We start from the raw sequence: 144,179 nt of genomic DNA, 5'->3' as shown, positions 1-144,179 counted from the left end.
GAATATGAAAAAATGCTCCACATCGTGAAAAGATGCTCCCCGTCATATGTCATTGGGGTATTGCAAATTAAAAAAACAACGAAATACCACTACACACCCATTAGAATGGCCAAAATATGGAACACTGACAGTATCAAATGCTGGTGAGGATGTGGAGCAATAGGAACTCTCATTCATTGCTGGTGGGAATGCAAAATGGTACATCCACTTTGGAAGACAATTTGGAGATTTCTTAGAAAACTAAACATACTTTTACCACATGATCCAGCACTCACACTCCCTGGTATTTACCCAAAAGAGTTGAAAAGTCATGGCCACACGAAAACCTGCACACGGTGTTTATAACAGTTTTATTCATAATTGCCAAAACTTTGAAGCAACCAAGATGTCGGTGTATGGATAAATAAACTGTTACATCCAGACAATGGACTATTAGTCAGTGCTAAAAAGAAATGAGCTATCAAGTCATGAAAAGACATGAGAAGTCTTAAATACTTATTGCTAAATGAAAGAAATCATTCCGAAAAGTCTATACAGTATGATTCCAACTCTATGACATTCTGGAAAAGGCAAAACTGTGGAGAGAGTAAAAGATCAGTGGTTGCCAGGAGTTTGGTTTGGGGAAAGGTTTGAATATGTGGAGTACAGTGGATTTTTGGGGCAATGAAACTATTATATATGATATATATACACCCACTGTAATGGTGGATACATGTCATTATATATTTATCAAACTCATAGAATGCACAACACAAAAAGAGAACCCTAATGTAAACTATGTGTTTTACCTAAAGATAATGTTTGATATTGGCTCATCGTTTGTAACAAATGTACCAGGCTAATGCTATATGTTAATAATAGGGTAAACCGGATTTGGGGGTCAGGGGATATATGGAAACTCTCCACTGTTCAGTCAATTTTTCTGTAAACCCAAAACTGCCCTCTACTCCCAAATAAAGTATATCAATTCAAGAGAAAAAGCATTGGGTAGCAAAACTTCACAAGGTGTCTTTGTTTTATTCTCTCGTCTCTCCTGTGGGATTTGACCTCCTTCTGGGACACACAGCTTAAGCCATTGCTATGCAGAGTCTAGCAAAATATTGTTCTCTGTATCATGTGCAAGGCACTAATTCATTTGAAATCCATGCTAATTTTTATTTTTAACTATCATATATCTCAAGGTTCATTAGTATATCATAACATCAAAATACTTGTGCTTTATTGTTCAAATTTTTTAATTTGCTTTGATTTTATATTATCTAGTATTTCCTGGATTTAATGTGAGCTTATTTTGGTTAATTCTGAAGAGGCATCATACTGATTTTCCACTTTTTTCTATTTCACTGCCACTCCTCATATACTTGTTTGGCTTCCGTTTTCTATCATGCAAATTTCCTATGTATGTCATTTGCAATGTTTTAAATTAGAATTACGTGTATTCTCACCTATTCTCAGTATTTCCTTTGATATTCTAGATATTAATTTTTCGACATTTTTTAATGTTCCAAATGACTTCTCCTAATCTGTCACCAATCTGTTAAATATGTCAACATAATTACACAAAAATAAATTTCTCATTTTGATGTATTCCTGTCCAAGACCACCAATATAATCTAGTTTCTCTACTGTTACCTTTATATCTTTACCTTTTACATTTCTGTCCTTCACACATCTAGTGTTCTCTTCTGTGTGTGGTATGACATGGATACAAAACTACCAAAAATGGCTTATTCAGATTGTCAATCAACTCAAAAGACTTCATTAGACTTAGTGAACACGAGCTCGCCTTAGAAAGGACACAGACAGGGGGAAGAACAGAAGGCACAGAGGCGACATCACATGGGATTCAGACACTCGAATGGAGATTCTAATGTCCTTAGTCATGCCCTCTGAAGATGGGGAGAGTTTGCCAGGAAGCTGATGTGCTGGGGAGGACATATCAGCACAGACAAGCCATGAGATCCAGGTTCCCTCAGCTTAAAAGTCTTGCTTTAGAGTAAGGCTGAGTTAGCAACCCCCATTATATCAGTTGTGCAATGAACCACCCACACTGTGCAGTACAGAAGACCAGGGGACATCCCCGAATCAGGCCCTTATACGTAGTCAATCACAAGACTCTCATATGTGGATATTTCAAGGTTGATACTGTGCAAGGATCACATTCTTTAGGCTGGAGAAGTGACACATGTCTAACTATTTTAACACTTTTTTTTTTCAAGTATAGGCTTAGTATTATTGTTTTTCACCTATTGACCCATTTTTCCCACCGCTATCGGTTAAACTATCCATCATTTCTCCCTGTCTTGGTGCCATCTCTGTCACACACAAGCTTCCTCTGTATTTATGACTAAATGTGAACTCTTGACTTTGAATAATTGGTTTTATTTTTTCAGCATAAATTTGGCACGGTTTTTAATACTATTACTGTGAATAATATCTTCTTTGCAGGATGTTTTTCTAATTAATTATCTGTGATCATTTTGTACCTGACAAATTCACTGAACTCTAATTTATTTTGAACATTTATCTGATGATTCTCTTGTGTTTTCTTTAACAGTGAACATATCATCTGTACAAAATGCCAATTGTTGACTCCTTCTGTTCTAGCCTGGGACCCCCAGAAAGAAGCAGCTAATGCAATGGCTTATGTGCTAATAATGTATTAGACAGTACAACTCCAGGAACAGGATTGAGGGCCAGGGAGACGAAAGCAGAGGAAGGAGAGCCAATATGACATGTTCAGTCAAGCTGGTTGCCACCAAGTGTAACCCAATGCTGATCCTGTGGTTTTGTTTCTCAAGAAGTCATGTCAGTTGCAGGTTAGGGCAGTACATCCAGAGGAAGAAGGGAGAAAAATTAATCCATTGGCTCTCATCTCTGATTGACCAAAGATTTACCCCAATATTCATTAACTCCATTGAACTCATCAATTTCTCCTCCCTGGGTACCACGCAAGCCTTCCACCCCAGCACAAACAGTGAAGGAGAAGAGAGGACTGCAGTCTGAGTAAGCAGGAAGGTCCACTCCAGTTGTCTTTAAGTAAAAATTGATTAAATAACAGGTGAGTCAGTCTCCAGCAATGGCTAGAACAAGCTCTAAGTGAGCAAGGCCAGGAAATTTTATGTCATGCGTAGGATGTGTTTCATAGAGTCTCCACCTGGGTCCCACTCAGATCTGCTTGTTCCCTTCACCACAGCTTGCCTTCTTCTTGCATATGAGATCTCCACCGATGTGAGAACAGATACTGTCACTTGTTCTCTGAGAGGAGATTTAAAAGTCCAATCTGTCACAGAGTCACCTGCAAGATGGCAGTCAAATGTAGGCTCTGCAGATTTCAGGCAAGATGGAGATTGCAACAAGCTATAGTCCCTACTGCTGTGAATTTGCTGAGCTCATAACTGATATTCATTCTCTTCCCCTTCAACATCCATTTCAGATTTTTCTCACCATTCATCAGTATTTTGGCTAATATGGGTTGCTTGAATTTTGGGGTAACCCAAACTTCATTCCCGAGAGAACTGAGTCACTAGTTGTCTTGGTTTTTGCCAGGTGATACTTGAGCACATATATCACCATTATACAACGAAAATACAGAGCAATAACCTCAGGTGGATCTTCAGTGTTATCAGTCGTACTGTGCAATGGGCCTTGGCCAAAATTCCATTGATCAAAGAACTTTCAAATGCCCCTGCTCTATCCAGAGGCTTACGGTGGTATTGCTTGTCTCCTGATATCAAAGCCAGCTCAGGCTTCATTTCTATTAATCCTCAAAATATCTTATCTCTATCTCCAGTGCACAGTTACCCTGGAAAATAGTCATAGATACTTTTGGAAGAGTTGAAGAAGAATTTATGACATATTTCACATTGCAGGGGGCTCTTGGTTTGTGGACTGATTTTGATCTAGAAAGTTGGTGATGGACCATGATTTTCCATTTTTCCGCTGATATCAGTCTTTGGTTCACCAGCTTATGTTGTCATAGCACAGAAAAGTTAGATGTGTATATACATACACATATATGTATATAGGTATATATATATGACCCTAATTCGCTGTCCTTCTCTCTTAAGCAAGAGTAAGTAACCATGACGAAGTAACCATTGTGGCACTCTAGCCATCCTCCTCATTATAGTAATTACATCTGCCTTGTCTCAGAAAGTATTGCATATCGCCATGCCATTCTGGGGTCCTACCATCTTCTTTGGTATCAGGGAGCTCAGTCTATGCAGCACATCTTACCATCAACTTTGGCCTACAGACAATAGTCTCCATTTTCTCAGTATCACTTGTGCTTCTCTCAAAAGTCTATTTCTTATTTTCTTAGTAAAGAGAGTGTCCTTGGACCATCTCAGGGAATGTGGTTAGTGGTAGTTTCTCAGATCTTACTAGTAAGTGTATTCTAACATTCTCACCTCTCTGAGATTACTCATTTCCCTCAATACTATGGCAAGAAAGTTCTGGTATCTTCACCTTATTTACTGGGTAAGCCTTTGTGCTTCAAAGAGATGATTCAAGGAGCCAACTCAACAAATCATGAGGACCACATCCTGGTGACCTTGCCAGAACGCTGAAGGCTTCATCACGGCTGTGTGACCCGTGTCAATAAATCTCCCTTATTTTGTACCTCCTTAACCTTCAGATCCACACTTTTAACATCCAGCCTTATGATCTATATGTGTTCTCATTTTCCCATTGGTATCAATTAACCAGTTTCTGCAATTTCTTTGGCCGTGTAGCTTTTTCCTCTCAGAGCAGAAATTATAATTCTCCTCTCAGGATGAGATGTGACCTGCTCTGGTTTTAGCCTGGAAGAAGTGAGAAGCCAAGTAGAAAATCCCGAGGAAAGTCTGTGTCTTTGTGGCACACCCCTGCATCGGTTAAGTCATTGCATTGTCTCTTGGCAAAAATTAGGCTGGTCTTCCCTGGCAAAGTCAGGGGAGAATGTTTCTATCAATCAAAAGTTTCAGGAGAATCTCAGGATTCGAGACCCCCAGGCTCACCCCCCAGGTTCCTAACCTAGGAACCAGGACCCCAGTCTTCTCATACTGGGGTTGTAATTTTGGCTTTGGACAGTGTTGGTGTTACACAGCCAGTCTTCTTTGCAGCCTTACCGCTGCATTTACAATTATATCCTGGACATGGAATTTTGCATAGTCTGCTCTGCAACCACAGGAGCTGAGAATTTCTTTAAAAGCAGTCCTGAAAAATTTCATGGTGTACCTTGAGTTGGAAGTTGACTGCCCTAAACCTATCATTTTCTTTTCTCAAGGATTCCAAGTGTAGTTAGTGTAAGCCAACTCGCTTCGCCATCCTCATTATTTTCATGGCTCCCCATACTGTTCAGGTGCCGTGGCTACTGTATATGCTAACGCTTTACCTTCCGCCCATTTCTCATCACAACTAACCACAGGTAAAATCCTTAATAACTGGAACACCGCTAAATGCTAGCAGTTATCAAAGCCGAATTAATACCAGGACTGGGTTTGCATGTAATAACCTTGAGACGGTTAAATAATCCAGCTACAAAATCCCAACATGACAGTCTGTGTTCTAGGACCAGACCTTAACAACTTCTCTCTTAGCTTTAGTTTCTCAGAAAGAATCTGAGGCAACGGCTTTTGTGCAACTCCTTCACGAGCGAGAGTAATCTCAAGGAGAAGGAATAAATGAAAAGGATAATGTCAAGGAAAAAAATGGTGACCCAATGAATTTCGGCTCAAGCCGGCTGCTTCTAATTGCAGCTGTTTGCTTGATTTAATGCAACATCCTCCAAGCAGTGGAATAAACTGCTTCTCTAGAGAGTCTATCTGGAGGAAGAAAGGGTAGAATTTGTCTTCTGCCTCCTACATCTTATTAGTCAACGGTTTGCCCATGGGACCTTAAATAACCCACATTTCTGAATTTCACGACCATAGTGCCTTCTAGAGGCCCCTCGCGTCCCATGTGTTGGCATCAACAGGAAACTACTGGGCAGGACACAACAGGATGCAGCTCGGGCAACATGAGGTACTGTCAGGTTGCTCCTGGGTGAATTTGGTTGGAGTTCACACAAAATGGGTCACTGCAATGGTGGCTAGAATATGGGACAGACAAGGCTGGGAGGATATGAAATGGTGCATACTCTGTGTCTGATACATCTACCTCTTTTTAAATTTCACTTGTCTCTTTTGTCTCTTGTTTCTTTTTCTTGCTTAACTTTTCTAGTCAAGCCCTATAGTATTGTTGAATGATAATAGTAACAGTATGTGCTTTGTTCCAAATATTAAAGGAAGCGTAACCAAAGTGCTTCAAGTGTGTGTGAAGTTTGCTCTATGATTTCTGTAAATGCTTTTTTTTCCATGTAAGGCAGTTTCTATCTCTTTTTTTTTTTTTTAAAGATTTTATTTATTTATTTTTTCCCCCCAAAGCCCCAGTAGATAGTTGTATGTCATAGCTGCACATCCTTCTAGTTGCTGTATGTGGGACGCGGCCTCAGCATGGCCAGAGAAGCGGTGTGTCAGTGCGCGCCCGGGATCCGAACCCGGGCCGGCAGCAGCAGAGCGCACGCACTTAACCACTAAGCCACGGGGCTGGCCCTCTATCTCTTTTTTTTTAGTTTTCAGGTATGATATATTAAGTTAGATTTTAAGTGTTATTAAAAATTTTATGCATCTCTTCAGATAATCATGTGATTTTTACATCATTGATTGGAGTGATGAATTAAATTGTTGGATTCTTCTAACATTATAAAATTCTTGCATTTCTGGAATAAACTTAGGTTGATTCTGATGTTTTGCTATTTTTAATGCCCTGGTGGATTTGCTTAGATAATATTATACTTTGGATTTTCAGAGCTACATTATAAATTTTTTGTTCTTTGTCTAGCTTTGTAATCAAGGTTATATTAAATGTACAAAATCAGTTGGGTGACTTGAATTTTTGTCTATTATGAGGATATAACCTTTTACATGGCAGAGGATGTTCTATTAATTGCAGTGTTTTGGGAGCACTTTCTCACGAAACCTTATAGGAGTGGAATTTTTGATGGAGAGGGGCTGTGCTTTGCTTCTAATTTAACATCTTTATCTGCAATTGGTCTTTTGAAGGTTTCTACTGTTAAATTCACTCATTTTGGCCCTTCTTTCAAAACTAGTTTTGGTTATTATCACCTGGCCCCCAGGCTATGATGGGACTCATCAGTCCATCCTCACCTGTTGACTGTCTCTACACCGTCCATTCTTCAACGACCCCTTGATTTCTACTTGGCTGCCGCTTTTCCGATAAACTCTTTCGACATCAGTGAGAAAACAACAAACAACAAACAAACTGAATGAATGTTAAATAAAAAATAAAGTGATGATTTTCTTATTGAATAAGATTACTGACAAGCATGCGACTCGCAGAGAAGGTGTGGATATTGCCCATCCACCGTGGGGCTTGCACTGATTGGTATCACTTGTCCACATGAAAACCAGGAGATACAAGTCAGAAGCAGCAGCATCTACTTCAAAAGTGTGTAGTTATTCTTAAAAGTCTGTGCCCAAAGTGATGTTGAGCAGAAGAAACGATATGCAAGGACCCCTCTGTGGATTGTCAGTTTTCATTTAGATCAAACAACTCTTTTTGTCGATTAATTCATATCATTTCCAGTTCCAAGTGTGTATGCAGGAGAGGGTGCGTGTAGGAAAGGCCGAGGAATAGATGTAATGTGTTGGCTCCATTAGCAGCGGCCGAACTTCACAGACATTTAGAAAGTTGCCACTTTAGTAACAGTATTCATCAAATAAAAAGTCAGGCTAATTCTAATAGTGGGTTTTTTTTTTTATACACAAATTTGTAGGAGAAAAGTAAAGCTCTTTAAAATTCATTTTGTTAAAGGCGAAAGAGCAGATTGTTGTCAATGCTATGGTGAATCCTGAAGTTTAACCTCGAAGAACATTAGTTGTTTTTGAAACGTGAAAAATGTACAAACATTTATTTTTAGGGGGAGAAAAACATCATACTAAAAACGGTGTTCTTACTAAATTAATAACGTATATAACATAAATATATTTGAAATTAATGTGGTTGAAAGAGTTGATAATGTCCTCCAAAAAGCATCTGAAAAACAACTGAAAGAAACCAGTTTTTAAACGTCACAAATATACTTATATAGATATTCAGAGTAACTAAACTAAAGACGTATTTTTGATGATGCTGATGTTGAATACAAAATCAACTTGTCTGTACACATTTTTCTTCTTTGCTGTCCATGAGCAATCATATTTTAGAAACATATGAGCCTTTAAAACATATCTTAAAAATCAGCTTCTGTACCCTAGAACAAGATTGAACATTTTTGTAAATAAGTTCTCTAAATTTTGGTTGCAATTGATTAAAAATCAGTTGAGGGCTGTCCCCGTGGGATAGCGGTTAAGTGAGTGTGCTCCGCTGCTGGCGACCCTGGTTGGAATCCAAGGCGCGCACAGATAAACCTCTTGTCAGGCCGTGCTGTGGCGGCGTCCCATATAAAATGGAGGAAGATGGGCACAGATGTTAGCGCCGGTCTTCCTCAGCAAAAAGAGGAGGATTGGCATGGATGTTAGCTCAGGGCTGAAATTCCTCACACATACAAAAAAAAATCAGTTGAAAATATTTAAACAAATTAAACACCAAACTTCCGCTTCTGATTCTTTTAGAAAATTGCATTTGTTTAAAACAAAGTTAGCAAACAGCACGGAGGCCCAAACCACCTGGAATATTTAACTTTGATATTCTATAATTAGTCTCTGGGATATCTTGATTTGTTTGATAACATTTCTAATCTTAGTTGTGTACATTTATATCCTATACTGTAATAGAATGAAAACACGGAGGCCTATAGTTTTGTGGTATCTAAATTTGGTGAAACATTTGAAAGAATTGTCAACAGTGACAACCTATTAGATATTTTTATTTTGTAAAAAACTATTTGTCAGTGGAAGGTATCACAGATATAGACAAAAGAAGAAATACTGGCAAAAATATTCTTTCACAAATATTTACAATTTACTCTATTAGACATATTAGAACTGAGAACACACACCATTTAAGATAATGTGCCATGAGCTTAACATGTACCTAGTGCATTGTAAACACAGTATTTCTTCACTTAAAAATACAGAAATATCAATTGAAGTCATCGATAATTTCAAATTTAATAACCATAAAATGCAACTTTAAAGAAGATTGAAGACAATTTCACTTAAAAAAAAACTTTTAAAAATCCTAAGAAAAATATCAGTGTCACATAGAACTAAGAAACCGATGAAATACTTAAATATGTACCAAGATAAATTATGCTTTTATAATGGTGATATAATCTATATGAATTAATTGTTTTTATAATGCTGTTTAAATGCATGTGTGTATGTCATTTTGATTCTAATAAAGAATTTGTAAAATAGCGTTTTGTGGAGCTGTTTTTTAGATTTACTGATACAATTAAAAAAAAAAGAATATAATTTTAATTCTTGATTAGTAGCTCTTTTCTTTACCTTCAAATGTTTCCTAGTTAGGATGATAAAGTGTATGTTTAAATAGGGATGCTAGATGCACAACAGTTTGAGCTATTCTATCATCTGGTGGGGAAAATGACGACCAAGTTCCAAACCTTATTATTCCTTATTTTTTAATAAATATTTTAAATTTTGCAACAGTCTTAGATTGAAAAGATAATACAGAGAGTCTCCACATATCCCACACCCAACTCCCTTACTTTAGTGTGGTATATTTAATACAATGAATGCATATTGATACAGTATTATTAACTGAAGTCCATACTTTATTCAGATTTCTTTAGATTTTACCTAATGTGATTTTTCTGTTTCAGGATATCAAATCCCATCCAAGATGCCAAATTACTTTTAGTCATCTTGTCTCTTTAGGCTTCTTTTAGCCTTGACACTTTCTCAGACTTGTCTTGTTTTTGATATGTTGGACAGTTTTGCAAAGTACTAGTCATGTATTTTGTAGAATGTGCCTCTATTGGGATTGTTTGATTCTTTTCTCATTGCTACACTAGGACTGTGAGTTTTTGGCAGGAAGACTACAGAGGTTAAGTGCCATTTCCATCATATCACATCAAGGATATATAAAATCATTTTTATGTACCTTTGTTATTATCGATGTTTACTTTGATTACCTGAGTATGTCAGGATCGTTCACTGTAAAGTTACTCATTTTTTCCCGTTTCCATACTTTATTCTCTGGAAAAAATTTACTCTGTACATCCCACACTTCAGAGTAGGGAGTTACACTTCAGCAAATTGAGGGCCGGTTATAAATCATTTGGAATTCTTTTACACAGGAGATTTGTCTGTTGTCCACCATTTATTTATTTATTCAATCATTTACTTACAACATTACGGACTCATGGATTTTTATGTTGTACTTTGGATTATAATTCAATAGTACTTTCTTTATTTTGTTGGTCACGTGCTCCACCTTTGATCTTAGAGATTCTTTCCGTTGGCTCCTTAAATTCACATTTTGACACATGTGAATCCCAATCATTATGAGTCTTTTACATTACCTTTTAACCTCAATTATTTTTGCCGGTTACTACTTACTTTTTTCTGATAAATAAATATATATAAAACAGTCAGGAATAAGAAAAAACGTGATTGAATGTCCTCCTTATCACTCAAAAGATTGAGAGTAGAAGTTGTCATTTCCTGTTATTAATTAATATACTCTTATGTTTCTTTTCTTCTTTCTTCTTTATTTTTTATTTCTGGTGATCCTCATTCCTTCTAGAAGATTTCACTTGCCATCTGTTTTCATTTCTGTTCAGTTGAAAGACTTCTTTTAACATTTAAAAATGCAGTAGAGTGGTACAACTCTACTGAAAGGGATTCTATCTGTCTTCCATTGCTTAGGAATGTGTTTTTAAAAATTTTATCTTCATTCCTTAAGAATATTTTTGCTGCATATATAAATCTGAGTTGACATTCTCTTTCTTTCAGCAATTTAAATATACTGTCTCGATTGTTTGTGATGGGAAGTCAATGACCATTCATATGTTTCTCTGTATGTGATTTATTGGTTTTTCCTCTGGGAAAATTTATATACAGTGAAATGCAGAGATATTAATCTTGGATGAGTTTTTATAAATACATATAGCCATGTAACCACTACCTTATCAGGATCTAGAATATTGCCATCAATTAAGAAATTTTTAGTTATGCTTTCTTCAAGAAAATACTCACTGCCGTAAGCCACCATTCTTCTGATCTCTGTTGGCTTTTGTTTTGATTACTTTCACTACTGTTTTCTGTTTTATATTTCATCGATTTTTTTCTCTTATCTTCATTATTTCCATCCTGCTTGACTCGCATTGAATTCGCTTTTATTTATTAATTTTTTGTTGTTTAAGATCAAGGGTCAAGTTATTGATTTTAAATTACACCTGTTAAATAGCTATTACCAGCGACAAGAGATAACAAATGCTAGTAACGATGTGGAGAAAAGAGAATCCTTATGCACTGGTGGTGGGAATGTAAATTGGTCAAGCTACTATGGAAAATGATATGGAAGTTTCTCAAAGAATCAAAAATAGGACTACCAGATGATCCAGAAATCCCACCTCTCGGTATATATCTAAAAAAAATGAAATCACTATCTTGAAAAGATGTCTTCACTCCCATGTTCATTGCAACATTATTCACTACGGCCAAGACATGGCAACAACCTAAGTGTCCACCAAAGGATAAATGGGTGAAAAAAATATAGTATACAATGGAATATCATTCAGCCATAGAAAAGAAGGAAATCCTGTCATTTGAAGCACCATACATGGAACTTGAGGGTGTTATGCTAAATGAAATACTTCAGATAGAGAAAGACAAATACCGCACGATGCCACTTATATGTGGAATCTAAAAACATCAGACTGGTACAATAGGAGAATAGAATGGTCGTTACCAGGGGCTGAGAGGTGGGGAAAATGGGGAAATATTGGTCAAAGTGTACAAGCTTTCAGTTACAGTAGTGCCCCCTTATCCACTGTTTCACTTTTTGCAATTTCAGTCACCCACGGTCAACCACGGTACAAAAATATTAAATGGAAAATTCCAGAAATAGACAATTCACAGGTTTTCAATTGTGTGCCGTTCTGAGTAGCACGATGAAATCTTGCACCATCTGCTCTGTCCCACCTGGGATGTGAATTTTCCCTTCGTCCAGCAGGTCCACACTGCATACCCACGCATTAGTCACTTTGTAGCCAACTTGGTTATCAGCTTGATTGTCATGGCATCATAGCGCTTGTGTTCAAAGACCCCTTATTTTATTTAATAATGGACCCCAAAAGCAAGAGTAGTGATGCTGGCAATTTGGATATGCCATAGAGAGGCTGTAAAGTGCTTCCTTTAAGTGAATATTTGAAAAGATCTTGACTTAATAAGGAAAGGAAAAAAAAAATCATGCACTGAGGTTGCTAAGATCTATGGTAACATTTATTACAGTATTGTTATAATTGTTCTACTGTATTATTAATTATCATTGTTAATCTCCTACTGTGCCTAATTTATAAATTAAACTTTATCACAGGTATACATGTATAGGAAAAAGCATAGTGTATATGGTTTGGTACTATCCGTGGTTTCAGGCATCCACTGGGGGTCTTGGTACATATCCCCCATGGATAAGGTGTGACTGCTTGATAAGGTGAATAAGTTCAGGGGATCTAATGTACAGCATGGTGACTATAGTTAACAATGTTATATTAAATACTTGAAACTTGTTATGAGAGTAGATCTTTAGTGTTCTCACCCTAACAACAACAATGACAAAATTGTAATTAACGTGAGGTGAAGGATGTGTGAACTAATCTTATTGTGGTAAACTTTTTGAAATATACACATTTAAAATCATTCACATTTACACTTTAAACTTACACAATGTTATATATCAATTATATTTCAATAAAACTGTAAAAAATAATAAATTAAAATCTTTTCTAATAAATGTGATGAAATACATTTTCCTCTAAGCACTGCTTTAACTTCATCTTACAAATTTAATATGCTGTGTTTTTATTTTCATTTAATTCAAAATATTTTCTAATCATCTTTTTGACTTCTTATTTAAAGCACAAGATTTTTTATAGGTACTTGAACAAATGAACCCCTTTCATATTTCGCACCATATGAAAATTAACCCAAATTGTCAAAGGCCTAAATAGAAAATGTCTAGAAGAAAAGGTAGAAAATCTTTTTTGTGTCCTTGGGTGAAGCAAAGGTTTTTAGATATGACATCATAAGAGAAAAAATTATAAATTTGATGCCATTGAAATTACAAACCTACCTTCTGAAAGTCAATATTAAGAAAATAAAGAGAAGCCATAGACTGGGAGAATATGTTTGCAAAACATATATTGATAAAGTAATTGTATACAGTATATAAAATTCTGTCAAAACTCAATTATATAAAAATAAACCAATCACATAAAAGGAAATAGCAAAAGTTTGAAAAGACTGCACCAAAAAAAGGTATATGATGCCAAATAATCACGTGAAAATATGTTCAATATCATTATTCATTAGGGAAATGCAAATGAAACTACAATAAGGTACCATTATACACATATTAAAATAGCTTTAAAAATTACAATATCAAGTAAAGTATGTGCAGTGACTAGAATGCTCATACATTTCTGGAAGGAATAGAAAATGGTACAGCCACTTTGGAACACAGTTTGGCAGTTTCTTATGAAGTTAGAAATACACTTACCATATGGCGCAATAGTTCTAATCATAGCTTTTTACGCAAATGAAATGAAAAATTATGTTCACATGAAAACCTATACATGAATGTCCATATAGGCTTTATTCATGATCATAGAAATCACTAGGTTTTAGAACCCAAGCTGTTCTCAGTTGGTGTCTAAAAACTGATGCGGAATAAGGTGAGGTCACATCTTTTAGGTACTGGATCTGGAATACTTCAAGAACTAGATTCCTTAAACCTGAATACCAATTTCTTTTTGGTGAAGAGGGCCAATTAGCCTACTTCTGTGGCTGTCACATCTGGTGATCCAATTCCAAAATTTGCACTTTCCAGACCTACACATTTAGGCTGCCCTGAATCAGAGTTCCTGGTTTCCAAGGTGGAACACTTCCACCTTGGGATGCAATTTAATTTTTAATTGAACTCAAAGCCAAGAAATATTACCTGGTCATTTTTTTGCTCCTTCTTCCAGTGGACTAGCAAGGAAAGCAAATTATTACTGTTTTTATAGTGTTGTCTGCCTTCTCCTGATTGACTCATAAGAGATGTTTGTGTAACCTAGATACAAGTCCTTTATTAGGTACATCTTGAAAAGACAATGGATTATGATATGGTGACTTTAGGTTCTCCCTAATAGCATGTCAGCAGGCAAATAAAGGGATTACCATATGATTGAGCCACTTTAGTTATATCATTGTCCATCCTTTTTTTAACTTATTTGTATCTTTATATGGAAGATTAGCTTCTTGAAAACAGCAAATAGTTAATGTGTGATTTTTTTATGCAATCTGGCAATCTCTGAATATTATTAGGGGGATTAGACCATTTATATTTAGTGTACTTATTCATATAAATGGGTTAACTTTATCATCTTTCTATTTACTTTATATCTTTTTAAGTGTTTTTTTTTTTTCTTTTTCTCTTTCTCTGCCTTTTTTGTAGATTGAGCATATTTTAATTCATTTTTGTCTTCACAATCAATCTATTAGCTATAGGTCTTTCCTTGTTTCATTTTTTTGTACTTTTAATTTTAGCTGATCCTGGATTTATAATATACTTCTTTAGCCAATCACAGTTTATTTTCAAATAACATTAAATCATTTCACATATTTTGTAGGCATCTTAGCAAAATCATACTTAATTTCCCCATCCCATGCTTTATGCTATTATTGTCGAACATTTTACTATTTTTACATATGTTTTAAACCCCACAGTACATTGGTCTTATTTTTGGCATTAGATTGTCAGTTATCTTTTAGAGATTTCAAAACTAGGAAGGAATGTCTTTTATATTTGGTCACATCCAAAACATTTATGATGTTCTGTTTAGTCACAACTTCCCACCTCGTAAGCTTTTGATTTCTGCTTGAAAAAATATCCTTTAATATTCTTGTAGTGCATGTAATGATGACCACTTCTCTCAGCTTTACTTTGTCTAGAAATGCCTTTATTTTGACTTGATTTTTAGAATATATTTTCACTAGGTGATTTGTCTTTTAGTGCTCTGATGATGTTGCTCTTTTGTTTTATAGCCGCAGAGTTTCTCATGAGAAATCTGTGATAATTCTTATCATTTATTTTGGTCTAAAAGTAAATTGTCTTCCCCTCTTCAACAATGGGGATTTTTAGATTTTCATTTTTATTATTGTTCTTCAGCAATTTTATTATGGTATGTCTTTGTAGAATTGTCTAATGTGTTTCTGGTTAGAGGTTGTTGAAATTTTTGTATCTGTAGGATTCTACTATTCATCAAATAAGGTAAGTTTTCACCCATTATTTTCTAAACATCATTTTTCTGTTTTTAGTTTATTTTCTCCTCGTAGGGCTCAAATTACATGTATTTTTGACTTATTGATATTTTCTCCTGGGTCAGTGATACTCTGTTCATTTTAATTCAATCTTTTTTTTTCTCTTTCTCTGTGTTTTATTTTTAAGAGTTTCTCTTTTTATTTCTTAAAGTTTACTAATGTTTTATTCTGGGTTTCTAATCTTCTGTTAATCACACTCAATGTATTTTTTATTTTAGATATAAAATTTTCATATCTAGAAATTCCACATAGATTTTTAGTATATATTTTGTAATGTTATTCCTCATCATGCTCATGTTTTCTTCTATATTCTCGAGCATATGGAACATATTTATAGTAGCTATATTAACTACAGTCTACTAATTTTATCATCTCTATCATTTCTGTGTCTATTTTTATTATTGATTTATCTGCTGTTTATGGACCATATATTTCTGTTTGTTCATATGACCAGTAATATTTTATTGGATGACATCATTATGATTTTACATGGCTGGGTGCTGAACTTTGTTTTACTCCTTTAACAATTTGAGCTTTGCTCAGAAATTCCACTAACTAACTTAAAATCAGTTTTACCCACACAATCCTTGCTTTTAAACTTCATCAGGGCCAAGCCAGAGCACTCTTCAGTCTAGAGCTAATGTCACCCACTCTTATCTTTGGGAAAGACTCTACCAAATGCTTTGTGTATTTCAGTGTCCCTATGTTCTGTCTAGTAGGATACAGACTACTTCCGGCTCTTGGTGGGTTCTGAGAGTTAGTTGTTCAGCCTATTTCTTTCCATATTTTTGTCTCTAGCATCATTGAATTTCACCTCAGACATACAGAATTAAATATTTGGCCAAAAATTCAGAGATTCTTCTGTAGATCTCTACAGTTCTCTTTCTATCGACCTTCTTCCCCTATTGTGTTCTGCCGCCCAAAATTTAACAATCTCAGCCTCAGTGAATTCTGATCTCTATCTCCTCAACTCTGAGAGAACATTGGGTTGTATCAATTTTGGTTCTCCTCCCGTGCACTCTGGCTTGGAACCTCTCTCCTAGACCTAAGCTGGGGCTGTCATGGTACTTACTTCATTGGGCCTATTGCCCAGTTTATGAAAATAGCAATTTCATACATTCTGTGAAGTTTACTAGTTGCTTACTGTAAGAAAACAATTTCCATAGTACTTGATTGTTCATGAAAGCAGAAGTCTATGGTGATGTACTTTTATTTGACATATATTATAACTCTAATTAGATATTATGGTTTTATATATTCAATGTGCAGTTAGAGTTGAGTGGATTTTTAGAGATTTCATTTTTAAAAGTAATTGACAAAATCTAGAAACTAATTTATTTATTTGTTTATTATAATAGACTTTATTTTTGGAGTAGATTTAGGTACACAGAAAAATTAAGTATAAGGTACAAAGAGTTCCCATATACACCCTGCCCCCACATATTCACAGTATCCCCCATTATCAACATCCCCCATCAGATGGTGCATTTGTTACAATCGATGAACCTACATTGACAAGTCATTATTAACTCAAGTCCATAGTTTACATTAGGGTTCACTTTTGGTGTGGTACATTCTATGGGCTTGGACAAATGTATAATGACATGCGTTCACCATCATACTATCACATGGGATAGTTTCACTGCCCTAAAAATCCTCTGTATTCAGCCAATTCATCCCTCCCTCCCCCTTAAACCCTGGAAACCGCTGATCTTTTTACTATGTTCTTAATTTTGCTTTTTGCGGAATGTCATATAGTTGGAATTAACAGCATGTGGCACTTTCACACTGGCTTCGTCCACTTAGGAACATGCATTTAAGTTTCCTCCATATCTTTTCATGGCTTGATAGTACATTTCTTTTTAGCACTGAATAATATTCCATTGTCTATATATACCACTGTTTACTTATCCATATACCTACTGAAGGACATCTCACTTGCTCCTAGGTTTTGACAATCATGAATAAAGCTGCTATAAACATTCATGTGCAGGTTTTTGTGTGGAAATGACTTTTCAGCTCTTTTGGGTAAATACCAAGGAGCATGACTGATATATCGTGTAGTAGGAATATATTGAGTTTTGTAAGAAACTGTCAAACCGTCTTCCAAAGTGGCTGTAAGATTTTGCATTCCCACTAGAAATGAGTGAGAGTTCCTGCTGCTCCTCATCCTCACCAACACTTGGTGTTGTCAGTGTTCTGCATTGTGGCCAATCTATTAGGTATGTAGTGGCATCTCATTGTTGCTTTAATTTGCATTTTCCTGGTGATATACCATGTGGAGCATCTTCTTATGAGCTTATCTCCCATTTGTATATTGTCTTTGGTGAGGTGTCTATTAAGGTTTTTGGCCCAATTTTAATCAGTTTTCTTTCTTACTGTTGAGTTTTAAAAGTTCTTTATACATTTTGGCTAACAGTCCTTAATCAATTGTGTCTTTTGCAAATATTTTCTCCCAGTATGGCTTGTCTTCTCAAAAGAAACTTATTTTTTATGAAAACAAGGATATGATTGGAAATTTCACTTGCTATTTATGTGTAATAAATGTTCTACAAATTCACCAATGGACAACAGTTTATTTTCATGTTTACATAGTTTTTGAAATTTGGTGCCTGTTGAATTAAAAGAAAATATGAAAATGTCACATCTTTATTTTTTCTTAATTTCTTCTTGATTTTGTATACTTAAGGTTATTTAGATTTGTGCATTCTATTATAAGTAGCATTTTTAAACAGGGAACATACTTTAAACTTTGACAAGATTAATCTATAAAGATTTTCTCAGGAAGAAGTGACAGAATTGTGAATTTTGAGGGTACAAAGATGTCAGGATAATAAGATAGCACAGAGGACATGTGAAGAATTCCCTTCTTGCTACAGTCATCTTAGAAAAGAAAATAAACATCACAAATTAAATTGCATCAACTTCACTTGACCTATTTCCCACCTTCTGTGCCATAAACTGCTCACCCTAGAAAAGTATTCTCATAAATTCCATGTTTACCATCCCAAGAGCAAAGTGCTTAGAACAGTCCTGGGCACAGAGTAAGTGCTCAGTAAATGTTATGGATATTTTAACACATATTTATTTAAAATATTACTTGATATTGTATTAGAAGTATTAAAGTTATCTTTTTCTCTGCAACTGACTTACTTTTTCATACTCCATATTATGTGTTTGAATTACCAAAGCTGATAAAACGATTTATAGTTTTCAACTTGTAACTGCTACTCACTATTACTTTGCATAAAATGCCCACTTACTTTGGCATTCTCCTGTTGAAGGACCTTGGTTCGTTTCTCATTTTTGATATTAGAAACAATATTGCCGTAAACTTTCCTATACACTTCTTCTTGTGCGTGTTGCTGAGAGTTACTCTCAATATATAACTTATAAGTGGAATTTCCTGACTGTGGGGTTAATCTTCTTCAACTTTACTCAATATTGCCAAATTTCTTTGCAGAATATCTGTCATAATTCAAGTTCCCACCAGCAAAGTATGAAAGTTCCCGCTGCTCTATATCCTTGCCAACACGTGTTCAGGCTGTTATTCTAAAGGTATGTGGAAGAATACCCGAGGAACAAAGAATGGAGTGATGATCTCTGTGGGAGCGTGTTTCAAGGGAGGCTTTGAATAAAGCCAGAAGTAATGAGGGCTTGAGTCAAAGCAGTAACACTGGGCATCGAGAGCAGGACTTAAGACGTTAATAAGGTGTAATCAGACGTGGTTACTAAAGCCTGAAAGAGGGATAAGATAGTCACTTTAAAAGAGCTAAAATATAAGAAGGGACAGTAAATTGTGTGACTAAAGAGTGTAGGCAGCGTCACCAGTCCACATGGAGGGTAGAGGGTTGGGGGAAGGTGCATCCTGTGCTCAGAATGGAATTTTTCTGTTGAATAAATACAAACTATGCACGAAAAACTCAAGGCCAAACATGTGCAAGTGTTTGAGTGCCATAAGTTTTCTCTTCGTCTCATAAAAATATAGCACGAATGTCCTAGGCACACCTGCCTTTCCACAATTAATCCATTTTAAACTTAGATCTTTTTTCAGTTTGGCCAGTGAGAATATTTCAGAGGGGAAACAGAAAGGGGACCAGGTTATGATTATCGAGATGCCGTCTCATCTATAGATAGCACTTGAAACTTTAAACCTACACTTGAAGAGTTTCCCTTACTAGGAACGTGATTCATTTGGGAAAATAAATAGAACGGTGATCTTGTTGCACTAATTATGTGAATTCTCACTGTAATTACTACAAAATTATAAGTTACAGTAATTTTCAGTCTTCCACCGGGGAAAATGAAGTTACTTTGAATTATAGTAGCAAATTATATGGTATCAGAAAAACATAGAATAGCATAAGTAATTTGGGTCACTGTAATACATGTTAAGTCCTGAAATGCATCCTTTTCACTATCTGATTAAATAGAAACCATATATTCATGCTTGTCTTTAGTGTTACTCCCACCCAAAGTAGAGTAGAGGAAAAGACTCAGGGAGTTACAGAAGAAATAGTAAATTAAGAGTTCCACCCCTTGGAAAAGGACAAATCCTATACATGGGAAATAGTGAGCAAGCGAGTTGAGTTTGTTCAGGCTTGCTAGTATATATGTCACTTTCATCCAAAGCACAGGCTTCTGATGCGGGAAGGATGCACGCGGCATACAGCTGGGTTTCCGTCAATGGCAAACACAGTAGTTCTTCAAGTCTAGTTCTTCCAAACTGTAGCATCAGCATCCATCAGAAAAAGCCTCTTTTGAGGAGAGATTTGTGGCATAATAGAAATAAAATAATTGTTTTAATTAAGTGAACCCTAAGTATGAACTCTGGGTATACCGTTTTCTCTTGAGTTTTGAATTATTTACTGATAATGTGGGTATAATATTCACATCTCACAGAGCTACTAGGAAAATTAAATTGCAACGTATAAAGTGCCAAGCAGTGAGTCAATTGCACAGTTGATTTTTAATAAGAATTATCACCTCTCATGGTCCCCCTATAGCTTGTCCAAAAAAGGGCAGGATTACATATTATTTTTCACTTTAAAAAATGACAGGCAGAATTAAGCTGATCACTGCACACAAAGAATTTCTCTACATGTTGACAGAGCACAGTTTTTTATAAAATACTTTCTCATTGACCACTCTTACTATTGTTGTGAGGAGCAAAAGAGATAGTAAATGGAAAACCATTTCGTATGCTGTACACTAGTGAGTTATCGTCAAACATCATGTCACTCTCTCCCCCCCACACACACACATTAAGCTCTATGTTAAATGATTGTTTACTTAGGTGGAACAGAGGTTCAGATTTTAATGACATGTCCATGGTGACACAACTCAAAACTAGATTTGAACCCTGATCCTCTGAAAATTTTGTTGTGTGCTACACTTCTCATCCATGCTTCCAGTATAGCACAGAGTAGTTTTACCTGTGGATAGAATGACACGATTTTTATTTCTCCCCATGAAATAGGATTTTGGAAACTTGGGGATGAGTGGTTGACCTGATCAAATACAATGAGACACTAACACAACAGATAAGATTGGCTATCCAGAAGAATGGATGGTCCCCTTTCAGAGAATAGTAGCATTCCCAGAAAAAATTGGGACTATATTTCAGGGACTGTATTTCTTAGGCTTCTTGTGTCTAGTTGTAGCTATGTGACTAATTCTCACCAAAGGAATGTGAGAGTGACAATGACATGTGTCTCTTCTGGGTCAGAGCTTGTAAGAAAGACTTTCTCTTCTCCTCTTCCCTTATTCTGTCCTCTTTCCCCTCTTCTTACAGAAGCAGCATGCAGATGGCAGTGAGGATCTAGGAGATGGTAGAGAATCAAAACGGAAAGACCCCAAGATCTAGGTCCAAGTTGATGAAAGCCACCTCTAACCAGAGTCTCTAGGACACCTGTGTTGTTCTGCTACTTGACTGTGAAATAAGGTTCAGTTATCTTACCAACCTGATTTGAGTTTTATTTTTTATGTTAGTGTTTCCCTAGCTAATAGCTGAGTTCCATTTGGAAAAAGGATCCTAAGATGATGAGTATGCATAATACAGGGTGATGCCTCATTGTTTATAAGTTACAGGTACTTGGTGACTTATGACTTGAAAGTGATTATACACTGCACAGGATTATTTTAGTCGCAATAAAATGGCATCTGAAGCTTAGTAATATTTTTTAATGTATTTTATTTTATTAGTCAGCGGTCCATGACAGCCCTCCAGTTGTGTTACATTTTCTTGTGAAAAGAAATAATATACAGTATAAGGAGCCCTGTAAGAGGAAGAGAAACACCCAACTCAATCCCTGGCTTTGAAACTTTCCAACCACAAAGTCTTAAAATGTTATTCAATGTCAACCCTACTTTCTTCATTAGTAACAAACTAGGCATGGATATGTGTCCTTATCATCTATACATCAATAGTGAGGTATATAGAAATTAGGACATGTGTTTAGCCAGCTCTGGTGGTCTAGTGGCTAAGCCACACTCTCATGGCTATGGCCCAGATTCATTTCCCAGACGGGGAAGAATAACACCCACCCACCTGTCAGTTGTCATTCTATAGTAGCAGCGTGTTGCTCTGGTGCTGAAAGCTATGCCACCAGTATTGCAGGTATCAGCAGGGTCACCCATGATGGACAGGTTTTTCAGACTAAGGCAGACTAGGAAAAAGGACCTGGCGACACACTTCTGAAAAAATGGCCATGATAAGCCTACGAATAGCAGTGGAGCATTGTCTGATATAGCGCTGGAAGGTGAGAGGATGGTGCAAAAAGACCAGGCAGGGTTCAGCTCTCCTGTGCACAGGGTCGTGAGGAGTAGGAGTCCACTCGACGGCGCTAAGAACAACGAACATATACTCTATTTCACGTGTATTAAACTATCCAAATAGTTTTTAAATATTGTTATTAGTAGAACAGTCTGATTTACAGTCATGTGACCAGTATGTAAATAGACTTATATTGCACACTTGTAGATGTTATAAAAACTGCAGAACCTGTGAAATCAGATTACAACTTTGTGAAACGTCATATAATTATATTGTACTAATATTTTAGTTCCGTATTAGTTGCTTGGTTTAAGAATATATTAAGGTTTATAAAGAATCTTCTATTCTATCTCATTCCTCTTCATTATTCTTCTTGAATTTGTTTTGAAACAAGGGGTATTTTGCATTTATTTATTTTTTATATTATTATTTTTTTAATTTCTTTGGAGTCATCATTAAGTCATCCTTATGCTGGTAATCATAAAATAATTGTGTAGAGACAACCCTGAGGGCCTGGCGGTTAAAGTTCAGCACACTCCACATCGGCGGCCTGGGTTCAGTTCCTGGGTGCAGAACCACACCACTCGTCTGTCAGCAGCCATGCTGCTGCAACAGCTCACATAGAAGAACCAGAGGAACTTACAACTATACACAAGTGTGTACTGGGGCTTTGGGGCGGGGGGCAAGGAAGAAAAAAGAGGAAGATCGGCAACAGATGTTAGTTTAGGGTGACTCTTCACCTGCAAAAAAAGAAAAAAATGTAGACTTAAAAAAAAGAGAAAAGAGCCAGTTTGTCCATAAATCAGATTAAGATGAAGATCCAGTCTCGTGTGTTAATGTGTATAGTCACAAGCACTAGATTGCTGTCCATGCTGAACAGCTAATCTCCAGATCCTTATAATCCTGGATCAGTTATTGATAAGGATGAATATCCTCTCCTTGATGGGCTCTGAGTAGTTTTGCAAGACGTTTAGTCAGTGGGAAGCAGTAGGCCCAGTGACGCCAATGGCATTGCCGTGTGCTATTGATCAGGATCAGGCAGAGATAATTAACAGGACACGATTGCTCATTTCTGTGGGTTAAGGCTTAAAAGATCTGAGGATCAAACTGTTGCCTGCAGAAAGTTAATCCTTAAAAGCTAAGAATCCATTGGCAATAAAGGCCTCAAGAACTTCACATCATCCCCCTACACCCTACACCATAGCTGTAGTGAATTAGCACTATATATATATATATAATATATATATTTGTATTTATATTTAATTGATATATTTATATGTATTTACAGATGGTGTGTGTGTGTGTATATATATATATATTTTTTTTGTGTCTGTGGATGTACATGTCATATACATAATCCTAAGGCATTATACTATTATCCTTCTATACTATGCATTTTCTTTCATTCATAATATAAAATCTAGTGACCATGAAACCTAATGATCTCTAGGCTTTGGCTATTTGCAAACCGTCCATCCTAAAGATAACCTAATGCAAATCCTGGATTTTTGTAGAATACCTTGGGTGCGGGGATCTGTGTTGAGGGGATAAAGGTGATCCTGGAATTGTGAATTCAGTTTCCATTTCTGCTTAGTTTTTTACCCACTAAGGACAATTATTCAGAATCAGCCTGAAGTGAGACTGTAAAGTGGATTTAATACAGGATTAGGAGTCATTTTCCCCATATTTCCCCCAACTATAATACTCTATGTTATTAAAAGGACTCATCAAATTCATTCAGCTACATAATTACTTAAAATAATCTGGTTGTATCCACGTAACTACACCTGCAGCACTGACTATTTTAATATTTGTTTAGAACTCAATTTTTCTCTTGTGTATTGAACAAATCAAAGATTAACCATGGGATGAGATTTTTAAGACAAACAAGATGTGATTGGCCTCAGTTCTGTCATCTGTAAAACTAAGACTCCAAAGAATGTAGATTGTTAGATTATAAAAATGAAAACATATTTTAAGAAAAACAAGCTAATGAATTTGTTTATATTATTGAATATATGTGTATATATAATTATAAATATATATAATAAAATTATATATATTTATATGAAAATATTTGTCATTTTAATAGCTAACCTAAAGTATTTTTATTTACAATAGCACGAAGAAAGCAATTTTCTCCCCCTAAAGTAACAGTAATTCAACAGGTAGCAATGCAGACTTCCAATACACATTCAAAAGTTTTTAAACTGCTTGTTAAATCTTGCATTTTGAAATGACAGCTCTTCTCGTATGGCAAAGCCCTCTCTGTGGAAATGACTTTCTTGAAGACTCATCTCAGCAAATGCTATAATTTTCTCCCAGTTTGCCATTTCCCATCCCCTTCATGTGCACTTTTCTTTGATGGAAAACTTCCCCTCTGTGGCACAGCATTAGAGATTTAGAAGTTCAGCTCCTGAACAATTGTTTCTCAAAAATATTCAAAATGCATTTTAAGATGATGGAACGTGTCTCTTTCTTCCGTCTCTAGATACTAGACAATGAGACAGCCGAGGGGGTACCAAGGGCTCAGCTGCTTTTATCGTCAGACTGGCTGCTGTTGGCAGTGAGCTTGGGGCTGGCGCGGTGGAGGACAGCGGCTCTGTCGACATGGTTAGCAGGTGATGTGGTTAATGAGCACATGCTCCCTTTAAAGTGCCTGCCTTTGGACAGATCAAACCTGTTTGCATTCTAATTGCTCTCCTTGGTGGTTTATGCTTTCTTCTGTTGCCTTTGTTCTAAAAGGATTTCAAACTAGCCCAGCCCTGCATATAAGATCGCTGTACAAAACCATGTTGAGATACAGTCATTTCTTGGAGGTATCCCAACGGTTAGGAAGAAGACCAATAAGGGAATCCTAAGACCTATGCTCTCAGCCTCCTTCAGCCACATTGAAGAGTCATAACATTGTACAAATTACTTAGCATCTGAACGTCTATTTTCCTAACAGCAAAATGAAGATTTTGAACCAGGTAGTTCTAAGATCCTTTTCAGCTCTAAAGTCAAAGTAAATCTTTTATTGCAAAGCCTTTAGAAAGTTAGAATCTGTGCATTCTCAACCCCAACTATAAAACTTTCCCTAGTATATAAATTTTTAATTTATGTTCTATGAAATTTATGCATGATTAGATAGCTATAAGACCAAATCTATTATATGCTGTGTCTCAGTGAGTTAAAAATCCTCCTAGAAATATGTTACTGTACTTCTTTTCTATTTTAGCAGTTTTAACAAAACAGGCATCTTTTAAACGGTGGTGACAAGAGAATAGATACTAAAGAAAATATGTATAAAAAGGAAAGACTGTAGCTGATTGATTCATCTGAAAGTATATGAAATTTAGTATTGACTGTGAAGGAGTACGAGACTGTGCTGTCTGAAGCTAAGTGAACTATAAAGTCATTGTTGTTAAAAAGTGTGCTACTGTCACACAAAAATGATGATGCATAGAACAGAAAAGACAGGCCAACAACAAACTTAGTATGTATGAGAATTCTGTAAATGATAAAAACATTATTAAAAATAAGTAGGGCAAGAGTGACTCTATAGTGATGCTAAGAATAATAATTAATTATTTAGAAAAGTGGAATTTAGAATCTTTCCTCGGACTATCCACCATCCTTAATTGCATATGGGTTTGGAAATATGAAAAATGAAGCAGTACGAACTAGAAGCAATTAAGGGAATATTTAGCTACACAGGGATGAGAAAGGACTTCCAAGGACAAGATTGATGGATTTGTAAATTTTAAATTTACTCTATCAAAAAGTACCACAAAATAATGAAATTTACCCTAATCAACTGATGTCCATTCATTTTCTGGGTATCAGCAGTTTATTCCTTTCTCTCTATAAATAGTATTACATTGGATGAATACAATCAGAGTGCTTGTTCCGATATTGGTGAAGACCTGATTTGTTTCCTGTTTTTGCCCTTGTAGATAAAGTGGCTATAAACATGTTGGAACACAGTGTGTGTGTATGTGTGTGTGTGTGTTCTTTCTCTTATGTAAATAGCTAGGAGTTGACTTTCTGAGTGAGATGTTAGTAACGTTTAATTTATAAGAGACTGCCAGGCCTTTCTTCAAAGTGGTACACCATTATACGTTCCAACCAACAATGAATGAGTGTACAATTTGCTCTACATCATTGCTAACATAGTGTGTAACAAATCTTTTCTTTCTTTTTAGGTATTCTCACGGGGTATATTTCATTGTGGTTTTAATAGGCATCTTCCTGATTACTAATGATGGGGAGTGCTTTTACCACGTTTGTTGGGCATTCGTGTGTTTCCTTTTTGGAAAGTGTCAATTTAAATATTTTGCACATTTATTTAATTTATTTGTGTGAGTCTTTTAAATACTGTGTTGTAAAATTGTTTTATATATCTGAGATACAAGTCCTTTGTCAAATACATGTTTTATAATTATATAATTATTTTCTCCAACTCTATGATTTGCTTACTCATTTTCTTAACAGTGCCTTTTGATTAATATGTTTTGTGTTTTTTTTAATATGTGTACAATCTAATTTATCATTTTTTATCAGTATTCCTTGCTGTAATTTGTCTAAGAAAACTTGGCCTACTCCCAAATCATGAGGATTTTTTCCTATATTTTTCTCTAAACTTTATGATTTTTCTTTTACTTAGGTCTTTGATCCCAGTTAATATGTGTATAAGGTGTGAGTTAGGGATAAAGTTTCTTTTTACGTTTTTAGTGGATATCCAGCATCATTTGTTAAAAAGACTTTCCTTTCTCTATAGGATTATTTTGGCATCTTTGTCAAAAATTGCATGCATGGCTGTATCTCTGGGCTCTCAGTCCTGTTCCATTGATCTATTTATTTCTTATGTCAGCACCACTCTGTCTTGGTTACTGCAGCTGTAGAGTAAATCTTGAAGTCAGATAGTGTAAGACCTCTTAACTATGTTCTTATGTTTTTTCTAGTTTTCTTTGTTTTTTCTAAGTTTTTTTTTTTTGTGTGTATGTATACATTTTCAATCAGCTTTCAATTTCTGCAATAAGATCCTCCTGGGATTGGCAATACATATTTATATCAGCTTTTTTCATATCTCCTTCTGCCCACTCCCTCATTTTTGCTTCTTGAAATCATCTTTAAGATAAACTGCGTACATACACTTGCTTATCTCAGGCTCTGATTTGGGAGTGTGGGCAAATGAAGACATTCTTTGTGTCCATTTACCTTCATGGATCTTAACTCATTCTTAATGTTGTGCTTTCATTGTCAGTATTTTAAATATACTATAAACATACTTTTTAAAAAATTTATGTAAATCTTTATCAAGGTTGTAAACTGAATTATAAATCAGAAGTCCTTGGATGAAGTAAAGCATTGCTACTTACTGTCTGTATTTCCAGAAAAAACTTATTTAATTACGATATGTTTCTACATTTCTTAAATGAACATAATGGCATATGTTCTTCCTACTCACAAATATTTAATACAAATTGTATTTTAAAATAAAACCATATGTATGAGATGACTTAAAAATTGTGATTTGTCATACAAATGTAGAGGAAGTTTGATTTCATTAGTCATTGAAAATAACTCATTTTCTATATATTACCAATAAATAACAAGCTAATACTTTTAAGGTGCAATTAGATTTATTAACACATGATTACATTTTTACTTGAAAAATGAGTATTCTGGAATACTGACAAGGTCTGTTCCAATTTCAGAAATATTCCCCATCTCCTACCTAATGTTTTCATGTCATCTGAGGGTACTACTCTCTATAGACTCGTGATTAGACATGTCTGTGAAAGAAGGAGATATACATATTTTAACTTTTTTCCTTAATTGAAACGTAAAACACTTTTGTGAAGATTGTGCACAAGTGTAAAGTGTTGAATGATTTCCAATAATTCATGTTTAATCCAGAGTCTGAAATTTCCTTCCCTATACAGAACCCATATTGCTGTCTAACAGACCTCTTATCTATATGTAAAGAGGTATAGGATGTTAGGCAGGTGAATTTTCTTTCTCCCTAGTTTTAATTCCTGTCTCAAATCCCTTTCTTAGGCCTACCTTACTGTGCAAACCTGGACAGCAAACATCTCAATATTATCCTTTTCCTACAAAGCCTAGAGAAGATTACAGATGAATGTTACTTCACCTTTTCATTTTTCCCATAAACCCTACCATTTCACTGTTTGGTTTTCCTAAATGGTGGCCTTCCTAAGCCAAAGAAATGGCCAAGAGAAGTCTTTCTAGTCTAGTCTAAGAGGACAGGACACAAAAATGTCTCTAACTCTATCATTAATCTTAACTCATTCTTCTCAAATTTGCATTCCTGAAAAATAGTGGATTGATATTATTCTCTGGTGGTTCTAGAAGTCTTGATATCATCCTTGATGCCTGTCCACATAGTTGTCTGAAGAGGTGGAACATATGCAGTTAATTTACTGTAACATATTTTTAAGATGTTATTTGGAGTTTGGTCAAGCTGACGTGAAGCGTGGTAATCTATTACCAAGTAACCTGAGATTTTTATGCCGAGAAGCATTTGTACAAAAAACAAGGTTAATAATTACTTATATAGGGGAAAAACGGGAAGGAAGAGGATCATTCTATGTAACATTCATTGATCCTTTGCTGCCAAAACAGCAGCTACCTGGTCATTCAAAGGAGATAATCTCCTACAGTCTATTCTTCCCTCTACCGTAATCAAGCAGTACCATGGATCTAAATGACGCTTAGATTTGTGAGAAGATGAGAGTGCAGTGATCACGCAGAGTGTGAAATTAAAGTGGCTTAGCCAGAGGACTGGTGAAAGCAGCTTTTCTAATAAATGCTGATGATACAGATTCTGCTACTACTGATAAGACTATTGGCTTACATTTATCTTCTTGACATTATGAATAGGTAGGAATATTTTATTGTTAATATAGCAATTATAAAACAAATACAGAAAAAAAAAGTAGTATTTTGTTGTTACAATGTCTTCTTATAAACACTTGAGATAAAGTCATAATAACTATACATTTTCCCATATTCCCTTATCATCAAAACTAGTTCAAGATGCAACAGACAGAAGGTTAACATCCAAGGCCCTTCTACTTTCCAGGCCTGAAGAAAACCTTCTGTTTAAACTTTCATTTAATCACATAGTAATTTGGAAATGTTGTTCATGGCCAAGTTTCAAAAAAAATTGGCTCCAAATCTTAGTATTTTTCCAATTCCCTCTCCTCCAGAAATTACATTTACTTCTTTTATTGCGAGTTGAATAAAAAAACAACTTTAAAAATTTCAATTGTCTATAATATTAAGAAGAGCATATTTAAAAGGTTAACCAAAAGGGCAGGAATATTAATCACATCTGTGGCAAGGAGGACTATCTCAAGTTGGTTTCAATATCCCACCTTTTTCTTGCTATTTTTGTACAACGTCATTTTTGGTTTCAGTGGACACTATGGAATGCAGCCACAAAAAGCAAGAATTCGGAGCCTGCTGCTCTCACTGAGTAGGTGAAGTAAGGTAAGATGGAGTCTTCCATCATCTTATCAAAGAATTGCTTATTTTATTCAGATTTATAGTGTCTGCAGAATAAGAATTCTGTCACTCAATGGCTCTGGCCATTATTTATCTGTCAGTCCAGGCAGAAGTTGTAATTCACCGTACCCTGGACAGCTGCTGTTTTTCCCTACCTATAAGTCATTCCCTCTTTTTCTGTTAACCCTGTGGGCTTTCCTTTGAAACTCACCTTCTCCCACTTACAGCATATGTGTTGCATGTTTGATCACTGCCCTCCAGGTCTAGAAGAGAACATCTGACTCGGACATTGGACAGAAAGATCGACCGTATATAGTTGACAAGGTCATTTTGAACCAATGAGAGAAGCCTATAATTTCACTTGAGATAGTAAGATTTCTCTTTCTATTCAAGTTGCTAGCTGATAGAATGTAGGCATGGTGCTGCTGAGGGCAGTATGGAGGAAAACTGCCAGGAGGAAATCCACACCAAGGAAAGAAGACAAAGATGGAGAGAAAAGAATGCCTCAATCTTCAGGACCATACATTTCATTTTTTTCCCCCTTATGCCTACTTATGTGAGTAGGGTGTCTGTGACTTGTCACGGAAAGAGTTCTAATGGATAAATAGTCACTCCTTCAACTGATGAGACAGGAATAGAGGCAACAAGTAAATGAATCCAGAAGCTGAAACTCCCTTGAATTAATTGGCTGATGCCATTAACAACATTGATTGTTGAGAGGCGGAGTCAAGATGGCGGCGTAAGCAGACTCTGAACTCACCTCCTCCTGTGGAGACAGCCAATTTACAACTACTCATGGAAAAATTACCCCTGAGACAGAACTGAAAACTGGATAAGAGGAACTCCTGCAACGATGGACAATCCTAAGTGGGGTAGAAGAGGCAGAGACTCCCTTCCGGAGAGGAAAAACGCCGCCTTCACAAGCCGCCAGCGTCAAGGCCGCCGGGAGCAGCTCACAGGTACGCAGCCTCCCTGGAGGCATGGGGCCCTGAGCCGGGGAGCGCCCCCGCTGTGGGCATTTTGTGGACCCAGCACAATTGACACCAGCGGCATAATATCTGACTTTGCTGCTGCTAAAACACTGGGGAGCACCCCCAGAAAACCCGGTTCACAAAGAAATTAAAACTGGCTCTTAAAGGGCCCGCGCACAAACTCACCCGTTCCAGAAAGCATCCTAAAATCACCAGAAAGAAAGGTGCACAGTGCTTTGGTGACAAGAGACTCACCTAATAGGCCCTGAGTGCATCTCGGTGAGGGGTGAGACCTCTCCAGGGACTGGGACATTGGCGGCTGCCATTGTTGTGGCCTGGTGTGGGCAAGCTGACACAGATGCCATTGGAGTTCTCCCTGAGGCCTGCTAGCCCAGGGTCTGCTCCACCCACTAGAGCACTGATTTAATCCAGCTCAGCCAGGGCAGGCAGCCCACCCTAGAGACTGGCCCCACCCAACAACAAGCCCTCAGGCAAGGTGTGGGCCTGTGTAGATTGGTGACTGGATTCTCTGCAGCCTGAGCTGACCTGAGCAGGCAGGGTGTGCACAAGGAGCAGGTGGAGAGGTGGAGAGTGTGGGGCGGTGGCAGAATGTGTGGGGCTCCTGCAGTGGTGGGACTGGGTACGCTTGGGGAGGTCGGGGCGCTCACGCAGGGCAGGACTGTGTTGACTGTGTGTGTGGACCTGTGGGCAACAGGGCTTGTCAGCTGCAGAAGACTTGTGCATCTCAAAGACCCACATAGGAGGTTTGCCCCACCTTCCAAAGTCTGAAACAATTGGGTGCTCCTGTGCCTGAGGCCAGCCCCACCCAGCTGCAATCCTCAGAGAGCTGACAAGAGACCTAATAGGCTAGAGGCTTACAGCAATTGCAAGGCCCTGAGCCTAACAACCTGCCACGCTGGGGGCCTACTCAGCTAAAAGAAATACTGCAACACAAATGTGGTATTAGAACTTGCAGCCAACTGTGCTGGGGCTCCCCACACCTGATAAAGAGACTGAAGGGCCCACAACAACTACAAGCAGCTGAGCATAACAACAGCTGGCCAGGAGCATAACTCAGCCTCCCTGGGCGCCTATAGGGAGAGCTAACAGGCCACAATAGAAGGACACACGTAGCCCACTTAGGGGTCACCCCTGGAACATTGAGAACTGAGGGAAGCACACTGGAAGCCTCCTAAGCCATCACTTACATAAGGTCACCTATCCAAGAGCAGGAGACGTAGCTGACCTACCTAATACGTAGACACAAGCAGAGGGAAAGAGGCAAAATGAGGAGGCAAAAGAATACATTACAGGTAAGGGAACAGGACAAAACCCCAGAAAAGGAACTAAGTGAAACAGAAATGAGCAACCTACCTGACAGAGAGTTCAAACTAAGAGTGTTAAGGATGCTCACTGATCTGGGGAGAAGAATAGATGAATTCAGTGAGAAGGTCAACAAAGAAATGGAAGATATAAAAAAGAACCAATCAGAAATGAAGAATACAATACTGGAAATGAAAAATTCATTAGAGGGACTCAAAAGCAGAGTAGAGGATACAGAAGAACGGATCTGTGAGCTGGAAGAAAGACTAGAAGAAATTACCCAAGGTGAACAGGTAAAAGAGAAAAGAATTAAAAAGAGTGAGGACAGTCTAAGGGACCTCTGGGACAACATCAAGCGCACTAACATCCGTGTTATAGGTGTCCCGGAAGGAGAAGAGCGAGACAAGGGGGCAGAGAATCTATTTCAAGAAATAATAGATGAAAACTTCCCTAACCTAAGGAAGGAAACAGACATCCAGGTACAGGAATCACAGAGAGCCCCAAACAAGATAAACCCAAAGAGGCCCACACCAAGACACATCATAATCAAAATGTCCAGAATTAAAGATAAAGAGAGAATCCTAAAAGCCGCAAGAGAACATCAAGTTACATACAAAGGAAACCCCATAAGGCTATCAGCTGACTTCTCAGCAGAAACTTTACAGGCTAGAAGAGAATGGCACGATATATTTAAAGTGCTAAAAGGAAAAAACTTACATCCAAGAATACTCTACCCAGCAAGGTTATCATTCAAAATGGAAGGAGAAATCAAAATTTTCCCATTTAAGCAAAAATTAAAGGAGTTTGTCACCAAGAAACCAGTGTTACAAGAAATGTGAAAGGGACTGATTTAAGGGGAAAAGAGAAGACCACAAATAGGAAAAATTATCTATTTCCACGATTAGTACGTAATGGATACAAATGCACGAAAAAGAGGTAAGATATGATATCAAAAACATAAAAGGAAGGAGGAGGGGAGTTAAAGAGTACAGCTTTCAGACAGAGGTCAAACTAAAGTGACCATCAATTCTGTATAGAAGAAATAAGGAACAGAGAAGGACTACTAAAACACTGAGAAAAAAAAAAGTTAAAAAATGGCAGTAAGTACATACTTATCAATAGCTACTTTAAAAGTCAATGGACTAAATGCTCCAATTAAAAGGCATAGGGTGGCTGACTGGATAAAAAAACAAGACCCATATATATGCTGCATACAAGAGACACACTTCAGACCTAAAGACACTCACAAACTGAAAGTGAAGGGATGGAAAAAGATACTCCACGCAAATGGCAATGAAAAGAAAGCTGGGGTAGCAGTACTCATATCAGACAAAATAGGCTTTAAAACAAAAACTGTAAAACGAGACAAAGAAGGGCATTACGTAATGATCAAGGGAACAATCCAACAAGAGGATATAACACTTGTAAATATCTACGCACCCAATGTAGGTGCACCTAAATATATAAAGCAATTATTAACAGACATAAAAACAGAAATAGACAGTAACACAATAATAGTAGGGGACTTTAACACTCCACTTACACCAACAGATAGATCATCCCAACATAAGATCAATAAGGAAGCATTGGCCTTAAACGACACACTAGAACAAATGGACCTAGTAGATATATACAGAGCATTCCATCCAAAAACCAAAGAACACATGTTCTTTTCTTTTTTTTTTTTTTTTTTTTTTTTTTTTTAAAGATTTTATTTATTCATTTTTTTCCCCCCAAAGCCGCAGTAGATAGCCGTATGTCATAGGTTCACATCCCTCCAGTTGCTGTACGTGGGACTCGGCCTCGCGTTGGACGGAGAAGTGGTGCCCCGGGGCGCGCCCGGGATCCGAACCCGGGCCGCCAGCATCAGAGCGCGCGCACCCAACCGCCAAGCCACAGAGCCGGCCCCACACATGTTCTTTTCAAATGCACATGGAACATTCTCCAGGATTGATCACATATTAGGCCACAAAACAAGTCTCCATAAATTTAAGAAGATTGAAATAATACCAAGCATCTTTTCTGACCACAACGGTATGAAACTAGAAATCAACTATAGGAAGAAAATCAGAAAAGCCACAAATACATGGAGATTAAACAAAATGCTACTGAACAACGACTGGGTTAACGAAGAAATCCAAGAAGAAATCAAAAAATACCTGGAGACAAATGAAAATGAAAATACGACATGCCAGAATTTATGGGATACAGCAAAAGCAGTTCTAAGACGGAAGTTTATAGCGATACAGGCCTATCTCAACAAACAAGAAAAATCTCAAATAAACAATCTAACAATGCACCTAAAGGAACTGGAAAAAGAAGAACAAACAAAGCCCAAAATCAGTAGAAGAAGGGAAATAATAAAAATCAGAGCAGAAATAAAGGAAATAGAGACCAAAAAACAATAGAAAAAATTAATAAAACCAAGAGCTGGTTCTTTGAAAAGATCAACAAAATAGACAAACCTTTAGCTAGACTCACCAAGAAAAAAAAGAGAGAAGGCACAAATAAGTAAAATCAGAAATGAAAGAGGAGAGGTTACAACAGACACATCAGAAATACAAAAGATTATAAGAGAATACTATGAAAAGCTATATGCCAACCAATTCGACAGTGTGGAAGAACTGGATAAATTCTTAGAATCATACAACCTTCCAAAACTGGATCAAGAAGAAGTAGAGAATTTGAATAGACCAATCACCAGTAAGGAGATCGAAACAGTAATCATAAACCTCCCCAAAAATAAAAGTCCATGACCAGACGGCTTCCCTGGTGAATTCTACCAAACATTCAAAGAAGACTTAATACCTATCCTTCTCAAACTTTTCCAAAAAATTGAGGAGGGGGGAAGCTCCCTAACTCATTCTACGAAGCTGTCATTACCCTGATACCAAAACCAAACAAGGACAACACAAAAAACAAGAAAATTTCAGGCCAATATCACTGATGAACATTGATGCGAAAATCCTCAACAAAATACTAGCAAATCGCATACAACAATACGTTGAAAAGATTATACACCATGATCAAGTGGGATTTATTCCAGGTATGCAGGGATGGTTTAACATTCGCAAATCAATCAACGTAATACACCACGTTAATAAAATGAAGAACAAAAATCACATGATCATCTCAATAGATGCAGAGAAAGCATTTGACAAGATACAACATCCATTTATGATAAAAACTCTGATTAAAATGAGTATAGAAGGAAAGTACCTCGACATAATAAGGACCATATATGAGAAACCCACAGCTAATATCATCCTCAATGGTGAAAAACTGAAAGCTATCCCTCTAAGAACAGGAACCAGACAAGGATGCCCACTGTCACCACTCCTATTTAACATAGTATTGGAAGTCCTAGCCAGAGCAATCAGGCAAGAGAAAGAAATAAAAGGGATCCAAATTGGAAAGGAAGAAGTGAAACTGTCACTATTTGCAGATGACATGATTTTGTATATAGAAAACCCTAAAGAATCCACCAGAAAACTTTTAGAAGTAATAAACGAATATGGTAAAGTTGCAGGATACAAAATCAACATACAAAAATCAGTTGCCTTTCTGTACACTAACAACGAAGTAGCAGAAAGAGAAATTAAGAATACCATCCCATTTACAATTGCAACAAAAAGAATAAAATACCTAGGAATAAACTTAACCAAAGAGGTGAAAGATCTGTACACCAAAAACTATAAAACATTTCTGAAAGAAATTGAAGAAGACACAAAGAAATGGAAAGATATTCCATGCTCTTGGATTGGAAGAATTAACACAGTTAAGATGTCCATACTTCCTAAAGCCATCTATAGATTCAATGCAATCCCTATCAAAGTTCCAACAACATTTTTCACAGAAATAGAACAAAGAATCCTAAAATTTATATGGAACAACAACAGACCCCGAATAGCTAAAGGAATCCTGAGAAAAAAGAACAAAGCTGGAGGTATCACACTCCCTGATTTCAAAATATACTACAAAGCTATAGTAACCAAAACAGCATGGTACTGGCACAAAAACAGACACACAGATCAATGGAATAGAATTGAAAGCCCCGAAATAAACCCACACATCTATGGACAGCTAATCTTTGACAAAGGAGGCAAGAACATACAATGGGGAAAAGAAAGTCTCTTCAACAAATGGTGTTGGGAAAACTGGATAGCCATATGCAAAAAAATGAAAGTAGATCCTTACCTTACACCATACACAAAAATTAACTCCAAATGGATTAAAGACTTGAATGTAAGACCTGAAACTGTGAAATTTCTAGAAGAAAACATAGGCAGTACGCTCTTCCACATCGGTCTTAGCAACATCTTTTCAAACCCCACATCTGACCGGGCAAGAGAAACAATAGAAAAAATAAACAAATGGGACTACATCAAACTAAAAAGCTTCTGCACAGCAAGGGAAACCATCAACAAAACGAAAAGACAACCTAACAATTGGGAGAAGATATTTGCAAACCATACATCTGATAAGGGCTTAATCTCCAAAATATATAAAGAACTCATGCATCTCAACAACAAAAAAACTACCAACCCAATTAAAAAATGGGCAAAAGACCTGAACAGACATTTCTCCAAAGAAGATATACAGATGGCCAACAGACACATGAAAAGATGTTCAAAATCATTAACTATCAGGGAAATGCAAATCAAAACTACAATGAGATATCACCTCACACCCGTCAGAATGGCTATAATTAACAAGACAGGAAACAATATGTGTTGGAGAGGATGTGGAGAAAAGGGAACTCTCATACACTGCTGGTGGGAGTGCAAACTGGTGCAGCCACTATGGAAAACAGTATGGAGATTCCTCAAAAAATCAAGGATAGAACTACCATATGATCCAGCTATTCCACTGCTGGGTATTTATCCAAAGAACTTGAAAACACCAATTTGCAAAGGTACATGCACCCCTGTGTTCATTGCAGCGTTATTCACAATAGCCAAGACTTGGAAGCAACCTAAGTGCCCATCAAGGGACGAATAGATAAAGAAGATGTTGTATATATACACAATGGAATACTACTCAGCCATAAGAAATGATGAAATCCAGGCATTTGTGACAACATGGATGGACATTGAGGGTATAATGCAAAGTGAAATATGTCAGAGGGAGAAGGTCAAATACCGTATGATTTCCTTCATTAAGTAGTAGATAATAACAACAACAAACAAACACATAGGGACAGAGATTGGATTGGTGGTTACCAGAGGGGAAAGGGTGAGGGAGGAGGGTGAAAGGGATAATTCGGTACATGTGTGTGGTGATGGGTTGTAATTAGTATTTTGGTGGTGAACATGATGTAGTCCATGCAGAAATAGAAGTACAATGATGTACACCTGAAATTTTTACAATGTTATAAACCAATGTTACTGCAATAAACAAAAAATTAAAAAAAAATAATAATAATAACAACATTGATTGTTGCCATATGCAGACATGGGTGAAATAAGTTCAAATTATCACATTCTTGAGGAAATGCTGAACCATTTCCCCAATATCTCCTGTAACAGAGATTCTGGGCAATTTCTCTCAATACAAAAGAAGGGTAGATGCATGTTTGGTGCACTCTGTTTGTCAGGCTTTGACAAATACTAGAGAGTATTTTTCTCACTTTAAAAACAACAAACTTTAGGTACAGAAATGTTGCTATGTACTCCCTAAATCACACACAAATGATAAAGAACAGAGTCAGAATTTAAAGCCATGTCTGCCTGACATGAACAGATACGTTCATCCCCTGTCAACTCTCTAATAACATTAGTGACAATTGTTGCTTTACTAAATCTGACAGCTATTTTTCTGGGGCGATAGACACGCTTGACCAAAATGACTGACCCACCAACCAGCCTGACATCTTCATTCCCACAGTTTCCTCTGAATTCAGATTTTCTTATTTGCTGTGTTTCTTGACCGAGTACTAAAAATATGTCCAAATACATTATACTGAATACATTTTCAAATTAAAACGGCATTTTTACCAGTATTAAATTCTTTAGTCTTATTGATTAAAGAATCTATGTTTTAGATTCTTATTGATTAAATCTATGTTTTAGAGTTATTTTGATTTAATTTCTCTGTTTTATGTAGAACTCTTTAGTTTACAATTTTTTTGATACATTATTTGATGAGAACCTCACAAGGACCTTGCGTGATGACAAAGACTCCATTTACATATAAGGTAATTGAGACTCAGAAAATCAATGTAGTCTGAGAATGACAGAGCCAAGCGTGTGATAGGTTAAACTGTGACGAGGGCAAGAAACATACAAAGGATCATCCAACTTTGCGAAGGAAGAGCAAACGAGTTTGTTTCATTTGCAGTCCTTGAGGAAAAGGAAATAAACCTTACAGAAAGAAATTGTGATTAGCTGTAACATGACTAAGCAGACTCCGTTATGAAGCAGAAATATTTAACACTATTAAGCATAAAAGGTGAGCTCATAAATTCACAAAGGTTATAGAAGCAGCTTCTGAGATGTACTCTGGGATTAAAATACTCTGAACTGAAAGTAGTAGTTTAACTATTATAAAGAAAGAGAAACCCAAGATGAGTGAAGAATTCCTAACAGTACACTTAACCCAGTTAATTTATACGATAGGGAGTTAGAAATGTGCAAATTAGGTTTCTGAAATATCGTCAGTGACCTCTGAGGAAACGTGGATTATTGAGTTGGTGAGAACCCAGATAAACTAACACCACTACGCTTCATTCAACATGGATACTATTAGAATAAACAAATCAGAGGCACACATTTTGTTTTTTCTTTAAAGAGGGCATTAGAAAGGCCTCCATAAAGTGTGGTTTTTAAAATTAAGCATGCACCAAAATCACCTGGTGGGTTTGTTAAGAAAACAGATCGCTGGGCTCCAGTTCAAGAGTGTCAGAAAGTCTGAATTGGGACTTGAAAATTTGTGTGTTTCACAAATTTCCAGGTGACACTGATGCTGCTGGTCCAGGAACCACACATTGAGAAACGCTGGGATAGTCATGGTGCACTGCTCTCAGCTAGCCATTTGACATAGCACTTTTTGGAGCCATCTGGAGAAGTCCAGGTGTTAACGTGAGCATAGTGTGAAGCTGCATCTGTCTTAACTTGCAGGCCAAACTGATGAGACAATTTCTTTCATCTGGATTTCTGTTAACTGTGCTGACGGTGACCATATGAAGTCTTGGCATACACTAGCTCTTTTCAAGTCACCAAGTTGGGTCAGGCATACACCATTTTTTCCATTTTTCTTAGAAAAATGGAATTCAATCTAAGTAGGTTAAGCAGAAAATAAAATTTTTAAAGGTTGTTAAGTGAATCATAGAATTGTTGGAATGGCCAAAGGAATATGCTTAAGGATAAGATTTCAGGGCTAACACTTAAACCATAACAGCAATCTGGTCTACCCCTGTGTCCTACCTGTGTGGCTCAACTTGCAAATCATTCTCAATCCCAGAACCATACTGCATTATTAGCCTGCCTATGAAATCTCCAGCAGGTCCACAGCTGCCATCCCTGCTAGCAGAGTAGGTTCTGCACACAGAGCCTTTTTCCTAAATTTGCTCACCTCTGCACTGACGTCTATAGGTGCATGTAACATAGATCGCAAGCCTGTATCTTAACCACAAGCAAACTAAAAAGTGTATGTTTTTGGAATCTATCTTCAAAAGGCACTACTTAGAATGTGGGAATCTAACCAAATTGAGGGAAATGCTCCAAAAATGTCAAATGGACTTCTCAGTGCTTGTTCTGGTTTATTACTGTGTAACACATGATACCAAATATAGCGTGTTAAGACAACAATTTCTCATCTCTCATGGTTCTGTGGGTAGGCTGGAATGAACTAGGCAGTTCTTGCTCAAATTCTCTCTTGGAGCTGAAATCAGAAGTGGTTGGGGCCATGTCACCTGAAAGCTGGACAATGCTATGTACCCAAGATGCCTCACTCATGGGGATGTCAGTCGGTTCTGGCTATCAGCTGCGAGCTCAGCTGGGGCTTGTGACTCAAGTGCCTACACATCTCTTCTTCATGAGGCATGGACTTCTTATAACATGATGGCTGCATTTAGGAGAAAAAGTGAGAGTGAGGCAGGAATAGGAGGAAACCTCTAATTCTGTAAAGGACTATCTCTGCATTTGGCAAAAAAAGTGTCACTTCCATCATATTCTATTGATCACAGGACCTTCCCAGATTCAAAAGGCAAAGGAGTGGCAATGTTACATTGCAGAAGAGCATGTAGAATGGGAGTTCTGGTGGCCATCTTTGGAATATACAATCTGCCAGAGTAGCTTGAAAGTGGACAGATGGAGCATTTTTGCAGCCAACTCAACAAACGAAAAAACAAACATTCATCACACACACACACACACACACACCAATTGAATCTTGGTATTCAATTAAATGTGTTCCAGTGTTGACTTCAAATACTAAACTAATTATCTTTACTGCCTACTTATCTATACAAACCCAGCCAGAACTTGAGATCACTGACTGTGATAGAAATAGGAAGGAGATTGAGGTCGGGGAGTAGAAGTGGAACTTCCCTCCTTCTAATCTTGGTGAACAAAAAGGTTCATTAATACGGGTTTCCATAACGATGCTGTCAAATGAAGTATATGCTTCCTTTCTCTTTTTCCTAAATGAAAAATGGTTATACTACAAACATGGGGTAGTAGATCGTCTAACCAGACTGGACGAACAGGTTGATGCTCTCCAGTTTTGAACTCAAATCCTCTAAATTGAATATCCTCATGAATGAGGAGGTTGCCATAATTAATAAATTATATATTAGAATTGATCTTTAAAAACTAAAGATTCCATTCACACTGTGACTTTGCTTCTCAAATGTAAAGCTGTTCTCGCTTCAGGAAGACAATTGTGTACAATGTCACCAACAAATTTCCCTTGTTGACTGTCAGATGAGAGACTAATGATCCTCAATATTCTATCTGCATCTGAAAAAACAGTGGAAAGTGAGTACTGTCACTGGCTGTCCCTGTTGAGAAGTTTTATAAACACAGCTTTGCTGTGGAATTGCTGTAAGGCTAAAAGAATTCTAGACAACACTCAAGATTTCTTCACACTTGATTACACAAAGCATTCCATGGACACCCACTAAGGTTATTTATAAGTACTCACTGAGATCACTTAGAACTCCTTCAAAACCCAAGAGCTTCTTTGAGTCTCTGGAAATTGCTTCCAAATTCCAACAGTTGCAAAGAATTTATTTCATTTGAGTACTTGTGAAATCATTTAGTGCAATCATGAAAATGAATACAGATTGGCATAGCGAGTTGTACCAAATGAAAACTGTCTTACATCTTGAATTAAATTAAAGAATATAAATGTTGAGACTCATTTTGCAGTATGCCCCTTCACAATTTGGCATCACTTCGAGGAGAATAAAAGGCTCCACTAATCTTAAACTAATGATTTGAAAATACCAGGGTTAAGTTTTAGGATTCAATTAGAGGGAGAAGTTTGGGAGTCTCAATGTTTCGTGTATAAACGTTTACTTAATTCCCTACTTTCAAAATGAATACACTACACTCAATTAGACCCAGAATATTAAAGTCTAGGGGTCTGAGGATTTTCCTTGTCCAGAAAATAATCATCTGGTCTTCTGCTGAGATAGAGGACAAAAATTGGCATGATGAGCGGAGGGAAGGGAGGGCCGTCTAACTGTTTTTCAAACATTCCACCCATCATTTTGTTTATAGTTCTACCTTCTTTTCCAACTTCCAGAGAATTGGTAGTTCTTCAACAAAATTGCAATTGCTTCTCAGCCTTCTCCAATGCCATCTTAGCATTTGGCTGTTTAGGATCTGCTAAATTAGTTATTAATCTACCATCTCCTTTCCATATTACTTTTTTTTCTTGATGTTGTCTCCTCTCAATTTATATGTCTTTGGTGAGTTTTGTATTTAAAAAGAAATCATTTACTGTATTTTAAGATGATTTAGGGAATAAAAATGCAAAAGCATTTTTAGGCCAGTGAAATTACTTCATATGATACCACAACGGTGGATACATGTCATTATACATTTGGCCAAACCCATAGTCTAATAATGTACAACACCAAAGGTTAATCCTAATGTGAACTATGAAATTTGGGTGATTATGATGGGTCAATTTAGGTTCATCAACTGTAACAAACGTATTATCTGGTGGGTGATATTGAGAATGGGGGAGGTTGTACATGTGTGGCGGCAAGGGGTATGCGAGAAAACTCTGTACCTTCCTCCTTTTTTCGGGGGGAGGAAGATCAGCCCGGAGCTAACATCCATGCTAATCCTCCTCTTTTTGCTGAGGAAGATCGGCTCTGAGCTAACATCTATTGCCAATCCTCCTCCTTTTTTTCCCCCAAAGCCCCAGCAGATAGTCGCATGTCATAGTTGCACATCCTTCCAGTTGCTGTAGGTGGGACGTGGCCTCAGCATGGCCAGAGAAGCGGTGTGTCAGTGCGTGGCCAGGATCTGAACTGGGGCCGCCAGTAGCGGAGCGGGCGCACTCAACCGCCAAGCCACTTTCCTCTTAATTTTGCCGTGAACTTAAAACTTCTCTAAAAAATAAAGCCTTAAAAAATGCAAAAGCGTATGATCAATTCTCCATTTTAACACTTGTGTGGTGTTTTATATCTTCTCCAGTCCTGGACATAATTCAAGCTATCAAATTAAGCCAACTGAATGACTTGCTTAGATGAATGATAAAACATTTATTTGGTAAAATATATATAGGTAATATATATATATATCAAATCAAGAAATCATGTAAATATAATTAAGTAAAATTTGCTGAGTCAATACATCTAAATCATGAAAATAATTTGTCTGCTTATTTAAAATGATAGGTTTATTTTTTTAAGAATTTCCAAAATGTAAATATATATGTCACATGTAAAATAGTTGTTATTAAAGACTATACCTCTGGAAAACCCAGTTGCACAGAACATGAGGTAATAATGGTGGCTTGTGACATACGTATATCTCCATATACGTATATACATGTTACTTAAAAAGAAAATAAATATCCTTGAGAAAACTAAAAAAAAAAAAAAAAAAAAAAAAAGACTAAATAGGGATTGCTCCGTAGAGGAGAAAATAGGTTACTCCAGAAATATTTAAATGAAGCCACAACCATGACTTAGTTAGCTGACTACTGAGGGAATGGGAAGTGATCAAGCATTCGAAGGAGGTTTGAAGACTGAATGGCATTAATTTCATGAAGGAAACTATGAGGATTGTTTTATCATGAGAAGAGAAAAGGTGTAAAAGAATAAGAGGATGAAAGAGAAATGATGTATATAATGCTTTGTGAAAGACATAAATAAGTGGTCAGAAATTTGGGTACCGTGGAATTATAGCAGATGTTATGATGGTGGGATGAAAAGAGCAGATGACTTGACTGAGGATCTGAGGGAAACGTGACACTACAGTCTCTGTGGTGTTGGCCATGGTAGTCAGTCAAAACGCCATTAGCAGAATCTCATTTATTACACCAATGCACAAATAAAGTCTTTGTAGAAAGAGCTAACTTATTTCCCCACAGGAGTTGTGGTACAGAGTATGTATAAACTTTGAATTGGTTAATCTTTGTTCAACACTATAAAAATGATTTCTAGCAACAACAATATAATACAGGCACACTCTCCCAGAAGGAAAGTTTTTTAAAAACTCAAATGTGATTATCATTTGGCAAAGTCGATGACTTCCAGTCTCCCGGGTTCTCTGAGGTCCTTAGATGCATGGAATGTACTCAGGAAAAGATTTTTACTTGAGAAAGAGTTAGCAAGGTTGATTATACAAACATAAATTGGAAAGTCATAAGTAGAAATAGTATGATTTAGTATGTATGCCACACCCCTTTTCCTTTATAGGTTTGAATCACTACACTATTTGTGATTAAGCCATAAACAACATGAACCAGATTCTAAATGTAACAGCCAAATCATAATCAATTATTCAAATAAAATGCCCCTGGAAATCATGGGTTAATAGTAATGTGCATGAATTTAACATAGAATTATCTATCAAAATTCCTGTTAAATCTACTCATTGTTTCATTGTTCCACAATACCTTTGCTTAAACATCATGTGACAAAAGGAAGAGTTAAGGGACCTGTTCTCGCTGGCAACAGGTGTTGTGTCTTCTGCCCATCACTGAATCTCAATGGAGAGCAAGCAAAATGGAAAAGAGAAAGTTTGGCAAGAGATGAGCAATAACCCAACTTTAATTTTGTCCCCCTGTTTATAAGTGCTCGGCTGGGACATGTGGTTCATTATGCATTCATGAAAACATTTTGCAATTGTGTGAGCACACCAATACAATTGATTTGGACAGCACAATAGCTCGAGAGCAATTGGGCAGCACTGCAAATTCAAAAAGTAACAGGACATGGAAAATTGAAACTCACTGACTATTTTTGTGATAATTGAATTCCATTCAGTTTTAGCCATAAAAAATGAGCAATAAAAGAACTGTCTCCAATTGCAATTTCAGGAAGTGACTGGGATAGCATGAATCAGAAATACACACTCACCATTTACATTCAGAAATCATCTGTGTCACCAATTTTATACATGTGGCTTAAAAACACTTATTCCCTTATTTTAAGACGAAATCCCTTCTAAAGCATATCTAAAGAATTAAGCCTGTCAAATCACATGATTATAGAGGGAAAACAACAGCTTTCAATATTTAATATCTCCAGGACAGATAACTGTCTTTATGGACCATTTTAAAAGATGCCATTAATAGGTGACCATTAACGCAAATGAGCAACTTTTCTAGAGCCAATGTTAGGAAAAGTTTTCCTAAGTAACATTGTTGTGTTGACTCAAAACTTTATCAGTCAAAGGGAGAAGTAACGGGCCTTTTGAGCTGATTGTGCCTCCTGATTTTATGTCCAAAGGTGAGCATTGAGGTCTTGCTTTCAATGAGAGCAGTGGTTTCCTTTTTTTGAATGTAGCTCAGATTCACTCTGCGACATTCATTTCCAGAGAGTCTGCCTTTAGAAGTGACAGGTTAAGCAGCTACTAAGAGGTTATTGTTCTCTATTAAGATAATTAAGATTCATGACACGTTTTATCATTGACTTGCACATACTCAAGTAACATCAGACATAATAACACAGAATTTCTTTATGGAAAACCTGAGAAGAACTGCTTCAGGGTTGTTCTTTTTTCTGTTATTAACTCTTCCCACTCTCACCCCTCACTGTCACCCTCCACTTTCCACCTTAAAGGGCTAATAAAAGACATAGAATGCTTGTTGGGATAATACTAGACAAGCTTCATTCACTACTAAATGGACATTTCAGACAGATTCCAGATTCTTCTTCTTTTTTTTTTTTTTACTGAGAAAGATTAGCCCTGAGCTAACATCTGTTGCTAATATTCCTCGTTTTTTTGCTTGAGAAGGTTAGCCCTGAGCTAATATCTGTGCCAATCTTTCTCTAGTTTATATGTGGGTCTCCACCACAGTGTGGCTGATGAGTGGTATAGGTCTGCATCTGGGATCGGAACCTGCGAACCAGGATGCCGAAGCAGAATGTGCCAAACTTAACCACTACACCATGGGGCTGGCCCCAGACTCCAGATTTTAAGAAGACAATTGTTCAGATATGAAGTATAGGCCTTAAATAAAATCTGTGAAACATATAGAAATAATATTCCTGTTCCAGGAGTCAGGAAGTCTAGAGTCAGTGTTCTGCATAACTCCCTGGAGAATGTGAAATATCATTTAGATATCTAACTAAGAATATCCATCAAGGGACGTGAAAAGGTCATTTTAGCTCACATCTCCTCTTTCTTAGAAGGAGTGCTGTAACAGAAAAATAAATTCTTCTATTTTTGAAATGAAACTAAATTTTAACCAACCTTTCATCACTTTTATTAAGCTAGAAATGCTAGAGAAAGAGTAACACTAACATATCTTTCCAAAACTGCATTTACTTTTGTTTTATATTTTTCTTTTCTATATTTTATGGGTATGCTGTTAACCCTAAAATATGGGAGTCCTATTACAAATGAAGAAATAATTCATGATAATGGATTTGGGGCAGCATTTAATGATCAAATATAGATATTCTTCATGAGCAAGTAATTGTTCATTTCATGGATTGATAAAGATAGTACACAAAAATGAATTTCACAAATGGATCTATATTAGCAATATACATAAAGTATAACAGGAGAATGATACACTTTGATTCTCCCATGAAACTTTTATATAGGATTCAGTGTGACTAGGAAATACCATAAATAAAGAGGGAAACCTTACCATTAATTATTTAGGTATGTAAATGAGACAAAGCATTGGCTAACAAGGGGTTATACACGAACTTCCTATAAGAGCTTGGGAAGTAACAGATGGCTTGAGAAAGCACAAGACATTTGGCAACAATTAGCAAAATACATAAGTATAAAATCTCTTTTTTATCATGTCAGTATGACACTGTGAAATCATGGAATTTTATAGTTCAGCGTTCCAAGCATTGATGACCACAAGACAAGTGTTTGTCTGTCTTAATATACAGACTCTTTCATGCTTAAAATCTTCAGGACTTTTTGGTTTTGTGTATGTTTTTATTGTGTGGTTAATTTTTTAATATTTTATATTTGTGTCTTTTATTCTCTCTCGTAGACCAGGATCTAGAAATGCCCAGCTCATAATAGTTACTCAGTAAATATTCACTAATTAATGAATAAATGTCATTATTGAGAGAAGCAGATCAGAGTTTGTGAAACATGAACTTTCTGGAAAAATTTAAGATATGTGGTTAAAATTCACAAAGTATGACCATTCGTCATTGGTTCTTGCAAAAGGCAGAATCCTGCCAAGAACAAAGAAGTCACTTTTCAGCTTTAACTTTTAAAAGCCCATAGGAGAGATCACCATCATATAAAACCTGAGAGAAAGGAATTCTGAAGGCTGGACTTTAAATAATAAGAGAGAAGTTTGGTGAACTGACCTTAGAATTTTTACTATAATTCATAGCATTAGTAAGATAAAAAAATATGAAAGGACCAGTTTTCTCACACTTCTCAGGAGGTTCATAAAAAATCCTTTCTTGATCTTCGGCTCCAGTGAAGAGATGTGAGGAGGTCTGATTGAAGAAGGCAAGAAAATATAGAAGGTAGTGTGCAACTTGGGCTCTCTCAGCTTTCCCTTGGTTGAAAGGCTCCAGTGAGTTTTATGAGGACTATGAACCCCAGGTAAGATTTGGGGGTTCGACATCAGGAGAATTTTGCTTCCACTTTCTGTTTGGAATTCTGAGAGGGGACCACCTCACAGTAGGATGGAAAGGCCATGTGACATGCTTAGAGGCAGAGGGCCTGAGAAAACCCAGCACATGTTCAACTTCAATATTTCTTCTGTCTTTCCAGTATATCTGAAACGGGTCCACTGAAGTTCCCAGGGCCCTCAGAAGACTCATAAAAATGGCTAAGAATTGAGCACTAGTGTAATGGCTAAGGAGTTGCTATACTATAGGCCTGGAGATCCCACAGCCAAGAGTGTCAGGTGGACAACACAATGAGAAGAGATAGAAGATGCCTTAAGTCTTTGAGAACCAGCCACATCACGGAGAGTTGAGGAATGAAGCCTTGGAGGTGGGCATGGCTCTGTGCATTGACACTACTGGAGAGAACAGACCACAAGTTAGACGAGCCATGGACCCAGAGCCCTCAGGAAGACACACCTTGAGGGGATCTGGGAAGGATGAGAAGACAAAACAAGGACCAGGTACCCCAGGACTAGGCCAAGATGATATGGAGCTGAACTCCCAATTCCACCTCATAAAGGCTGGGTCTCATTCAGACAGAGGAAGGGAAGGAGGGAAGAAAGAATCACGAGTTCGCTAAATTTGAATCTTGATTTGGCTAAATATTTTTCCTAAACGACTATTGTAAACCATAAGTGGCTGAATTACCTTAAAAGAACAAAAATACTTTTTCAATCTTTGGCGGAATCAGGGTTTCCAGGGAAAAACTGAATTCGGTTATCAAGAAATCCACATGGTTACGTTGTTGCTCAACTGTAAGGTGACAAATTTCAAACCTGCCCAACAAAGGAGAGAGAGGATCCTTACTTTTGATTAATTAATTGAGCAACTTCATGTTCTACACTAGGAACAATGGGTGATAAAATGATAGGTTAGAAATAGGCATTTTCCATCCTCAAGATGATTACAATCTAGTGGGAAAAGAGATATGTATATTCATATAAAAGATAAAAGCAGGAATAATTCCTAAATCTTAAGAAAGGGTCAAATATGTAATAATAATGGCCCCTAGTTGAAAATAGGAAACCGTATGGCATGAAGCTGCTTTTCAATTCCATTCTTACTTCAACAGCCTACACTAACTAAAGGGTCTTTAGATGTGAAAAGAATATCAGTTTTTGAAATCTGCATTTCAGTGGTAGAGTTGGAACTCAATAATTGTGAGGCTACTTCTAAATTACTTACTACTCTTTAAGATACAGTTTTCTGTAAAACGAGACCACAACCATATATCTCAAAGGTTAAATGTAATAATGTTTACCAAGTACTTTGTCCACTATTGGTATTTGGATCAATAACGTGATTATTGGGATCCTGTTCTGTTTCACATTAACCATATTTTTAGAGATTTTAACTCAAGAAAATCACAATAATAGAATAAAAGCAAGCTTGATCTAAGTGCAAGGCCTTTGGATGTCATTTAGTTTTTTTCGTTATGTTAGGGAAATGGATATATCACATACCTATGAATAATTGCAACTCAACACTTTGCTGTTATTACATGACGTGGAAGCTAATCACCAGACATATGAATTGCCATCACTGTGATGTCACTGTAAGTGTCCATAATGACTCATTATGTTGTCCCAAGGACACCACTATACTGATGCCAACTCTAATTTGTAACTTCAGAGATAACACTGGTATCATCTGCTCATACTATACCAAATCATTCTTTATGTACTACGAAGGGATTAAAAACGAATGATCATGAGAAAATCCTTGTTAGTAAGGTTTACTTGGAAGCTTCTAGTATTTAGACTCCAGGATATATTATTTTCTGCTATGGACACAATACGTAATAGTTCATTTTCTTTCCCTCTCAGAGAATTAAATCTAAGTCCGAGCAAGTAGGTGCCTAGTAGATGATCCCATATAAGGAGGTAAATCAGGGCCCAGTTTTCAAAGCCTTCTCAGGTCAAACCTAAAGACTAGCCTCAAGAGTATACTTTACCCATACGTGAAAACAGAGCACTCGATAGTACATCTTAAATATTGAACCAACTCTTCTATGAAAAAAATGCTGGTCAGTTTCATATTTAAAGTAGTTGGTAGAGGAGTTGGACTGACCTTAATACAGGGCTGAAGTTTGCCCTTTAATGTACACATGAAAAGAGATCTACTAAGAGAATTAATAATTGAGATATTTGAGGAAGCTGAGGGAATTGGAAGAGCTATACACTGTTTTACAAAAGAAAATGTACAATTCCCCAAGAATCTGCAAGTGAAAATTTAAACGGGGAAAATCATGATATATAATCACTTTTTATTAGTCATTAAATCAAGTTTCCAAGACAAAATTTTAGATTGATTTGAAATATGGCTATTTGGACTCATAAAATGTTTAGGCTGAAATCTTTGACCATCTCCCACTATTTGGTAAAGAAGGAAAGGTTCTGGACAATGTCTGGACAATTTTGCTCAGCTTTACTTTTAGCCTCTGGTGACTTTCCCTGCATTCTGCGCTAGAGTCAATAAATATTTATTGAATTAGTTAAATTCAATTAGGCCTTGTTCTAGACATCGGAGGTACTGATGTGATTCAAACAGAAAAAATGAGCGAAAAGATGTTAGAACTGAAACAGTTGAAACTACTCAGGGTACAGAGAAGAAAACCAAGACCTTACAAGATGAGGAATTTTCAAATTCTCACAGCCAATTAGTCACTGGGAAAAGACTAGAACGTGGGGCCCCAACTTCTAGTTCATTGCTCATTCTTTGCCCAGTTAACAGCTCCAGGGGGAAGTCGATTCCTATTGGCTTCCTGGAGTTTTGTGTCAAAATGAACCTTCCCGCCACAAAAACACAGCTATTCGTTTCATTTTACTGTGAATTATTCAATTATACATTTTTACCACATAAAATTCCTGTTGATGGTAAAACATAAATTGCCTGTTTGAAAACTTTACCAATCCTATACATGTTGCTTAATTGGGTAAGGACTAACCGCTTACAGAAACATAAATTTGGAAAATAGCAGAATGTCATACACAATTTACTCACAACTTACAGTGTGAATTTCTTCTTATCTCTCCTCTCCATTTAGGAACATTTAGAGCATATTTATGAAAGAAGAAGACATATTTTCCCATTTTTTAAATTTTATTAGAATTTTCCTTGTAAATGACACATTCTAACATTGATAAAGAATTAAATATCTTTAGAATATATTTTGGACTGTGTGTAATACACTTCAGTATGATTAGGTACAAATTATGTGGAACTTACAAGCCACATTTTTATTTCTACATATTGCACTGTAAAACATTTCCTAAAAGTACCACCAGAAACTTAGTGTACAGTATACTTTGCCTTACATTTCGTTATGGAGACTAATTAGAAAACTGTTTAATAGTAATCAGTAAACATACCTTGGAGTAAATCAGGTTAGGGACATTGTTTTGTTTTGTCTTGGCTTTTGAATATTTTCAATTTCTGAGGAATCTGCTGTTAGAATGCTTTCTAAAAAGAATATTTCTTGGAGATATTTTTACTGACTCTTTTCCCCCCAAGAAGTTCACACTCCTATGGATTGCGACTTTCACCCATGTTAGTGAAATTTACAGATCAGACCACCATTTTACTGGTGAGGAATGGAAAGATACAAAGTTTTTGGAAAGCGGGGGGAGAATAAGGTCAGAAAGGAGGACAAAAGGAATGTTTGTTCATTATGAAACCATCGGGGACCCGGATTTAGCTTTTTAGAACATGTTGATCTGTATTATGGTCAAGACTACTTAAAAATGACCACTTAGGCATCTGAAATACAAAGATATCAGAGAACCAGAAACATGTTTTGATAAGAATTCTCCAACAATCAATACCAATAAGACTTTCTAGCTCTCCTGGTGGAGACTATTATCTCTTCAAATTTCCAGAAATTAGAGGAATGGAATGTGTCTTCACAAAAGGAAACTCCAATAATTGAAAATCTCAAGTATTTAAATTGTGTAAGTCCCTGGGAATAATGACTTCTCAAAAGACGTTTAATAACCAGACGCCATTTTGTTAATTACAAAACGTTTGAAAGAAGGAATACAGGAAAATTCTTAGGTAGCCTTTTCTCGTCGCTTGGAGAGCAAGCCACTCCACGATACCTTGGTGAGCACATTAGTCACAATGAGTACCTGAGATACACACAGAAAACAGAACAGCAACCCCGAGGATCTAGTAGCTATAAGACAAATCACCATGGAAAGATGAGAGTGTGACACTCATGAAAGCATGAAAGACATCTTGAGAAATATGTTCTAAAAATGCCTCACAAAGAGAAAAACATATGTAAAAATCAGGATTTGATAATGATCTGAGAACCTATGGAGGAGGAAAGTTTATAAATATAAGTGGAATAAAGGGTTTCATTTGAGCTCATATCCTCAAGTTCAAAGAACTCACACCAGAGAGAAATTCCATGAAAGACGATGGTGTTAAGGATGACTTTAGTGTTTATGTGTTTATGAACTACTTTGAGTCAACGAAGACTCTGCAAAGAGAAGAAACCTTATAAATATTTTATTGGGGAAAAAAATTTTCCTGTGAGAGCAATTTTTCACTCTCAGAGTGTTCAAAAAGGGATAAACTTCAGAAACAGTACGGATGAATATATATTTTCTTGTTTTCTTGTTAGCCATAATACATATTCTTAATTACAGAAAAATACACATTAATGTGAAAATCTAGATATGCAGAAAGACATGACTACATGATAAACACTCCTAATATTCTAACATATACTTTCCAGAACATATCAAACATGTGGTTAACATTATTTATTTTGATGGTCTCATATTGTATAAATAATTTTGCAAAAACGTCAGTTCCTTCTACGAAAGCTTTAGTAGATTTCTTACATTAAGTGAATTTACTGCAACATTTTCAATATTATTTATAAATTACATTTGCTTATTAAATAAGAAAACAAATCCTTGATGAGCATTCCTATGAGCAAATATTTGCTCCTTTATTTAATTTAAATTTCTTTGATCGATAGTTTACATAGTCACTCCTAGGAAAACTACTTAACATAGTGGGGAAGATTTTAAGATAATTTACCAACAATGTCCTACTTGATTTCAGCTGATAACTAATAGCGAACATGCATTTCTTTATTTATTAGCTGCCGAGTTCTCCTCTGAGGGGTACAATCTGACGGGAGTCGATGATAAGCCTTTGTCTAGGTAGCACAGTATTCCAAACATCGGAGATCCTCAGTCTCATATGCTTTATCTTTGTCATCTCTACCAAGGAATTAGGATTTTCTCATTCACAATTGAAAATCACAATTTTTTAAAAAAGACATGCATACAAACTTCAACACACTATTAGATCAGATTTAAACTGATGTAGATTTTTTTAATCATACAATAAGAGATTAGAAATCATGTTTGTTTAGTACACTGCAAATAAAAAACAATTGCTGTTCATTAAATCACGTTCCGTCAGGTGCTTTATCCCAATTTACTCATTAAATTATTAAAATGACACCGGTTGATGCCCATTTTTATAAGGAGAAAGCTGAGGCTTGGAGAAATTTAATAATGGACCCCAGGTATCAGTGCTAGTAATTGGCAAAGTGGATCTTGAAATTATGTTCTTCCTTACCTGAAAACTCACAGATTATTCTGCCTAATCTGCCTGGTTTGTAAACTTGCTGATAGAACCTTTTAAATCTTTAGGATTGCTAAAGGAAATCATTCCAGTTGAGTTAATTTCCTCAAGTTGTCTCTCAACAACTTTTCCTTGTGTTTTCCTGAAGCTCTGAATTTCTAAAGCAGAAAATAGTCTTCCCCAATGGTTTATCAAGTAATACTTTCTTATCACTGGTGAATTGTTTTAATTGTTAGTGAATTATACGTGTGCATTCAAATAAGGAAAAAAAGTCACATTCATCCATTGCTGATGGTGACATAAGTTGTTTATAGCTGCTGTGTCCTCTCCCTTTCTTCTTTGCACCTTAACAAGAGTCCATGACCCCCAACATCAACTAATTTCCTTTAATACTACCAGGCATATCATTACAGTATTTTTAAATTTAATTATTTAAATGATTTTTTTTCAATGTCCTAACACTTCTAATATAGCAATCTATATTAGAAGTCACTTTACTCTGACAGTGAAATGTCATTTATGTGGCTCATATTTCCCCATCACTAAAGGAGCTTAATCGTTTTTTTAATGCCTCTAACTTCAGCACCACTTTCTCCTTGAGCAGCTTAAACCTCTGCGTTTTACGGTGTTATCAAGAGGGATTGCCATTACGTGGATGCTTCACTTGTTGCCTCTTGTTGCAGTAAGCAATCTTGTATCTACTATTGCTGTTTCTTTCTCCAGTCCACTTTGATACTTAGTGTAGTTCTTGGGGGGCAATATTACAAACATTCGGTTTCGTAGCAACTCGTCTAATCAACTGTGGTTTTTGTTTATTTGTTTGGTTCCCTAGTGTAGACACTGATTTATTAAAGAGTTCAAGGCTGGCTGATTATCTACCACACGTGCCTTCCTTACATTTTATTTTGTTTGGAACTGTTATGAGCTCAATTGTGTCCCCTACAAGATCCATATGTTGAAGCCTTAATCCCCAGTACCTCAAAATGTGACTTATTTGAAGACAGGACTTTTAAAAAGGTGATTAAGGTAAAAGGAGATCATTAGGTTGGGCCCTAATCCCATATGACTCCTGTCCTTGTAAGAAGAGGAGATTAGGACACAGACACACCCAGAGGAAAGACCATGTGATGACACACGGAGAAGACAGGATCTACAAGCCACGGAGAGAGGTCTTGGGAGAAACCAACCCTACTGGCACCTTTGATCTTGGACTTCCAGCCTCCAGAACTGTGACACAATAAATGTCTGTTGTGTATGTCACTCAGTCTGTGGTATTTTATTATGGCAGCCCTAGCAGATTAATACAGGCACTATAGACAAGAAAACTAAAATTAAAAATACTGTTCAGAGGCAACTCCTCTGTTCTCTGGTTTGCAAAGAACTTTACCAATTCTCTATCTCATAAAGAGCGTGTGCTCTTGGGATCAACATTACGAAGGAGTGAGGGATGCAGAATTGGGCAGAAAAAAGCATTACACTGTGGTGTAGCCACAACAAAGACATCAGCCAACCCAACAGGGACCAGTCTGTGCATGCAAGCTGTTCCCAGTAAGGAGTATGCTTTGAGCAATGTGGTCCATTTTGCCCAAAAACAATTCCAAGCGTTCCAACTGCATATCAACCTGGCTGTGCAAGTATGTGTTAGCTATGTCTTGAAGCTCCTTCAAGATCTAGCCTCTTGCCTCCTCTGGGGGCCAACACTTTCCTTTTTAGGTTATGTTGTGATTTGACCCTCTTATTCTCCAGTGGAGATGAGAGGAGGTAGGGTAGATCCTGAGGGAATGCATGTTGTCTTGTAAGGCAAAGGCCTCTACATTATCTTCAAACATGAGAGGAGTGGGACACTAGACTTTAATAGGTAGAAGTAGGGCAATTCTGCAGGCTCAAAAACTTCAGGAGGATTTGGGGTTTCAAGTTTCTCTAGAGCATCAACCCTGAAGTCTCCATCCCAGGTTCAGGATCCCATTCCCTCCCATCCCTTCCTATCCAGAGCCCTGACTATCATATAGCAGCATTGCCAGATGAAAAGTCAGCTTCCTCTAGAGCTTCGCTTCCCTGTAATTAAATCCTGGACCTGAGACTTCTGGTTGCAGGAGACAGGAGTTCTATTTATGTGCCACCAGGGAGGTCCAAATGACTGTCATACTTTCCTTAAATTGGTGATTAATCACTCTCTTTCTCCAATACATCCATAGCATTTAGCAAGAATCATCTAATTTCATTATTCTTTTTATTATGACTCTCTACTTACCTCTCAAGGGCTGGAGTTGTTGGAGTTGTTGGAGTGCAGTGCTATTCTCCTCCACTGTTGTCCCATCCCAGTTCACCACTGGAAGTTTTAACAATTGCATGGTGACAGCATGCTGGGGGCTAACCAACATCCACTCAGAACCAGGAATAGCCAAACAATTGGCAAGAGATGTTGTCTTATCTTAGTCTGTTATGGCTGCTATAACAAAATGCCACAGACTGGGTAGCTTATAAACAACAAACTTATTTCCCAGAGTTCTGGAGGTTGGAAGCCCAAGATCAGGGTGCCAGCGTGGTCAAGTGAGGGCCCTCCTTCTGGTTCATTGCCAGTGCCTCATTGCTGTGTCCTCATGTGGTGGAAGAGGGAAGGAAGCTCTTCAAGGTCTCTTTTATAAGGTGCTAATACTGTTTGTGAGGGCAGAGCTGCTCTCCCAAAGGCCCCGCTTCCTAATACCATCACCTTTGGTGCTTAGGATTTCAACAAATGAATTTTTGGAGAAAACAAACATTCAGACCATAGCAGAGGTGATACAATTTTAAAATCTCATTATAAAGTCGTCTTTATCAGACCACTTTTATGTCTAAGGTGAGATTCTCTGGGAATCAGTCTTTGAGATAGGGATACTCAAATCCCTGAATACTAAATTTGAGGCAGGAAATTCGCAGAGGAATGCTCTAGTGATACGTGTGAGGGGGTGAAGGAAGCAGGATTGTCAGAGAGAGACGGTCCACTGGGATGCACTTATAACAGTGGTGTCAACTATCCCATGGGGCACTCTTGAGCTGGGATGACTCTTGAAATTTTCCCAGAATTGATGGAGGCATGTACCCTAGCATGGAACAAGTCACTAGCTATGGGCTGCTCTCAGGGAAAAGTATAACCTTCAGCAAAGGAAGTTCTTTTTCGCTAAGGACAATTCCAAGGCGAGACTCAGCAATTTCCATGAGAGACTCAGCTGTAAGCCTTCAACCGCCAACACTACTCCCAGCTACAGGATGAATGCTTCTGTCTGGAACAGAGAGTCAGGGCAGCGCTGCATAGCATCCACAGCACTTAGAATCCTGAGAAAATTTGCAGAGAAAAATCTTTGGTTTAAGGATGCATTAATGTGAGACAGAGGTCCTATCTACTCTATCATCCATGAGGCAAGTAGTGACAGAGCCTTCTAGCTCCATTGTAAAAAGGAATCTACATGTTTCATTCAGCCAAATTGTCCCCCCTGTCTCGATGCAGGAATAGTGTTAGCATCAGAGCTGAGAGGGCTACATGTTCTCCCATAGTGTTCTCAATTCTATTACTATTAATATTGATTAAGAATTATAAAATGGTTTTTAAATGTTGGAACACAGAGAAAAAGCATCACCATTAATGTTACAGAACTACTATCTTCATTTTGACTAATCTCCCACCTTTCCACTCACTAACGGGAGACGCTTGCCTTTTTTCATCATTGTTATTTTAGGTTATATTTAATTTTGTATCTTGATTTTTTGCTTTTAACTTTGCTTTCTAAATATTCAACCTCATTGAAACACAGTTTATGTACAGGAAGTTGCATCGATTAAAAGGGTATGCTTAATGAGTTTAAGAGACATGAACACACAAGATATCATCACCGTAGACCGGATATAAGATATTTCCACCACCCCGAAAGATTCTTTGTGCCCTTAGATTGTCTATCCCTCTCTCCACCTAGCCCTGGGCAACCAGCAATCTACTTTATGCAACTACCAATTAGTTGGTATTTTCTAATGTTTTATGTAAATGGAATCATACAGTATACACTCTTTTGATTGGCTTCTTTTACTAAGCAGACAGATTTTGAGATTGGTCGACATTGTTGCATGTATTAGCAGTTCATTCTTCTTACTGATAAGTAGTATTCTATTGTATACATACACCACATTTTTATAGCCTTTCACTGATTGATATACATTTTATTTATTTTCAGGGCTATCATGAATAAACATTTGTGTACAAGTATTTTCTAGGCATACGTTTTTATTTCTTTGGGGTAAATGCTTGAAAATGAATTGCTGGAACAAATAGTAAGTACATATTTAACTTTTTAAGAAACTGCCAACCTGTTTTTCCAAGATGCCGTAGCAGTTTAAAATCTCATCAGCAGTGTATGAGAGTTCCAAATGTTCCACAGCCTCGTCAATTCTTGGTATTGTTGATCTTTTTAATTTCAGCCGTTCTAATGAATGTATAGTGGGATTTATTTGAAAGTTCAATTTAGATTTTCCCGATAACATGCTGAGCATGCATAATGTGCTTATTAACCATTCAGATATCTTCTTTTGTATAGTGTCTGCTCCAATTTTTGCCCATTTATTTTACTTTTCTGTCTTCATAATATTGAGTCGCTAAGTTCCATATAAAGGTTTTTTGTCAGATATATGTATTTTGAAAATTTATCCCATGTTGTAGTTTGACTTCTGTTTTTTTATGGTGCTTTTATAGAAGAAACATTTTTAATTTTGATAAAGTCCAATTTATCAAATTTTCTTTAATAGTTTATGCATTTTTTATCCCATCTGAAAAATCTTTGCCAAACAGCTACAAAGATTTTTCTCCTATATTTTTTTCTGGAAGATTTATAGTTTTAGATTTTTATATTTAAGTCTAGGATCAATTTTGCCTTAATTTGATCTCCCACCATTTTTTTTAAATACTTTTCTTTCCCCAATGACTTGTCTCGGCACCTTTAGCAAAACCAATTTCCCAAATCTGTGGACTATTTCTTCATTCAATGACTGTTCTCTTAATCTACATCTCTTAAGTCAATGCACCACTCTCTGCTTTCTTGAATCTTCACAAGCCTTCAAATCAGTACATTTAAATTCCTTGAATTTATTCTTTTTAAAAAGTTGCTTTCACTATTCTGGGTCATTTGGGTTTCCATATAAATTTAAGAATAAGCTTGACAATTTCTACACAAGCCCTTTGGTATTTTGTGGTAATTGCCTTGAATGTGTAGGTCAATGTGTAGACAAATGACAACATATCAATATTGAGGCTTCCTGACCATGCACATCATCTCTCTTTATAAGTATTCTGTTGATTTCAATGAAGAGGTCTTGTGTTTAGTTTGTTAAATTTATTCTAAAATGTGTAATGTTTTTTGACGCTAGTATAAATGGATTTATTCATTGTTTTCCAATTGTTTGCTGCTAGACTACATATTTTTGTATTTTAACCTTGTGACTTTACTAAATTCACTTATGAGTTCTTGTAGCTGTCTGTAGATTGCTACAATATACTGCATAAACAACTTTGACATCTGCAAATAAAGACAGAGTTATTTCACAAATATCTTCCCTTAATATGTAAAAAAGAAAACAAAACATGATTTTTCAAGTAAATGATGAGTTTACAATTTAGCCAAGTATTACAAGTCAGAAGCTCACGAACTCCGTAACATGCTTTTCAAATTAAGAACTATCTCTGATCATGCTGCCTAATAAGATATGACTTCCACCTTTAAAAGTGGTGGCCAGCCTCACTAGCTTAAAATTTCCTCTGATCTGTACATTGCCTTCCCTTATTTTCCCAAATTATCACCTTTTCCTTAGAGGTTGGAGAAATTTTACTTTCCTTATTTTCAGCTAAAACAAGTTACCGCTATGCCAGCTCCAATTTGCTTGCATATCTAAACGCAGAACACAAGACAAAGTGCCCTCTCTCTAGTCCCAGAGGCATTTACATGGCAGAAGAGATGAGAAATAATGCTTAATGTTCTATTACTCGCATGCATGTACACACAAGTGCAAGGCATAACATATGAACATTGCTCCTGTGGAATAAGGAACGAACTACAATACTAGTAAGAATTCCTGGATGAGGACTATGATTGATTTGTTTCCTTTATTCTTTTTTCTGTCCTGTGTTATTCATATTATCTATAATACAGCATGCATTGCTTTTCAATCATGAAATCAAAAAATTGTTTGTAAGAAGAAACATGAGAAAGTTTACAATCATTGGTTTTCAAACATGTCATAATTATTTTACAAAGCTGAGAAATACAAGGCTTTAGCGACTGCTCTCTGAACTGAACTTTTAAAAAGAGAAAACTTTTACTTTTCAATTATGCTAGTTGGAAGAATTGTATCTCTCTTTTATTACCCAATTAGGACTTTATAGTCATTACAGTCTCACCTGCTGGAACTTTATTTATGCTGAAGGCTTTTCAAGCAATAAGCAAACTATGGTGTATGATTTAGAGGTATGTTTGCATACCAAGTTTTTGACTGAGGGTTTCTTTTTTGAAATTTTCAACTGAAATAAGGAAAAAAATTATATCCAATGCCATTTCATTATTCAGTAATGCTCTATGATTAAAAACAAAATTGATTGACATAAGTAGGATAAGCAAAATGTATGTGGTTATTGAAGTTTAAGCATGATAATATACACTTTTACTAAAATGTATTTCCTGAGTTCCTAAGTGGCATACACCCTATTTGGGTAAAGATATTAAATACTTTCATGAATTCCCAAAATTTAATTAATTCCAAAAATTAATAATAAAAGATAAAATTACTTTTACATTCTATCCTATCATATAAAAACATTATAATATTTTTCATAGTTAGAATTACATTAATGAAGATTGATTTATTTGGGATACGAGAGAGAGATGTATTGGCTTCTTGGAAGTCATGAAAATAGACATAACCTGTTTATTGAAGAGTTACCATTCTCTATTTTGTATAGACTAATGGTTTCTTCTTCTTTTTTTAATTTGTTTCATTTAATTATAAGTCCCCTGAACTGTTATTTGTTAAGTCCTTGTTTGTTTCTATAATTTTTAAGGGGACACATTGACTGCCAGATCCTGACTGTTTCCACATCAACCCATCTCACTGTGAGTGAGTAGATGCACATAGTGAGGCGATAAACCTGGCCTCCTGGCAGAGGACTTAAATAAAAAATCCTCAGAATTGTTGAGTAACTGCAGTCGTGACTCAACCGGTTGAACTAAATGCCGCCAAAACTTAAGTTGCATTAATTGCTGTTGATCTAAACGTTCTAAATGGTCTAAAGGTTAAAATGAATGCATAGGGAGCCATAAAGAAATTGAAAGCTGGACACACCAAGATGTTGATGGATCTCCAGATTGTAAAGTGAACTATAAATGTTTATTTTTGAAAATAGATGTCTTACAAGGGGCCTACAATTGCCTTTAAATCATGAGCATTAAAGTGTGGAATTAGTCCAAAGGTCAGGGCTGAGATTGATTTATGAAACTGACATCAGTAATGGACTAAATTTCACGGAATGGTTCTCTCTCTGGCAGTGCAGAACTGGAGCCCAGATATCCTGTGGGACACTGTAAAATTGGTCTCTCAGTTAATTCTGAATGGGGATAGATAAACTGATTTACTGCTTCTGCCTAGATTTCCATGATCTCAATATAAAATGGAAGAGCTTGGAAACAATCTGCCAACCTGGGACCTACTAAGATGAAAACCTTGTTATAGTATCCAACAGTCATGTAAGTTTTATACGACATAACCAAAAATCATAAAATCAAACTTTCCATTTGAAAAAAACAAAGAGAAGTTCCTGTCATCACATTCCTTTCCCCAAGCCCAACTCCCTCCCCTGCAAAATCCATAACACACCAGTGAAAACATTTTATTTTATCACTTAAAAATCCAGGGACAGAATGTTCAGTTACGTTCAACTTTCTTTCTTCTTGCTGATTGCAGCAAAATGAACACTTTCTTTTAAATACAGAGAGAGAGTTTACAAGTACATCGCACAGAACACGTCTCGTTTTTTTTTTTTTTTTGAATATTCAGTCATCAGAGTTTCCTTGAGAAGAAAAATGAGTGACACAAAGTGAATCATACCTTTAAAAATGCCATTCAAGTGATAAGTCAAAGAAGAGATTGTGGTGAGTCATTTAGGACTAGAAATGAGGTTTACTGGCTCAGAGAACTGGCTTCTTTTCCCAATTTCAAGGTAGTTTAGGCTGAACCAAAACTGATGCTGGCATGAAGAGCAAGGTTAAGAAGAGAAAAAACTCACGATGTTAAAAAGAAAGCCCTTGTAACTATAAATCTATTAGTCACACGTTGGCAGGTAGGTGGTCAGGATTTGCAAAACTTGATTGAATTACCTGAGTGAAGAGAGGAGTCGTTTAGGATTTTTCCATTCTACTCCCTTCTGCTCCTCATTTTATATTTATTTTAGATTGTGGTCACAATTCTCAAACAGGTGCCTTTATTCCTGAGAGATCAGATAAGGTAAGAATTGAGCATGCTTTGTATATATTCTCTACAGAAGTACAGCATCCTTGAAAAAGCTTCTCAAGCTACAAAATATTATTTCTTTGCTTTTGTCTAAGTTATATAAACTCAATAGGGTGACCTCAACAAGATACTGAATTGGAAGCCCTAGACTCTCCTTCTCTCCCACAGACACACTAATTCAACAACAATACACAGATCAATTTCCTTTGTGAGAAATCCAAAAACTAATTGAAAGGCTCCTGTATCCTGAGCAAGTGAGAATCCAGCTACATCGAAATCAGTCGGAAAAGTAGAGGCATCTACTCGCTATAACCCCCACCCCGTGACAGTGCCGTACAACTGAGAAGGAAACTCCAGCTCCAGCTCCAGCTTCTCCCTGAGGAGCAAAGGAGTGCATTTTAATGTCCCAAATTTTCCAACTCTTTCCAGAGGGACTAGATCCTATATTGCCTGTCTCTGAGAGCTGACTAGGCTGGTACACATTCTTCTACCCCGGGGGTACAGGGAGCAAAGTGGTGGTTTGAATCAGCAGGCAAGCACTTGTCACAGCTCCTCCCCCATGTCAGTGCAGAGTGAGCAGATGATAAACCCCAGCTCCCAGCATCTCTCCAGGGAGGGAAAGTGTTGGACCATACATCCAATGCCCTAGCTTTTCTGGGGGTTGCCCAAAGGACTGGCTTCTATTTTGCCCATCTCAGAGAGATCATAGGACCCAGCATGCTCTAATTGCCTGCAGGTCTGTGAGAACAGAAGTTTGACTGAACAGGCAACCAGTCTCCACAACTCCTCCCCTGGCTCAGCAAACAGGCAAAAAATCCCAGATGTCAGTTTCTTCCTGGAGAGGGAATTAGTTGGACAAGGGTGCAATAATCCAACTTTTATGGAGGCTGCTGGAGGAACTAGCATCAGTCACACTTATCTCGGAGCACTAATGGTACTCAGCATACTATAAACACCTGGATACCTATAGAAGGAAATCCTGCCATATGTGGCCACATGGGTGAAACTGGAGCGCACTATGATGAGTGAAATAAGCTGGTCACAGGAGGACAAAAACTGCATTATTCTGCTTATATGAGACATCTAAAAGAGTCACACTCATAGAAACAAAGAATAGAATGATAGTTGCCAGAGTATGGGGAGAGGAGGATGGGGGTGTTGCTGTTCAATGGGTGTAAAGTTTCAGTCATGCAAGATGAATAACTTCTAGAGATCTGCTGTACAATATTGTTCCTATATTTAACAATAATCTATTGTACACTTAAAAATCTGTGAAAAGGGTAGATCTCATGTTAAATGTCCTTGTTAGGGCACAAAGATGGGGTTCTCCTATCTGTTGCACCTAAAAAAGCCAACTATTATGGCATCAGCTTTGGGAAAAGAAAACAGCTTTATTGCTAGATCTATTTGCAAGGAGACAGGAGACATATGCCCTCACATCTGTGTCCCTGATCCAGGGCTTGGGGCAAAATTTGTGGGACGAAGGGCAGAGTGGTGTGAAATGTGGAGACAGATGATAGGAGGTGAGAAGAAGTGAGTGATTGATGATCTGTGCAAGCATATTCAAGTTTCATGGCTCTTTATAGGATGCATGTTCACAAAATGGTGGTGTTAGTATGATCTGAGGGTGGAGTTTTCAGCATATTGATGGCAAAAATGTCACTTACCAAGGATTTCTGCAGACCCAGTTGATGGGTTGGTGGTCTCAACTAACCTAAACTGGACAAGGGGGGACTCTCAGTTCCTGAAAGACAATCCCTAATTACTCTGTTGGTAAGATGGGATCAATTGAAATGGTCCTAGTAGGCCCATGATTACAAATCCCTCTTTTTTGTTGTTCATTCCTCAATCTTGAGGGATATAGGGCAACAACCACTCTAGCTTATTCCTGCTGATAAAGGGTGGAGGTTGTTCCATCTTATTGAACCAGTGTCTTATTAAGGTGGTGATGCAGGTGGGCTCACAAAGTCAGGTGTATATTGTATAAGCAAGTAACCAAGTATTTAATAAAAAGCATTTTTGTATAAACAAAAAGAAAAGCAAGATTAATGGTTGGAGCAAATTATAAACCAGTCTCTGAGCCCAGGGGACATCCAGTCAAGAAGATTTATAGACGTCAGGGTCAAAGTACCTTTTTCCAGTTTGAAATGTCTCTGATGATGCCATTGGGTGTTCAGGTATCTTTCTGATTGGCTTACACAGCAACAGGTACATATCTCTCCTAAGTTTATATCAAGTTTTTCAGCTTCAGTTTGCAAGGCTTCAGGAAAAAAGAGTGGTTTTAGTTCTCAATGATTCCAAATGAAAATGATGGAAAGATTCAAAACAGTTTGGAGATTTGTAGCCAGATATTTCAGGAAACTGGAAGAATTCAGGATCCAGTCCAGTTCACATATAGAAAACAAAAACTCAAAAACAATTAACAGAACTAGAATCTAATATCCACAAATGTGTATAATAGTTTCTATAGAAATGTAATTTTTCTCTCTAAAATCACCATCAATTTTACCAAACAAAGCCAAATTAGGACTAATTGGTTGACTAATAAGTCTAGTTTCAAAAACCTTGGCCCAGTTGTTTACGTAAGTACACCAAGAACAGCAATTAATCATATAGGCTTTTTTAACACTATTTTACCATAACTTTTTATAAGGAATCTCAGATTGTCCTTTAAAGGCCTCTCAACGCCAGGAAAGCCAAGCCAAGAACTTGTTATCAGACTATACCTGCAATACCTATAGATTTGGGTGAATTCCTCTCTCCTCTTGAGGTTCCCCAAAATATCCTGAGGTTCTTTGCACCTGCCAGGGAAGTGGCCTTCTTTACTCACCTGGTAAGGTTGACGGGAACACTGTAAGCAAAGTACCAGGCCAATATTTCCAAGTGGCTTTATTTGTTTCATAAAATCAATCCTTGTCCCTTAAAGCTATTTGACCATATGAGTCTATGCATGTTTCTCTCAAATATGATATTCCAGTGAAAGTTTTGGTAATATAATCAATGTTTCCAGATGTGTCCCACTATAAGGAGAAAAGATTCTTATTGAACTTATGCAAATAACTATATTGCCATGAAGATAAGAATGGTCACTCTATAAAGAGTTTCCAAATTATAGAGGGATCAGGTAAGGAGAAATAAATGTTTCAATTCTGCTTATAAATTGCTATAAGTCATAGTTAGCATAAGAGAAAAGAGAAAAAGATTTCCTTAAATATGAAAAAAAATTAAAAGTCAACAATGTGGTAAACAGAAAAGTAATAAAAATTATAACTATCTTCATAAGTTAATTCATTCCCATGTAACCAATTCTTGATCATGATCCTCTTTTAGCAATTTTATGAGGCCATTAATTTCTCCATTAGAGTTCTGTAATTTCTTACCCAGCTCAGCTTTATAGTCTTAAAGTTTATCAGAAACCTGTATTCTAGATTAAGTCCTTTCCATGAATCTCGCTGAAGATGAAACATATTTGCAAAAGCATCAGAGTAAAGCAATAACTGTCTGTAAATGACAAAAGACTTGAAACTGGCAATTGACAAATTTGGTTATTTGTGTGACATACAAAATAGTTAGAATTATGACTGATAACCAGGATAGATCAGAATTTTAGGAACATTATATAATGTTTAAAACACTTATATTAATAACATTTATCCATTCAATAAAACTGAAGAAGCTTTACCACCATTTATTTGACAATACTTCCATGCAATTTAACATACCAAATCAGCCTAATTAGTTTAATATCTCCTTCTTCACAGAAAGAGAGAAAAATTTTTGAGAAGTCTCAGGACACCATTGGAAACTCTAAGTTTGAATTTGGGGGAAGTTTGTGAAAAATATCAAAAGGTTTTAAAACACTTTGTCAGATAGGAAACAATGCTTAATTATGTAAGCAAAGTGACAACAGATGTTAAAGGCAAACAAAAAGAATTTAACTGTTAAAAAAAAAAACTTTAGTTTTCTTAGTAGAGAATACAACCTTTTAGAACATAGGAAACTATTTTGACAAAACATAGATTTTCTGTCTTTTAGATAGACTTACTCAAAGGTAAAGAAAAACCTTTTTATAAACTCTTTATCAAGAGCAGACTAACAGTCTAGGAAAATTATCCTTTTAAGAGAGAGAAAACCAAATTCTAAATTTTGTACCAGCTTACTTTTAATATTAAAACTCATTCACTTAATTAAACTCATTTTAATTTAAGCCAATTTGACCATGCACTAAACTCTTTCTTCAGGGATCCTCTTTCAAAAACCTTCTATAACTTTCTTTTTACATTCAGAATTTGTTCCATGCCATTTTGTTTTTTTCCTAGTACTTTAGGACATATTTGTATTTCTTAACAAAGCAAACAAAAATATTTCCATTCTTTATATCTTTTTTTACCAAAAACACACATCTTACTTTCCCTGAATACAAAGATGTTTTCCTTATTAATTTTTAGTATGTCTAATCCCATATATTAATTAGAATTCTTAACCCTTACAGACCTTAATTTTTAGTGAAAACTAAGAAGTAAAAAACAATAATCTTTTACATGACAATTCTGTGGCTTGGAAAATTTATAAATACTTTTTATAATAGAAATGTGTTACTTCATAGTACAATCTTTTAATAAAATACAAGATATGTTTGCTAATAGACCCAAACATCTTTTAGTTTCTCTGTAATAAGAAGCCAAAAGCAGATAAATCTATGTTTAGTGATTAATGTCTAATATTTTATCCTAAGTGGATGATATAAATACTCAACAAATTTAACTTAATTTCGCAAAACTCTAAGGTTTCAAGTTACCAAATGGTTTTGAAGTTATTTTAAGCACATATAAGATATCATATAATTATTCTTAAAAAGTTTACTCAAAAACTTTTTTTTTTTTTTTTTTTAATTTTTTGTTTATTGCAGTAACATTGGTTTATAACATTGTAAAAATTTCAGGTGTACATCATTGTACTTCTATTTCTGCATGGACTACATCATGTTCACCACCAAAATACTAATTACAACCCATCACCACACACATGTACCGAATTATCCCTTTCACCCTCCTCCCTCCCCCCTTCCCCTCTGGTAACATACAAAGGAAACCCCATAAGGCTATCAGCTGACTTCTCAGCAGAAACCTTACAGGCTAGAAGAGAATGGCATGATATATTTAAAGTGCTAAAAGGAAAAAACTTACAGTCAAAAACTTTTATATTTTTCATATCTACTTAGTTTTCCTGTTCCCCATAATTATATTTAGATTGCCTGCAATACTTCACAAGACATCAGACAAAATCAACTATTATTTTGTTGTTATTTTTTGACATATTTTGTGATAGAGTTAACACGTCTGTATTCTATCCAATGTTGATAACTCTGAGGACATGTCCCTTTCAATCAAACCAACAAACTTAAATAAGCTCATATATGCCAAAGATTATTTTATATCATGTTAGTTTGAAAAACACTTAGGGTAGTTTCTATTACATTTATGTAAGTGCTTACTTTAAGCTGATTAAATTGAGCTCTTGTAGAAATTACACCATTCAGAGGTAAAAATATATCACATATATAAACAGTATATATATATATAGACATACATACGTAGAGACTCCACAGCTATTATTTTCAAATTACTGCCATGAGTCAGGTACAATAATACAAAGCTCACTAGTTATGAAAGAATAATTGAACCTAAGTTTTGTTTTAAGCTTTTTCTACTAATATTTGTGGATAAGACACTCAAGATGCTAGATTTTGGGTGAAGGAGCTCTTATGGTCATTTTTCTTTCCTTTTTTTTTTTTGCTTTAGTCTCAGGAGTTGGTGATAGGCTATATAACAGTTCCTGGAGAGACTTAAGCTTTCTGAGATAAAGGAAATGGGTACAATCTGAACTGTATCTAGAGCTGCATTTCCAGTCTTGTAAGGATGTTTTAAGGACAGTTGCTCTTAATTCTTCAGAAATTAGGTTGTAACTTAAATGACATCATAGGCTAATCTACCTGTCCAACTACATCATCCTTAATGTGCTTCTTTTCCTCTGGGTGCTTAGTTTTATTTTAACTTAGGGAAGAATGCCTAAAAAAGATTCCTATCAGGCTCTGAATATCAGCTTCCAGTTTGGCTGAATTCTTGATTATAAGTTGCTAAATCTTTTCTTTTTTTTTTTTCCTGAGGAAGATTTGCTGTGAGCTAACCTCTATTGCCAGCCCTCCTCTCTTTGCTGAGGTCAATTGTCCCTGGGCTAATACCCATGCCCATCTTCCTCTACTTTATATGTGGGATACATGCCACACCATGGCCGGATAAGCAGTGCATAGGTCCATGCCCAGGATCCAAACATGTGAACCCCAGACCGCTGAAGTGGAGTGTGTGAACCCAGCCACTATGCCACAAGGCTGGCCCCTGCTAAATCCTTTTAAATATCTTGTCAGGTTTCAGCCAGGCCAAGCAGTAAGGATACCTGGCAATATTGAACAACTCCATTAATCATTAAGGTAGCAGATTTCTGGAAAATCTCTGAATCTCATTAACTCTGGGAGGGGCTCATTTTGGGCCCTCCTTCAAAGGTAGGTTACAGGGTGTTTGTAAAGCCATGACCTAAGAGGTTTTTCTTTTAGGTACCATTTATAATTTAATTTTTTTATTAGCCTTTTACAACAAAACTTTCAATACTGTTACTTCTGAATTTTAAAGTCTTTGCTTTTAAGTGCACTTCTTAAATGATCTTGTCTAATTGAACCATTCCTTCTAATGGCCAGTGTAATTTCCCTGAGGTTTGCAGCTGTTTGGTAGGACTTTTAGCAACAAAAGGGAGTGCAACCAGCATTTCTCTTGAACCATCTCTGACCACAAAATTGGACGCAACTGCATTTTTGTCTGATTATATTTTGGGGCCTCCAACCTGATGATTAACAAGCTAAGACCTCAGGACATGAAACAAGCTTAGTAGGAATTTTTTCATTTCTTCGTAAATATTTACAGCTTCTGGAAGCTTTAGGTTTTGAGCAATTGTGCCAGAAGTGGATCACTTGACTCTTTAAAGATTGAAGAGTTCTTTGTTTCTCGACTTGAAAGCTCAAAAAGACCCCAAAATGGCTACTGTAATTTTAAATCATCTCAAGTTATCTTGCCCACCATTTACAATTATCCCCATTTTAGGGGGCTTTTCCCAAGGTGGCCACAACAAACAAGATAATTTCTAAAGAGAGTTTGCTTCGGTCACCAAGAAACTCAGTCCCCAAACAGCCAATTCAATTTAGGTAAACATTAACACACAATACAATTCTACATATAGCATTGAATAGAATACTAGCTAGTTTACCAGGAGTAGCTCAGAGCAAATGCCAGGAGCTACTAAGAATCAGATTGCTAGAAGCAACTCAGAATCTGTACCTGGCCCTTCTCAGAACGAGGAGCAGCTCATAACCAGCGCTAGGAGCTATGCAGGAGCAACTTCACAAGTGAGCCTTTTATCATGCCTCAATTTACCTTGGGTGCTTCAGGCCCAAGGTTTGGGACTCAGCCCACCAGGATTCTCTAGAATACAAGCCAAACATATTTCCAGGGAATCAAACCAGAGAGATGAGATACAGGACAGTCACTCTCTTAAAGTTCCTTACTCAGAGCGCAGAGATGTCTTGATCCAGAAGCTGTTTCTTCTCCCAAAAGAAAAAAAGCACCAAGGAACCTGGAGCACTGCAGTGGGAAATGGAAATCCAATCAGCCGAGCCTCCAGATAAAACTATCTAGGTGGCCACTTAGGGTCAACAAAGAGACACCACATTCCACCAGGGGCTACAGAGCCTTGGGCAGATGGTCATAGGACCTTGTACTTTCATGGTCACCAAAATTGTTACTGCACAAAGATGGGGTTCTCCTACCCAATGCACATTAAAAAACCAATTACTATGGTATCAGCTTTTGGGAAAAGAAAATAGCTTTATTGCTAGATCAATCTGCAAGGAGACAGGAGACATATGCTGTCCAGTGACTGGGGCAAAATTTATGGGATGAAGGGCAGGATGGTCTGAAGTGTGGAGATACATGATTTGTGGTAAGGATAAGTGAGGCAATTGATGATCTGTGCAAGCATGTTCAAGCTTCATGACTCTTCACAGGATGTGTATTCAGAAAATGGTGGTGTTAGTGTGATCTGAGGGTGGGGGTTTTCAGCCCATTGATGTCAAAAAAGTCACTTATTGAGCATTTGCACAGGCCCAGTTGATGTTTTAGTAGTCTCAACCATCCTAAAGTGGACAAGGGGGGACTCTCAGTTCCTTAAAGACAACTCTTAATTACTCTGCTGATAAGATGGGGTTAGATGAACTGGTCCTAGTAGGCCCATGGTTACATTCTTACTACAAAAATTAAATTAAAATAAATTAAATTAAACAAATTGTATAAACTCAAAAAATGATACTATGTTAATAAGACATTCAAGCGGACATTTGATTCATTTGGTAAAAATATAAAAACTAAATTATGGTGCAAATATTCAGTTTGTTAGTAAAATCCTTCAAAAGATGGGGTCTGTTTCCCAATGTCCTTAGTAACAAATCAATTTAGCCTCAGTGGCTGAGGCAGGTGAGGGAGATTATACCATATCATCGCCAAAACTGATAATGTTTCAAAACCAACACTGTTTCATTTTGTTTAAGTTTTTTTTTTTTTACTAATTCTACTGAGAATATACTTTTAAAAACAGTAAAAGATCTCTCATTGAGTATAAAAGCTATTTGGACATTTTTTGTAGCTTATATACAGTAAAAAAAAAATCTAAGTAGTGGGTAATAGGAAAAAGAGTTCAGGTTTGATTTGATATTTCTGGAATTAAATCCATCTTAGCTTTGAAGACATCATTTAAAGTCTATTTTTTCTCAAGTTACTTAAACATAAGGGAAGTGTGATGCTATGATTTATAAGAAACATATATATATTTGGTCATTCAGATGACCAAAATAGATTTCTCATATATATTTGGTCTTCATCCACAGTTCCTGGCTCACAGCTCCCAAAACCCTTGGAATTTTCTGACCAATAAGAGTAATGGGAGCATCTTGTGTCGTAATATTTGGTCTCTTTGTCTTCAGTTCCTGAAAACACTTCAGAACCATAGAGGTGAAATGGGTGTCTTGATATTCATAACAAGCCCCTTTGCACCACAACTGGGTTTATGTTAATGGGGTGACTTTTGGAAAGCACCTAAGGATGGAGGCTGATTGCCAGAGGTACCAACCATGAATAGAGGGGTGGAAATTTCAGTCCCACTCCCTGATATCCTGGGGATGGAGAGGGGCTGGAGGTTGAATCAATCACCAATGGCCAATGAGTTTATCAATCATGCCTATGTAATGAAGCCTCCATAAAAATCCAAAAGGAGGGAGTTCAGAGAGCTTCCAGGTTGCAGAACCAGAGCAGAACCCCAAACTCCACGGGGACAGAGGCTCCTTTGCTCAGAACCTTGCCCTATGTATCTCTTCATCTGGCTGTTGGTTCATATCATTTAATATCCTTCATAATAAAACTGCAATCTAGTGAGCAAATGGGTTTCCTGAGTTCTGTGAGCATTTCTAGCAAATTAATCTACCCCAATGAGGGGGTCATGGGAACCTCTGATTTATAGCAAGTAGCTCACAAGCACAGTTGACCACCTGGGCTTCCAACTGGGGTCTGAAGTGGAGGGTGGTCTTGTGGGACTGAGCCCTTTACCTGTGAAATCTGATGCTAGCTCCACGTGGATAGTATCAGAATTGAGTTGAATTGAGTAGGATTCTTGGACACCTTGCTGCTGTCAGAGAATTGCTTGTTGCTGTGGGGAAGTCTCCATACACAGATTGCAATTGGGTCAAGGAGCCCAAAAGACCAAAGGTTTCTGCTATCTACTTTCATGACACTGATCTTGACTCTTTCACCATACACTTACACTTATTCCATTTGGGAAATATATATTTAGAACTGCCTTTGTGGTCAAAACCATTTATTCCTCTTTCTTTATGACTCTAACACTATCCAGTTTTTTTCTTCATACCTTAAACCCATAGACACCATCCTTTGTTCGTATCTATTTGCAGTCTCCTGCCTTCATTTGCCTCCACACTCAGCTGTCATGCTCTATGATGCCTCTGTTGACATCCTCTCCTGTCAGCATCCTTAACTTTCCTTCTTATCATCCTCTCATACCAGGAATGTCACAGAGAAATTCCTGCCTCAGTTGAATCTAACTTCCTGCCTTCTCTCCACCTACACTAGAGCTTTTCAACAGATATGATTTCTTGCATACTCTACCACTAAACCCTTAAATTTGTCAAGCTCCACTGAGCACTGAAAAGTTACCAGGTAATCCTACTGTGCTTCCATCGTCAACTCTCCCTTTATTCTCCACAATGGCAATTAAAATGAAAACCCTGAACCCCATACTTTCCCACCAATCTCAAGATGTTGTAAATCAGACGAAAATAAAAATTAGCATATTTTAAACTCTTTCAAATTCCTGTCAAACCTAAAAATGTTCAGAATTCTATATTTAAATTTCCCTTTTCCATTCTGAGAGTTCTACTTGCTGTGTTTTGAAACTGTGACCGTGAGTTTAGAGCATAAACCATTAATTCTGGTATAAATCATTCATGCACACATTGTGACGATTAGTCAAGAGCGTTGGAACAGATTGCAGAGCTTGATACATAGTTTAAAGCTATCCTTACTTCTTCTTGGAGGTTCAGTGGGTGTCTAACACCTAAAAGAATGTTCGTGGTATAGGTGGAAGGAGAGTTCAGATGACTGGCTTCCACGTGACTGATATTGTCATTAGATCGTGTGGCCTCACGAAACCCCAATATCTTTGCCTTGAAGAAAAAATCTTTAAAAAGAGAAATTTTAGACTCAGTAGCATTTAATGGAGATGATGTTGGGTTTCTAAAATAAGGTGAAGGATTCTAGTTTCATCCAAAGCATGTCATGTAGATAATGTCAGATAATCAGCTTCTTGAAAATGAATGAGGTCATACTTAACTTTCGAATAAACAAATAGCAACAGTCAAATCTACGCCTTAAAGTATAGCTATGCTGCCAGTAGCATTCCTCTTTTCCTTTTCTTTTTAATCTTTATCAGTGTCTCCTTCAAACCTGGAAACTAGAGTTATATGTCTAGGATTAACATTGTTGATTATCTTGCCAAGGAGTAATGCATGGGCTACCAAGGAAAATGTGGAGGCATCAAACGGGTCTCTAGACATCCACACACCTGTCTTATAAAAGCTTTCATTTTCTTTATATATTGGATTTTTATAAATGGGCTATATGGATACTTTTGAAGTGTTTTATATAAACAACTTCCTTTTGTGTGTCATGGAATTGATGTATAAAGAGGCAGCTGAACCTAAGTCATGCAATTGACTTATTATGTCTCTATTTGTGCAAAGAGGAGGATTCGAGGTGGATCACAGAAATACCTTGAGATATAATGAAACGTAAAATAGTTAATGTGGTTGAGGGAAACAAAACATAAGAGTATGGAATGCCAAAATGTATTTAATAGATATTTTAGAGGCTAGGAATTCCCTCCCTATTTCACAGCGTCTCCTTTCCCATGCTTCCTTTCCAGAATATGATCCTACAGTTCTCACCAAGTGTATGGTGATCTGAGACCAAAGAGAAATGAACCAAACACAGTCTAGATTTTCCTTCCTGAGAACTGAGATTCAGATTCCACTTAGTTTCAGGAGCGGAATTATAAGATCATGTTTACTACGGGGCTATGGCTATCATTGGGGGGGGGGAACTTTGGGTTACCTATTTCTTTTATGCATTGGACTTTTCAGTAACAGTTTTTTTAAAGACCTACATGGTTAAATTTTCTTAACTACTTATGAAAAATTATTATTTAGGGAATTATGAAACTGAAGTTAAGAGGTGACCTAACCTAAGTCATGTAGTTGATTTATCAAGTTCTATCTTACTTAAAAATGGGAACAAGCAAGAAAATATAGATAATATACTCAAATACATGCACAGAAATGAGAAACCTTTTGGTCTTAGAGATAAATGGCAAGAATGATTGGCTTGGTTCCTGATGGCTCCCAATGACAAATTCCAACAAAAAATTCTGCCTTTAACTTTCTTAAGGTACCTAGATTCCCTATAATAATTTCTTCTTAGGCTGAATTTATTTGTGTGGCAAACATTATAACTAAAGCTATATGCAATCGTTATGTCGTGAAGCCTAAATTGTTGTTAGAGTTTGGATACAAGGGAACCTAAAGAGGAAATGGAATCAATTCTGTTGTCCTTATGAAAAAAAAAGTTCAAAATAAACACAACTATTCTTTATAATTATAATAGAGAAGTATATCCCCTGGGTATTCATAGAATAAGCTTTATGTAATATGAATATTATCCTCAGGGACATCCTTATAATAATAAACAGAACAATGAGTTTCACAGGGTTATATTTATTAAATTTCTTAATATAAACCAATCACGTAATACCAAAGGGAAAGTTAATAAAGGCAGTTCAGTGTGGGTGGTCCAGGCATACATTCTTGAAACAACTAATAACGATGTTGTGAGAAACCAGGCCACTTAATTCTTAGTTTATCGCTCATTTTTTCTCCTTACATCTTCTATGAGGGAAAGCCGTAGGCATATATATATGTGTATGAGAGAGAGACAAAGACACAGAAAGACAGATTGACTTCCACATGATGTTCACATGTCAATGATATGTTCTATATTGGTAAATTAAATCACACACACCCACACACATACACATGCACTACCTGATATATGGGAAGGAAATCAGTCTTTCTGCATGATCTAAAATGCATTGACAATCATAAGGTAGTTCTGTTTTTAATTTTTTGAGGAATCTTCATACTCTTTCCCATAATGCTATACCAATTTACATTCCCACCAACAGCACACAAGGGTCCCATTTTCTCCACATCCTCACCAACACCTGTTATTTCTTGTCTTTTTGATAATAGCCATCCTAACATGTAAGAGGTAATATCTCATTGTGGTTTTGATTTGCATTTCTCTGATGATTAGTGACTTGCTGAGTAGTGATTGATGATTAGCGAAGTTGAGCATCTCTTCATATTCTTGTTGGCCATCTGTATGTCTTATTTGAAGAAATATCTATTCAGATCCTTTGCTCAAGTTTTAATTGAGTTATTTGATTTTTCACTCTTGAGTTGTAAGAGTTCCTTCTATATTTTAGAAATTAACCCCTTATCAGATAAATGTTTTACAAAGATTTTATCCTGTTATGAAGATTCTCTTTTCAGTCTGTTGATTGTTTTCCTTGCTGGGCAGAAGCTTTTTTAGTTTGATATACTCCACTTGTCTATCTTTGCTTTTGTTGCTTGTGCTTTTGGTGTCCTATCCAAGAAATGATTGCCTAGACCAATGTCATGAAACTTTTCCCCTATGTTTTCTTCTAAGAGTTTTACAGTTCAGGTCTTACAGTTAGGTGTTTAATCCATTTTAAGTTGATTTTTGGGTATGATGTAAGATAAGGGTCCACTTTTATTACTCTGAATATGAATATCCAGTTTTATAGTAATCCCACTTCTGGGTATATACCCAGAATAATTGAAACCAGGATCTTGAAGAGGTATCTGGGCTCCCATGTTCGTTAAAAGATTATCCACAAAAGCCAAGATATGAAAAAAATCTAAATGTCCATCAACAGAAGAGTGGATAAGGAAAATGTGATATAGATATATAGAGATATTTAGATAAATAAATGATATATAGATAGATAGATAGACAGATATGAATATTATTCAGTCTTATAAAAGAAGGCAATCTTGCCACATGCAACAACATCGATGAACCTAGAGGACATTATGCTAAGTGAAATATGCCAGTCATAGAAAAACAAATACTACCTGATTCCACTTACACGAAGTATCTAAAATTGTCAAACTCATAGAAGCAGAGACTAGAATGGTGATTGCCAGGGGTTGGGAGAAGAGAAAAAGAGGGAGTTGCTGTTCAATGGGTATAAAGTTTCAGTTATACAAGACAAATAAGTTCTAGCGATCTGTTGTACAACGTTGTTCCTAAAGTTAGCAATATTGTATTGTGCACTAAAAAATTTGTTAAGATGGGGCCGGCCCCGTGGCACAAGGGGTTAAGTGCGTGAGCTCCGCTGTGGCGGCCCGGGGTTCGCAGGTTCGAATCCCGGGCTCACACCCATGCACCGCTTGTTGGGCCATGCTGTGGCGTCATCCCATGTAAAGTGGAGGAAGATGGGCATGGATGTTAGCCCAGGGCCAGTCTTCCTCAGCAAAAGAAGAGAAGGATTGGCAGATGTTAGCTCAGGGCCGATCTTCCTCCCAAAAAAAAAAAAAATTGGTAAGAAAGTAGATCATGTTAAGCGTTCTTACCACAATTTAAAAGATAAATACATTGGCAAATGGAGATGAATCTATTAATTAGGAATATGGAAATTTTCAGAAGAACTCTGAATGCCATCGTGGTATATATTTCCCTGAGTTCTTGATTGCTTCCTACTTCTTTACATTTCCTGATCAACAGTGAATGCATCTAAGCTACAGGTTCCAATCTCAGGAAACACTTACTCTGAAAATCCATACTTTGGTTTATTAGTTTTAGTTAAAAACCTTAAATTAAATAATAAGTCTCAGTGAACTTTGAGGAGGTGCTACCACAGTGCACATTTTGTACATTAAATCAGCAATCAAGTGACCAGTTTTCCTGGGACAACTATGATGTCTAGGATTGCAGGAAGCATTTCTCTCTCCGCATGAGCTTCCTCTTCCCTCCACAACTCTACCCTCATAGTTCTCTCTCTATTACTAGTACAGTTCTGGTTTCACAGGTTTAAATGATATCTGTGGTGTTAAGAAGTTAAATCACAAAGAGATGGATCACCTCAATTTACTCCTTAATTTTAAAGGTAAGGAAATATGGACCCAGCAAGCTAAAATCACTTTCTTAAAGCCAAGTAACAAGTAGATGACAGAGCAAAGAATAGACCCATTCTCAGATGTTCCCAAGTGTAGATCGCATCAGTCCCCAGGCACTATTCCCTGCCTCACACCATTCTCTGGGAATTAAATGAAAATCTGATCCCCTCAGATGCTACCCTGACCTTCAAAGTCACCATTTTTGATTCTCTGTTTTTCTCTATTTCTGTTTCTCCTCAATAATTTTCTCAGGCTTCCATGTCTGTAGTGATTTTATAAACTATAATTAAGTAGTGTTAACTTATTTGCGCTGACTTGCCTTGATTCAGCCTACATGTCTCCAGTTTCCCATGACACAGCCTCTCCTTAGTCATATTCTACGATGAGGTCCAAGATTTTTATTTCATATGGAGATAAACTCAGATATTTAGAAAGTTCTCCTTCATAACGAATTTAAATAGTTCTCTGACGTTCGTGTATTGATCTTAGTTCTATGGCTTTCTGTGCTATAAAGCTATTAGGAAGACTCTTACATCTGAGGAACTTGCACCTGTTTGCTGTCAGGGCTCAATTTCCTTTCTAGCTTGCTCTTCAGGCTTGCAGTATCTGCCTATATTCTGTTAGATTCCTAAGACAGATGTGTATCAAGTACCTACTCTGTGTCCAACATGCGTAGGTAAAATAAACAAACGCAGTGGGGAAAAACATGAGGTCTGTTCCTTCATTAATCTTTTAATATAGGAAAAGGGCAAATATTAAACAGATAACTGTGCAAAACATTAATAACAATTGTTATAAATTATAAAGGAATACAGAGAATTGTGAAAGAGTAAACCATGGAGGCCTAAACTAGCCTAGAGAATATTCCAGACTTTTCTCCATCCTGCTCTCCTTCTAGTTTCATTCAATTAAGAGACTAAGAGATACTTCTAACCTCGTTCGCCTCTCAACAATACCCATATCTAGTCATTGATCTTGTTTTTCTATATCTATGTCACCATGAGGTTCCTAGACTATAACACAGTGTTTCACACTATGATATTCTGAGCAATGGGGCGTAAGGCATGACTATCACATTAACCACTGTACGTGCTATAGTCCTCCTTATGTTTGTTTTTAGAATCATTTTTTGTGTTTAACATTGGATTTAGCATTAAAAGTATAGTGTTGTTATAAAATAAATGAAACATACTAATTATGTTTAAAGCTACTGTGTCATGTGAAAACACAAAAGTAAACATGGTAATCAAAATCTCACAGGAAGAAAAAGCATCAAAGTCAAATTTGGATATATATCTATAGCTTTCACTTTTATGTGTAGTTCTCTTTCTCTCTCTCTTTCTTTATGTATTTATACATACATAAATATACATACATATAGTCTTGAACTGTACGTTTAAGATGTATGTATTTGTGTGCAGATGAGAGTCATGAATATATGTCATACAATATACAATTCATAAAACTGGTGTTTTGGCATCAAGCAGATTACCCAATTATCTCATGGTGATCTCTCTGTTAAGATCCAGAAACACTTCTTATCAAGGCCAGCATGTATACTCTCTTTTCCCAGCCCACTTTCCCAATCTGTGAGTCAGCTGTTTATCTGTGAGCAGCTGGAACATCTCACGTGTGTCACAGCTCACTGCTGCAGTCTGGTGAGGGTTCTCAGTTCCCTGATTCCATTTTTGTTACTATTCAAAGCCTTTCCCAGACAACGGGGAGTCCCTAAACTCTGATGTATCCTGAACACAGAAGTTGAGCAGGATCAGCTGTCTTTTTTATTTCGAGGCCAATGGAAAGCGATATTCAAGGGTGATAGCGTGTTTCAAACTAGAGAAAGCAGTAAGAAGGAAAAATTGAAAGCACGGAATCCAGACTCCCCTGATCCCCCACATTTGAGGGAGGAGTCAGCCAATTCTGAGGCCACATTTCCCTCAAACAATGGAAGCTGTGTCAAAAGTGTAGTTCAGGCGGGCAGACGAGAGAGAATGTGGAACACCCTTGAGCTGCGCTTGCTGACTCAGACAACTCAGCATGCTTCCTTAGTGACTCTGTTGTTCAGAGCACAGAACCCAGTTTGGACCACTCTCCCAGTCTTATGTCATCAGTTCAAAGTAATCTTTTAAAAAGTGCTTGGTATACCGGTATAACTCATTCCAGAAACCTTACTTTAGGTTGTCCTTGTTCCATTTTCAAATAGCGTTGTCTATGGCCCACATTATCCAGAAAACCTAACTTTAGGTACCAGAAGCCAATTTGAAATAAAAATACTACCAAGAAAAAAGCTGACAGAGAGGACGCCATCAAAAACCAGCAAGAAAACTCATAGAACTGAAGATCTATAAAAGCCATCTTCAGAAAGACAGCCACCAGAGCAGCTTCGTGTCTACAGAAGCTGGGGCCTCTCAGAGGATCAGGCTCTTCTTCTCTTCTCTTCCTGCATGTCTCTGCTTCATTCTGTCAACCGCAGGCAGTTTATCAGGAAGCACGCCATCTGGAAGGTCCAGGTTTACAAGCTTCAAGTCTAAACGAGGGTCCCAGTTCCAGGGAAAGAAGCTGATAAACCCGAGTTGGATCATATGCCCATTTTGAGGCAAATTTTTGTAGCAGAGGAGCGAAACGTTCTGAGTGGAAATACTCAATGGAATCAGTTGAAGAATCATTTCCCTCCTAGATAGTGCTACTCTGAGAAGAGGTGCCTATGAGAGAGCATTATAATTTGTTACTCTCCATGCCACTGTTCACCTCTAGTTCAGTGTGTCCTGTGTGTTTCCCACAGAGATCAAATAAGTTACTTTTGTAGAAGACTTGAGTATTTATTCACACAACAAACGTCTTATTTTAAGACAGATAAGCTATTTCAGAATTTGGGAATGTTTTCCCCCAATATGAACCCCTCAGGGTAAATGTGTTTGATATATCTCTCTAGGCACAAGGCTTTAAGATAGTTCAGCAAGTCAACAACATGAGGTTTCAACCAGTTGATTAGATCTTACAGCCATCCTCTTAAATAATGGAGAAAAACAGGTTCATTTAGAAGGAGACAAAAGAGAAAGTTCCGGTGGGGCAGGCTCTACTGAACAGAAATAGGTGGTGGAGGTGTTCTAGGAGAAGCTGCCCAATGCATCATTGGAGCACCTTCAAAATCCATTTTACTATGTAATTGGTAAAATGTCTCTGCTTCCTTTGGTGAGTCATGGTGTAGCAAGATTCATTACTGAATTTGACACCCGAAAGTACTCTATGAAGGCATTTCATGTGTGAATAGGGAGCAAACATGGGACAAACATATGTATTGGTCAGAATGGACCAGGTAAGAACAACCTTGAAGTCTCAAGAGCTGAAAGAGACAGAAGTTTATCTGTTGCTCATTCTTCCTGCCTAACTCATCTAGGGACTGCTCCACTCTCAGACCAGCTATGGCGGCTCCTTGTGGGTTGCTGAGGCAGATAAAGAATGAGTCTGTGGGTGTCATGTCAGCGCTCTTATCCTTGAGGATGGATGAGAAATAGAGTCCTTCTGTCCTCTCAGCCCATGAGTCAGAACTAGTCAGGTGACTGCCTAATGATCAGAAGGCTGGGAAGTCTGAGAGAGCAAAGGTAATAATTGAAGAGCCCTGTTGTCCCAGGCCCAGAAGACTAGAATGTTTTTTTGTTTTTGTTTTCTGGCTTTTTAAAATTTGCTTTGGTTTCATAATTTCTTTACAAAGCGGTTTTATCAGAAAATATATGTCAGAATTCTTAACTTTTTATAGGTGATTTTGGGGGATGGGAATCCTCTGGAAAGCATGAATTTTTATTGACTGATCAAGTGTCAGTTTCTAAAGTTATAAAGTGGTAGAGAACATGCTCATTGTAAAGTATTTACAGCAATGTCTTGAGCACTGAAAATTTCATCTTTTGAAGGTTTTTTTCCCCTCTAGATGACTTCTATGAGAGCAAGCGTAACTGTCATCACTTTTTGGCTAATTCCATAGAGTTTTACATTTTATAACTGAACATGTGTATAAGATCTGCTGTAGGGACAATGTGTTGTACCAACTTAGTGGGTGATAATTTAAGTTTCTTCTAATACGAATATGGCAGCATTTAGGCAATCGCATGACATGCATATGTAACAGCTTGTTGGATGATTAACTCCAAAAGGATCTAAAACTATTTTCCTAAAATGGAATAATGCCATTAGAGGATCTACAACTTCAAAATAAAGCTACACAGTGGCTTTGTTTTTATACTTGAAGTTTAGCTGATTATATATTACACAAACATGATCTCATGTTGTATCTTTGTAGACAGACAAGAAAATAGATTAGAGTGAGAATAACAGATTTTATGTTTACACAAAACAATTTAATTCTAAGTAACACATTTTAACCTTTACATTGCATCCTCTGCTTTTTCATCATTAAAATGTGAGTATCGACCATTTATATAGAAATTAGGATTCAAACTAATTTTCTCTCAATTATTGAGTCTAGTGTTTATATAACATAGATTAAAAACAAAAATGCACTCAAGAGAGAAATTTTTTACAAGACATTTGCAAAGTTGAAATTTTCACAATTTTTTTAGGTAATACAGTACACGCTGAATAACTGCGCAAAAGAGTTAATTATAAAAAGTCTCTTAAGAGTCTTTACAAAATTACTATTTGTAAAGATCATTTTTTCATTATTCTAATCACATTGGTAGTATCTCAGGAAGATTGGTGAATAAGGTAATTGTGCACATCCTCGTCTCACTCACGACTTTCACTGGATATGTTTCTAAATGTTTACCTATTAGACATATTAGCTTTAGGGTGGAACACACACACACACACACACACATACACATACATACTATTATGTGATAACCACAACCAAATATTCATTTTAAGGAGTTTTATCAGATGATGGATTTTATCAAATGCATTTTGGCTCCTGGGGAGATATTTTTATCCTTTTATATCTTACTGTAAATTATTTTAAGAGATTTCAAATATTATATTGATTTTATTCTACTGCATATTTTATAATCTCATTTAAACTATTTGCATTATTAATCATATGTAATACTGGTCTAGAAATTTGGTATATATGTGGTCTCTGATTTTGTGTCAAAATTATGGCGCCACATACAATAGAATTATTGCTTCCTTTCTCTAATCTATGTTCTGAAAGAGATTAAAGGGTATTGGAATTGTCTCTTCTTTAAAAGTCTACTAAAATCACCTGAGAAACTGTCTGGAACTAATTCTTTGATTTTTTTTGTGTGGGAGGGAATGTAGATTTTTTTTAAACTGTCTCAATTTGTTCTACAGTAATATTACTTTAGACTTTAATAGCTCCTCAGAAACATAAAATATTAATTTACGTCTTGAAAAATCATCAATTTCATCCAGCTTTTCAAATACATTAAGCACAAATTGAAAAAAATCACACACTGTTACTTTTTTCATATTTGTGTTTGTTAGCCTATATTACTTCTAATTTTATATGTGTATATATTTCCCCTCTCTCTTTTTTTGACTAGGTTAACTAATGGTTCTAGCTCATGTTTTATTAGATTTTGAAGGATTTGTATGACTTAACTAATGCTTTTATTTATAAAATGATATGTTAAAATTCACATCCTATCTAACCAGAGGAAGAAATGCCAGTTTATCAAGATAGCAATCTTTAGAAGATTAGTGCTCAATCCGTATTTGGTCTATTGAAGCATCACACAACTGCCTTATGGAAAACACAAGCACACACACACATACACACACACACACACACACACATTCCATAATACCTCTACCTTTCCCTTTGTTGATGTGAAATTTTACTTGAAGATCCCTTACAGAGGGCATGTGCCTCTGGTATATCATTGGCTTCGCAAACAATCTAATAAATTGGGGTTCAGTTTTGTTTTGCTTTTACCGATGTATATAACCTTAGTTACGACTACAGGAGAGACGACATTTTTTAAAAGCGATTCCTACGTCCTATTTGGAGCTTATTGTAATAAAGTTGATACAAAACCAGCACAACCTCTTGCAAAAAAGGCTGATGCAGAGAAAGGGACGTGACAAATGTAAAGTGAAAGAAATCACAGAGGGAAAGGAGAGTGTGCTCTACTGGGCAGGAGGCCATTATCATTAGTGAGATAAAGACATCAGATGAGTAATAAGAATTGGGGAATTTAGAAATGATTAGAAAATGTCTACACTGGCTAGCATCTGTCCTGACTTCAACAACTATGTTTTCTCTCAACAATTAGATTTCTTCACGTTCGTCAAATGAATGTACTAGCCAACGTACTAGCCAACACCACAGTGAGCAAACAAAATGATTGAAACCATGCCATAAAAATTATCAGAAAATCATACAAAAAGATATAAACAGGGGTTTGTATAGAACCTGCAACTAAGCCAACCTAAGACTATATTTGTCTCTCTTGTCTTTGTTTCCCTTCTCTTCCTTTTCTGCCATTTTTGAGATCATTTGTATAGTTTTATTTTTTATATTTTATCTCCTTTGTTGTCTTATTAGGCATAAACTCTTGTTTTATTTTAGTGGGTGTTTGGGGGTATAGAATACATCTTTAAAACATCCCAGTCTACCTTCAAGTTATATCATGTCACGTCAGTTATAGAACAAGAACTTCACAGCAGTATAATTCTACTTCTCTTCTGATCCCTGTGATCCTATTCTCATACAATTTATGTTTACATATATTATAAACCCCGTACTTCACTGTCACTCTTTTTCTTTAAACATTTAATTCTCTTTTAAAGATATGTAAATAATACCAAAGCATCTCATGTATTTAATCACAAGGTCATCCTTTCAGGGATGTTTATTTCTTTGTGTAGAGCCATATTTCCATCCAGTATCACTTTTCTTGTACTTGTAGGATATTCTTTAACAAGTCTATTAGTGGAGATCGACTCCTGATGAATTCTTCAGGTTTTCTATGTCTAAAAAGTCTTCATTTGACCTTCATTTGAAAGTCATTTTTGTTGGAATAGCCTTCTAGACTGGACGGTAATGAGAATTTTACCTTCTGTGGTGTCAGATGCTTTTGTGTTCCTTAACTCCTCTTGAGCTTTATTGTGAAATGATGTCACGCTGCTTGCAAACAGTTCCATTCTTTTAGGGCTTGCTTTCAATATGTGCTGAGCGATGATGAGTCTAGGACTAATTATATCTTATTACTGAGGCAAAACCCCTTGAGTGCTCACTTCAATGTAGAATTTTGAGGTTTCCAATTTGGCTGGGGGGAGCGATCACTATTCCTGGCCCTGTCTGAGTACTGGCCAGTGTCACCTGTGATCCTTTGGGATGGTTCTTTCTCAGCATCCGGCAGCTTCCTCACTCACATGCACTGACCGGTACTCAGCTGACTACTCAGGGGAACACTCTGCATATCTGTGCAGCAACTTCCTCACTGGGCTCCTGTGCAGAGACCTGGAGCTGTCCCCGATGCCCTCAACTCAGGGAGCTTGCACCACCTGGGCATCCCTCCCCAGCACTGTGGACTGCAGACTCTCTCAAGGCAGTAAACTAGAGCAAGCTTAGGACTCACTTTGTTTCTTGTCCTCTCAGGGATTATAGTCCTTTGTTGCCTCAGTTACAGTGTTGTGAAAATTGTCACTTCATGGGTATTGTCTCCATTTTTGGTTATTTCAGATGGGAGGTCATAAAAATATGTTTCAGTGTAGATTAAAATTAACCGAACTCGTAGTTATCGACAGTAAAATAATGCTAATTCATGATGAGAGCTTCTATTGACAATGGACAAATATATTCAAATCTCTTCTTATATCTAAGCAATATTGTAAGGCCAAATCAGGTCATTTGTTGATCATAGATTGAGAAGAAGTAAAATCAGATTTGAAAAATTCAAGCTAGTGGCATCATGCCAAGACAGCCTGATGTACCCATCTCCCATGAAAAGTCTCTACTGCAGAGCCCTGAGCAGACAACTACACTTGCTCTGGGCAGTGTTTAGGTGGAGACTAATAACTCGTCTTGATGAAATTCTCTTTTTTTTTATGCCTCCATGGTTAACAAAGACCCCTCCCGATAAACACTTGTTATAAAGTTCTTTTCTTACTTAGATATTTTTATATTCTTTTTCATGTTGCCTTCAGGTCCTATTGGCCTGGATCTCCTTAAGTAATTTGCATGTTCTTTAATTTTCTATGTTAATTTCATCTTAACATTTAGGAACAATTTAATTTACTTAATTTTCAAATTGTTGTTACCCTTCTTAGTGAGGCCCTGAGTGCTGGCAACAGTTCTTCAACTTGCTTATGTATCTGTGATTTCCCACCAAAATTATTTCACTGTGTAGCAATTTAAGTACAGAGATATTATATTTCTCCTTCCTGTTTTCCATGTGCATCTGTTCACCAGTGTATATGCAACACCAAGCTAGTACTTAATTGTAACATAAAGGTATAAATGCCTTTCCTTCTTTAACATACTAATCTGAAGGCATGCATTTCAGAATCTTGCTTATCTCCAAAATTGTGATCCTTTTTTCTGTTTAGTTGACAATTTTCTTTATAATTGTAGTATGGTCATTTTCCATCAGAATCATTACTAATTATTTCCAAAATAATTCATACTAAGAGAGTATGAGTATGTGACCTGTGTCCTCTGTTTTATCATTCCACACTTTTTTATATAGAAATGCTCTTTCTTTCCCTGAAACTCTAAAATGCCTTTAACTGATACTTTGTATAAAACATTCTCCATGATATTTACTTCATCCCAGCTATTCCTGCTGTCTTTAAAAATCATTTAAATCTCCTTATCAGTGCAATTTTATCGTATGTTTATAAGCCTTCCTTGAATAATATACGATTTGTTTTTTTATTTAGAATCTTGTTGTTTGTGTGCTGCCTTCTGTCTATTTTGAATGTATTATCTCCTCAGAAGTCCTTTCTTTCTCCAAGCTAAGGAAGATATAATTTGAAGCTTCCTGATCCATTGCATTCATCCCCTGTTTTCTAATATAAGGCAAAATAGCACACTGAAAATGACTTTATTGACCAGAGTGATATATTTGATCTATATCACTGAATGGTCTTAAGGTTTCCTTGTTTCCCCATTGACTGGTGACAAAAGAGCCCATTTTAGGGAGTCAAAATTCTCTTGGGAGGATTCAAGGCAATTGTCAGCAGAACATGCATGACCAGCCCTATAATATCCAAATTTTGCCCACTAAGAATTTGTTTAATTTTCTTGTTAGTTCCCCAAATTTGGATATTGTCATCCTTTATGGAAGTGCTGAAAACTTTTGCTACCCTGTCCTTCCACTGTGCATCTTCAGCACAGTCTAATGTAACTCCGTGGAAGAGCCCTCTGGTGGCTACACTAGCCATTCATCCATTCTTCCTCAGTAGCAGAACACCGGCTTCATTCCTGGTGGCATGTGTCCCATGAAAGGCCACATTATTAATCTCCCTTGCTACTAGGGATGGCCAATGAGGTGTAAGTGAAGTAGATGAATGGAGTGTCTGGGAAAGTTCTTTGAGACAGCACTAACTGACATGGATCCATTTTGTCTTCCATCCTTTCTCCAGCTTCCTATCTAGAAAATAAATGTGATGGCTGCTTAAGTATAGAAGTTAGACAGTAAGAACGGCAGAACAAAGTTGGAAGTCTGTGTCTCTAAGGACTTCAGAGAACACCATATCAGTCCTGGACTGTCCATATTTTACCAGTAGAAAAGTAAATAAATAAAACTTATGTGTTTACACCACTGTGGCTAGTACCTGAGAATAATAGTCAAATAGGGTCCCTAACCAAAAAAGTTCACATGGGTGTGGCTTTCTGTTATGCTTGAAGATACTTCTACTTCTTACAAAATCATGATTATAACCAACCCTACACATTTACCCACGCACCATTCTCAATCCTGTTCCCCAGCATACTGTGACAATAAAAAAAATAGCGTTATTCCCAAGACTGTCATAAAAACTCTATGTTGAGTGGTCCATATTTTTGTCAGAACTCCTTTGGGTAGATCTGACAAAGTACTTCCTACTAAATAGGGTGGTTAATTGAGTTTCCTAAGGTCTCTGAGATGGTAGAATCTTAATTCAAACTTAAGTCTGACTCAGAAACCCAAAGTTCAAGTTCTACTCAGATATTTCACATATTCACTCCATTTTATTACATTCTACTGTAATCCATTTCATGTGATTCAACCATGTGGCTTGTAATAATGTGGCAGTCTCATCTTTACCATCGTCTCACTTAAATTTAATGTTCTTATCTTTATGAGTGAGTCCAGAGATGCTCACATAAACGGGAACATCCCTTTAGTGTGCTGGTCTTGCCACCCTCTGTTCCCACCCTGCACAACTCTCATAACTGTTTTTTCTTCCCTCACTTGGTCACAATACAATGTCATAACCTTATGAATATATCAATGTCTTTCAGCCACCGTTCATCTGGAAGGACTGTTAAAATAATAATCATGATTTGTCTGATGACATTATTCTTTCTTATTCTAAAAATATAACATTTCTAATCCCTTTAGTTTGTTCTGAAACTTCTCCTCGGTTCAGGCTACCATTTCCTAGCACCATCTTCTATAATGTTATATGTTAAAACTGAAATCCCCTCATTTACTTTATATCTAGTAATACATACACATACGTACAAACACACGTATTTTACCAGACATTACTTATAGCAAATTCCTAGCAGTGCTAGCTAAAATGGCACTGTCCATCACTTATTCCATTACTTTCATTTTTTTAACAGCACTTAATGCAACTTTCATATTAAGGATTTATCACTGGGCTTCCCCTACCAGATTTTAAGTTTAGAAAAGCACTGATTTTGTCCTATTTCTACATGTTCAGCATGTAGGACAGTGACAAGTCACATAGCAAGTGATTATTACAGATACGTTCACGAAATGAATCATTGCAAACATCTAGAAGACAATATTTAGCAAGAATATTTTAGTGTAAACACAGTGATCTCCATTTTACCTGTAAAAAAACTAAGGTGGAGAAAAGTGAAGGTCCTTGCCCAATTTCAAGCAACAGATAAGCAAAAGTTTAGAATTTGAACCTAAATGTATCTGTCTGAAAAATCTATGCTCTTGAATTGTCTTAGGAGCAGAACTGTCCCCAAAGCCGCAGTGTTAACATTCAAAGAGCTCTTTCCTCTCTCAGCTGTTTGTCCTGCTATTCACACTCCTTTAGTTGTGATATCTGGCATTAAACAATTTTTCTTTATCTTTTGCTTGGCATTTCATTATTAGTGCCTATTTTCACCCTCTTTCTCTCTTAATCCCAAAAGAGTTATGAAAGCCCACCTCCCTGCAGCTCCTCATTGCCCCCACGTGTACTGCGGTCTGCATCACCTTCCTTTCCAATCAAATGAACTGAATTCTCCAGGTTCAGGCTTAAACCTTACTTCTGCTTGGCATTCTCTCCTTCGACTATCTTTAGGAACTTCTCTCAAGTTTTTCATTTTTCACTCCTTATTCACTTTCATCTGTTTTCTGGCCTTCGTTATTTGATTCTGTAGATGGTAATAGACATTTTTTTCTTTGAAGTTGGTAGATTTACTCCATAGCTTCAGAGTGCTTTTCCACGGTCATTTTATTAAACCAAAGCACTTCACACAATCAGAGCATTTACAATGAAAAGAAAGTCTCCATTACCCATTCTGTGCCCTAGGATAACCGCCGTTATCTGTCTTATTTTTTTGGCAGTAACTAGAAAATTCTTAATGCATGTGTGCTTCCTTTGGCATCTTGCAGGCAGGGCTGCCTCTTCCTTAGTCATCTCTCGCATATTTTAGATTTTATCTTTAAAGTATGGTTCGTTCCCTAGATATTTTGCAATTAAGTTTCTCATCTTAAGAGGGTATCCTCAGCTGTGAACTGCTTTCTGATCACATCACGATGCAGCTTCTCCTTCTTCCATGTTTCATAAGTCTGTCTTGGTCCACGTGCTTTTAAATTAAATAACATCTCATAAAACAACAACTTTGTGAGTAATTACCAAGAATAAGCTTCATAGTCATCAATTCATTAAGTGAAACCAAACTTCTTCACCCCTGAGGGAAAGAAAAATGTCCTCTAAGTAGCACTTATTCTATCAGAAAAGCACTGTGGATGCAGATTTAGGTGTTTTATTCTTAGATGATAAATATATATCGCTTAAATCTAATCCTTGACCTAAAAATTGTTCCATGAGCATATATCTATTTTCTCATCAAAGAATATGACTTCTAAATACCTACTTATATGTAAAATAAAAACCCTGCCATCTGGAGTGAGCTACATTGCCTGAATATTGCCTAACATCAATAAGCTCTCTGTGCCTCACGTGTGTCCTCATTTTCCATGCTGGACCTCATGGTACCCCTTCCTCCTTTCTTCATCAAAAGTTCTCTCCTCTCTGGAAATTTATTCTTTCCCTCCCCTCCACACACACCATTTATTTCCTCCACCGATCTCCTGCTCTGCAACTGTTCCCACCTCTTGACCACCACATAGTTATAAAAGTCACCACTTCAACATGGTCCTGTGGCTGTCCTCTCCAAATCTTAGAAGCTATGCACTTGCCCCTTTCCTGTGAAGCCTTTCTCTTTCTCTACCTTGATTGAAGAGCAAGATTAATCATCGATATTTCCTCTTTTATTTTTGCTCTCTTCTCTCCACTCTTTTATCTCTTTTCTACTTGCATTATTTCTTCCTGTTCTTTAAGGCCCCAATTTTCTGACAAAAAACAAAGCTTGGGGAAAAATTTTCTTGACTTATACAATCAAACCCCTCCAGAATTTTCTCTGCTGTCATCGCTTATGCAGATCTCCTTTCTGTCCAGATCACACTCTAACTTCCTCTTTCCAATTTGCCCCTCAGTACTTGGTTCCAAAGCTCCTCATTATTCTGACTGTTGCCCCCATAATTCCCTTCCTAGGATGTTCTGCTCAGTTTTACAAGTCCTCACACTCATCGTCTGAGCTAGATGGGGCTGGGAGTATTATGCCATCTTAAAGAAGCAGAAATTGGGCAACATTGCTTTATATTTTGTTATTTGGGCTGCAAGATTACAATTTAAAAACTAAGCAAACCTTCCAACTATGGTGAACATAAGAAACTATTTTATTTGCAATGTGTTTGAATACAAATCTTGGAATGATATAGATTTCTTCAGTTCTTTAAACTAGTATAATGGAACTGGCAAATGAGAAGACTTAGCAGTAAATTCTCCAGCCCTTGACAAACTTCTGTTTAATCCCTACAGCTATGGCATCAACTGGGTCAAGCAGTAATGTTTCCAAATTAGCATCTCATTTGAAAGAGAAAACACATGCTAGAATTTTCTCTCACATCTGCTTTCCCAGCCTGATCAATTCAGCAGACTGGGATTATGATGAGGGGCAGTCATATGAGAAAAGCTCAGGGAAGCTGTTCATTCTTACTGAGCTATAACTTCTAGAAATTGGTTTTTAAGTGCAAGATACAAAGGATAAGAAAAATAAAGAGTTCTACTTTAAATATCCTGCCACATTTTTTTTCTAATAGGCATTTAAAGATAAAATAGGCATATATTCAATTAGACAAAATTTCTAAAATCTCCTTATAATTAGTTCATTTCTGCCTCTTTTATATTGTTTCTTCTGCCCCTTTGATGTGTTTATTTTTCAAACTCCTCTTTCTTCCAATTGTTATTGCCAGTTCTAAGTTCACCTGTCACTATTGGGTGACCGCTACATTAAATCAGCTGTTGAGACCTCAAGTAGAGAGGTAATTCAGAATAGCTCAACTGTTTAAGGAAATACTTATTAGGAAGCACATTCTTCTATCATATTTTAAAGATGTTTGTAACTTAAAGGTTGAAAGATTAATTTATGATTATTGCCAAAATAGTCCCTTTGAGCCAGCAGTTGACAAATTCTCCTAGAACGGTGTTCTGTCGTTAGAAATGTAGTTTCTGAATAGAATCTCACATACTATTACATTACAGGACAGGTGGATATTTCCCCATAATTTATCACAAAGTTGAGAAGTCACTTTTGTCACTGCACTCAAGACTTGTCAGGGATCTCTTCAATAAAGTGATGATTAATTTCTGAGCTACATATGGGATCTTATTTCAGTCCAAAGAAGTGAGCAATTATCCACATTTTCATCTACTATATCGTGATTTCTTGTAATCCTGAATATATCAATAGATTTTCAGATGCAAAATTAGGCTCCACAAATAAATGTGTGTTAGGTTTTGCATATTTTAAGACTGAATCTGGAAAACCTCATACTGGATTTGAGCCTTTTCTCTATTTTCCATCCACATGAACTATGAGTCATCTTGAGCTCTCTCTGTCCTCTGTGTCCACAGGCTCAAAGGGAAGCTCATTTTCCCAAAAGGGTGCTTTAGACTATAGTCATTAGAAAGATGTGAGAACTCATCCAACTCTGCCAGCTCTGAGGCTTAGTTTTAATCACTGTTAATGAAGGTAATGATTTAGTGGGTGGAAAAAAATGAGTATTAGCAAGAATGATTAGACTCTACATGAGTTTCATAACCAATCTCCATAGAAGCTTATTCTGTGTCTCAGCTGATCCATTTAATTCCATGTTTGGAAATTATCCCTGAGAATAAAACCAGATTGAAAAATTCTCAAACCTAACACATATTCAGGCTTTCTGTCTTTTTTTTTTTTTAAGAGCTATATAATCTTAGCTTTATTTACCCCAAATTCCCCCAGTGTTAGACTTTGCTATTAAGGTTAAAAATAACTAATATTTAATGGTTGAAGTAGGGGTTTCTGGATAATGACGAACTGTGAGTTTTAGTAACCCCTTAAGGCTTTTGTAAAAGAAAGAAACTTACAAGTAGAAGGCACTCACTATAGATATGGGAAGAATTTACCGCAGACCAAATAAACAACAGCTGGCTCTATAACAGGGTGGAAGAGAAAAATCCTCCTCTCCCTCCAAGGCCTCCCTCAAACCTCACTCTGGCTTATTCATTTCAAGTGGCAAGAGATGTCTGAAAACACCATCACGATCAGAATTGAGGAATGATAATAAACTCACAGAAGGTGGATTTTAATATCTAATAATTCAGCAAACAAAAAGCTTTGAAGTAGCCATATAGGGCCAGTATTTGCCTAATGGTCTCCTGCTATTAGTATTGCCTTCATTTTACCTGTTCATGGGGAAAGAAGTGGCATCCCTCTGAGCCTGGGAGGTGGGAGCATCTCTAACCTCAAGAAATTGGAAAAGTGAAGTGACTGTAAGCTAATGGTTCTGTTATATTCAAGAGAAACTGGTGACTGAGTGCTTGTCAGAAAGCTGACTGTCTACCCTGGAATGGATATGGCTTGAATAGAAGAAAGAGAAGATTTCTATAGGCTTTTAAACTGGCTAAATTTGTTCAGGGAATTCTTCAATAAAGAAATACATGGTTCATTTGGGAAAAAAAAAAAAGCTTTGCACCTCTGTAATAACTTTCATATGTGCATATTTGGATACACAACTGCAAGGAGTATGTATTTGAATATGAGAAACAATGCTAGGCTTGTTCTTTCATATATTGGGGGGTAATTTACAAGGTTTTCGTTAATGTCGGACATCTCAATATTATGAATGAGATGTTTGTTGGAATTATGAAGTAAATTGTAAACTATTTAAAAATTTTTTAAAATTATTTGAGGCAAGCAAGACATAATTTTTTGGACTGCTGTGAGATTGAACATAGAAAAGCCAGCTTTGAGACTTTATTTAAAGAAAATTATTTTAGCTGCCTTTCAGGTCTAGATCTGTGTTTTGTTTGAAAGTAGGAAGAAGCTTTTCACTCTCCATTTTCAGGAGGATTAGACTACATTGGTACAAGGAAGGCAAACGATGGAGACAGGGGTCCAGGTGTTTTGGGGAGGAGTGATTTTGCTCACACATGTAGCAGGTAATCATTTTCAAGACGAGACCTTAAAGCGGATTATTTTCTGAGTATTTCTGGAGCCTACAATAAGGGTGAAAAGTGTGAATGCTATTTCTGTCAGGATTTATTTCCTTCTAGAAATTGGATTTTATTGGGAAAAAATTGTTAACTAAAGACCATTGCTTTTCTAGATGTGATCAATAGATAAAGGACCTACTGAAGTTTCAGCCACAGTGGTAGAGAGATACTATAATGGGTTACAGCTGCTAAGGTCAGGCTAACAAGGTTTACTATTTTATTTTGGAAAACTGCTAGTTGAATTTGTGAATTGGCTTTTTGTGTGTCAACCTTAAATAAAAGTGCAACAGTCCATACAAGTTTAATTGGGCATATAAACTGAGCTCCAGTGGAAAAAACACAGATGATTGCATTTCTACACACAGGAATTTGTCATCTTATGGTTCTAGTTGAAACAGGAGAAATTTTTCTTCCTACATATGTCTTTCTTCCTGGGTTTGTAAGTTATGAAAAGGTACAGTCTTACTCTTTTGATAGTTATATAGTACCGCAGAATACAAAATTGAGAATGCAGGCGTGGCTATTTAATACATGCAAAATAAAATTAAATGTATTACACATACATGAATATATATGTGTGTGTGTGTGTGTGTGTGTGTGTGTGTGTGCTTGTTGTTATATAAACATCTCTGGAGCAATACCATGATTGGGGAATTACTTTTAACAGTATTTCAACAGGAGAAAGGAAATACAAATGTGAATAGGACATCTTTATCAAATATAACCCATAATATAAGACATACCAACCTAGAGGCTGTCTTTATTATTTTGTGATTTGATCCCTGAGATTTTGAGCATTATTGTAAGTTCTTCATAGAGCAGTATAATTTATCCAAGTTGCACGTTCTTATGTGAAAACCTTCTGTGACATATTTACTTCCTGATAATATTTTTGTGTGATTTTGGTAAGTTTAAATTGAAATAATAAATATCAATATAAACTCAAGTGTCTCTGAGAACTTAGTCAAACTTCAAAGATTTGTAAAGGGACATGCAGTTTCTAAAATCATTTCTGATCCTGGATTTTTGGTCATATCTAAAAGTAAGGTGTTGGAGGGAAGTTTGCTGTGTAATGCTTGTGTGATCTATATGTAAGCATCTCAAAATCTAAGAGGGGCGTGTATGTGTGGTCTAGTCAAAAGCAGGACTTTATGCTGTCAATCAAAGGTGGCTAAGAGTTCCCAAGGAATGCAACAGTTGTGTAATTGTGGCCCAGTGAAAACATGTAGCCTGTGGGTGTGAACTGCTGCTTGGCAGAAGGATTTTATTACGGACAGGGTGGAAGTTTCTAAGAGAGAGAAAAAAAGATCAGAAGAGAAATTGCATATAGTAAAAGAATGAGCAATGGCTTTACTGGATAAAAATGTGCAGGAAGAGGAATTAGGCTCAGATAATGGGCTCAAATAGAAGAGAACTGAGTGGTCCATTTGACTAAGCTCTTTCCATCTGCAGGCCTTTGTATCTGATGTTCTTAGCCTGGGTCTTTGTTCTTTTCTCATATATCTTTGTTCTTTTCCCCTGCTCACCCTTTCACATCTTTCAACAATCTACAGGAAGACCTTCTCTGAGGGCTCAATCTAACTTGATCCACTCCTCGACGCCCTTCCCAAAGGCACATCCAGTTATTCTCCACCATTTTCATCACTTAATCCCTCCTTGTCACTTGCACTCCTCTCTTTTCTATTTAGCCTCACCCCAACTGATACAATCACGTTTCTTGTTTTTAAATGACTCCTGAGTCTATTCCTCCAGCCCAGACATCTCTGATGAACTCCAGAATCGTGTATCCAAACTGCCTACTTGACACTTCTGCTTGGATGTCTCACAAATCTCAAATTTAACATAACCTAAAATGAGCAATTCCTATCACTCTGCCTCCCAACCTACCCCTCACTCAGTCTTTGCAATCTCAGTTAATGGCAACTCCATCCTTCACTTTGCTCAGACCAAAAAGTTTGAAGTCATCCCCTGCTTCCCCCCTTCTCTCCCATCCCACATCCTATCCGTGATGTAATCCTTTTGTTTTCATTTTTACTTTCTTGAAACAAAGATGGCAGGTCTTAGCACCCAACTGGATTCTAAGCATGATGTAGGTTTTTTTTTTTCTTTTTCTAATGGAAATTTGACAAGTCATATCATATACAACTCAATTCTCCAAAACTGTTTAATGTGGATAGATTGAGTAGGCTAGGCTGTTACTGGTTAGTACATGAATCAGACATTATTTTTAACATTTAAAATTTTCTAAATGTCAGGTTTATGTTAAATTAGATTTTAAACATTCTTGATCAAAGGGAATTACACACCTAAATCCTTAAATATTTTGACAATATGCGTAATCTAAAAATGACATGGCCTTCAGAAATTATGGGGGCACTAACTTTTACTATATGGATGAAATTACACAGGATGCATAAAGTAAGATGAGTGTGTAAAATGTGCTATAACATCTTACATTGCAATGAAATCTTGCTTTGACATTATTTCCTTCAGATCCAAATTGGGAATTAGGTGATTCTATCATGTATCTTTTTAAAAATTTTTGGATTAAAAAGTCACTAAAATATCCCGTGATCACATTTTACCTCTCTATAACAGTAATAAGATACTGGTTATTTTAAGAAGGTGTTTCTCGAAAAAGAATTCATCTGAACAACTACATTCACTTATTTAGGATAAAAAGTGAAATCTTTTGCACTGGCAATGCAAGACTGAATTTCTTGCATAAATCTATACGGGAAACATTAAAAATTTATGATATAATATATATTTTAAAAGAATAATACTCAGTTGAAGTTATATGAATGTTTTTTACTGGGTATTTTAAGTAACTGTTGGAAGATGTTCATAAAACAACTTAAATGTCCTAAGGCCTTCATCTCTGCCACAAAATCAGAACTTCTCTCACATGGAAACAGAGATTAACAATGCATGGCAATAGTTCTTGAACACAGTATTTCAAAATATCCTCATCTTTTCTGTTGTTTTGTTGAAGGAGAATAAATGACCAATCACAAGATTAAAGTGCCTTCATTAAGGTTCCTGTCTGTTTGCCCTTTTGATATTATAGATAAGCCTGACTCTTTATTCCGGAGAATACTAAATAATTGTACTAACAACAAAAATGAAAACAAATATGCGCAGAGTAATCCCTACATGCCAGGCCCCCTTCTATGATCTTTACGTATGTGAGTTCATTTAATATTTGCATCAACACTTTGAGATAGGCACTATCCTTTTTACCTATTCTGTAGATGAAGAACCTGAATTCTAAGAAGTTAGTTATTCTTTCCAGATTCACACATTTCCTAAGTGGCAGAACTAAAATTCAAATGCAGGCTGGCTGGATTTTTATCACAGCTTTACACTGATAAAAGAGTTGCAGTGAGATTTCACCGTGAGCCCCCAATTCCTCTCTCCTTCTCCTTCCTCTTGCCTCCGAATCTCTAAAGAAATGTGCTGGGTGTGGGCATCAGGCAGGAGCTGACATCACAGAGAGAGCAGGGCTGTTCAAACACTGAAGGATTCCACTTGAAGGCAGAGAATGGGGGTAAATTCAAGCCGGCAGTAATGACCAAAGAAAAGTGTGCCCACTATATGTTAATAGGAAATGTTACAAAATGTACATTTAATAATACAAGATGTGTTGATTTTATTTTGTTCATTAATATAGAAAAGAAGCCTTAATGGTATGCTTGCTAACACAGAAGGGTGGAAATGGAAAATGACAACACAAAAACTGTTATCTTTTTAAATGCAATAAAACTCTTGAAAGAGCATATGCTCAAATCTGTGGCAGATCTCGAACCATCAGTATAAAGATTAATTAAGTTATTCATTGTTTTCAGCAAAGTATGAAAAAAACAGGTTTCAGAAGATAATCATCTGACTAAACACAATTTGGTCACTTTTAAACAAGCAAATCTGTATGTAATTTGAAATATGAATTCAATTCCCATTGTGGACATTATAGCAATTCCATTTTCAGTGACCATGTCTCATTTCATTAAAAAAATATATACCCTCAACATTCCTAGAATTGGTCTTGCTAGCACAAGTGGCTTAGTAAGAGTTTAGTGAATACATTACTAAATGTTAAATATTGGAGAGCCCACATAACAATAGTCCGTTACAAAGTGGAATACATTCTGTCCTTCTGTCTCACCTGTGTATTAATTCTGTCCATTCAGAACATCAGACAGGCAACAAATAGAGAGCTTGTTGTGTTTTGAGTATTGTCCTGAGTATTTCAGACCCACAGCGAGTGACTTAGATAAGATGCTGCCTGGTGAAGCTTTTCCAGCAGGGAAAAGAGACCTCAAACATAATAAAATGAATCCAAGAAACGTGAAAAATATGAGTCAAAGCTATTTAATGTGTTAAATCAAAGATTAGAATAATGTTAAGGAAATTTGTTCAATTCCCATTTCATAGTTGTCAAATAATACAAGCTGTGTTTTTCAGAACACTCACCCACCCCAAAAAAGGAAACATATTAAGGTGTTTGTAGTGTTTAATGACCCCCTTGAATATAGATTCTCTTAAAATTTACGATAATCACAACCCAGTTATACTTGGGCCAAACCATGAAGAATTGAAAAAGGAGTTCCATGTTTCTCTAATTTACATGCATATGATAGAGAATCGATCCTTAAGATAGCAAAAAAAACCCAAACAACTCTTTCCTAACATTCTCTGCTAAAGTCCTAAAATAAAACTTAAAGTGGTATTAGCATAATTCATGTTGCTATAAATAGAACACTTGCTAAGACGAAATAAGCAGGAACAATTAGTAAAAACGCTGGAGGCATTAGGTTAACTTCATAAAAGTGAATGCAGGATTTGAAAGAAGACTAAGACAATTGGTGAATAATAATTGGGTGAAATATTTTTATTGAAAAAAATTTGTAAGAAAAATGAAAGACAAAGGATGCACGTTTTTCTTAAATCACAAGAAAAATGTAGGCTCCGTTCAACTAGAGAGGTCTTCCACTGTTACTATTTAAAATTAATTTCTCCTAATAATAAGATTCCAAACGCTGAGGGAGTTAGAAAGACTTAAAATCCAAGTGTGTGGACTAGAAACTCAAGGACCAATTTCCTTTCTAGACCGTAATTCTTTAGTTCAACATGAACATCTATCTTCACTATTGTTAATAGGAAATATAAGTTCCATTTCCTTTGATGGCATTTTTTTTTCCAACTTTTATCACAAGCCTGAAAGGTTGGGTATAAAGCTCTATACTTAAATTCTGAAATACTCGATGGGTTTTGAGACAATATGCTCCATCTCAGTTTCTGGTTAGAATTAAATCCAGGCCAGACATAGTTGTCTTTCTTATTTTTCAGGATGGCCAAATGGAAAGATATAATAATGTGTGTTGGTAATCCTTTTCAGTATTTTAAAAGTCCATATGTTGTGAAACGTCTCTCATGTATAATTTCAATTATCTTGCAACAAATTATATATATATATATATTTCATATATATATATAACATATATGAAATAACTTTTATTGGAGAATAACAGTGCCTTACCATCTCCTGTTATACTGATAGTAGATGTCTATCTTCTCTCTTCTTTGTGCTAAACGGCGGCAAACCACAGCTTTACCTAAGAACACAATTTTATAAGCTGTTAAGGTCACTTGCCTACCTCCTTCATTTACAGTTATGAAGAATAAAACCTGGAGAAGATCAATGTCTGTCTTTGTTACTCTTTTATTATTACCTGCCTTGTGAACCCTGTTAAAATCCTTCAAATGTTCACCATGACCAAGGTCTCGCCTTTATCTTTCCAGAGTAGGACTGCTTGACAAGGGCCTCATAGCAGTTACTGGAGGGCTGGGAGTAATGAAGATATTCATGTTTTCATTCAGGTTCCTAAGACATATTTGGAAAGTAAAAAATGAAACTGTTTCCATACAAAATAACAATATTAAAATCTTCTTGGCTGGTAGATATACGTGAAAGAAAGACTTCAACTTGTGGAAATTGATGATTTTCAACTGGGAGGGGGAGAGTATTTGATTTTTATGTTAATCAAAGGTGGTCTGGGTTACAAACAGTGGAGAAACTCTGGATAGTCTGTGATTTCACACCATGATAATGATTCTTCAATGTTACGTTCAATATGAAAAAAAAATTTACTCTCTAAACTTTTTCTTCATTTCTACTATTGATATTACATATATATATTTTTTCTCTTCCTTAGTGAATTTTCCTGAATATGTTTTGGTCTACTTTGAAGATGTGAATGTTGTCCTTTTGTTTGCTTCTTTATTTTTTTGCTTTGTGGGGAGGGTGAAGCAATGAATTATTTTCTAATTTACCAAATGTATTTAACATTTTAAATTGCATGTCTGAGTCTTGGCTATTGTGAATAACGCTGCAATAAACAAAAAATTTAAAAAAAATAAAAAAATAAAAAAATAAAAAAAATAAAAAAATAAATTGCATGTCTGTTTTTTTTTCTTTTTTTTCTGACACTGCACTGTATTCTGAGATACAATATAGAGCACAATTCTACACTGTTTCTGCCCGACAGGACTTTGATAATTCAGTAGGGGTGAGGAACAGATAGTCATGGTAAGGGGTGTGTAATTTCAAGCTGAGGTAAGTCCTCTAAGAGGAGGAGCTATGGTTCTCTGATAAATAGGACACACTTGACCCAGAAATGCTTGGTGATGGAGTACTGGATGGGGCATCCCATCCGAGAAGTTTTCCTGTTTTTGTGACATTTGACTTGAGAGCTAAAACAGTTAAAGCTCTTAGCAAAAAAACTTTGCCTGTAAATAGACATGTAACTAAGGTATGTCATTTTTGTTCTTTAATTTTCAGAGCAGAAATTGTCACCAACTTACCCATAAACACTCAAGTTATGATGTTTCAATTTAAATAAATAGCCTGGAAATAATACCTTAATTTCAGAGCATTGATGACTGTAAACATTTCAAAATATCTATATAATAATATGAAAATACCTATGCTGTTTATGGGTAACACACGAAGTTACTGCTAATACTTCTGTGGTTTTCTATCTACATAATTGAAAGAGATGCCACACTTTAGTTAAAGCTTAGTGAGAATAAATATGTAACTATCTCCCCCCTTTGAGTGCATGGACCTCCTGTATTCTGTGCATGGACCTGTATTCTCTCCACAGACAACTTCAGTTAAGTAATCCTGATGGAGAAAATTTAATCTTTCTTAGTTTAGCTTCCCTAAATAAAGAACTTCCACAATCTTGATTCAATCTCTAGACAGTTATCTCATATGTAGCACTGGAATATTCTGAGTAGTTTTATTCATGTTTGTCTTTATACTTGGAAGATAAATATCAAATGCAGATGTCTAATACCCCATGCCATTGAAAACCCTACATAAAACACTTTTTTTCCTAGACAAATTCTAGAAATTTAGTTTCTAAGATGATCAAATTATAGGAGAGACTGCCAAATGATATTTTATTTCACAGTAGGTATAATCAATTGAAAAACTCTCAAGTTTCAAAAGCATTATAAGATATCAGATCCTCTTAAAGAAATCATGTCTTATTCCTAAAGACAATTGGTATGTTATTTTAACCATGTGACATGCAAACTTAAAAACTGCAAGATATTCATTATTTGAATAGCATTTACTGAGATCCTATGAAGTACTGAGTATTGTGCTAGATATTTTAAACCTCATAGAATTCTTCAAGATCCGATAAATGAGCCCTATTTTACAGATGTGGTAACTGAGGCTCAAGGTTTTCCGGCTCCAGCGGTGATTCTGACTCTTAGTGTGAAGTATTCGATAGAGGCCATGCCTCAGGGCCTACAGTTAATTCTGTTATAGGATAGAGCATAGGCTGGACAATAGCACATTGCTTGCCTCTTTGTGGTAATGGCTGGAAGATGCTCCATTCCATTTCAGGTCCCTGTAGTTAACATCAACTCTTCAAGAGTACCTGAGAGCTTTGTTAATGATGCATTTACATTTATTTTAATTTAGTGGAATACTTTGTGGTAGAGACCCTCATCTGAATCGTCACTACCTGTTTTATCTCCTAGATGTTGGGCTAAATGTGGAGGACTGTTAAGGGGGCCTAGAATGCTGGAGGTGGGTCTGGAATTTTTCCTCCTGGCTGTTCCTCCTCCAGTCTCCTTTTCTCAGTTTGACTACATCCAAGCTCTCAGTCTGGAGAATTCTTTTTTTTTCTTTACTCACTCTCACCACTAGGAGATGCCATTAATCCTTTTCAATGAATATACTATTTTTAGACATCAAACTCTCAAGTTCACAGTGTCAATCAAAACATTGCCTTTGGGCCCCAAATTGGCATATGTTACCTCATAATTGTCTTTTGCACTTGGGTGCCACATTTTTTAATCAAACACATTAACCCCTACCCCAAGCTATTCTCCTTTTCAGTAAATGTGCCTATCAACCTAGTCACAAAAATCATCATCTGTTAATAATTTTCTTCAATTCCTTTTTATTTCTCTTTCTCCTCCAAATATCCATCAACAATCTTGGCAGTTTTGCCACCAAAAGATATCTCAACAAGCTTGAATTTTCTCCATCTCAACTACTAGCAGTGTATTCATTTACCCCCAAATTCATTCATTTCAAGAAATGTTGATACAACACCTACTCAATAGATACCAGATACTGTTCTAGCCACATGAGATTCGACTCTGTACAAAAGCAAACTCTGATTCTGATACGATAAAGAGTTATTGATCACCTTCTACCTATGTAATGCATCACAACAGTTCTATTAGAGGGAAGAATGCAGTGCAGTGATGCCTTGTTCTCTGCAAAGTTCTGGCTGATTATTGTCACTTCTTTGAACATAACCAGGTAGAATCATAGTTCCTTCTAGTCATATAACTAGGTTTCAGGTAGGTTGTAGTGAATTATTAGCAAGTGAAACATAATCCAAAATACAGATGTTAACAGGGTTGACACTCTTCTTTAAGGAGTTGCAGGTCTCGACTTGGATACCATCAGCGCTCCGTCTACCCTGATCACTTAAATTACATGTCATTTACGATAACTCTCTGGGTATAATACTCCTTTCCCTGTCGGTTACAACATGATTGTTTCAAAACAACTTGTATTGTTGCATATTCTCCAAATGTGTTGTTAACAAAAGGGTGTTAGAATTTCAAATGTCAGTCAACCTAGAAAATGTGCCAGGTTTCACTGTCTGAGACTAGAAAACAAAAAGAAATTAGATCAGCTTTTGAAAAAAATCTGAAAAACTTAGATAAATATCTTAACAGAATTGTTTCATTTGTTCTGGCAACTATGTGATTTAACAACCATTCGGATTTTGATGAACATGACTTTTTCTTTTCACAAGAGTTACAGAAGCTAGTAACTTGATAAGGTAAAAACAATATTTTCATTTAAAACTATTTTCTCTAAGTATTTTTTTCTACTAGCTTTCAAAATGCTTTGCTTAGTTCTGGAAATGACAGAGCAAACATTAAATTAATCCTTAAGAGATGGTCAAAGAGTGTTCAAAACCTTAAAGAAACTGATATTATTGAAATGAGGAAAATACCAGAAATTTAATTTTATCGATACATCCCTACATGAGGTATAATTTTAATTACTAACATTACATTTGCACAGTCCTGATGAAGATTATATTTCCCAAAATACGTAGGACATTGACATGCATATGATCATTAAAGGTTCTTCATGTAATAAACATTTTTAATTTTTATTTAATATTTATTTTAATAATTTCTGCATATGTTAATACTTGCATTGACCAACTTGTTAACTTTATAGGGTATCTTTTCTGAGCGATTTGCTATTTTTACAAAAAGTGTATACATTCTAACCACATCTATTTACATGAAAATACAATTTTCCCAATTTTATAAAAGAGAAAATTCTGGTAGAAGTTCAGCAGCCCATGGCCTAGCATATCAGTATCAAAAAGTGCAAGAGAACCCTTCTTCATACTTCAAATACTTACGTATTATTTATATTGGAAAAGCAATCTCACTTACATTTTACTTTCCTTAGAATGCCTCACCCAGTGCGTGGCAAGTATTCAGAGTAATTCATAATTATCCATTGAATGAATGAAAACACCTAGAGGTAACTTAATTGTTGCTGTGCGTTATTTACACTTCCAAATGACTTTCTTTTACTTTGTTAAATATACAGGACACAACTGTGAGCAATACGAGGGGGATGCATATTACTTCCTGACTTTTAAACGTAATTGCTAAGACACAATGTGGTCAATGATATATCATTTGATTGGACATTGTATTTTCAACTTTGTTTTAATATCCTTTCCACAGTCTTTGCACAATGCCCAACAAATTTAGTAAGCCCAAATACGAAGAATTGTTTTGCTGATGTGTATGAATTTCTGCTTATTTTCTAAGTTTTTATTCTCATTTGGCTTTTTTTTTTTTTAACCAACAGGAATTATGGCATTAAGTTCTTGAGAGCGTAATCTCCAACAGATATTTTATCTCCCTCCCAAATTGAGTGAATAGCACCCTGGTAGAAATGGTGAAAAGAAGCTCTTTGGTGCTTACTCCCCCTTCTGGCTGAATTCCATATTACAGTCTGAGTTCTTTCTATTAATCTATGTAATTTACAGACAGCTTCTTGTCCAGATGGGTATTCCCAATTTTCTAATATACTGTTTATGTTCAAGTTCTTCTTCCATTAAAAAAAATGGTTTAGTATTGTGGTACACTTCTTTGCATTTGGATTCAAACAAACCAATATTAAAGTAGCATAATATTAGAAATCTCAAAAAATATGATTATCGGATGGGCAACAAGGAATTATTGTTGAATTTTATTAATTTAATACTTAAATTTAACTGTGTAAGAAAATGTCCAATTTTTAGAGACCCATGTTGATGTTTATAGGAGTAGAAGAACATGACATCTGTATTTAAATGTAATTAAATCAGTATTTAATGTATTAAAATACATGTATTTTGTATTTCTATTGTATTTGTATACTGTACAATATTTGTATACAATTAGTATACATTTGTATTTGTATACAAAAATATATTTAAAATACATTATTAAAAATGTAATGTATTTAAAATACATTATAAAAAAATAAATAGAAAAATTAGATGAATCAAATGAAACCAAATGTGAAAAAAAAATTGGTTCAGAGTAATAGGCATATGGGATTTATATTGGTATTCACTCTAATTTTTTGCCTATCTGATTTTATTTTTCAGATTAAAGTTTAAAACACATACTTCAATGTGATCATTAGAAAACTTCAACAACTATTTCCAAGTAAGTATAAAATTCATGCACATTTGAGACTAGAGAAAGCGGTTTAACTATCACCAAAGATGGGAATATAAAAAATACAAACAACAGAAATATGGTCTCAGATTTGAGGGTAATTAGGATAATTCCATAGATTTAAAATGCCCTGGGCACCAACTGTTTCCTCAATATCAGTTCACAGCTGCGTTGTAAAACCCAGTCGGAGTGAGACGAGCCCTGCTTGTGAGCCAAAGGATGGAGGAGAAGACAGCGCACTGCCCACTGCAGAGGAGGACGGCAAAGCCCGGGAGGAAGGGACTCCACCAACAACCCACGGGAAATCATGGGGTGGGCCGGCTCACAACCACTGTGCTCTGCTTCCGGGTCATCATACAACACAGAGAGGTTAAATGACTTTCCCAAATTCTCACAGCCAATAAACAGAGAAGGTAAGGTCGAGCCAGATCTGCCCATGTTCAGAGCTAAAGCTCAGAGCCAGCAAACCAGAACTCTTTTGGACCAAGAAAAACATCTCTGGAACAATGATAACTGCCTTGCCAGTCTCACTAGCCAACACTAGTTATGTTTTGTTTCTTTTTATTTCTTTTTTAACAAATCTCTGAATTTAACTGCATTGCAGAATCACGTTTTCCACGGTAACTGCTAGTTATTTTTTTGGTTGCAACTGTGCATAATTACTCTCCATCTTATTTTTCTCTACATTATTTTTCTGTCTCAAGCATTGCCCTCAACTATTATGTATTGAATAGAATCAACCTCACAAGAGACCTTTCCCAAGCCACAGAGCTCTCTATGTTAGGTTTACTTAGCCCAAGCGAGGTAGAAACAGTTTCTCTTCTTCAGTAATAAATAAGTACATTGATGCAGGAACTAGCTTTCAGAATAAAATAGCTACACTTTTTAAAGATTCTTGTATGTCTAAAAGCCCTGGATGTCTATAACATGCATAAGCTTAATTAGGGTTATATTCAGAAGAACTGGAGAACATAGTTTAATTAGATAGCTTTAAAAATATTTCTTATTACAAAGTTGTATTCACACATAAGTCCTCAGGTACTGTATTTATAACTCGCATCAAAGTCAGGAAACAGGTGCAAATTTCTAGAGCGATAAAGTGATGGATAATATGAAATGTTAAATCCTGCTTCTCTTGGTAGTTACCATCGACAGAAGCTGAGTGAGGAGAATGCACGTCTCTTTGTACTATTTTTTGCACCTTCTGGTGGGTTTATAATGATTTCAATATTAAAAAATTTTAAAATCTGCTTCTTTTTTTAAAAAAATCATAAATTTAGAGGTAAAGAGATTCAGGTCAGGAATACTGAGTTAATATTTCAGTTTTACATATTTGAAAAACAGCTGAAAAAATAAAACAATAAATAACAAAAAATAAAACAACTGAAAAAAATAAGACAAAAAGTAGCATTGCTAAACAAGCCTAAGTTAGTCAGCATTTTTTTTAACTAACAAAGGAAATGACCACAAGAAGTTTCTGAGCTGAGAAATACACTTATGAAAAATTTGTGGTAAATTACTTTTATATGAAAACTGTATAAGTCTTCATAATGAAAGCAAGAGATATTACTTCCAGGTAATTGGAAATACAGTTTTCAAATAAAGTTCTGTGCATGGGGGGGGAGATGTGTGTGTGTGTGCTTGGGTCAGAGAAGTAACTGAGAAAATAACTAGTACTGAATGCCAGACCAAATATTCAAATAAAAGATTTTGAATGTGAGGCAATTTCTCCAGAAAAGAGAGAAAATCAGAATTCCCTAGTGACTGCAACTTTGTCTCCGTTTCTAAGGCACAGACTAGTTTAATCCAAGGCTCTGTTTTAAAAATATTTGAAAAAACTAACAAGGAAAACAATAAAGCAAACACTTTGTTTATGCCAAGAGATATTTTTTTTTTCTTTTAAAAAAAAGTAGAACAGGCTTGCTAACTAAAGTCATTCTAGTGTTAAGAGAATGGCAGTCTTCAGAAACTTTCTCTTTTGATGCTCTCCAATTAAACGCGGATACCTACTTAATCTTTTAAAGTCGAGAAGATCAAGATTTGTCTGATCAACACAGGTAGGCGACTTTGAGGAGAGAGAAGCTTCTAATTTTCAATCACAAATTCACCTTCCTTTGAGGATGGAAATGTCTCATAGGTAAGTAATTAGGATATTTTTGTGATGGCTAGAACACTGAAGGAGTAGCTCATGAGTTTACCTAGCAGTCTCCTCTGCCAATGGATGAACCAAAAGGAAAGGCTTTTCAGTTATAAGAAAATCATGGAAAATGCATAGAAAAAAAAAAATCTCTGATTATGTGGTAGCGGTTAGGAGTTTGGGCTCTGGAGTGGGCTTCTTGGTTAAAATCCCCTCTCTACACCTCCACAGCTGTTTGTCTTGGGCAAGTCATTTCGCTTCTCCATGCCTCAACGCCCTACCCTATAATATGAGGATAAGGGTAGTGCTGTACCCCTGGGGTTTTATAAGCATTAAATGAGTTAATACATGTAAAGTACTTAACAGAGGATCTGGCACATACTAAGTACTCAATAGTTGTTAAATCCACTTTTTAATGATGCGCCCTGTAGTGAGTACTAAATTATCTGTTATGATATGCGTATGTTGAGATGTTAGTCCTTTTATATTAGAAATACGGTTCTTCTGTTGCTTGTTGCCCTGACTGTCTCTTCAGGGAAAGATTCCCCTCCCTTTTCAGCATGAGGCTTACTGGAGAATTAGGAGAATACTGGATCCACCTCAGCTACTGACGAAACCCTATTGCTCCTTGTCTTGCCTTTTATTGTTCTCTATACTATTCATCTAATATCTGATACCATTTTATTTGAGTGTAATGTACTTAACATCAGAAGTTTTTGTTCATTTTGTTTATGCATCTCCAGGACCACAGCAGGCACTCAGCAAATACTTGTTGAATGGATGCTGTGTAGGAAAGAATGGTTCTTCGGGCTGGTTAGTTCTTGAACAACTTGGGTTATCAATCTAAGGAGAGCATACTTTAGAGTATTAGGCAATGAGAGAAGATCTAAGTCATCAAAAGTCTAAAAAAAGTCAGGAAGTCTCAAGAACAGAAGACTATGTTGTCATTTTCTTCCGTTAATTCAATTTCTAGTAAACGTTTGCTCACACATATTTGTATACTGGTCACTGGAGGAGGGGGTTGCAGACAACATTTCATCATTTGACCAATAGTTATTGACCACATATAGTATGATGGAATCTAACACTAGTCTAAGTTTACTCTTTCTGAACTGAGTTTTTACTAATTGATTTTTATGAAAGTTTTCTTTCCTTTTTTTTGGCTGGGAACCTTAGCCCTGAGCTAAGATCTGTTGCCAATCTTCCTCTCTTTGCTTGAGGACGATTCGCTCTGAGCTAACATCTGTGCCGATCTTCCTCTGTTTTGTATGTGGGTCACCACCACAGTATGGCCACCAATGAGTGGTGTAGGTCTATGCCTGGGAACTAAACCTCGGCAGCTGAAGCGGAGCACTTCGTACGTAACCACTAGGCCACAGTGCTGCCCACCTCTTTCCTTTTAATATGTTATGTGCGTTGCTGGTTATAGCTGTATAAAATAAAAATTATACCTCTTCGCCTGCTCAACTGAGCAGGAAGTCATGTGGCATCTCTATGAGATCAGATAACAGAGGAGGGACTCTACATCTGGCAGGGAGAATGTCCTGCCTCAGTGGGAGCTAGAATATACACGTCAAGTAGCATGGAATAAGCACAGGGTTTGGAATGCTGGTGTCTGGGTTTACATTGTGACTCTGCCTGAAGCCAATCACTTCACCTGTCTGTTGCTCAGTTTCCTCATCTGTAACATGGTGCTAATGGAAATTTCGTGGGGAACAAATGGATAATAAATTTTATAAAAATCTGTGTACTAAGGAGCCACACAAAGGTGATTATTATCTTTATAAATGTATCTTCATTCTTTTCAGTTTTTGCTGAGTCTTATTTAGAATATGAGTTTAGATCCTAAAGCTTTGTCTGCTATCAAATTTGGCAAGCTGATCAAATATAGACCTGTTTCTATATCCAGGATCAGCTGAATAGAAACATGGGAGAGTCAGCTGCATTGAATTTCAGGAGAAACAGTAAGTTTTCCCTGGGTGGAGAGACAATTCCACTGCCCACTTGTGATGTCTACTGTCTGTTAACAGGAGAGCAAGGCTTCTTTTTGTCTGTTTGGTTTTCTTTCTATAATGAAGGATACAGATAAAACTGCAAGTATTTCTGGGGACAGGTAACACAGTATCTTAAATTCTCAAAAAGGTATAAAAGTCTTAGATCTTTTGAAGAGAGCAGATTGTGAGGGGGACAATATTAAATCAATCATGAGGCTACCTAAAGGAACAAGAAGGACCAAAAAGGAGAGGAAATGGGGCATAAAGGTGGAGGGTTAAAGTGGCATCACGGAAAAGTGCGGTGTGAGCCACCTCTTGGAACAGCCACGATCACAGTCTTTAATTTCCTTCAAATCCTCGAGCTAACTCCCACTTCTTCCCAAAGTTGTGCGACTTTCTTGCCCCTCATGCTCTGGTCCTTCTGCTCTTGTAGCAGGAGGAAACCATTGAAGTAAAACCCCTGACTTCCATTCATGCATTCCTTCAGATGGTTTTGAATGTCTGCTCAGTATCAGGGGCTGGGCTAGGTGCTAGAGACTCAGATTAAACAGACATGACCTGCTCTCTTGGAGCTTAAAGTCTAGCAGGAGAAACAGATATTAATATTTTCAGATAATATTTATTGGGTGCTTAATGTATATTAGGCATGGTTACAAGAATTTACTCTGCATTAACTCATTTTATCATCACAGTAGCCTTAGGAAGCATGTTACTTTGTTATATCATCATCATCCCCATTTTACAGATGAGGCAAAGGAGCCCCAAAGGGGCTGTGCAACTTGCCCAAATGTATAGTGAGCAGAAGAACCCAGGCAGTCTATGCTCTTCATCTGTTTTATAGTGTCTCCCTTTTAAAGAAACATTCATCACATAACCTCACAAATGTATACATAAGTAAATCATGGCAAGTTTTCTGTTGTGGGAAAAGGTATAAAGAATTTTACTGTAGCTGAATAGTTATACTTCGATTTGAATTTCATTTTAATATTCAAAAAAATAAAGTAACGCTGGATCTTTAGAAGCACCGTATATGTAGAAAGGGCATATGTATGAATTACAACACAGCTGGTTAAAGTAGAAATGCTGTCTTCTGACTTTCAATCTGCTGTCCTTCCTCTATTAGTTTTATTCAGTCTTGCCTTTAATTTCCATATAGTACTTGTGTTATGCCAGGACCAAAAGAAGTACAAATTAAGTACAAAAGAAGACTCGGGTATACCTAAGATTACTCTTCGTGAGAAGAGCAAGTGCATGGCAGACAGAGAGATGTGTTTACTGGAGAAGGACTCCCTTCCTACATATGTGAGCATTATCACGTCTGCAAATCTTGTCATGAGCTTCTACTCTAAATACAAAATGACAAACTACAAAATACCTTTAATAACTACTTTATAAGGGTAGATCCTTGATTATCAAGAAAAGAGAAAAAGAAAAAAAATGAAAAGAAGAGAAAAAAAGAAAATTATTGTGCCTAGACTTCATTCGCTGACCTTACAGCCAAAGCATGCTAAACAGGTCACTTCAAAAGCATGCAAATGAGGTGCAGTGACAAGAAATCCCATGAAAATACCTGCTTTGCATAAACATCCAAGAACCATTCCTTAGCTGTCCTGCTCTGTCAAGTACAGAAAGCCCTTTTATTTCTTTCATTTTCCCCCACATATATATTAAAGTAGACATTAAATTTTATTCTTTCAGCTCTTTCAGATTTATCCTTCTAGATACAGGTTGATAACCTTCAGGAATTTCTTTTTTTTTCCATTGGTTAAATGGATACTAAAAACTACTCCCATATAATATAGTTCAACAAAAATAATGAGCAAATTCTATGCGCTAGACTTGAAGAGTAAAAAGAAAAGTATCACCCTTACCCACGAGGAGTTCACAGTTAGGAAAAGAAATAAGTAAACAAATATAATTTTATTGCACTATGATGAGTGCTGGGGGCACAAAGGAAAAGTATTTTAGGGGCACCTTGCTTGTCAAAGTGGAATGGTCACAGGAGATGGGAGTGGGAGAGAAGATGGCATTGAAAAACCTTCCACAGGGAAAGCCAGTTGAGACTCGAAGGATGAGTGCATACAATTAACTCAGTGAGGAAGAGGATGGATTGGGGTGGGGTGGGGGAATGTTGGAGATGTTCCAGAGTTCTAGGTCAAATAGCCAAGTTTTTGTGTGAGGAGATCGATAGGTGTACCTGTCTGGAAAGAACAGTATATGCCCTGCTAAAGATTCTTAGTCTTTTTCCCATAGGAAATTAGGTGATGAAAGAAATTATTGAAGAATATTATTGAAGAAAATAATTTTATCAACTGGAAGTACGATGGGCACCTGATTAGTGCACCTGCTAATTCTCTTGGCTTTGCCTCTTCAGTGCGTCCATTTGTCTTCAGACTGGCTTCCCTTCTTGTTGCAAGGAGTATGAGATGATACGTATCCATGTTCATGATCAGAGGGAGAGAGAGAACCTCTCCCACAAACCTAGAATAGAACCCTTGTCTCCTGAGATAATTACGTCACATGCCTGCCTTGAGACTAACGAGAGTCTTCAGACTGGTGCTCTGTGCTGACGATCTCATGCATGGATTCTGGGGCCAACTGTGGTAAAAGGCATGGAATTACCATCACTGGCTCAGACCAACTGGGGTTTACTCCTGTGCCCAGGATGAGGACAGTGCTGTAGCCACGTGGCTTCCACGGGCTATAGAACAAAATCAAGATCCTGTCAAAAAAGGGGAAAATAGCACCGACCCCACGACGTAGTGGTTAAGTTCGCGCACTCTGCTTCAGCAGCCCAGGGTTCGCTGGTTTGGATCCTGGGCGCGGACCTACACACCGCTCATCAAGCCATGCTGTGGCAGCATCTATGTACAAAATAGAGGAGGATGGGTACAGTTGTTACCTCAGAGACAATCTTCCTCAAGCAGAAAGAGGAAGATTGGCAACAGATGTTAGCTCAGGGCCACTCTTCCTCACCAAAAAAAAAAAAAAAAAAAAAAATGGGAAAATGGATGCTAAGTAGGAAACAAAGATTGCCCAATGAAGTCTGTAACTAACATAGTGTGTGTGTATATACGTATTTACATATGTACATATATATGTGCAGTCTGCAATTTTTAGTTAACTAAGATAGTATATATAAGAATACACGTGTGTGTATATACATATGTATATACACACACGTGTATGTATATGTACAGTGCACAATTATTAATAAAATGTATGTAGTCATATACATATATACACACTATATATAATCATATATATACTACATATAGTCATATATTATATATATAATGTATATATACTGTTTATATAGTTAGTTATGGTTTATATATAGTAATCAAAAATTATGGTGATATAAGGTAAGAACAGAGCCCTTCAAATAATTTTCAAAATTTTTCTGGCAGCAGAAGTCTTCTGGAACAAAAGGAATTTCATTCCCTCTGTCATATTTGTCATTTTCCCTTCTGCATCTCAGCTGCCCTTTCTTCTGTGGTTCCACTCTAGGTTATAGAAGCATTAATTCAAGCAAATTTCCTCACCAGCACTGATTGTCGTGAGCTCAACATAAAAATAATAATAATAGAAGAACCTGCAGTGAGAGAAGGAGAATGTATGTAATCTCTTTAAACAAATTTACCAGCTGATCTTCCTATCTCTTATTGCATGATTTCTGCCAAGCTGTGAGCACTTTATAGGCAGTTTTCATTTTCATTATTGAAATTTAGAGGTCTGATAACATTTTATTGTGCTTTCTCACTGGGATCCTAAAAGAGTGGTCAGTACAGAGCTAACATCAGGAAAAGTTACGTTATCACAACTGAGCTCGGGAAGCAGTGGGAGGAGGTGAGAGTAGGACAGGAGAACACCACCGGGGATTTGGAAAATGACAGGAACCAGAGGCTTGTGGGACCCGGAGAGCACATGAGGGGCCACGGTGAGGCAGAGAAGAAGACAACCCACAATCCCAGCGGCCAAGGACACAGCCGGAGGTGTTAGGACCAGAGAAAGAAGCCTGCTAGGAGATGAGAGAAGCCAAGTCCAAGTGTCAGCCCAACTGTAGTTTAGACCCAGGGTAAAAACCTAGACAATGAGTCTCATATTTGAGTATCAAATAAAAACTTATTTTAAGATAGCAGCTTTTCCAAGGCAGAAGTTCCCACTGCCTGGACCAGGCCTCACTGGGATACTGGACAAACTGTGAGTGTATCGGACCCTGGTCGTTCCTGAACCACAGAGAACTGGAATGTGTGTTGCACCTTTTCCTCTTCCTGAAAGTGATGCATTTCAAGATCACTTGGCTAAAATCTGCTGTGTTCTTTTCCAATGTATCCACAAAAAGCCACGGAGGGTCATTTCTACAGATTTCACTATTTACATAATGAGATGAGCACAAAGAGATTCGGCTGTTATTTTACCATAAATTACAAAATGAACCACTGGTGTTAAGCAGTGAAATTAGCCAATCCAAAGGAGAAGCCATGTCAAGCCAACATTGTTCCCCTGGGGCCAGAGTTGGCTTGTAAATGTTACTTTTGTCCCCTATACACAGAATGAACATATTTCTAGATTTATGTTAATTGAGGATGGGTTCATGGAGAGAAAAAAGAAAAAACATTCCTTGTGACATGCCACAGAAGATCCAGTGAACAGATTCTTTGAATTTGATAAGAATGATAGCATTTTAATTAACCTCAACATAAATCTATTATATCTAAAAGTAACCAAAAGCTGCAGATTTGAAAGTGTCAAGATTTGAGGATTTGTGAGCATTTTATAAATTCTTTATGAAATATAAAATTTATTTTGGCTGTGAATATATATTCAGAAACCTTGAAGTAGTATGTCTAGAGAATTCATTTAGACATAAGGATTTCTCATATTGAGCAAAAGCACCCCCATTGAGAATAATTGAGTGGATCCATCTACACATAACAGTTTGAATCCCACTGAGGAGAGAACTTACTGAGAAGTATATCTTGTAAATTAGCAGTTAACCATATGTATAGATTAAAATTAAAAAGTAATAGAATTTAAGACTGTGGAAACCTTGAGCTCATTTAATCCATGCCTCTGCCTGGAGCATATATGGTTTGGCCAAACGAAATATCTCCAAGGAGATTTCTTGAGGATAATCAGTTACAACCTGAAGTAATTTACCCCCATGCTAAATCTAAGCCACAACATGTCTTATATATGAAACCAAACTCGCTCATGCAAGAGCATAATAACCCCATTGCCCCTTTGCTACTATGATTTATTTCTTCTCACAGAACACTTCACTCTTATCTGTTTTTTTACTTAACACACTTCCGTCATCAAATGTTTGGGGTTTTTCCTCACACCAGCAAATAATTCTCCAACTCTCTGTACACCAACTGGATGTCCTATAATTTAATTCAATTAAGAAGCTAACTACTGGAGTTAGTATCAGCTCCCACAAATTAAGGGCTCAACCCTACAAGATTGCCCACACTTCAGATGCCAATCACAATCTGGGCCCAGCTACTGACTGATCAGCTATAAATCAGAAGTTCCTACAGCCCCCTCCTTGGGTTTGATAATTTGCTAGGATGGCTCATAGAAGTCAAGGAAACTATTTATGATTACTGGAGCCTGAGACCAAATATACATTTCTTATTATATCACAATATCACACCCTTTGATCTGATATGATCCTAAGTGAGGTCTTTACCAATTTCTATGCCACAGATCTCTTTGGAAATCTGGTTAAGCACATTCTTAGAACATAAATTTTAAATATAAAATAAAAAATACAGTTTTCAATATATTGATTAAAAATCATATGCTATTAAATACCCTTTTTAAATATACTAAATAAATAAGATCTACCAGCTAATCCAATAACTACAATAATTCCTAAACAGCTATGTGAAATGATGTCTCCAGATATCTTCAATAATTCTGACATGATCTGAAAAATCTCTGATATTTCTTGGTGACACAACCAGAATTATTGGTAATTTCACTCTGGTTTGTTGAATACATTTATATTTAGAGGATGCTGAGCTTCCATTAGAGGTTATGGAAATAAAGATGTGGTTTTTCCCACCCAAGTTTACAGATCCTAGATTAAAGGTCTCTGATTTTGGTGACGAAGAGCTGGCTGCTGTACTTTATGTATGCCTTTGATTTACTTGAAAAAGTGTAGAAATAGACTCTTGGTTAAGGCTATTTTGTGGCAGATAACAAAACTATTTCAAATCAACTGTAAATTAATTAAGAGTTTTATTGAGATAATATTGAGGAATCTTGTAGAAACCTACCAAAGAGGTACTATCTAGAAAGGCCTCAGGAAAGACAAGATCAACACAGATCTACGATTATCAGAGGCCAGAGGAGATCATGGACCTTCACTCTTGAGCTGGTCATTAGCACCCAATTTCCCTTCTCTGTTTCTCTAGCTCCCATCTTCCATCTCCATTTTGTAGGCAAACATCTTCCATCTCCATTTCCCTTACACATAAATTTCCATCTCCATTTCTCTATTTCCCAAATTTCTGTCTCCATCTCTCACAACAGTTTTTGGCAAGAGGCAATATGATTGCCTAGGTGAAGCATCTATCCATCCTCCACTGATCAATCCACAGGAAAGCTGGAATTCACATTGGAAGACTGTATTATTTTGGAATCTCATCACTGTCCTGTGAAATACATATTTCTCAGGAAAAGGAAATTATCATGGCCATCCTCAAACTTGTGAAGAACAAATAATACATAAATAAATAATGCACAGAGTTCTCTCTGAGGTAATCTGGTCCAGGGCACAATAAGTTAGCTTGAAGTTTGGTCAAACAATTGAGGGTTATGATATAGCAAAAGTACTTAACACATAATTCAGACTCCAAAGTGTTTTGCACAATGCCTAGCACAAGGTAATGTTAATAAAGTATGTAGACATAAGTAGAAAAGATTTGTTTGGACGACAACCCTAAATCTGAGAAGATAGACTTGGTCTTTCCCAGCACAACCTTATATTCCATGATATGACAGATTAAAAATGTAATAATTTAGGCAAGGGATTAAGAATTCAACACAGTATGGCAACTCTTATGGTTTTATGAACACTAATATTCTGATAAGAAACACAACTTCTCTTGAATATTGCAAAGATTACTTCATTGGTTAGTTTGTGGTAGATTCATATTGAATTAATAGACTGCATGTGTGAACGTATTTATAAAGCAGTGTCATATTACAAGATAGGTTTAACCCAATCGTGTTATTTGAAAGTAACAAAATAATCTGCATATATTTGTTCTATACATTGTATCAGAGCTGGTTTGATGCTTGGTATGTCCATGTGATGTTAGTCATTGTGAACACAATAACCAAGACAAATAACCATGGACTTTACCAACTGGGTGGTTTTCTCTTAATATTACAAAAGCACAAAGCCAGAGGACATTCTGACCTCGTCTTGAAAAAAATAATATTCTCTGCTTATCGCTGGAGACCCAGGGACTTAGAAACAATTTGATGAAAAGATAATGTATCTCAAGAAAAATAAAGTTCAGCAGGGCACAATACATATCTAATGGAGTGTTTAAGACAAGAAATAGACAGCAAGGACAATATTTACAACCAAAATCAGCTACATAATTTCCAAAGCTGAGTGCAAAATGACAATGCAGGACCCCTGGCCAAAAGTTATTATGAATTTCAACACTGGAACAGCAGAGCATTAAATCAAGCATGTAGGCCTTCTAAACGTGAGAACCTGTTTGACTGCATGCCCGTGGAGATAGTGCTGTTTACAGCACTCATAACTGCCAAATGATGGATACCCAAAATATACAAAGGAATTCCTAACAATTGATAAGAAAACACAGACAACTCATAAGACAAGTATCAAAGGTTATATAACAAGCTCATTCAATTGGATATAAAACTGTTAAAATGTTCTCAACCTTATCAGAGATCAGGAAATTAAATTCAAACAACAGAAATAATTTTTCGTACACATTAGAAAAGAAAAAAAAGCACAACTACTATAATTCACAGTGTTAACAAGCATATGGAGAAATGAAAAACTTTTATGCTGTAAACTACAGCATAAAAGTGACAGGTATAAACTGGCACATTGACTTTGTGGAGGCAAAATCGGCAATGACAAAAATGTTAAAGATATGCAGAACTTCTATCTAAGAATTTTCACATCTAAGTGTCTACTAAAGATAACCTTTTGGTCATTTGTTCAAAAAAAAATCCGAAATGTTTACTGCAGCATTGTTTATAATAAGGAAAAAAACAAAAAAAACAAAAAAACTAAATGTCCATCAATAGAGTAATTAATAAATAACATTTGGTATATTAGTATAGATATGTTATATAGCAGATCAAATAAATTGAACGAAATCCATAATTATAAATCTTGAAAATAATGTTGAATAAGAGCAACTTGTAAAAGCCTTTGTATAGTATGGCAAAATCTATGTAAATTTTAAAACATAAAATACAGCACTATGTTTTAGGTATGGATATATATATGTGTATATATATATATATGGATATATATAAAATATAAAGTATGCACTGAGGTTGAAGTCAATTAAAATGGTGAAATAAAAACTCAGTGGATTCACAAAAGCCCTCATAAAAACAATGAAAAATCTGGCAAAAATTGTCAAAGTCAACTTTTTCAGAACTGTGGAAATTAACCAAAGACTTACAGCAACCCATGGAGTGTTTAGACAAGAAAAACAGCTGAATCTCAGTAAGAACAGTGGGCTCTGTGGTATTTTAACTTACCCTGTTACCAACCTGTGCACCTCAGTGCAGAGACAGCCTGGAAAAATAATAGCCTGTGTCCTGGACCCAGAGGAAACAGAATGGAGCCTGAAGTCTTTCAAAGTCTCATTCCAAAGAAGCACCACTATTTGACCTGTCTGGTGATTCCCTGGAAAAGTCACTGAGAAGGCTTGTCTTTACTTGACCTCACTGGAACTTGCTCGGTGCTAAAATAATCTCCATGGGGGGGGGCAACTGTCTGATGTTTTAATATCACAGCTACTTGAGGTGATGGGTAGCAGGTGGAGCAAATAATACACAAATCATAAAACTTAGAAGCGTTCAATAGCAGATTTGAGCAAGCGGAAGAATCAGCAGACTTGAAGAAAGGTCAATTGAGATCATTCAGTTTGAGGAAAAGAAATAAAAAATAATGAAGAAAATCAAAAGAGACTCAGAGACCTGTGGGACATAATCAGAAATACAAACACACACATAATGGGAGTCCCAGAAGTAAATGAGAAAGAGAAAAAGTCAGAAAGAATATTTGAAGAAATATGGCAGATAACTTCCCCAATTTGATGACAAACACAAATCTCAACATACAGGTGATGGATGACCCTAGTGGTCTAGTGGTTAGGATCTGGAGCTCTCACCACCACAGCCCGGGTTCATTTCTCATTCAGGGAACTAGACGAACCCTCTGTCTGTTGTCACACTGTGGTGGCTGCGAGCTGCTGAGATGCTAAAAGCTATGCCACTGGGATTTCAAATACCAGCAGGCTTACCCATGGTGGACAGGTATCAGCAGAGCTTCCAGACTGACAGACTAGGAAGAGGGACCTGGCCACCCACTTCTGAAAAAATTAGCCATGACTGGCCCGGTGGCATAGTGGTTAAGTTTGCACACTGCACTTTGGTGGCCCGGGGTTTGCGGCTTCAGATCACGGGTGCAGATCTACACACTGCTCTTCAAGCTATGTTGTGGCAGTGTCCCACATACAAAATAGAGGAAGATTGCCACAGATGTTAGCTCAGAGACAATCTTCCTCAAGCGAAAAAAAAGAGGAAAATTGCTCAGGGCTGATCTTCCTCACCAAAAAAACAAAAACAAAAACAAAAACTTGTCCCTGAAAACTGTATGGATAGCAGTGGACATTGTCTGTTACAGTGCCAGAAGGTGAGAGGATCTGCTGTCCACAGAATCGCTAGGAGTCACAGGGGTGCTAGGAGTTGGAATCCACTTGACAGCACTAACAGCAACAATGTTTGCCTCAACGAGAGTACAAGAATTTATCCCAAAATTCTTTTGTGATTGTTGCTAACAGTAATAACCTTAAGATATTAATCCAAGTGGAGCAAACATTAATATAAAAATGAAAACATATAAGCTTTAGAAGAAAGTACAAATATATATACATATTCTTAGAATGAAAATTCTTTCTATTAACAATATTAATAATATCTAAACTACATATAGTACCTACTATCAGTCATGAATTATTCTCACTATTCTAAAGATTTTAACATTAAAAACATACTCAATATTTTCCAGATTGATAATATTGCTAAAACATCTGCTGGGGAAAAAAATTCGTAAATGATATGATTTGCATGATATGCATGACAGTTAATACCCTTTAATGACACAAAAATTTATGCAAATCTTTGAAAAAACGAAACACCCAAACAGAAAAATGAGCAATAAGTTTGCAGAGAAGACAGACAAATGCCCAATAAACACACGGGAAGGTGCTAAACTCTGGAAGAACAGGCATCTGTAGACAATAAGTTAATACTATCCTCTTATTAATGAGCAGACGTTCCTTGCGAATGGTGGGGAAAAGTCCCCACCCTGCAAGCAGCAATGTAAATTGGCACAAACATTTTGGAGGACAATTGCCAACAGATGTCTCTATTTACAATGCACATTAAACTTTGATGAGCAATTCCAGTATTAGGAATGTAAATTACAGATATACTTTTAAAAAATCTCAAGACATGTTAACAAGGGTGTCAGTAGAGCCCTGATTGTAATTCCAAAGAGATAAAAGCGAGATAAATGCCCATCAAGAACGAAATGGATTAAAAAACATGATTCACCCCGAGACAGCACAATATGGAATAGCGTGCATATTTTAAAAAGATTGAGACAGAATTTTGTTGAACGAGTATGAAACTATATCAATGGGAAGTACAGCCAAGGCCAACAAATGGTATGCTTGGCACAAGATGTTCTGAACGGGATGGTGGTTGTGTAGTTGTGTGTAGGTGTGCGCGTGCGAGTGTGTGTGTTGGGGGTGTCGGGGGTATGTTGTGAGTAGGAAAATGTTATTGCTTCTATTTCTTCACCTTGTGCGTATACTACTTTCACTTACCAACTCTCAAAGGGGGTCATCATCTGGACCATAAAATCATTGAAAAAGTTTTATTACCCCCACATACTTTTCTATGAAAAAAATAAAAATAAGTGCTATTTTTAAAAAGTGAGAGGGAAAAAAGTAAATAAACAGCATAACCCATCAGTAGCAGAAAACCACCACTGAAAGAGAGTGGGCAGCAAGTCAGGGCCCCAGGCCAGCAAACTGGAATTTAAACAAAGGTTGTGATCAGTTCAGTTCACAGAGTTGCTTTGTGTGCCTCATATCATGGATATTTTTTTAAAAAGTATTTGGAGAAAAAAAATTGATTAACATAGGGTAGGGGAGCAAGACAATTGCTATACACTTTAGGTCTTTCTGGCTGGTCTAAGAATTAAATTGACATGAGACAGAATAACAGGAGAAAAATCAAACAAAGTTAATAACATATGCACATGGGAGAAACCCAGGAAAACTGAGTAACTCCCCCAAATGGCTGAAGCTGCCACCTTAAATACCATCTTCAGCTAAAGACGAAGGAGGATGTTGGGGGTAGTGGTTTGGGGTTTCAAAGGGGAGGAAGGCAATTTACATGGAGATAGAAAAGGAAATGTTGGATAAACTAGTGTTTGCTGGGCCATCTACAGACAATGGGACCTGAATGAGATCTTTTGATAAAATGGCCCTTGCTGGATGCCTTCCTGTTGACCACACCTAGAATTATCTACGATGATATCTCCTTTCTGGGACAGGCTTTCTTCTTAAATTCTTTTAGGCAGTTAGGGGGAAGGTCAAAGTTTCTTTCAGGGTCTTGTTCTTAAAAATAATCAAGGCAGTTTTGATTTGCATTTCCCTGATAGTTAGTGATTTTGAACATCTTTTCATGTGTCTGTTGGCCATCTGTATATTTTCTTTGGAGAAATGTCTGTTCAGGTCTTTTGCCCATTTTTTAATTGGGTTGGTAGTTTTTTTGTTGTTGAGATGCATGAGTTCTTTATATATTTTGGAGATTAAGCCCTTATCAGAAGTATGGTTTGCAAACATCTTCTCCCAATTGTTAGGTTGTCTTTTCGTTTTGTTGATGGTTTCCTTTGCTGTGCAGAAGCTTTTTAGTTTTCCATATGATTTCCTTCATTAAGTAGTAGATAATAACAACAATAAACAAACACATAGGGACAGAGATTGGATTGGCGGTTACCAGAGGGGAAGGGGGGAGGGAGGAGAGTGAAAGGGATAATTCGGTACATGTGTATGGTGATGGGTTGTAATTAGTATTTTGGTGGTGAACATGGTGTAATCTATGCAGAAATAGAAGTACAATGATGTACACCAGAAATTTTTACAATGTTATAAACCAATAAAAAAAAAAATCAAGGCAAAGGGACACATTTTGTGGTGGCCAATTCTGATCCCCCACAATAGAAATCTGTATTTTCAGGTATTTTGGAAAGATCAACCATTCATCACCATGGGTCTGCATAGCCTCAGAGCTATTGCTGAACAATGACTCGCCTTTGTTAGTTTGGGTACCTGCCTTTATTCTCCTCGGCTCACATTTAACTGACCATCCTAGGCACTGAGTTTGCAGGATCTCGGATCCAAGACCTAGAAATTAGAATACAATTGCGTGTGTGCGTGTGTTTGTGTATCTGTGCTTGCCCGAGCGCCAGTGAAGATGCAGAATAACTTGACTGAGAATTCTTTATGTCTATTTAATCGCGATGGAAAGCAAATCCAGTACCTTAAAAACAAGAAAATCAGGAAAAAAAAAAAAAACGATGAGAAATCCTATTGTCAGGAAAATTCCAGTATCTTGATAAATAAGAGATAATATTGAGTTTTCCTGTTGATCATGCATAATATTTAAATTATATTTCAATTTTCATCCATCTATTTCCAACTCTAACTTATCTCTCAAATTTGTGCCTGAGGAATTAGTCATAATTTGAATTCATAAATAATCTGAAGGCCCATTTTAGCCAAAACTTACAGATATTTTCAAAGTCGCTAACAGGTAACAAAATGATTTCTTTCTATCCATCCCTGTTTGCTCTCTAGTGGAGCCGCTGTAAGCAATTAGTCACATGAAAGATGAGCTTCAAAGGAGAAAATGATGGAAAAAGACTCTAGATAACCCACCGATTGGATAATCAGTGAGTCTTGGAAACAGAGTCAGCTGTCAGTGCATCAAAGATGATCTGCAAACATCTGGAGAGAAATGGAGTCATATTGTTTGAAAATCCAATAACAAAATTGTGCCAAGCCCATGATGGCTTTGCCAATTTACACCATTACCGAGGAAAAGGAATGCAGCAGATGTTGATACTTTGGGAAATCATTCACACCTGAAAAATGAACAGCTCTACTGTTTTCCTACATTAATTCAGATTCCTTCATCTATTAGCTCACCAGCTTGCAGGACGAAAGCTCAATGAGAGACTGGTCTAAAAAGTGAGGATAAATGATACTAAATTAAAGCAAGACTTGGAAATTTAGGAATAGTTGGCTCTGATGCTGATCTGCCTGTGATGATAAACATGAACATGATAATTTGTTTTGATCTTGCTGAATCCAGAACGTTTTCTTCAATATTCACATAAAACGCATAAAGTGAAAGAAAAGCAATTCACATTTTTTTAGTTCACTAAATTTTGATAGCGAAGAATGCCTTATAATTAATTAAAAGATCTCTAATAAGTTTATAAAAGCCTATTGAACAGGACTCCAAAATACTGTGTTTATTTTATAAACCTTTAAGCAGGACCAACTTTATGAAAAGTTAATGTAATGACTATCTTGAGCACTTTTCAATTTACAATCCAGTTTCATTTCTGTTATGTTGTCTCAGCTGATCCCCACACAACCCAGTTATTGTGATGCTGTGTCCTTATTTTACCTGAGGAAACCAGGCTTGCCAACTTAAGGGCCCAGCCCAAGGCGAAAAGCAGAAATTCAACTGGAATTCAAAGCCCTCTTTTTAATTTCAAATGCTCTCTCTCTTCACAATACCCACTCTCTCCCACCAGGCCGAGTCAACAAAGATCCTTTGGTGAGGTTTGAGGGTCACCGGTGAAAAGCTCTAGATACAGAAACCTCCCATGTGCCCTTATATGGTGTCTTGTTTTTAAAACAGTCCTGGAGGCCCATTTTAATTTGATTTACCTCTCCTGTAGGTAACGCCAAACACAAGCACACCAGCTGTGTGCAAACGATTAACATATAGTAATAAAAAAAGAAATAGTTTGCCAAATATATTCACATATATGACTTTATTTTATATTCACACCAACACTGTGTGAGGAAGGAGGGCAGATGTTATTATCCTGTCTAGAAGATTTTACAGTCTAGTGGAGGAGATAACACCATCACTGGGCCCAGATATAATCTACTCTGAATTTCATTTTACCCTAAGTGGCACTCCTGCTTTCTTTTTATCCATTTCTTTACTCTTGATTGATCAGGCCCTAATTATTTTATACTGAGTTGGAATCAACCTTGTATCATTCTCGTATGACACATTTGAGACAAGTGCACAAGGAGAGAAGAATGGGCGTTCTGGACATGGCATGCTTCATTGGGGATTTACCTGACACCTTGCCGTTGTAAACTATACATAATTCCATATTTCATAGGATTTCCATATTTTACTTATCTCAAACAATTTGTCAACGTGGAGTGTTTAATTGAATGAATCCATTGCCCGGTGTCTATGGTGTACTCAGCAATGTCGTTGGCCCTGATGGAGTTATTAAAAAGAACGCTGTTGTTCATTACAATACTTCAATCTCAGTCTCCTCCATGTTTTACTATTGTTATTTTATGTGAATAAAGTTTGCTTAATTAACAGGGTCAAATTTTCTAAATTAGGAAATTTGAGATATTTTAGGAAAGGTAAGGTGACAGTAAAGTTGTTTCTAATTTTAGTTATGTAAAGAGTTCAGTACCAAAAAAGGTACCCCAAGATATAAAGTTATGCTAATAAGAATAATATTTGTTAGTTTTTACTTCACTACTAACCCAATTGTTTATTAATAGTCTATTGATACTATTTTGCAATATGAGATAATTTAGTTAAAATAAATTGCACTTGATTAAATTAATATTTCATTTTTCTTATAACGTAATCTCAAAATATTTTCTTAGATGTTGTAGGTTTTGTGGGATAACATTGCATTTTTATGCATTTACAATGAAAAGTAGTTTAGGTTAAATTTACATTAACTTTGCTTTTTTTCAGCATCGCATAAATGGACAAAATGCATTTAAAAGAGAGTACTTAAAAGTTGGAGTTTGGAACCTTATTTTTAAATGTAAATGTTTTGGCTCATTTTAGTCCTGATTGTTCTGATTTAGCTTGAGTTTTTCCTTCCCAATTCAGGTCCCTGAAGTGAGGTTTACAGTTCTCTGGTTCACTTGATTTCCAGACGTTTGAACAGAGAAAGCTATCTGACTAAACACGGAAAGTGTATTTTTCCCTCTGTTCACATATCTTTAAAAATGAAAACGATATGCTTCTAGTTCTGTTCCTTTTCATTTCACATTTCCCATCTCATCCCCTTCCCCTTACACATCAAAAATAATTTGGGGAGATTAGAAAGTTGGAATTCAAAGCAGGATATTTCAGGAGGTATACACACTTGCAAGTGTACTGTGAACGTCCTTTTGCCTGAAGATCTTAGCACACATCCTTTTTGTCTGCCCTTAGCCATTGGTGTGCTGACATAACAGTGCTAATGCTGTACATTTGCATAAATGGTTGGAGGATGTGGCAGAAATAATAAATGTATCTGGCCACCCCCTTCCCAACTCTGAGCTATAAAACAAAACTCCTAGTAGCTTTCCAGGCTCCCTCCGCCCGGTCTTGCCCTGCTCAGGATCCACTGCTAATCCCATCCCTTTCCACTTCCACCCGCCCCCTCCCCTCATGTTTCCTCCCCTGCCCCCTTATCTTCTCTTCAGCACTTTGCCCTCCCTTCTCTTCACCCTCTCCCTGACTCTCCCTCTGTTACCGCCCTCCTGGTTCATGGCCTCACCATCTCTCCCTGGAACTAATGCAACAGTCCTGTTTCTCGTCTTGCTCTACCCCATCGATCACCCCTGGCACTCATCCCTCCATGCTGATGCTCAGATGGGAGTCCTGCCACTCCCTCCACCAGCCCACGTGTCTTTCACGGTTCACCAGAGCACGAGGACAAAATCTAAGCCTTTGTCATGACAGATGTGCTGTAGGTCATGGCCGCCTCCCGAGAGTACAACTTCATTCTCTACCACACTCATGTTCCTTTCACACTTTGCTCTAAAATCCATTTCCCATGAGGACATCGATAACCCTTAGCCCTCCTGAGTGGAGTCTCCCACACTCCATACATCACCGATCTTGGAGATGGGATAGATTTTCTCCTTAATCCTCTCTCATATCCAGACAATTATTCCCTACTCCTCCCTATAAACGCTCTTCCTTTGAACCACAGATAATAAGACCATACAATGGATATCGATGCTTTTCATGTCCCTTACCACCCACCTCAACTCCTCCCTTATTCTTGAATGATTTAGGATCTGGTTTACTGTCTTTTGTTTATCACCACAGCTGTTAGCACTCGCTGAAGTCAGTGGCCATGTAGACAATCTGTCTCACCAGAGGCTTTTATTTCCCTGATCTTCTCACTCTTATTGAGTTTGTCCTCCATTACACTCTGACTGCCCATTCCCATGGGTACACCTTGAAGACTGCCACAACTCTACAACATTCACAATCCCAACCCAAAGGATGACCTTCTCTGACCACAACCCCCTATCTCTCATATCGTTTCTTCACATACTGTGATTTGAACAAACATTTAATGCGACTAAGACTTCCACCCATTGAACAATCATACTCTCTTTATTCACTACGCCACTCAACACACAGTTCCCTTTATGCCCACTTTGACCCGTGACCTGTCATTTGTATGACTCTTTCCCTTTTTGCACATGTTCAACTCCCTTAATCTTCCTTCCTTCATCCCTAAATTAAATCTAATTTTGCCAATTTTGGCTGCATGAAAATACCTGAAAATTGTTGGAAAAAAATACTTGTGTGTAAAAATAAACACAAAAAGTACTGTGCCGACTGGTCTCATTTCATATTTATGACTACAAAGTTCCCATGGACCCTCATTATCTGTCAATCCTGCAATGTTTTTCTAGTCAAGTTCTCTTTGAAATAACTATTTCACACATTGTCACTCTTGTACCAACACCCGCCTTTTCTCTCCCATCTGATGGCCTTCCTTCTTAATTAACTGAGAAAATAGAAAAACATCACAGGAGTACCTGTCACATATCTTCTCCATCTACTTAGCCTTCCTCTCTTTAACAGCAACTATTCCACTGAGGCGTTGCATCCTGTCTCCTGTGTCCTCTTAAAAGCATGGTTTCCTCTTTGTGTTCCTCCTCTATCATCTATTTTCCTTTTCCTCTAGTTTATCCCCATAACTCTGTTCTAATATCTCCCATATTTTAGAAACTCAAGTCTTCATATACCCCTGCAGCTAGTGCTCTGTTTTCTTCTCTTTACAGCAGAATTTCTCAACACAGATGTCTATATTCATTGTCTCCACTTCCTCACCTCCTATTCTCTTTGAACCCATGACAATCCCAATCAGGTTTTGACCTCGAAATCACAGGAAGAATCACCTTTTCCGTGTTGTCAAGTCCAATGATCAATTGTGTTTTCATTTTACTCTGCCTTTCACCATTGACACAGGTAAGCAGGCATTTTTTTCTTAAAACACATATTTAACTTGGCTCCTGGAACACTACATGTTCTTGATTTTCCTCCTGTTTCACTGCTTACACCTTCTTCTTTTTTTTTTTTTTTTAGCAATGAGTTTATTTATTTATTTTTTGTGTGTGTGAGGAAGATCAGCCCTGAGCTAACATCTGTGCTAATCCTCCTCCTTTTGCTGAGGAAGACTGGCTCTGAGCTGACATCTATTGCCAATCCTCCTCCTTTTTTTTTTCCCCCCAAAGCCCCAATAGATAGTTGTATGTCATAGTTGCACATCCTTCTAGTTGCTGTATGCAGAACGTGGCCTCAGCATGGCCGGAGCAGCAGTGCGTCAGTGCACCCCCGGGATCCGAACCCGGGCCACCAGTAGCAGAGCACGCGCACTTAACCGCTAAGCCACGGGGCCGGCCCCTCTACACCTTCTTAAAATCCTTTATTAGCTCCTTCATCTCTTCTTCTTTTCTAAATACTGAAGTGCTCTAGGGTTGTTTCCTTGATTCTCTTTCCTCTTCTCTACCTATCTCCTGTTCTTTGTAAGTACATAGCAGTTCTTTGTCTTTAAATACCATATTTAAATTGATGACTTGTAAATTTTACATTTCAAATCTCCATCTCTCTCCTAAATTCCATGCTAGTAATTCCAACTGCCCACCAAACATCTCCACTTGGACATCTAATAGGCATCTTAATGTTAACTTGTTAAAAGCCAAGGCACGTGGGGTAGGCACAGTGAACCATCACCCCACCAGTGATATTGGTTGGTCTACCTGGGAGGCTCCCTCAAGCTGGGCTTCAGCCCATGAAGCAATCAAATGCTGGGCTTTGGCGACTCTAGCTTATCATTCTAGAAGTCCACTACTCTCTGTCCAGTCTCCACTGCTATATTACCCACCTTACGTTACATAGCACTTTCCTTCAGTATTGCCTTATTTCACCATCCCAATAACCACTTGAGATACTGAGGTTATTCCCATTCTGCAGATGGGACAACTGAGACCTAAAAGATTTCAGTTGCTTGCCTAATGTCATGCAGCTCATTAGTGAAAGGGCAGAAGGAGGATGTGGACCCCCATCTGACTGCCTCCAGGCCCAGCGTTCTTCCCACTCCATTGCCCAATGCTACTTTCTGAAGAAAGAACAAGTGTCCATGATGTAGACGTTGTGTTAGGAACTTCATAGTGCTAGATCAAAATGTGGATATCCCCTCCCTGACCCTGTCACACAACCCGCAGATTCTTTAATCCTCATCCTGTGTGGTGGAGACTTGCTGCCCCAGGCAGAGGAAACCCTCCAACAGAACTGCGGACCCTGTAGAATGGCTACATGACGTTGGGAAAAAGATTGTCTTCTTTGGGTTTCAGCTTACCCAACAGCAGAAGGAGCTGGGATGGAGGTATGAGGGTTCTCTCTCTGTACTTCTAAGCCATTTTGCTAAGTTCAGGGACTTGAGATTGTTCTGAGTCCCTTGTAGGCATGCTGATGAATGTATACACTGTCTATCCTTCCTGAGACCTATAAGGTCCTACCTAATCCTGCCCTAGTATCTCTCTGATCTCATCTGCTGTCACTCTTGCCCTTGTCCCATCATTGCAGCCACGTGGGCAGCCTTGCTGTTGCTCACACATTTCAAGGCTGCTCCCATGTAGGCCTGTTGAACTTTCTCTGCCTTCTGCCTAGAATGCTCTCCCCTAGACAGTAATATTACTTAATTCTTCCATACATTTTTGTTTCTGTTCAAATAACATTTTTCTAGATAAATCTTTGAAAATCCTATATAAAAAAGCACTGCTGTCTTAAAAAAATTCTTCATAGCATTTATTGCTATCGTTAACTTATATATCTATTTATTTACTTTTTATTGTCTGTCTCTATTTTTATATTGTTCCATAAACACAAAGAGCTTTTCTTTTTATTGTCAGCTATTTCCTGAAGTAATTTCAATAGCTTCTCAATAAATATTTGTTGAATGGATGAATAAATGTTATAGCCCCTACTGAACTTTACACCGTGCTATATTCATAAAAATTAAGCTGGCAGTGTGCATGGTGCAGATCAGAAGGGAGTAGAGAATTTAAGGAGGGGTCCAGTTAGAGAAGTATTGCAGTAACTCACAAATAGGTTGATTGCAACCAAAATTAGGGTGGTAGAAGTAATCATGTCACAGAAGAGACAGGATTTTTTTAAAGTGGAAGACAAACATTTTTTTGTTTGTTTTGTCTTATTTTTGTTTTTACTTCCTTCTCCTTTTTACAAACTGAGAAAAAGAAAATAGAAAAAGGGAAAAAAAAAACCCTCTGTCTTCAATGAAAAAATAGAATAAGCCACGACTCCCAACCACTATGTTGTACATCTCCCAATATCAGGAAACATGAGCCAAAACAAAAGAAAACACTGAGACTTAATAGCTAAATCCTCAACTCTCAGGCAGAATAAAACATATGTTTTTAAAAATAAGAACCAAAGTCCTAAAGGTGATCTTTGGTTAAAAGTTATCTTTATATTATGGATGGACCATGAAAGACATTTGTATTGATTCTCTAGAGTCTCAATGTGACATTACAGAATGGCTTGGGAAGTAGAGTGAGAAGAGAAGTTACTGACATACCATTTCTAAGTTTTTCACCATGGTCTTCAAGCCCAGGGAAATTTCTATCGGCCCAGGAATGGGAAGGGGGAAGATGTGCAAAAATTTTAAGATATCAGTTCCTTACTCAAGGGGTTTTGCTATAAGCCTTGCCATTTCTTGAATACCCAATACTGAGGGAGATACTCTTTCACGTCAATGACTATTAGATATTTCACAAAGAATTGTAGGTAAAAAGTACATATCAAAGCTATGAACTGTGTAGCAATTGCTTTTCCTGCATGCTTGTGCAGAGTATACATCAACTAATAGTTCAAGTCATGCAAAAATGAGAAATGGGCACAAAGGAAACCTTGTGAGACCTATCTAAATATATGGAAAAATAACTAGAAACAACAGTATATAAATAAGTATACAAAGAAATTAGACTAAATAAAGGACTACAGAATGCTTCCTCTCCCTCTACACATTACTACCACATCAACAAGCCTCCTGGATAAAATGGCATTACAGCTGAAAAGAACTGCAAAACTCAGATTGTATTTAAGAAGGAGTCTCCAGGGAAACCCAAAGACACCATAGGAGAGAAGAACAAGGATACAAGAGGAAACAGTAGCCTAGGACAGCTACAGCTCTAATAGTAAACACAGCTTACCCCTACTAGATTAACATAAAACCCCATGCCAAAGGCCTATTTACCTCAGTTCCTTTCACTTGATACATCACGTTTAGATTTCATCAAAGAATTACAAAACATATTAAGAGACAAAAAGAAGAAAAAATTCTGACAAGACAAAGCAAGTATCAGTACCAGACTAAGATAGAACAGAGATTTTGGAATGATCAGACCAGGAATTTAAAGCAACTATGATTAATATGCTAAGGACTCTTTTGTAAAAAAAATGGACAACACACGAGAACAGATGGGTAATGTAAATAAAGAGAGGGAGACTCAGAGGAGCATTCTGTAGTCCTGTTTTTAGGCCTCAGCCTTTTACTGGTCCTGTGTCGCTGGACTTGACCTTCACAAGTGCTTCTCAGCTTTCCCCCAGTTAGGGAAGACAGGAGGACCAGAGAGGCCTGGAGTTGACTCATTCCCTTCCCCCAGGCTGGTTAGGTGCTGGTAACACCGCCCTTGAGGGCAGCCTCTATTAATGATAACAGAATTCTCTGGGCCTATTGCAAAGTGATAGCTTTTCCTTTCCCCTGGTGGAGGCCTGGGAGGATTTTTCTCTGATCTTCCCCCTGAGAACATGATGGGGCTCCTGGTAGTAAAACTCATGCAAGAGCGGGGGCCCACAAAATCAAAAACAAAACAAAACAAAAAAGACTGGCGGCCCACAGCTCTTATCTCTCGGTCTAGTCCATGTTCACCCTCCAGCAACTAGTCAATTCCCCTTTGTGTGTTGCTATCCAGCTCCAGCTGTGGCTTCTCCCCCAGGGAAGCTGTGGTTGCCTCTATCCACCCATCTGCATCTCCAGTTTTCTTGGAGGTGGTTTGCTCTGTGACCTTGTTTCTTGGATGGATCTAGCAAGAGTTGTTGATTTTCAGATGGTTCAGCTTTTTTCTTATTGTGAGGATGGGAGTGATGACTTACAAGCCCCTTACATTTCAGACCAGAAACAGGAAGTCCAAAACATTGCTTTTTAAGGTAAATCTAATATTTAATTTCAGTCTTCCTGCTGCTACCAAACTGGGAAAGATGGGTGATTGTCTGAAAATAAAAGCTGAATGAGTGATTCATAGTGTAAGAGTGTTTAAGGCATTAGGGAGAATCAATAGCACAGGGGTTCGTCTCCTCAAGGGTGGACCACACAGAAGGGAGACAGGTTTTCCCACCTTAACTGGCAGCTGTGAATCTGAGGCACTAAAAATCCATCTGCTTCAACTGTGGTGGGATAAATCACCTACAAAACAGACTAGACCTCTGAGCAGCCACCACACCTGTGAGATTCTGATGCAGGGGTTCTCAACCTTGACTGCAACTTAGGGTTACATGGAGATATTATACAAATTCTGATGTCCATATGACACTCAATTAGATTAAATCAACAATTAAACCAGATTCTCTGAGGGATGAGGCCACGGTATCAGGATATTTGAAAGCTCCTCAGATACATTTAATATTCAGTCAAGAATGACAATTACCGTTCTAAAATATCCCAGGAACAAATTGAAATCATGGTTATGGTTAACCAAGTGTTAGACCTGATTTCTCACATAAGTGGCAGAATGTATATTTATCCCAATCCCAGTGACACACATGTGCTCTTGAGTGGAAACACAAACCCTTCCCTTTGGTACTAACATGATTTTTTTATTTTTGCTCTTTGTGGTGCACATGGAGAGGTTGCGTCCCTCAACTCCAGGACAGAGCATCAATCCTAGGACCAGCCTGCTGATGGTGACCCAAAATGCGCAAGTACAATCAGCAGAATTCTTAAATGGAATGACACAGAACATAGTGGGATCTATTAGGAATAGACAGTTCTTCCTAAGACACTGACAAACGGAAATGAAGTACACCAGAGACGCTCGTATTTGAAAGTAAAATTAGAGGTATATGATTTTGTTAAGGGGAACATATATTCTTCTCACACACACAAAAATGGTTGAACTGATATGTAAAGAATAGCAATATGAAAGGGCATTAAATTATTAGTTGTCCAGGGAAATCTCTGCCAACCTTGGCATGGGCAGCACTTGCCTGGTGAATCCAGTGATGACCAGAGGAGGTGAGCATGAAAAAAAGAAAAGAATTGGTAGCTTCTGTCAATTACTATTCTGATGACAGGATTTATTTAAACTTCTTGGAGTTTGTGGGAAGTACTTTGGCAATATGGAAACCCTGCATGAGCAGGTTATAGAGCTACGGAGATTGGATTATCCTTAATGTAAAACTTATTTGAACCCTCAATCCAACAGTGCCTGGGGTGGTGGAAAAACTTGGAATCCATTGCTTCTGGTTGGCAAGTCAGTGGACCGTAGTTGCATGTGAAGGCATGTGTTAGAGCAAAGGTTAATACGCTGAGGATACAAATGTAGTCCAGCAAATGTGCCTTGCCCCAAAACCTGCTGTGAACAAAATCACAACTGCAGACTCTAGTTATCTTTTTTTCTTTTTAATGTCTTATCAACTAGCATTTCAATATTCTAGTTCTTCTGACTTCTGAATCATGATCATAATAGAAAACAGGATTCCCAGATTTGTCATGATGCCAGGTCAGACATAAGTATTCTTAGGGTTCAACCCATATTATTTTAAAGGCCATTGAAAATAAAAGAAGAGGGATAGGAAGTCAAGATGGTGGCGTAAGCAGACTCTGAACTCACCTCCTCCCGCGGACACAGCCAATTTACAACTACTCTTGGAAAAATTACCCCTGAGACAGAACTGAAAACTGGATAAGAGGAACTCCTGCAACAAAGGACAATCCCCATTGAGGTGGAAGAGGCAGAAACTCCCTTCTGGAGAGGAAAAACGCCACCTTCACAAGACGCAGCACCTCGCTGCCACCCGGGAGCAGCCCAAAGGCATGCAGCTCTCCCGAGAGGAGTGGGACCCTGAGCTGGGGAGCGCCCCCGCTGGGGGGCATTTTGTGGACCCAGCACAATCAAGACAAGTGGCATAATATCTGACTTTGCCTGCTACTGAAACATTGGGGAGTACCCCCAGAAAAGCTGGTTCACAAAGAAATTAAACCCGGGTCTTAAAGGGCCCACGTGACAACTCACCCGTTTCAGAAAGCAACCGAAAATCACCAGAAAGAAAGGTGCACAGTGCTTTGGTGAAAAGAGACTCACCTGAAAGGCCCTGAGTGCATCTCAGTGAGAGGTGAGACCTCTCCAGGGACTGGGACATTGGCGGTGGCCATTGTTGTGGCCTGGTGTGGGCGTGCTGACATAGACACAGGCAGACGCCAGCCATTAAAGTTCTCCTTGGGGCCTGCTAGCCCAGGTCTGCCCCACCCACTAGAGCACCCATTTAATCCAGATCAACCAGGGCAGGCAGCCCACCCTAGAGACTGGCCCCACCCAACAACAAGCCCTCAGGCAACTTGTGGGTCTGCATAGATTGGTGACTGGATTCTCTGCAGCCTGGCAACTGAGCCCACTTAAGTGGGGCAGGACGTGCACAAGGAGTGGGTGGAGAGTGTGGGGCAGTGGTGGAGTGTGTGGGGCTCCCGCCATGGAGAGACTGGGTCCACTTCAGGAGGTCGGGGCGCGCACACAGGGCAGGACTGTGTTGACTGTGTGTGTGGACCTGTGGGAGGCAGGGCTTGTCAGCGGCAGAAGATTGTGCTTCTCAAAGACCCACATAGGGGGTTTTCCCCACCTTCCAAAGCCTGAAACAATTGGGTGCTCCCGAGCCTGAGGTCAGCCCCACACAGCTACAATCTTCAGAGAGCTGGCAAGAGACCTAAAGGCTGGGGGCTTATAGCAATTGTAAGCCCCTGAGCCTAACAACCTACCATGCTGGGGGCCTACTCACTTAAAAGAAATACTGCAACACAAATGTGGTATTAGAACTTGTAGCCAACTGTGTTGGGGCTCCCCACACCTGATAAAGAGGCTGAAGGGCCCACAACAACTACAAGAAGCTGAGCATTACAACAGCTGGCCAGGAGCATAACTCAGCCTCCCTGGGCACCTACAGGGAGAGCAAACAGGCCACAGCAGAAGGACACACGTAGCCCACATAGGGCTTGCCCATGGAACATTCAGAATTGAGGGAAGCACAGTGCAGGCCTCCTAGGGCATCACTAATAAAAGGTTACCTATCCAAGAAGAGGAGACTCAGCTGACATACCTAATACATAGACACAAGCACAGGGAAAGAGGCAAAATGAGGAAACAAAGGAATACATTACAAGTAAGGGAACAGGACAAAACCCCAGAAAAGGAACTAAGTGAAACAGAAATGAGCAACCTACCCAACAGAGAGTTCAAACAAAGAGTGTTAAAGATGCTCACTGATCTGGGGAGAAGAATGGATGAACTCAGTGAGACTGTCAACAAAGAAATGGAAGATATAAAAAAGAACCAATCAGAAATGAAGAATATGATACTGGAAATGAAAAATTCACTAGAGGGACTCAAAAACAGAGTAGAGGATACAGAAGAATGGATCTGTGAGCTGGACGAAAGACTAGAAGAAATTACCCAAGCTGAACAGGTAAGGAGAAAATAATTAAAGAGTGAGGACAGTCTAAGGGACCTCTGGGACAACATCAAGTGCACTAACATCCGTGTTATAGGTGTCCCGGAAGGAGAAGAGTGAGACAAAGAGGCAGAGAATCTATTTCAAGAAATAATAGATGAAAACTTCTCGAACCTAAGGAAGGAAACAGATATCCAGGTACAAGAAGCACGGAGAGCCCCAAACAAGATAAACCAAAAGAGGCCCACACCAAGACACATCATAATCAAAATGTCCAGAATTAAAGATAAAGAGAGAATCCTAAAAGCCGCAAGAGAAAGACAAGTTACATACAAAGGAAACCCCATAAGGCTATCAGCTGACTTCTCAGTGGAAACCTTACAGGCTAGAAGAGAGTGGCACGATATATTTAAAGTGCTAAAAGGAAAAAACTTACAGCCAAGAATACTCTACACAGCAGGGTTATCATTTAAAATGGAAGGAGAGATCAAAAATTTCCCAGACAAGAAAAAATTAAAGGAATTTGTCACCAAGAAACCAGTGCTACAAGAAATGTTAAAGGGACTGATTTAAGGGGAAAAGAGAAGACCACAAATAGGAAAAATTATCTATTTCCATGATAAGAGAGTAAGGGATACAAGTGCACAAAAAAGAGATTAGATATGATATCAAAAACATAAAATGAGGGAGGAAGGGAGTTAAAGAGTAGAGCTTTCAGACAGAGGTTAAACTAAAGAGACCATCAAGTCTGTATAGAAGAAGGAAGGAACAGAAAGGACTACTAAAACACTGAGGAAAAAAAAGTTAATAAATGGCAGTAAGTACATACTTATCAATAGCTACTTTAAATGTCAATGGACTAAATGTCCCAATTAAAAGGCATAGGGTGGCTGACTGGATAAAAAAACAAGACCCATATATATGCTGCATACAAGAGACACACTTCAGACCTAAAGACACTCACAAACTGAAAGTGAAGGGATGGAAAAAGATACTCCATGCAGATGGCAACGAAAAGAAAGCTGGGGTAGCAGTACTCATACCAGACAAAATAGACTTTAAAACAAAAACTGTAAAAAGAGACACAAGGGCATTACATAATGATCAAGGGAACAATCCAACAAGAGGATATAACACTTGTAAACATCTATGCACCCGATGTAGGTGCACCTAAATATATAAAGCAATTATTAACAGACATAAAAACAGAAATAGACAGTAACACAATAATAGTAGGGGACTTTAACACTCCACTTACACTAACGGATAGATCATCCAAACAGAAGATCAATAAGGAAACATTGGCCTTAAATGATACACTAGAACAGATGGACCTAGTTATATATACAGAGCATTCTATCCAAAAACCAAAGAATACACGTTCTGTTCAAATGCACATGGAACATTCTCCAGGATTGATCACATATTAGGCCACAAAACAAGTCTCCATAAATTTAAGAAGATTGAAATAATACCAAGCATCTTTTCTGACCACAACGGTATGAAACTAGAAATCAACTGTAGGAAGAAAATCAGAAAACCCACAAATACGTGGAGATTAAACAAAATGCTACGGAACAACGACTGGGTCAATGAAGAAATCAAAGAAGAAATAAAAAAAATACCTGGAGACAAATGAAAATGAAAATAGGACATGCCAGAATTTATCGGATACAGCAAAAGTGGTTCTTAAAGGGAAGTTTATAGCAATACAGGCCTATCTCAACAAACAAGAAAAATATCAAATAAACAATCTAACAATGCACCTAAAGGAACTGGAAAAAGAAGAACAAAGCCCAGAATCAGTAGAAGAAGGGAAATAATAAAAATCAGAGCAGAAATAAATGAAACAGAGACCAAAAAAAAAAAAATAGAAAAAATTAATAAAACCAAGAGCTGGTTCTTTGAAAAGATCAACAAAATTGACAAACCTTTAGCTAGACTCACCAAGAAAAAAAGAGAGAAGGCACACATAAGTAAAATCAGAAACGAAACAGGAGAGGTTACAACAGACACCTCAGAAATACAGACGATTATAAGAGAATACTATGAAAAGCTATATGCCAACCAATTCGACAATCTGGAAGAAATGGATAAATTCTTAGAATCATACAACCTTCCAAAACTGGATCAAAAAGAAGTAGAGAATTTGAATAGACCAATCACCAGTAAGGAGATTGAAACAGTAATCAAAAACCTCCCCAAAAATAAAAGTCTAGGACCAGATGGCTTCCCTGGTGAATTCTATCAAACTTCCAAAGAAGACTTAATACCTATCCTCCTCAAACTCTTCCAAAAAATTGAGGAGGGGAGGAAGCTCCCTAACTCATTCTATGAAGCCGACATTACCCTGATACCAAAACCAGACAAGGACAACACAAAAAAAGAAAACTACAGGCCAATATCACTGATGAACATCGATGCAAAAATCCTCAACAAAATACTAGTAAATCGCATACAACAATACGTTAAAAAGATTACACACCATGATCAAGTGGGATTTATTCCAGGTATGCAGGGGTCCTTTAACATTCACAAATCAATCAACGTGATACACCACATTAATAAAATGAAGAATAAAAATCACATGATCATCTCAATAGATGCAGAGAAAGCATTTGACAAGATACAGCATCCATTTATGATAATAACTCTGAATAAAATGTGTATAGAAGGAAAGTACCTCAACATAATAAAGGCCATATATGACAAACCCACAGCTAATATCATCCTCAATGGTGAAAAACTGAAAGCTATCCCTGTAAGAAGAGGAACCAGACAAGTATGCCCAACTATCACCACTCCTATTTAACATAGGACTGGAAGTCCTAGCCAGAGCAATCAGGCAAGGGAAAGAAATAAAAGGGATCCAAATTGAAAAGGAAAAAAGTGAAACTGTCACTATTTGCAAACGACATGATTTTATATATAGAAAACCCTAAAGAATCCACTGGAAAACATTTAGAAGTAATAAACGAATATGGTAAAGTTGCAGGATACAAAATCAACATACAAAAATCAGTTGCATTTCTATTCACTAACAACGAAGTAGCAGAAAGAGAAATTAAGAATACCATCCCATTTACAATTGCAATTAAAAGAATAAAATACCTAGGAACAAATTTAACCAAAGAGGTGAAAGATCTGTACACTGAACACCATAAAACATTTCTGAAAGAAATTGAAGAAGACACAAAGAAATGGAAAGATATTCCATGCTCTTGGATTTGAAGAAGTAACATAGTTAAGATGTCCATACTTCCTAAAGCAATCTATAGATTCAATGCAATCCTTATCAAAGTTCCAACAACACTTTTCACAGAAATAGAACAAAGAATCCTAAAATTTATATGGAACAACAAAAGACCTCGAATAGCTAAAGAAATCCTGAGAAAAAAGGACAAAGCTGGAGGTATCACACTCCCTGATTTCCAAATATACTACAAAGCCATAGTAACCAAAACAGCATGGTACTGGCACAAAAACAGACACACGGATCAATGGAATAGAATCGAAAGCCCAGAAATAAACCCACACATCTATGCACAGCTAATCTTCGACAAAGGAGCCAAGAACATACAATGGAGTAAAGAAAGTCTCTTCAACAAATGGTGTTGGGAAAACTGGATAGCCACATGCAGAAAAATGAAAGTAGACCCTTACCTTACACCATACACAAAAATTAACTCAAAATGGATTAAAGACTTGAATGTAAGACCTGAAAATATGAAACTTTTAGAAGAAAACATAGGCAGTACGATCTTCGACATTGGTCTTAGCAACATATTTTCAAGCACCATGTCTGACCGGGCAAGAGAAACAATAGAAAAAATAAACAAACTGGACTACATCAAACTAAAAAGCTTCTGCATGGCAAAGGAAAGCATCAACAAAACGAAAAGTCAACCTAACAACTGGGAGAATATATTTGCAAACCATACATCTGATAAGGGCTTAATCTCCAAAATATACAAAGAACTGATGCATCTCAACAACAAAAAATCTACCAACCCAATTAAAAAATGGACAAAAGACCTGAACAGACATTTCTCCAAACAAGATATACAGATGGCCATCAGACACATGAAAAGATGTTCAAAATCACTAACTATCAGGGAAATGCAAATCAAAACTACAATGAGATATCACCTCAAGTCCGTCAGAATGGCTATAATTAACAAGACAGGAAGCAACATGTGTTGGAGAGGATGTGGAGAGAAGGGAACTCTCATACACTGCTGGTGGGAGTGCAAACTGGTGCAGCCACTATGGAAAACAGTATGGAGATTCCTCAAAAAATCAAGGATAGAACTACCATATGATCCAGCTATTCCACTGCTGGGTATTTATCCAAAGAACTTGAAAACACCAGTGCGTAAAGATACATGCACCCCTGTGTTCATTGCAGCATTATTCACAATAGCCAAGACTTGGAAGCAACCTAAGTGCCCATCAAGGGACGAATGGATAAAGAAGATGTGGTATATGTACATAATGGAATACTACTCACACATAAGAAATGAAATCCAGCCATTTGTGACAACATGGATGGACATTGAGGGTATTATGCAAAGTGAAATAACTCAGAGGGTGAAGGTCAAATACCGTATGATTTCCTTCATTAAGTAGTAGATAATAACAACAATAAACAAACACATAGAGACAGAGATTGGACTGGTGGTTACCAGAGGGGAAGGAGGGAGGGAGGAGGGCGAAAGGGATATTTCAGCACATGTGTGTGGTGATGGGTTGTAATTAGTATTTGTGTGGTGAACATGATATAATCTATGCAGAAATAGAAGTATAATGATGTACACCTGAAATTTATACAATGTTACTGCAATAAACAAAAAATTAAAAAAAAAAAAAAAGAAAAGAAAAGAAGAGATTTCCAAAATGCTTTCTCTAATGTGTTTTAGTTTTTATCAGTTTTACACACAGGATCTTCTTTGTCAAAACCAATCATTATGTTGTTTTTATCTTAGACTCTGCTCAATACGCAATAAAAAATATGCCTCCACCCTCTCTGCAATACTAGATAAAACATATCAATAAGTATTAATCCAGAAAAGAGATGTCTGGTTAATGAATTTGGCAAATGCTGAGTTAAAAAAAGTTAAGCAGGTCTCTTTACTGATGAACTTCTTAAAACATCCAGTACACTAATACACATTGCAAACCACAGAGAATTGCATAGTACTAACTATCCCTCAAGGTTATTTTACTCTGGAATCGGAAGACTGTTTTATAAATTTGACAAACACATGAACACATTTAAGAAATCCGCCCTTCCCTTATTTGGAGTCATGAATATTTCCTTTATGACATACCCAAAGCTGAAGTAGCTATCATGCATTTCCATTGGGAGGATGTTTAAACACATGTGATATACTTTTTTGTTCTTTGAAGATTAGTGACCATTTAGTTTTCACAGATACTGATCATCACCACTCATGTTCCAAACCACTTACTCTGCCAGTCTCTCTAGACAGATGATCTCATGCTAGGGTTTTTAAAACTGTCAACACTTCATTCTCAGTGGAAGCAACTGAAAATCATTATGCTTTAAAGTGGAGTTAGCAGGACCATGAAAGTTAGGCTAAAAGAATTGTGAAAGTGAGAGAGCTTGAAGTTGTTTATAATATAGTGATTAAGCAGAAACATTACGGTGGGAGGAAGTTTTTAGGAAATGGTTAAACATAACTCTCTATTTCCTGCTCCTTATTCTCAACCACAATTATACAGCGGATTGAAACAGCACGGAATCAAAATCAAGGTCAAATGAGAGGGTTAGACATTCAACATGCTCTCAATAAATATTGAAAATGCTTAGAGAAGGAAGAGCAGAGAGGGCAGTTAGACAAGGATCAAGGAGGATGGGACAACGTGCCCAAGAGCAAGGCGCATTCCTTCAGGATTCCCTCAAGCCTGCCTACACACTCACCACCTCACAAACCCAGCAGTTCATCAACTCTCTCTTCCTGAAAGAGTGATTTGCTTTCTGCAGCCAGATTATTCAGGAAAATTTATCAAATGGGTTTTAAAACTCCTCTGCAATCACATAGGACTAAGTTATATTTAGAAAGGAGTTAATATACTCCCATATCAAGGCAAAGTCCATTATTAATAAAATCACTATTGATTACTAATTATCTATTTGTTCACAGTTGAAAATTGATCTATTTTAATGCATAATCTTACTAAAACCTTAGTGCAATTGAGTGTGTGTGTGTATGTTCAACAAATTTCCTAGGTTTTATGGACTACATTCAAATTAAATTCCTCAATAGGCATTTAGGAAGTTAAATAACATGCCTAAGAAGTTAGGGCAGTAATAAGTTCACTTAAAATTGCTATAGATCATCTATGTAAATACCTGTAACAAAATGCTACATTAATACATCTTATTTATATACAAAAATATAAATGATAAACAGTGTATTTTACAATCAGTGGATTAAACTCAACATTATTAGATGTGGTTACACTCTCAATAATTTAGTAAATAAAAATGAGCTAAAAGCAGGTATAATTTCTGATAGTAGTTTTTGGAATGCCCAGCAATTATTGGTGATTTAATAGGAAAGGAACTTTCCTTTTTGATTTTAATGGTATGGACACAAATTTAATGAGACAGAGAATTATGTCTGTCATGTGAGGTCGGCTGAGTAGTAGTGTCCTTCTCCAGTTGTGCAGATTTTCTATTATTCCACAGGCATTATGGGCCTTACTCCATTCTGCTTTCTATCTCTATGAATTTGCCTATTCTAGATATTTCACATACATGGAATCATACAATATTTGTCTTTTTCTGTCTGGCTTATTTCACTCGGCATAATTTTGTTTTAGGTTCATCCAGGTGGTAGCATGTATCAGAACCTCATTCTTTTTTATGGCTGAATAATATCTCATCCTATGTATATGCCACATTTTGCTGATCTATTCATCCATCGATGGACACTTGACTTGCCTCCACCTTTTGGCTATTGTGAATAATGCTGCTATGAAGACGGCTATACAAATATCTGTTCAAGTCCCTGCTTTCAGTTCTTTTGAGGATATATCTAGTAGTGAAATCTAAGTTATATGGTAATTCTATGTTTAACATTTTGAGGAAGAACTAAAATGTTCCCAAAGCAGCCTACATTTTACATTCCTACCAGCAATATATGAGAGTTCCAATTTCTCCTGATCCTCACAAACACTTATTTTCAATTTTTTTGATCATAGCCATCTTAATAGGTATGAAGAGGTATCTCATTGTGGCTTTGATTGACAAAATAATTTCCCTAGTGATTAATGATGCTGAGCATCTTTCATGTGCTATTGACTATTTACATATATCACACTGCTTTCACTGAATCACAAAAGTTGTGTTTTTCTTTTCATTTATCTCAAGGTATTTTCTGGTTTCCCTTGTGATTTCTTGTTTGACCCATTGGTTGTTTGCGTGTTGTTTAATTTCCACATATTTGTGGATTTGCCAGGTTTTTTTTTTTTTTCTCCCATTGCTGATTTCTAGTTTGATTCCACAGTGGTTGGAAACGATACTTTGTATGGTTTCAATTTTTTTTTTTTTTTAATATTCATTCAGACTTGTTTTGTGTTCTAACATATGGTCCATTCTGGGAATGTTCCTTGTGCACTTAGAAAGATGTGTGCTCTGTTGTTGTTAGTTGGATTGTTCTGAATATCTGTTTAGTCTAATTGATTTGTGATGTTGTTCAAGTCCTGTTTCCTCACTGACCTTCTGACCAGTGGTTCTATACATACTGAAAGTAGGATATTGATGTCTTCAACTATTAACATAGAACTATTTCTCTCTTCAATTCTTTCAGACTTTTTGCTCATATATATTTGGACTCTGTTGTTAGGCACATATGCCTTTATATTTGTTATATCTTCTCGATGGATTGAAGCTTTAAGCAATATGTAGTGTATTTCTTTATCTCGTGTAACTTTTTTTTTTTTTTACTAAAAATCCCTTTTGTCTGATAATATAATCACCCCAGCTCTCTTTTGGTTACTATTTGCATAGACTATCTCTTACTAACCTTTCATTTTCAACCTCATTGTGTCTTTGTATCTGAAGTCAAGTCTCTCGTAGAAAGCATATAGATAAATGATGTTTTTTATCTATTCTGTCAATGTCTGCCTTAGTTGGAGAGTTTAATCTATTTACATTCAAAGTAATAACTGATAAGGAAAGATTCACTTCTACCATTTAGCAATTTGTTTTCCGTAGGTCTTATATTTTTCGTTCTTCAATCTTCCCTTATTGGCTTGCTTGCATGTAGTTGATTCTTTTTTGTAGTGTACCATTTTGATTCCCTTCTTTTTTCCTTTTTCTGTATTTTTTTTGTTATTTTATTAGAGATTACCTTGGGGATTGCAATTAACATTTTCACCTTATAGCAACCTAGTTTGAATAATGCCAATTTAGTGTCAATAGTATGCAGACTCTCTGCTTCTATACATGTCTATCCCTCCCCCTTTATGTTGTTATTACTGCATTGTGTGCCCATTAACAAAGATACATAAATATTGCTTTATGAATTTGCCTTTTAAGTCATATAAGGAACAAAAGAGAAGTTATAAAAGTGCAATAATACTGGCTTTTATACTTACTTATGTAGTTACCTCTACCAGTGTTCTTTATTTCTTCATACTGCTTTGATTTACTGTCTAGCGTTCTTTCATTTCAACTTGAAGGACTCCTGTTGGCATTTCTTGTAGGGTTGGTGTAAAAGTAAACTTTCTCAGCTTTTGGTTATTTGAGAATCACAATTTCTTGCTTATTATTGAAAGATAGTTTTTGATATAGAATTCTTGGTTGACACATTTTTTTCTTTCAACACTTTAAATATGTCATGCCTTCTTGCCTCATGGTTGGTTATGAAAAATAAGCTCTTAATATCATTGGGGATCATTGTGATAAGTTGCTTCGCTCTTGCTGCCTTCAAGATCCCCTCTTTGTCTTTGTTCTTTCAACAGTTTGACTATAATGTGTCTTGGTGTAAATCTCTTTTGATTTATTCTGCTGGGAGTTTGTTGAGCTCCTTGGATGTGTAATTATTTTCCTTTAAGTTTAGAAAGTTTCATTCATTATTTTTTTTGAATGATTTCTCTGTCTCTTTCTTTGTCTCTTCTCTTTATGGGGATCCCATATATTGGTCTCCTTGATGGTGACCCACACGTCTTTAGGAATTGTTCTCTTTTCTTCATTCTTTTTTTTGTTCTGTTCTTCAGACTCAATAATTTCAATTGTCCTATCTTCAAGTTCACTGATTCTTTTTTCTGCCTAATAAAATTTGCTATTAGACCTTTCTAGTGAATTTTTCATTTCAGTGATTGTACTTTGCAACTCCAAATTTTCAATTTAGTTACTCTTTATTATTTCTACCTCTGTATTGATATTCTCATTTTGTTCATCCATCATTTGCTTAGTTTCCTTTAGTTCTTGGCCTATGGTTTACTTTAACTTTTTGAAAATATTTAAAAGAGTTGATTTAAAGGGTTTGTCTAGTAACTCCAAAGTCTGGGCTTCCTTAAGGATTTAAATTTATTTTTTCCTTTGAATGGGTCATATTTTCTTGTTTCATTGTATGCTTTGTGTTTTGTTGTTGAAAACTGGACATAAGAATATTATTTTGTGGTAAATGTAAATCAACATCTCTCCTTTCCCTAGCTTTTTCTCTTCTTGATGGTTGAAAGCTGGACTTTTGTTCAACTAGTATAGTATCAGTACAAAGATTTCCCTCAAAGCCAAGAACAAAAAGCAAAACAAAATAAAAACAAACAAACAAAAAATACTCTCCCACTTTTTGTGCTCTGACTCTCTCCTGGGCATTTCTTTAATCCTAGCTTGGCCATTTACAGCTCTCTCCCATCCTTCTCTTTCTGCTTGTGCTGAGACTAGAGATCAGCTTAGGGTCTTCTCAGGTCTGTTCTGAACATGGATCTTGTCTTGGGCGTGTATGTGGCTTTCTAAATCCCCCCAGTATACATAGGTGCTTTTGAATGCCCTAATTTCCCAAATAAACTCTCTCCTTACTTTTCCTTCTGGGCCTTTATGGTCTATCATATGTCTCAACTATTATCTTTTGCCCCATGTGGCTACAAGTTTTCCTTTGCCATACCATGTTTTCAAGCAATGTCTCACTTTTCTGCCCTGAGTGGGTTCTGAGTTAGGTGAACAGATGCTTGCACCAGTCTATCAAGGCAGCCCCCCAGACAGGTTACGAGAGACAAGCACAATAATTTGTGAAGATGCTCTGCTTCCCCCTAAGCCAGAGACCAGGATCCAGACCAGGAATGCAGGCTGCATCTCAAGACTTTCTGTGAGCCAAGGAGGGTAGTGGAGCAAGGGCAGGTAAGAATGGCACAAAACGTTCCGACTGTTTTCAAGTTGCCTTTTTCTTGATTCACCATTTGCTTGGTTGCTGTAAATCTTTGACTGTTTTCCAGAGTCCTGCCACAGTTGGTTCTGACAATTTCTCCTTGTTTTTCGATTTTTCTGCGGAGGGAGGGGAATTTGGAGCTGTCCACTTCACCATTTTGCTGAAGTCACTCCCTTTGCTTTCACTTTCAAACCCTAAATATCACAGGGTTTCTACTGAATTAACTGGATTTCTTCCACTTTCAGATGCTTGTGTGTATATGGTCAGATTGATCTAAT

At 36.9% G+C, this 144,179-nt stretch overlaps 1 long non-coding RNA gene across 1 annotated transcript; it reads left to right on the top strand.

Moving 5' to 3' along the window:
• Positions 1–30,179: 30,179 nt before the first annotated feature.
• On the top strand, positions 30,180–105,612 carry LOC147913287 (uncharacterized). Its single transcript, XR_015548782.1, has 3 exons — positions 30,180–30,785; positions 103,666–103,726; positions 103,898–105,612. It is a non-coding gene; the product is annotated as an uncharacterized LOC147913287 (long non-coding RNA).
• Positions 105,613–144,179: the final 38,567 nt, after the last annotated feature.

Source organism: Ceratotherium simum, chromosome 28 (assembly GCF_057802395.1).
Source record: "Ceratotherium simum simum isolate JZ-2026a chromosome 28, ASM5780239v1, whole genome shotgun sequence".
Taxonomy (NCBI): domain Eukaryota; kingdom Metazoa; phylum Chordata; class Mammalia; order Perissodactyla; family Rhinocerotidae; genus Ceratotherium; species Ceratotherium simum.
The sequence above is the reverse complement of the archived record's forward strand: the minus strand, read 5'-3'. Positions and strand labels throughout refer to the sequence as shown.